The sequence below is a fragment of the Psittacula echo genome, assembly GCF_963264785.1.
Source record: "Psittacula echo genome assembly, chromosome: 2".
NCBI lineage: Eukaryota > Metazoa > Chordata > Aves > Psittaciformes > Psittacidae > Psittacula > Psittacula echo.
The window spans coordinates 106,797,870-106,915,741 of NC_137737.1; the positions used below are offsets into that span (position 1 = coordinate 106,797,870).

At 40.8% G+C, this 117,872-nt stretch overlaps 2 protein-coding genes across 9 annotated transcripts; one reads left to right on the forward strand and one right to left on the reverse strand.

Annotated features, from left to right (window-relative positions):
• Nucleotides 1–23,966: 23,966 nt before the first annotated feature.
• APCDD1 (APC down-regulated 1) lies at nt 23,967–51,307 on the forward strand (the record flags this gene model as incomplete). The annotated part of the gene is made up of 5 exons (XM_080612004.1): nt 23,967–24,024; nt 33,293–33,476; nt 34,833–35,364; nt 48,515–48,836; nt 50,859–51,307. The coding sequence occupies 5 exons, from the start codon at nt 23,967–23,969 to the stop codon at nt 51,305–51,307; spliced, it is 1,545 nt and encodes a 514-aa protein (XP_080468130.1).
• VAPA (VAMP associated protein A) lies at nt 33,368–97,499 on the reverse strand. Of its 8 annotated transcripts, none has more exons than XM_080612006.1 (7): nt 97,152–97,499; nt 86,769–86,851; nt 79,726–79,878; nt 74,852–74,955; nt 72,751–72,831; nt 69,904–70,101; nt 67,871–68,905 (listed from the first exon to the last, which is right to left on the reverse strand). In XM_080612006.1, the coding sequence occupies exons 2-7, from the start codon at nt 86,848–86,850 to the stop codon at nt 68,747–68,749; spliced, it is 777 nt and encodes a 258-aa protein (XP_080468132.1). In that variant the 5' UTR covers nt 86,851; nt 97,152–97,499; the 3' UTR covers nt 67,871–68,746. The 8 variants fall into 8 exon arrangements, 7 of the variants coding, with proteins under 7 accessions (XP_080468137.1, XP_080468132.1, XP_080468135.1 ...); XR_013956328.1 differs by lacking the exon at nt 97,152–97,499 and adding an exon at nt 69,665–69,727 and having other exon boundaries at nt 68,784–68,905; nt 86,769–87,395; XM_080612011.1 differs by lacking the exons at nt 67,871–68,905; nt 97,152–97,499 and adding an exon at nt 33,368–33,472 and having other exon boundaries at nt 86,769–87,395.
• Nucleotides 97,500–117,872: the final 20,373 nt, after the last annotated feature.

Here is a 117,872-nt window from a genome sequence, read left to right on the forward strand (position 1 = left end):
AAGCACACAAATGTGCAAAAAAAAAATCCAATTTCCACGGTGACCACGTAGACCTAAGCTTGAAATTCAGCAGAACCAGCATGGTCATCCACAAGGAGGCAGAAAAGAAAGATTCATCAGAGACAGGTCACTGAAGGCAGGACAGGATGGCATTATCAAGAGTTAAGTCACCGTTACTCACTGCACTTTCTGAAATTCATTAATTCTGAATATGTTCTGTCCAAATTCTGAAGCAGTTATAGTATATTGTTATCTTAGATCTTTCTGTTTAAACTTGTGAAGGGTATATCTTGTACATTTCTGCTCACAACTCAACGGGTAAATGAATACCAGGACAGTGATCCGAGCATGCGTGCAAATGACAGAAAACACACACGTGAGCTAGAGAAAGGAGTACAGCGTCAGGTCTGTAGGGCAGATTAGGTTATTTATTCTCACTGAGTATTTTACCTGTAGAAAAACACTTTTTGCAAGAGGTCAGGGGAAGGATGGGTTAAATTTAATTAATATTTTTGGCAGTGAGATCTTATAAGGATGAACAACAGGGAAAATGTTTCATTTAATATATTCAGTATTCTTTTCCTTTCTTGTTTTAAAATGGTATTTTTTTTACTTTAAAATTGTCCAATTATTACATAAAAGACTTTTTAGAAGAGCTTAAAATCCCACAAAGGAAACTGAATATTTGACTTTGAGTCAAATGAATGGTTTTGATCAATCTTAAATTTGTTTTTGTACTATAATTACATGGATGTGGCTTTTAGCATGAATATTAATATTTTGTAAATAAATATAGTTGTATCAAACATAAAGTAAATTATCTACTTACTCAGCCACAGTGGTAAAGTGTGGAGAAGAGCATTTTCTTCTCTACCTGTTCTGAAATAAATTGAATTTTTGTATTTTAACGCCAGAGGAAAGTCCTGATGCTGAGTCCTTGCAAAACTTAGGGTCACCAACATAAGAATAGTCTATTCCGGTGTCGTCAATTCACCTACCAAACTGAAAATTCAGTGGGGATCTTGTATGGAACATTTGGGTAAGAGCTTGCTTCCCCCTTTTCACTTTTGTCTAAATTTTCTGGGTTTTTATGAGTAAAATTAAACTTTCTCACTTTTCCAAAATTACTTTTAATCTTCTAGCTCTAGCACAAAATGGGAATAAAAATATCTCATTTCTCGCTCTCTGCTTACCCTCAAGCTATGAATGCTAGCACTTGACTGTCATTAATGCAGCTTGCTCAACTTACATTAGACTTTCTGAACATAAGCTGGGGTTGCCAACAAAAGTTTTCCATCTGCATATACAAGAAGACATATACAGGTACTGTTTTCTACAAAAATACAGTCAGATTCTAAAGAACGAACTCTTGAAACTGAACTGGAAATAGCCTGCAAGCTTAAGGAATGAGTAACTTACTTCCACGCAGAAGAATTGGCTTGGTATCAGCCTCTTTTCTTGTCCATATCAGGAAAACACAGGAAGTTTCCATGTTCATGAAGATGCCGCCACAGAAATGTGCAGTTCTGGAAAATCTATTCAACCTTAAACCTCTCAGCCTCTCTCAGCTCATCCTCTTCAGTAAAGTAGTTTCAAGTAGCTGTTTCCTCCTCTTCTTTAATATTCCCTCCATAGATACCCAAATGCCAAAAGCAACTGCAAAACAGCTTATTTAGTCAAGGGCTTAGACCAAGTACAAATCTATACCTAAAGGATATGGTATCTGCCCTATAAAAGCTACAATTCCCGTCACTGCATATAGACCACACTTATACCTCTAGTTGTGTTGAGAGAAATGCCATGTATAGTCTTGATTTCTAGAGCTTTCTGAAAGAAAAAGTGAATTTCACCCTAAAGGCTTCATTCAGCCCACTGTTTACTCTGGACTCACACTGTAAATTCACACATGTTCAAGGACACTTTTTTTGTTTGGTGGAATATCTGCCATGTAATACATGTAGCAAAGGGCAGACTGGTCAAATTCACCAAATTGTTTCTGTTTGAAAAAAAGTTAAAAAAGCCAGACTCAAGAAAGCATTAGTTGTGATATCCTTTTAACTAGTATTATATCAGTTGGAGAACACAGGTGGATGTGAGAAAACACTAGTTTCCTTCCTCTGCCAGAGGAGATGTAACCAGTAGCCCACGCCTCCCAGAAGTTCAATAATATCAACCCTTTCTGTATTCATGGCAGGGTATCTCTCTCAATCTGCCCTGTTAACCAGTTTCATTAGTAATTAAAGAACTTGAGGTATTTCTAAACTGCAGATTTCCCACCTTTCAGTTGAGCATTCTACCCATCGGGGTAGGGAGAGACATTCACTTGCTCTAGTTGTCTCAATTCCTAAATATCCCATACAGGGTGAAAGAGTTTCAGCACAAGAGACTGAAAGAGCTACACTAAAACCTGAAGGTTGGGATGTTTACTGCAGAGACCTGACTTAAAATTCACTGATTTCTGATTCATGGGGTTTATATCACAGGAAAAAAAAAAGTGAGCTTCACATGTCAGAAGTGGTGAAAGGCTACGCCATGCAAAGAACGCATGTGTGTGTAAACTCAACCTTCAACTTTACCACTGCTGTGCCTCAGAACAGGGATTGGAAGGAAAGTATTGCCTTCTGGTCTGCTTTTTCTTAAATTGGAAGGAGTTGGAACACCCCTCTGTGCTCGTTTCTGTGTTCCAATCAATATTTATACACAGTTGAAAAGTGACAAAGCGGGAGTCTCTGGCAATAGGTTAAAAGTGTCTGACTTTTCATTTTCATTTTCCAGTTTTGTGAATCTATCCCTTCATTTCCTTTGCTTTTCTTGCAAATGCTTGGAAAACTAAATGTTTCATTTTGGGTTGAACAGAATGTTTCCTTCAATATAAAATGTAATTTGGAGAGTTTTCACTCTTCCTTGGGGAGGAGAAAAAAAAAAGGCAAATCAGTTTAGATTCACTTTAATCCAAACCAAAGTCTTGATTTCTTCTTTCTTTTTCTTTTTTTTTTTTTTTTTTTTACACAGTCCCCAGGGGAAAAAAAGATCAGTTCTTCACATGGACTTGATGTATTCAATCAACTGCAACTGCTACATCTCACTTGCTCAGCTGCTCTAAGAGCTCCAGGTTAAAAAACAAATTACTGCAACAGGAAAAACTGTGCCAAATACCTCTAAGTAGAAGACAATATGATTATTGTAAGACAGGTGAAAAAGGGAAAGGGGAAACGGAGGAGGAGAGAAGAAAATTGTCTGATGCTCTCTGCAGCAAGGTAAGTCCCATTGACAGCCACAGTTAATCTGACTTAGAGAAATATGAAAAGCAAGCAGATAATGGGAAATTTGGATCCGCTGTTCTGTAGCATTAATTAAAAGAATTTAAAAGAAAAACCAGTCCAAACTCCTACACTTCTAGACTCCCCTGCACTCAAAACCAGGTGAGCCTACGCCAATTCCTTCCAGCATGTGTGTTGAGACTTGGCTGATGCTGCATTCCACAAATAATTTCTCTTCTCTGTGCCTGCAAGACATTTCTGTGTAGGTGCGGGAACACAACCCAACACTTTCAATTAAAATAATTATTCAAAACTGGTGAGATACTTCTGTTGTTTCTTGCTTAAGAAGTGGCACTTAAACTTTCAGAGATACAGACAGGAACTTTGTTTATAGATCAAATGCAGTTCTAAGGAAATCCTGCATCTCATTTGCCTCTCCTGAAGATCACGAAACCCTCTCTATGGCCTCCTTTTAAAAGGACATTGTTAATATGTACAGATAAGGATCTTATTGCACATTCAGGAAAATGTTCCTAATAAAACATAAATTATATGGCTATAAATTTTGTGCAGTAAAAGGACTGTCAATTAAATTATTACATTGCTTGCATAGAACAATGCACCATCTCCCTTTCTAATGCTTTAATATTAAATAAAACATCTCACAACCTTTTTACATGCTTTACGTTAGTTTCTGTATTAACATAGTTCCAAAGGAAATATGAGATATTATTTTACTTCTTATTTAGACGGAGAAAATCTAGCTGCCTTCTGGATTCATGAGAACAGCACATATAAACAAATAGCCTTTTTTAAATTACAAATAGCTATTAAGTCTCATTCCTTATGCAGGATCATTCTCTCAGAGAAGGTGTTCTGGTGCTTCAGGACTCTGAGATTTCTAAGCTCCTCTGGTTGGTGTGTGTACATGCGTTTTAGCTTTGCTGAGGCAAGTTCTATTCTTTGACTCTAAATGTCTCCCCTGTGGCTCAACCTTTTCCTGTTGCTTTCATGAAAATGAGAAATAGTCCTTGATCACAAAGTTCCCAGGTTTTTCCTCACGTTGACAAAGGAGATTGTTGTTAGCCTGCTGGCAAGTGTTTTGAACTGTACTAAAGAAATAGGATTCAAGTGAATATTCGCATGGATCAGGAAGGGGTTTTATAATCCTCTGCAGAAGCATTAATGACAGTGATGGGAGCATGTAAGAGAGGCCAAGGGCAACTCTGCACTAAACACAGCTCTTAGGGCAAATTCTCAAACTTTTCCGCTCATGACCTCACTTCCCAGTGCACTTCCAAGCTCATGACCCCACTTCTGATTGCAAGCCCTACTCCTGCAAACAAGTTCCCATCAAGCCACCTCTTAAGTATTGTGACCTCTTGTTTGTAAAGCAGTGTCCTAAGGGTCTAGCGATCCCACAACACAGCTGCTGCCAGCAAACAGTACAGATGTCAGACTGTCTGCCTATATACTGTGCTTCACAGCAGAGACAAAGGTATTTCCCCCAAGATTTTGTCTTGGGTGAATAATGGTCATGACATTATGCATCCCTGTCCTAAAAGTATAGAAATAAGGTGTTTAAACCCTGAAAATACATGTAGGCCAAGATGCCCACAGTGTCTCCCCCAGCCAGCCTGGACTTCTGCCCACAATTGCTGAGGATCAAAGGGACATTTCCACTTACCACCCAGATCTCCATGTAGGATGCTGCAGGGCTGACTGTGGCCACAAAAAGGATGTGAAACCATACCTTGCCATGACCCTTTTGCAATCACTTCACCCACAATTTGCAATGTTCCTTGTGTCACTAATAGAGGGAAGGGGAAACTAAACCACCCTGGTAAAATTCCCTTCATTTTTAATCCTTTCTCATAAAACAGCTCCTCTGTTTCTTACTCTGTGGCCATTCATCTCTGGCTTTCCTCCATTTTACCGTTGAAGTTGGAGAGTTTTCAATTGTATGACCTTTCTCAGAGGCAGTCTTTAAAAAAGAACACACAACTAATCACAGAAGAACTACAGACTTGGGTCATGATTTAGGACTCACAGATACCCTCCTCTTCTTGGTATCTCCTCTTCTGAGCTGCCTAAAATCCAGCTATGTTTCATTTGTCAGACTGTAGATGCCACTGCAGATTGGTAGACCCCCACAAGGATTCGTGTTCAGTTCTGCGTGGAAAGTGTGCAGGTCAGCACATCCACTAAAGCAACAGATGGAAAAATGCATCCTACAAGAAGATTTTTCGTTGTAATAACAAATAATTCCTGACAGGGTGCTGGATCACCTGCCGCACATTAAAAGTGCTACCTCTGACTGCAATAACCACGTAGGGAATCTTGGATTGAACTGAAACTTTCAGATGCATGTTAGTATTGATACCACATGACTCCTTTTCTGTGACCCTGCGTTTCTGAAGACAGGGGAGATTTTCACACCTATGCCCAAAACCACATAAATGTGGATAGCTTTTATTTATTTTTTTTTCCCTTTAATGAACATGTTTCCCAGAATGCAAGCCAGGAAATATCAACTTCCATAGGCACTGCCACCGTGGGTGGTTTGAGGCTGGGGCACCCATCCCTCTGGGGAAACAGATGTTGCCACTGATTCACTTTGCAAGCATGTGAGTCAAAGTCTGCATCTGTGACAATTTACAGTAAAGAATTGTGAGCAGCTGCAGAGGAAAAAGCAGAGTGAAAAGTCAATCAAGATGTAAGGCAAGATACTGCATCAACCCTGAAAACTGACAAATGGAATCCTTTCAATTCAAGCTGCGGCAAATCTACCTGAGCAGAAGAAAGAAAGAGAGAGACAACAGTCCACTGAGTGCCCCATGCATGATCCGCAGTGACTGTTCTCTGATGCCTTACATACCTCCTTTCACATTAAAAAAAGCTGGAAGGGGTCTGTTGGATACTGTAGGACCCCTGACAAACTTCTGATCCAAGTGCCACAGCTCTCTGCAGCTTCTCTCCATCCCCTCCCTGACCCAGTGAATCACTGAGCCTCTGGCTGAAATGCTGAGCCTCGATGTTATGTTGATTCAAGTCCGCTGGTCACATTCCCTTTCTACCATTTATTTTACCCATTTGATACAATAATGGCACACTATCAAAACTGGGAGAGGTTGCTTTGAATGTGGGTATGCCAAAACCCACTTCACACCACAGGCAAGTTGCATTTCAGACGACAGCATGTGATCCAAATTTATGTATTGCTCGTTGTTTGTAAAAGGGGTTGGAATTCTCTAGGCGAAAAGCATTGCCTACATAAAGAAGTAAACTACCTCGGTGCCCAAGTAGGAGAGTGAAAACTGGGAGGAAAAAGCAGTCTGCAAATATTTGATCAACTTTCTAAGCAAATGTCTCCCAGCTTTTTTTTGCTCTTTTATGTTTGCTTTTTCTGGATATTTATGATATCTGGTTTTACTGGATCAAATGTTTGTAGAAGGCAGAAACACACAAGGTTGCATATTGAGGAAAAACAACTTTTAAATGTAATTTATCCCCTAACTTGACAAGAAGCAGCATTATATTACTACATTGGTCAGTCACAAAACAGAAACAGTTTCATGAATCTTAAGTAAATTAAGCCTGTGATGTGAGAACTTTCTCAAACATACTGCTATTGGTAAACCAAAAGATAGTTATCTTTATAATCTTCAAACAACTTATAACAATTAAGCTAATTTAGTCAAAGCCAGGGTTTTGCCCCATCAGACATTTTTCTAGCAGTTACTAAGACCATAATTTTGCAAAAGGAAGCAACATAAAATTATGTTCTTTATGAATGTATTGTCTTTCAAACCTGTGTGGTTCAGGGATTTCTTAAATTTAAAACGAGTGATTTGCCTACCTGAATAATTTCTATTTCTTATCTGGTTAAGACTTTCCCTACTGCATGTGTTACTTTTAGCAGCTTCATGGCTACATGCTGGGCAGAGATTTTTCACTTTTTCTCTTGAAATCTTGAAATCAGTAACAGACTGACTACAGTGCACAGAGCACTCATGCACATTTGCACTGCATTTCTCCATTTATTTTTTTTTTTTTTTGTAGCTCTTGCTGCATTTATAAATTACATTTAGCCATGCTGAACTTCACGTGCTACAAGTAGTTCATTTATCTGGGTTTCTTAAGGTTCACCAGATTTTCCCCAGTTTTTGTCTTCCTATCTACTTCATTCACCTTGACTAACCTAAATCATTTCGGAGCCATCTGCTGACATACTGCCTCTGGGCTCACCATCATTTAGAAGTTATTATTATGTACACTAAACATTGGCCTTAATATGGAAACTTGTTAGACCCTGCTCTTAGGGTTTTGCAATAATGAAAACGGATCACTGATGGAAATTGATTCCTTCCTGCTTTTTCTGTAATAACAATTCTTTGACTTTTAGCCAGTGTCTACTTAATTTTTTAATAGCTTTTGTCAAAAGTCTTTCAAAGTCTAAATAAATTTCACCGACTCATTTTTTTATCCACTGACCACTTCATTGACATACTGCACCTTGAATACCCTGTATAGTTTTGCTCCTCCAACCCCAGAAAGGATATATTTGAACAAGGAAAAGTTCAGGGAAAGGTCACAAGGGTGATCAAAGTTGTGGAACAGCTTCCCTACCAGGAATCACTAAACAGAATAGGCTGGAAATGAAATGACCAAGCATGGGTACGACAGAGGTCCATAAATCAGACGTGTGTCATGGGGGGACCAAGCTGGGCACAATGGGAGTACTGTCTCCTCTGGGCAGGAACCAGGGGCATAGCATGAAGCAAGATGGTGGCAGGTGGAAAACAAGGGAAAAGCAGAGGCTCTGTACGCAACATGTTGTTAAGCAATGGAGTACTTTGCCTCAAGATGCTGTGGATACCAGGGCTTTCAAAAAGCAACCAAATTCGTGAAACAAAGGTTGCATGGTACTGCTGCATTTTACAGATGCAGCTTCCAGCTCCGGGGGGGAGGTTGAGCCCCAGATTGCTGGCTGGTAGGAGAACATACCAAGCCAGTACCACTCACTAAGCACTAAGCCCTGTTCTTATTTTACCTAGGCATCCATGGCTCACCAACATTAGAGAGGACCCCAGGTTAGATGAATGCCTGGTCCAACCAGCACTGCCATTCCTACATTCCTATTTTCCATCTCTGATGATAAAAGCTACTTTTAGTGCCAAATTTTTGCTAGCATCTCAACCATCTCATATCCAAGTTACCTGCCAACCTTCTTGTGAGAACAACAGCTGGCTTTAGAAACTCTTCTTCCAACATTTCTGTCCTTCATCTTTAACACAGGAGGTGACCCTTCTGGAGATAGGTCTTCTGTGGCATCATCTGAGGAATGTCCCAGTCATTAATAAAGAACTTCACCTGTACTGGAGTCAAGGGGAACACGCTTGATGACAGACTTTGGTACTGACACTGCAGTGTATGGAAGGTGTGTAAAAAATGGATAAATTAGTCCACAGAATACCTGAATCCCCATGCTCTGGGGACTTCATCAGCATGACATGTCAGAGCAGAATGACCAAAGGACAGGTTGGGCTGAACCCAACCTGTAAGTTTAAAGCTGAAGAGAAGAATTTCAAATAAAACAAAAACGAAACCAGAAAATAATCCTGCTTTCCAGATGTCCTGTATAAATGCTTCTATGGTATTTCAGAGCTATAAGGCATTATCATGTCCTCCATGGAGGAGAAAAGTAATTAATAAAAAAACACAACAACAAACTTCTTGTAGACAAAACTCCTGTTCCAGAGGAAATGAGTAAACATATTTGATTGTCAAGATGAACTATTACTTTTTCAAGATTGTCTAACTGTAATTAAAAAATCAGGGCCTGTCCACATTTTTGTCTTGTTTACTTACACTCAAACATTCCCCCATTTGTTCAAAAAAGATACTTTTACATTTACTTATACCCACTGAAAGCATAAACACCAATGCAGCAACAACAGAGCATCCAACAACAATACTGGTTGCTAAATTGGACAGGGCCGAGCTAAAAAATCCTGTAGCTTGTTTAATAAATATTCAGTCTAAAAAAGGTCTTATTCTGGACTCATCCCAAACTTCAGCTTTTCAAAAGACTCTCAAAATAGGCCTTCCATGCCACTGAGACATCCTGCATTGAGAACTGGCTCTGCTTGGAAAAGGATAGGGCAATATGGACTGCTTGACATGAAGAACTAAATATTCTGGATTTTATTTCTGGAACTGTCACCAAACCATTGTATAATTCAGTCAGCAGGATGGCATGCATTTTTTCAATTAAAGAGGGTTTTCTTCTATCAAAAAATGTGATTTTTGTAGACATAAACTTTTGATCTTTGTGGTTTTTAAGGAATCCCAATTGATTTCTTTTTTTATTATTATTTAAAAGCTTTGACATTTGCTACACAAGAAAACTCTCAATCCTCTCTCTGTTATCTTTGTTTAAGTTTTTGTTTGCATTGGAAAGAAAAAGGTCACAAAAAGAGACAAAAAGAACAATCAATACTTTTCTCTTTCTATACTCAATTCTGGAACACTAATGAGAGACCAAAGATGTCAATCAAATGCAGCTTAAATGATGCAATTTTTTTTTTCCATTTAAATAGTCAAAGTACTAAACTGAAATCTGGTTCTAAGTCCAGGAATATGGGGACTTAATGCAGTCCTGGACTCATGGTGCTCTGCATCCCTCAGAGCATACCCCTTTTGATACCACCCTTGGCCAGTCCTTCCTAATGCTGCTGGCGATGGCATAGACATGATCGCCTCATACTAAAAGTGATTGGGGTGAGCCGTAGTCATTTTTTGGGCAGATGAGTTCCCTGCTCAGGGTCACCAGGTGACCAGAGAGCGGCTCATGCTGGCCAAAAGCTGCTTTCCCAGATGGGAACAAGCATCCAAAGGCAGAAAATCCAGCTCAGTTTTTTCAGTGCCTGCCTGTTAAATTACAGACCCTATCTCTGGGAAGGCTGAACTGAACTTCCCATTTTCCACCATGAGGGCAGGTTGTTCCTGGCCCCAGGGATGTCAGTGGCCATATTATGGGGAACAGATAGCTCCTGGAAGGATTCCCCAGGAGGATAACCTGGGAGAACTGCCTGTCCCCATGCTCTCACCGTTGCATAGTGTGCTGGCCTCCTCGTAGCCCAAAATCCTAGTAAAGGCAAATCCATTCTTCCATGAGAACGCAGCTGATGCTGGCCTCTGTAAATGCTCCATGTGAGTGTGCTACATGCCTGAGTACATAGAATCATAGAATCAGCTAAGTCGGAAAAGACTTTTAAGATCATCAAGTCCAAGAAATGTCAGAAATGATTATGCTAGAAACTGATGAAATTATGCACAATCTTAGGAGCTTCCAGAAAGTAAATAGGAATGTTGACAAACATATAAGATAATATTTCATCAGAAATAAACTATGCGGATATGGGATCTTGCTTCATTCTGTACAAAAGTACATATATTACACTGTTGATCCAATGTACTTAACAAAGATAGGAAATAGACCTTAGTCAAAATTAATTTAGCTGCCTGACGTACAGAGTACATGCATGAAAATATATAGTATGCCTCATCTTTTCCTGTATGTATGTGACAATGCCTACCTACTCCTTAATGTTATTACAAGAACATTTTAATCTGATTTAATTTAATTTAATGCTTTAGTGCTACTTACCTACTGCTGCAACAGTGAAATAGATGCATCATTCATACACATAGCAGGGTTGCTCACACAGAGCCATGTCCTCCAGACACAGGTATAGATACTCCCCACATATATAAGATTATTCAAGAACTTGAACGTTCAAAAATGGAACCTAAACTTTGTCTGTGGTGCCTAGCCAGTACATTAGTATGGGCTGGACAATGATACTTGTTATTTATTGGTTCTCCTTTTTAATTCTTATACTTTACTAGCCTGATTTATTTTTCACAGTGGTCAATCATTTCATAGAATAATGTGTCTTTTCTGAAAGGAATCACATGTTAATTTTTTTCTTTGTTTCTTTTTAGTATTGTACCAGTATCTTCTAAATTTCCAAAGAAAAGCATGACTAGAATAAAAGACAGTTAAATTACATCCACATGGGTACTAATAATCAGTCTCTAAAGTCTCAGACTGTTGCCTAATCAAAACATGAAGCATATGGGAAAGAAGGGAGCCGAACATTGAAAAAACAGCAATTCCGTACTTCAATTGTTTAGTCTGCACTGTTGAAGGGACATGAGTGTAGGGATAGGAGGGCAAGAATTGGAAGCCTAGTGCAATCATTTGGATGCATAATGATGTTAAAGGACCCCCACTGACACATGTAGATGAATATGGTATACATTTAGGTCTCTACTCTTCCAAAAGCTCCTATTAATTTTTGTTTCCTCTATATCCATACATGCAAAAGGTCCAGGAACTGACCTACCGTCATTGCACCCGCAGCCTTGTGTAGAAGACCGAACAGTCCTGCTCCTAGAAGCTTCACTAAGAGCTCAGAGTGCTTATAAATCATCATCTTTCCAGGGCCCAAAGGTAGGGTGTAACACGCTGTGAAAAATGAGTCACATGGAGCAGGAATGGCTGCAAGAGTCCTTCAGCCTGACTGAGACTATTGGCAAAAGGCAAAAGGTATGCTGCATCACTACTCAATCTGCTCTGCTCTGAAATACCCACAGAACAGGATCCCTCATGATTCCCAGTTTGTGCATTTTACTAAGGGACAATTTTAGCTGGGGAAAAGAAAAATTTTTGTTTCCACAACTTCAATTTACCATTTTCCTGCTTTCATTTCTACTCAGGCAGAGAGAGTGAAAAAAGTTGCTTTTTCAAAGCTCAAATTTGTTTGCTCTGACAGAGATTTGGGTACACTGATGAAAAAACAGTGATTTTCTCTGTCCTCACCTTGCTCCCAGACAAGCATTCGAATCTGAGCTATCTTATCTGAGTGGAATCCAGAAAGGGCTGAGAAATTATGGTGTAACATGAAGTGATCTGATTTCCAGAGGAGAATCAGACCTCCACCTGCTGCCCTATTCAGCTACTGCTGAATACATCAGGCAGCCAATCTCTACCATCAGCAGTAAGAAAGTATGGCAATTACAAAGTGATTTTCCCTGGTAGATCATAAAGTGATTGTCCCAGATGGGTAAGTACATTCTCTGCTCACCAGGAAGAATCCGGAATTGTTCCCATCTCAGAAGCAATGACGTCTTGTAGACAAACAGTGCCGTGCATCTCAAAAAGCTTGGTATCAAGACCTAACTGTAAGACCTGGGATAAATCATGTAGATTATTTTTTAAATACTCACTAATCTGGGATGCCTCAGATGGAGTCATGTTTTTCTGTATGTTTAATACATGTGTTTTAAAGATGCATGGTTCCCTTGTACAAGAAGGACTCTGATCCCCAGACTTGCTCTTTTAGCCCCAAGCCTCTTCACTAGGTTCACAGAGGACATTTTCTGGTAAGTAAGGTGAACATCTCTGGCCTTTCACAGAAGTGTTTAAAGTTAATAATTTCTTGCTGAATTCTTTGAAAAACATATTTCACCTTAAAGCAGGGACTCAGATAAGACAGCTCAGAAAACTACAAGCCAGTGAAAACAACAGATTACAATGGAGAATGTTATGAAAACTTAATGACTTCAATTCAGGAGTAGCATTTGCTGAAATTCAATAGAACCTTTACCTTTAGTTTCTGAATGTATGTGATGAGGTTGTTCAGTTGAAATAATTATAAAAACTTATATGGGTTAATGTTCATTGAATGCAGATACAGCCTGCAAACATTTCTTACAATGCCAGCGCCTTTCCAAACAGACGTTTTATTTTAGTTTTACAAACCCAAGCTGTTTAATCTTGTGACACGATCTACAGTTTCGACATAAAAGGATTTGGCACAGATACATATAAATATATCTAAATATATTTATGTATATGTGTGTGTGTGTATGTGTATATATACACAAAAAACCACATATATGAACATACATATACTTAAGATACAGCCTAAGTGTTTTAACACTAATACTCTTATGCAGAATAGAAATATTAGCAGGAGAATATAATGTAGTTGGTATGATAAATTGTACCCCATTCTGCTTAGTGCTTCTTCAGCCACAAATGTTTACCAAGAGTCTTCATCAGCAGATAAGTATTTCTTTACAAAAAGCTTATAAAAATTTTGTTTGCACATTGAAGTGTGAACTGTGACCACATCTCTGAGGTGTTACTTCCCTATATCATTATAATAAAGTATTTTTTGCCTATAAGTGTTTTAAATTGTCTCTGCTCTGTACAAGTGTCTGAGACTATTTAGCTAAATCATGTTTTCTTCAACTTCAGCCAAGAAGTGACTATGCTATTAATTAAAAGCCTTCTGTTACACAAGAGGTCAGGCTAGACAAGGGGTCCCTTGGTGTTGTCATCACAGAGAGAAAAAGGGCCAAGCTCTTATAACATAAAGTCAAGGTATGAAAAAAGAGGGGAGATACAAAAGCGCAGGACCAGTAAGGGCTCCATCCACTCTTAAAGTCTGTCTTGCATTGCTGCAATACAGGCAAATTTCCTTGAAAATTTGACTGTAGAAATGTGCCTCCATTCCCACCATTGAGGCCTTGGGTGGCATGGTTTAGTGGGAGGAGTCCCTGCCCATGGCAGAAGGGTTGGAACTAGATGATCTTAATGTCCTTTCCAAGCCTAACTATTCTATGATTCTGTGATTCTATGATTATCATTCATATCTTCTTGGAGGCAAGATGCAAAGCATATGTTAAAACTTAGGACTTCGAAAATGAACACTTAAGGCCGTTTCAGACCCAAAACAGCTCCTAGCTAGCATCAAGGAGGCATAAAAGTGGGTTAAAGAAACTCAATTGTTCACTTAACAGGGAGGATTAAAATGTTGGCACTGTTTTCTAAAACTATTGTACAATTTTTCATTCTGAGCCAGATGTGACCAATTTTAAATGCAGCCCACCACAACTCATGCTCAAGCCCGAACCATTGCCACTTCTCCTGCTTTAACTTATGAATACACAGACAAACATCAATACAATGAATGAGAAAACTGAGGGCACGGCCTGCTTTGTGTTGCAGGCAAACACCCCAATAATATTTCTTTGCTATTCCATCATATTGGATGCGATCAAAAATTTCTACAGCAGCCTCAGGGAACATCTCCTCCTTCTTTCCTTTTCAGTGGGAATGAATCTCCTTCTTTACTCACAAATTATTTTAGAAGTATTTAATTTGTGATAATTTAAATTTTTCATGAGTACACCTTTCAAAGTGAGATTCTGAAAAGTTTTGCAAGAAATAAGTATGCATGTGAGATTCACCCCACAGAAATTGAGATAACCAGCATAATGCTAGTTCACGGCTGAGCTAGTACTGGAACTTGGGAGTCCTGCTTCTGAGTTCTCTGATGTGAGATTGTATGAATTTGAAAAGATAGGCATCTTGGACTCCCAGAAGAAAGTGCTCCAGAAGAAATAAATCACTGTCAGAAGTGGGTGAGATTCCACTGAAGTCATGCCAGGGGTGAGTTGAGCAATTCATCTTCAAAGAAGTTCATTGCATCTTATCTCCAGGAAGATATTAATGATATTAATGGCACATTTATGCAATGTAAGTTTCAACATGCAAATTATCTTTATTAAGACATTTCTTTCAGTTGTTTGCACTTTATTTCAGCCTGAACTATAAAAGATTCATCGCTGGCCCTACAACATACCTCACTTCGGTTGAAACCAAAGGTGAAATTCCCAGACTGCAGTAGGAAACTACTGAGCTGTATAAACCTGGACAAAATCTGGAACAAATATCTGGTAGGAGAGGTACCCTTGAAAACTGGAAAAGCAACTAAAGGGATAAGTACTTTCATTATCATCAATGTTGGTAAAAGGTAGGCTAATTGCTATCCTTTATTTAAGGACCGCTGTGCATCTCTGTTCCTGGGATACAAGTTATCCTGCCTATCATGTTATAAAGCATTTCCAGTGCTTACATCTAGGAAATTGCACCAATGAATAGGGAATACACAGCTTTTCAGAGCAAACTTCTGTACTGTCAAGATGCTCAAAACCAAATAGAAGCAAGTAAAAGAAAGTTTGGGGAGCTCACGAATGAGCTACAGGCTCATGTCAGACAGGAATGAGATGAGTAATAACAGTTTGGTAATGGCTGATCATGAAAGCATGTGAGCAATTAAATTGCACTTCTCTTGAGTTCTTGATTTCCCAATCTTGATGTTCAAGGGAGGAGAGAAACTATTAGTGTTGGAGTGTCTTGAAGAGGGCCCTTTACACCCACCTGTCTCTACTCCTCTTCTCCTTCCCCTGTATTCTTTGGAGGTGTTAGCCCGTATCATCAGAAAATAGTATAATACAATGATAAACAGACGGTAGCTACAGAAAGGCACTCTGTTTTGCACTCTGTGAGTGAAATGTTAGCTCCTATACACTGCCTGGGTCTCTCTGTGCTCCCTGTCTCCCCCCAGGAAATCAAAAATCCACAAGGCATATTTGATATGACCTGAGGAATTTGTATGAACTTCACCTCTCCCTCTTCCTTCAAAACAGCTCTACTTGTCGCAGGCAGCTTGCTCCCATTTCACACTCAACAAGGCTCAGAAGAAAATTCTGCTCCCCACACGTGTGTCAATGTAGGGTCACCAACCGACTGCTCACTCTGACCACATTATCTTCCTCCAGATCTGGAAGAGTAGAGACCAAAGTGAAAGCAGCAGCAGTAGCTGTCTGCCCCTTGATTCACAATGGAAGCAACCTTTGCAAAGTGCTCCTTTAGAAGTATCTCAGGGAGTTTACCACACTTGCATGATGAGCAGGGAGTGCTATGTGCAAACTCTTTCACGTCATATGATTGCTACCAAATGGTATTTTTCTTTCTGTAACATGATGGGGAACAGTTCAGTAATTAAAGGATGGGCTGCAGGGGTATTTTTAGTAACTTGATAGCTTTAAGATCACTGTAGCCACGATTATTCCAATGGGTAAACCAGTTCCACAAGTCACCTGCACATGAGGTGTTTATTTGTGCGTACATGTGTCCAGCAGCGAAAGAGTGGTGTGAGGGTCAGCATGCTTGGCTGCCTGCTGTGTGGTCCACATCTCTGCTCTCTGCTTTTGTCCAAGAGCCTCCCATGTGCACAGCCCCTTTCTGCACAAGGCAATGCAGGTGTGAGTGTGTCCCTTTTGTGTTTTTTACAACCCCTCACAGGTACACGTGTCTTGCTGGTGCAAGGCTAGGCAGCAGTGTGAAGGGAAGGAGCTCAGAGGGGGGCTGGGGAAGGGACTGATGGAGTTCCCAGGGGTGCAGCCAGTGGGTAGGATAAGGATAAAGGGCTTCTGCGCTGCTGTTAATTTCTCCCATGGCAGGAAGAGAAGGTACTTCTACGTGCTGTTCGACACAAGTCAATTGTAACTTTGTCCAGACCAAACATAAAAGGCAGGAGAGGAGGTATGACGTACTCTCTGAACACAGAGACCGTGTGATGATCAGTGTAGCTGTCTATAGTAGGCAAAGATGCAAAAAGGGACAGAGCATACCCCTGTTATCCTGGGCGGTTACTCACCAGCTATTTTATAGAGCCAAAATAGCACCAGCCCTAGAAAATACAGAGGTGACTCGCACCACCCTGGCTGTTATATTCCTGTTTCTTGTACCAGGTACAGAAACAGGAGAGTAAAGAAACACACCAGAATTCAGATGGTTGTCGTCTTTCCTTTACTTCTCCTCTTTTTATCACCTACAACTGTAATTTAGCAACTACTCTGAGAAACCTGGCCCTTCTCTCCAAGAAGGTGCTGGTAATATTTTCTCAGCAGATAAGCAGTTTTCCTACAGGACCTGGCAGCTTTTAAGTAGCCTAGAGAACACCTTACAGCTGCAGACAGAACTGTCTGGGAAGACTGCAGTTTAATTCAGGCAATCAGCAAGCTGGCTGGCTGCACAGGGATTTGAAGAGCATATGCTTGGATAATGCACTATCCAGATGTTTCAAAGACTTTATGCACATAGAAAATAGGCATATTTTATACATATATACATACTGTAGATGTACATACATCACCTATACAAACATATGTATATAACATACATCTTACATTGGTAAATAGATGGAAATAATGGAAAGAATTAAAAACTTATTGCAGTTGATTTGGAATACTCTGAGATGATTCTATGTACAGGCTGCCCTGTATAGGTTGTAGAGTCTCCCAACTTTGAGATATTCAAAAGCCATATGGACATGATCTTGGGCAGCTGGCTTTAGGTGGCCCTTCTTGGTCAAGGGAGTTGGACCAGAAGATCTCCAAAGGTCCTTTCTGACATCAACTGCTCCATAATATTTCTTACTTAAAGCCATATAAATGCTGTTCTATCTGTAGGTGAAATCCCACCCCAAGTTAAAGTTCACATTGTACATGCATTGCTTTTTGTTTATGAAGTTATCCACAGATTTGTACTTTTTGCCACTGCTGGGGAAACTGAGGCCCTGAAAAAACAACTTACACTGACTGGCATTGCGTATCAAGCCAGAGAAGAAGCTTTGCCCTGGCTTCTCTTCCACCCTGGCTGCCAAGACTAGAAATGGTAACTCTCCAAGACTTCTTACTGCTTATTCCTTTTCCATCTCCTTACTTTCAAACTACTTTTGAAAAAATATGCTTCCGTGTTTCTTGGAGCAAACTGTGCCCTCGGTAGCCATGCTGACACCTGATTATGTTTGAAAGTGTGTGGAAGTGGTTTTCTTTTGCTGAAAGATGCTGGTTAGCCCCCTTTGGGAAGAAGCTTTGGTAAAACGCACTTGTACTTAAACATACAAGTGGTTTTGAGAGCCAGGACCCTGAGACTAAAACTCAGCGAATGTTCTGAACAAGAATCAGCTTTGTAATGAATAAATAAAAAATATCTGCATGAGGGTATGTTCGAGACATCTGCAGAACTCCAAAACTGTCATACCTGCAATTTGAGATCAAGATTGAAAGTGGCTGCTGTAATCTCACGCTGAGAAATAACCAACCTTAGCATGAGAATGAGAATGGATACAAGCCACCCAAATGGCCACTACAAAACCCGAGGGGCACTATGAGACACGGTCATACTTCCAATTTTTGTTTGGCCATTTGTGTATCTAAGACACATTACAGGAGACCCATCAACAAATACAAAAACTCAACAAAACCATGACAGAAAATTTCCCACCTACTCCCTCAAGGTAACACTCAGGATCCACTGATTCTAGCCGACCACTTGGGTCAGCTACAAACAGAAGGGCTTCCTCCTCTCCTCACTGCCTCACTGAGGAACGGCTCTATCTGTAACAGTGCTGTGTGGAATACGCTCAATTGTCCAACCTTTGTCGTTCCCCCCCCCCGCTGCAGAAGTTTGCCAAGTGGAAGGAAGATCACGGCCAGCGCTCTGTGAGGGATGAAAATCCTGTTTCCCCAAGGATGTTATTAACTTGGAGAAGCATTAGCCCCAAAAGGACTGCAAGAAGAATATAAACTAAGAAAGTAGTTCCCAGGTGCATTAGCTGCTACTTGATACTCTTACACAAGCTTGGCAGGCCATGTTAATCCATTTTTCAGTTTGGAAACGAAACCTGCTTCTTCGGATGGTTTACAAAAAATTGCCAGAACTTCCATTTTCTCTGAGAAATTAATCAAAACCAATTTTAACTTCACTTTGAGACAATATAAGCAGTAATGAACAACGCCATATATGTGTTTAAATTTTTCCAGTAGTTTTCTTTTGTCTTCAGCAATGGAAACTGTCATTACCCCAATCGGTTGCACAGCGCTGCAGAGCAAGAAGATACATGGAGGGTATTTTCACCCAGACTCCAACAGATTTTCAATCTGCTGTTTTGGCCCTGTGGCATGGTTCGTTGTGTTGTTGGGGCTTTTAAAGTTACAACATCAGAAAGCCACTGTGCAAACAATAGAAGGCACAAACATTTACGAAGACATTTTTACCACGCTCATTTTCATGGTATTTGAGTGCCAAGGATGAATGAAATGAACAGCACTGGAGAGGGTTAGGAAGGCTGCTCATACATACACTGGATGAAGAAATACCTTTGGCTCCCATCTGCTGTGCTTCCAGATGAATGCAGTCAGTGTACAACAAGCACTAGCTGTTCCAGCTGGCATTTCCAACAGCGTTGTCCAGGTCCCGATCCAGCCCTTGCTATAGTCAATGGCAAGACCCCTGCCAAGCTTGCTGGGAGCTGGACCCAGCCCTAAAGCTCTGGTTGCAACAACAGCACCATGAAATTGTCCGTGCTCATAGAAAAGTAATTCTACACAGAGAAGTTCCTCTTTGGCTCTGAACAATCAGATCACAAGCACATTTTAAGTGCCAGAAACAAGTGGAGAAACAAGAAGGAGAGAGCTTATGTTATGGAAAGCCATTTGCTTTGCTTGAATTTTTCACATCTTTCTTTGATTTCTTTGTTTGGGATGGCCCAAGCTCTGCAGGGTCTACTCTTCACATTGTTTTATACCTTTATTCCCACCTACTTTTCAAACCAGTGTAGAAAAACTAAAGAAAAAAATAAATAAATGCTTCAGATAGCTACATTTTTGTGAAACCAGCAAGTCTGTTCAAGCAGATGGGTCTGTGTGAGTATACATGTCTCCGCATGTATCTGAAAAATAGAGAGAAAAGAGCCTATCTTTGCCACAAGATCTACATTTCTACTATGTTTGGTCTGTATTTTCTATGCCTGCTATCAGCCAGCAGAGCTTCAACACGTGCTTTGTGTCTTAGGCGAATAAAATAAATTCATTTCAAAATAAACTTCTCACACTAGTTATCTACCTAAACAAGGAAAAGCAATAAAGGATAGACTTCTGTGGTAACTGGTGGCATCTCAGAGTCACAGTTCGCAGGTGAGCATTACCACAGGTACATGCTTGAGAAAACTAAACCCAGATTGAGCATTCCTTAAAGTAATAGTGAAATTTCAGTGGCTGTATTGAAGATCAAATCTCTGGTAGGGGAAGGTGAAATATTCTGCACAATTTGGAAGCTGAATACCTAGAAAATATTGTCAAAGGTTCTTTAAGTTACTTTTTTTAATAAGGAATAAGAAAAAGATCAGCAGCTTAAACAGCTTAAGTCTAAAAGTATAAAAATGATAGATGCAGCAACTGACAAACCCTGCTATACCCCATGAACTATAACATTTTCAGTACAAATCAAAAGGAGAAACAAACCAATTGTCATTTGTTTTACATCATAAAGCAGTTTAACTTTTCCCTCAAACAGCTGAAGCCAAAATAAAAGTCACATAGTGCATATTTCTATGTATCGGACAGGCTCCGGGCTCATCTTGTGGATTCTAACTCAAGCTGGACATGGAGGAAAACTTCTCTCCATATCTTCGCTAATTTTTATGAATTTGTCACGGACAATTCACAAATAGAAATCTGACAGATTGTTTCTTTTCAAATTAGTCACCCCACTCCTTTCCAATAAATCCTTATGGCCCACTCCTTTGAGAACATATTGTCTTTTTAAAAACATAATATAGCCATTAGGAAATCATAGTTGTGGCACTGCCAAAGCATTACTGAGTCCAGGAGTGCTGCCCCATCCCATTCTTCTCCATGAAGAATAAAGAGTACTCATGCTCACTGCCTCTGTTCTTTCCCATCCTCTCGCTCTTTAAAGTTTCTTTCAGCACCAGATTGGCATTGGCGGACAGCCAACCAGCCGGCACTTTAGCTAGAGGAGTGCTATGCTGATATGCCTGTATCTTTGAAGTGTCACACAACAAGTCCAACAAGTTAGTTTTCTTCCTATTTTGATACTTTTTGCAAAGGCCCCCAGCCACAAAGTACATTTCCCATCAGTTTTGGTGGTGTTTTGGTTTCTTTTCAATACAGCTCTTTTCTGTGCAAACTTCTGCTGACGACTTCCTGTTTGAAATGCTTTAACCCTGATGATATTTTTGAGGCTGAGAGATGCCTTTATAAATAGTTTTACATTATACCTGTGTTAGGTATATAGACCGGCCCAGAGCCTAAGTTCAGAAAGTCATGGTTGGATTGGTTAACACAATTTTTAATGATCATTGATGTGACGTGCTGCTTAGATCAAAGTGCAAAGAGCCGTTATTTGTCACTGCTTCCCATTACAGCACATTCCGAACAGGGGCACAGTAATGAAACAAGTAGGACTGGCTGCATTAAAAAAAAAAAAAATCTGTGCATCAGGCTGAAAAACCCCATATCCTTAAAATAACACAAAATTAGAAGACAAGTAAATGACAAAATACAGACTGTGTTGTTTTTGGCAAGTTGTCCTGTGTCTGAACCCATTGGGTATTGATTTCATTTTATTTCGTTACCACATCTGAAGCTCCACTGATAGTAAATCACAAGTGAAGCCTAATTTACCAAGTTGGCTAATGGAGCAGTAAAGTCATGGCTCTTTCCTCTTATGAAAAGCTGTTAGTGATGCTTCCATGGGGGGCTGTCACTTCGCAAGGGAGAAACCATGAGCTTCTGGGATAACTGATTTTTGGGATAAACTACTTTTTGCAAGCAATTCTGAGCATCATCTTTCTATGTTGCTCAATCTGGGGATGGTAAAGCAGCTTGTGTCTCCTTTCTGATGTTGCTGCTTTTATACAATTACACTTCAAAACTGCTAGTCCCTCATTACTGCTCATGGCGATGCTGGCCTACCTTTTACATTCAGGCAAATAGCAGGTGACTTACATTAGGAGCCTCCCCACATGCTGTATTACCTGTATCCCTGCCAAACATGTGAGACTTCAAGCTGGCTTCTTCCACAAGGCAGGATCCCTTCATGATGATCTAGTGCACATGGCCAACACATCAATCCCCTTTCCCACATACGCTGCCTTTCACTTCTCCTTTTATCACCTATGTGCACACCCAGCATTATCTCATGGAGCACCCTGGCAGGAAAATTCTCTTAGGAGAGGCAACCATCACACACAGATCTGAAGTACATCACAGGTACTACAAGCATCAGAAATACAGGTGCTTGCACTGTATTCAGGCAAACACTGCTTTTACCTGTTCACTGGATCTGCTTTACTTACTGAACCTACAGGTGAAGAAAAACTGCCTGGGTGTCTCTGCTGCTGTAGGGTTGTTACAAGTGGCAAAATCAGAATTTTGTCCTGGATTAGTCCTGAAGGTGGCTTTTTCCAAATGCACTGCATCTCTTCACATGCATGCCTGACAAACACCTCTGTGGCAACTACAGGAATGGGTTGAAGATGAGCAAGCAATATTGGGTAAGGGTATTTTTCCAGCCTTACCCAGTGTTACTTGCTCATGTTCATACACACCTGTTTCTGGAAGGATGTTGGTTTTCTCTGTGCACCTCTCACCAGGTCACTGCGACGATATCTGACCACTACTGGCTTGTGCAGATCGCCACCAAGTGCTCTGGAAACCACCCTTTCAGGCTTGAAAAACATTTGTGTGAAGGCACAAGCACAATCCTGAGAATCCAAGGCACTGGAGCTCTACTTGATTCACCACTTACTTGTTTCTGTCTCTGTTTCCTCCCTATGTATGTGAGGAAGGTTAAATTTATTCTTCCCTCTCAAGGGAGTTGGAAGGAATCATCATTGTGTGTATTTCTTTTTAACCATGCAGCAATTCAACACTTCAGCTTCGTTAAGCTGTTCAAAACTCAGTTATGTTGATTTTCTCAAAACGCCCTCCAATTTGTACACATTCTTGGTCATGAGGCCTTCCAGCTGAGCCCAGGAGTTCAGGCACACACTAGAAAACATGATGTCCAGAGAACATCACAGACGAAAGCCTCGTGCTTAAACTAAGGCATGAATCACTCACATCTACAACGTTAAGTCCATGTGTGTTTTGCATGATCAGGGCCTAAGACAACACTAAAAAGCAAAACTAACCAATACCAGACACGCGAAGAAGCGTTCAGGAGGGTGCAGCATCAAAGAGGCAACCTTGGGGTTTATTTTTATCTTCTAAAACGCCTGATTGAGGTGGAAGCCATAACAACACCCAGGTTTCTTTTCGAGGCAAGGAGGCACCCCAGCTTTCCTCCTCCCCAGCTCACGGCCTTAGCGGCGAGGACCTGCCCGCGGGGCAGCGGGATTCGGGCACCCGCACTTCCCGCCCTGCTCGAGCGCTGTCCCCGCATCTGAGGACGGCTCCACGGCCCTGCACGCCCTCAAACGCCTCCTCCGGCCCCCTCTGGCACAACCTCCCCGCCGCCCCACCTCAGCACACGAGCTTCCCCCCACTACCAATCCCCGCGGAGTCCGTTCCGTCGTCGTGGGAGAGGTGTCCGGCGGGGCCACCCCCCTCTCCGCCCCGAGAGGAGTCCCCACCTCCCGACCCCTCCTCCTCCTCCTCCTGCTGGAAGGGGAAATATGAAGCGGAGCCGCCGCTGCGCTGCGTGGAGACGGCGTGGGAGGCAGCGGCGGAGCGGGTGTCGTCGGGCACCGAGCGGCGGTTGAGCCGGAGCGCTGCTGGAGCGGTGCGCGGAGCGGGAGCGCTAAGGAGCGGGAGAGGCGGTTCCCGGCCCCAGAGGGTGCCCGGCGGTGCGGGCCCCGCCAGCCGCCTGCCCCCCAGCGCCGGGCCGTGGGCTGCCCGCGGCGGCGCTGAGGCGCGGGCGGCGCGGCGGGAGGCGGCATCCGGGGCGAAGGAGCGCGGCGCGGCGGGGAGATGTCCGCCCTGTACGGCAGTCTGATGAGATACCTGTTCCCAGCCCTTCTGCTGCACGGTGAGTACGGGGCCAGAGCCCGGGTGCCACGCGTGGTGCGCCCAGAAAGCCGGCCGAGTTGCGGGAGGCAGAGGGTCGCGGGTGTGTGCTCTCGCCCGACGTGTCTGCGGGAGCTGGGTTCCGTTTGCTCGGGAGGAGGAAGGGTCCCTATGGATGCCGAAGCGGCTAGAGGCTGGTTCGTTCTCCCTGACCCCCCTCGTTGTCGATACCTCTTCGCACATCGTGGGGGCGCGGCGCGGAGCGACACCCAGCCGGGGCGGGGGGGGGAAATCACGCAGGAAGCGCCCCGCTCCGAAGTTTGGGTCGGCTGAGTTATGTTGCACTCTTGTAGCTGCTTGGATGGAGCAGCTGGTCCGGGCACCTCACACAGAGATGTTTTACTCACCTCCGGCGAGGGGCTGGCTCTAACGAACCTCGGGGAGCTTGGGCGAGACATCCCGCGGGAACCGCGTTTCACCTGCGGGAAAGGAAGAGGCGTTTGCCGTGGAGGTGTTAGCTGGGAAGCCTTTGGCGCAGGGTCTGCCGGCACCGGCTCGTGTACCCAACTACAAACGTTTTGCTGAAGAGCGTAGAGGTTCTGGGGGTCATTATGCCCAGTCCTGCTGTGACTTTCTCTCAGCTTAGCCCTAGACTGACATTTCACTGAAACTGCACAGTAGGCAAAATTTTAGTGAGAAAAGCCAGCATGTTTGAACTTAAACTCACAAGTTCTGCTTGTAAATCCGTATTTAGGCACTCTACACAGATAGCCCATCTTTCCAGAAAGCCAGTGTCCTTCACGAACAACTTCTGAAAAGGAGGCTATTTAATGAGCTGCTTAGATATGTCTAACATTTGGCAGCCAGATTTGAAAAATCTGGGCACGATACTGTTCTGAAAGTGGGTCTCAATCTATTCGGTTACAGCATCGTATTGAAGAGTGTTCCTAATTCTGAAGTACTTTGTAGCATCCAGCCTTCTTCAGTTAAATTTCTTAGGACCCCAAGCTAACTCATAAAACTTTTTTTTTCTAACTGTTACAATGCAAGTGACCTACATGGATTCAGTGTGAGATCTGTGAGCTGGGGTAAGGATTTCAGAGCAATTCCTGGGGTTGATTTTGCGGAGCAGGGATTGTCTCTCCCTGTGTTTGTACAAGTGCTAAGCATACAGATGGTATTTAATAAATAATAAAGAGCATGGGCTTCTGATTGTGTATTTTGTTTTGAGAAAGAAAGAGCAGGAGACCCTGTTCCCCAGGAGGTGGTTTTATACCGGTCTCACAGCTCAGCCATGAAATCCGGAGAGCACAGAAACGTGTTTAGCTGAGCCAGACCTGCCAGGATGCCAGAGGTGTTCTTTAAAACTCTGTGATCTGAGATGTAAAAGTCGAAATGGGAGGTTTGAAGTTAGAGGGTAAGGAGAGGAGGTGTAATTACAGGGTTGGACTCCCCAGCTCATCTGCTTGGAATTACAGAGCAGAGCTGAACCCTGGCTGGAGCAGGAAACAAATCAGGGCCAGTGATCAGATCAAAACAGCAGCTGCCAAAAGAGGATGAAGGAGGAAAATCATCTATTTCTTCCATCTGCAGTTGCATTTCACCAAATAACATAGACCTGAGTTCAATATATATACTTGTGTATAAAGACAAGCACCTCAGTAGTGCAGTTTGGATACGAGCTTCCAACGTTGGGAAACTACTGCCCTCTTACTAACTTGAAAATGACATCAGTGGCATATAATGCATTGAAATCTAGCCTGTCTAAATGTATTTACCCCGTTAGCTTTAACTTGGCCTAGAGCTTTTCCCTTTGTGCCACAGAGTCAATAGGAACATACTTCGGTCAGCGGCTAGCCTGAATAATGTAAGAATAACCAGCAGTCCCAGGGGATCACAGTGTTAAGCCTCTTTACAGCACACAATGTTTTCTTTTGCATTTCTATTGCAGACGGCAATTTAAGAGTTAAGAGTGAGTGAGTGTGTGTGGGTGGTTGAGGATTTTTACGGCTTAAGGCTTTATAACACGAGTTAAAATGTCCTGTAAGGCTAAAGCTTCAGCTTTCATTAGGCGGAGAAATGCCTACTTTAGCATCACTGAATTGAAATTTGGAAAAACTTGTCTTCATTAATCAAAATAAAACATGTACAGTGTCAAAAAAAAGAAAAAAAGGTTTGCAGCTGGAAGTTGTCCATTATCACTGTTTTCTTTGCTTAGACAAAAAGCCACAGAAGTTTCAGATGTCAAATGCTAAGATCATTCAGCTCCAAAAAAAGTGATTAATGTTCAAGTGTTCACTATGTTCAAGTGGATTCAAAATAAATTTGGCTAATTTCTCTTGTAAATGTAATTTTTTTTTTTTACAAATACAGATGCTCAGAAGAAACTTTAGGGTATTTCTGATTATGTTACTGTTAGAGTAATGAATTGGAAACTTTAAAACAGTTTGTTCATAATGGAAATAGTACGAATAAAGATAATAAAGACAGGACTGCTAGGCTTTTCAGAGAAAAACTGTTTATGCTTTAAAAGTTCTCTGGCAATATTGCTTAAATTAGTTACATGAGTGCTTTATTTCAAAATCTGCTCAGGAAAATAGTGAGTAAAAGTATTGGAAGATGTAAATATCTGTTAACCATAAAATGGGCAAATATTCTGCTTCATGCTAGAGGTGTATGTGGTCTGTTCCCTTAGAAAATACTGCATTTGGAAATCTGGAAGACAATAAAGAGAAAAAGAGGGGAGAGACACATTGCTTAGTGTAAATCTTGTAGAGTTTGCAGGGAGAGTTAGAGGATGGACTCAATTTTATTCACAATTTCATCAGTGTAAATTTGATTTCACTCATCTCTGTAGCTTGACTGTGGGCTGAGTGTGGTAAGATGTAGGTTTCATGGACAGTGAGGGCAATTTTTGCTCTCTATAGGATGTCCGTATGAGGTAGGCTGACATGCAATGAGGCCCAAAACTAGCCTCAACCACGCTGAAGGCAAATACTTTCAGCTATTCAAGGCAAGGCTAGTACTTTATTACTGATGGGATTATACGCAGGGAGCTTGTTTACAGTTGTCTTTATGCAGACTCAAATCCCATCTGTGCTGGGGGCTATTCCACCTGAATAAATGCCAGTGCCAAGGTGTGGGTGGAGGACAGGGCAGAGGTCTTCAGGCTGTGCAGCAGATGTCTCTGACAGAGAGCAGATGTTTCCTCCAAAGAGGGCAAGACCAAACTACCACCGATAATTGAACTGTGCTTAGAGCCCAGTGCTGCACCCATTCATGCCAGTGGCAGAGTTCCTAGTGCCCTGAAGGGAGGTGGGGTTTAACCCTTTGAGGTGTCATAAGGAAGCCCATGCTCCAGGCAATGGTGTTTCACCCTCCACATGTAGCAGTAGTCATCCCGATTAAGAGACAAACTTCAATTTAGCAGAGGTTATGGCTGTGTAGCTGCTTGGCTCTTAGTTCTCTGAGCTCTGCCAAGATGGGGCACTGAGTAAAGACTGAGCTGTAAGGTACCAGAGAACCTCAATGGTGGACCTGCCAGCCTTGGAGGAGATACTTTTTAAGCTGTTCCATCTAGATATGCTTTAGATCTCTCTTCAGGGTCTTCAACACTCTGAAACATTGGAGTCTGCTTGAAAGCTCTACCTGGAAACTCTGTATGCTGAAGAAAAGCAATAGGTACATGTGAAAGGAAATCATTGTCCTGTCTGCTTCCATGGCCATAAAACTTAGCTTTCCTTTCCTGACCCATTTGTTTGCAATAGCTAATTTAGGTTCCAGTCCTGCGAAAACTCTTTGAAGTTTCAAGTGCAGGGAAAACACTGGTAAACACAGACTGAGGCTTGGAAACAGGACATTATATTCTCCATAGCAATTATGTAAATTTGTGCTGAAGCTAAAAGCCTGTCACGGGCATTATCTAACACTGTCCCACATCAGGACAGAGAGTAATCCAAATATCTATTTATTTAATTGTGCAGGGCAGCTGCTCAGATAAGGAAAACTATAAACTTAATCCAGCCAGTTATTCATTATCTGTTGCAAGGTTTTTTAAGTTTCAGGCAAGTTCTAACTTGAAAAGAGTTTGCTGCAGAAATAAAGCACGAATGTTAAAATGTTTCTATCAGAAATGAAGCCATCACGTAGTTTGAACTTGTACTATCACTCGAGCTTGTTTTAATTTGTAATAAAATTGTGTGCTTCTGGATTTACATTGCCACAAGTGAAAGAAAACATGAAGTGGTTTCTGCTGAGCAATCGAATCTAAACAAAAGGTTTGAACCCTATTTTCAGGTAACATTTATTCTCCCATTTAGCAAAGGGTGAACCTGCTGATCACCTAACAGCTTGGAGTCTGGTTTGAAGCACTACACTTGGACATGGTGAAAGTCATGGTTTACATTCTGGTAGAGGTGTTCATTAAACTGATTAAATCTAAACAGTTTATTTGCATTATACTTTTGCAATCTGTCATAAAACAGAATTTGGCCAGGAAGTTCAGGCAGGAACTATAAGAATTCGTGTTCAAGCACAACTCTACTTATCATTGTCTGTGTTGCAGTTGTACATTATTTGCATACTATTTTTCAGAAAACCAAAACATTTATTCTAACATATTGCAGTTTTTTGGAGAAATGTTGGCAGAGATCTTTGTCCTAGCCGGTTTTGAAACATGTTTTAGGTAACGGGCTGCCAACAGATTGCCCTTTCAAGATTTTTATTTCACTCCCAGCTATGTGCAGAAATCTTTGAAGAATTTGAAAGTAACCTATCTTCCCTTAACAATTATTTTTATCTTGAATGGTTGTTCCCACATCAGATACAGGTTTATAGGTGAATTCCCACATCAGATACAGGTTTATAGGTGAACCTGAGAGCCTGAGTATCTTATCTGGTGTAGTGCATGCTCCTATCCGTGTCTTACCGGAGCAGCAGCTGTGCAGACCGCCACTTTCCCACTCAGATGGATGTTGCATCTGCCCCTGTAAAGTGTGATCTGTGAGGTTCTGGGCCGGGATCCTCAGCTAGCCGTAGTACCCCTTATACTGTTTTCAATTAGTTTGGTTCTAAAGCTGTGATCTACACTGCCTGGGCTTGATTATGAAAGAGAAGCTGGATATCAACTTATCAGAAAATGTATTTCTTTTGCTTTGTTTTTCTAGCGGGCACTTCTGGTGGATTCTGGAGTTCTCCTTTGGGGCTTGCTTCTTTACGTAAACTGCCAACATGGGGTGGGTGATGCAATCTTATGACCTCTGGTTGTGGTGTAGCTAAAGTGAAAGCCAACCAGAGGCTTCACAGGGTTATTACTATTAGCTTTGTACAAAGATTGTTTTTTGTTTGAAGTCTGCCACACTTTTGAGTAGTAACGTGGTGGATTTTTTATATTTTTTTTCTTAACAAGTGGGTAAGATTCCTTCATAACACACACAAATTTGAAAGGCAGTCAGTTGGAGAGAGCCCGAGATACTCCGCTGAGCCTGAGATACTTACATGGCGTGTTATGGAGGTACTGAAACCTACCATCTGTCTGTGCTGTAGAGAACAGAAGACTTGGATCTCTTTGAATGAAAGTAGTGGCTCCAACGATGTTGTAACTGCATCTAGGCTCCAAAGCGGGTTTTAAAAGAGCCATGAAATTCTTTTCCCAGTTTCATGAAAGCACATTTTAACCTTGAGCCTTCCAAATTTAACATGGCCAAATGAATCTTTTAGAATTAGAGACATCATCCCTGCAAGACCTCTCTTTTGCAGAACACCTCATTGTGCACTGCCAAGGATGGAGCAGGGGGACGCTGCACTGTCCTTGAGCACCAGCTGCTACGAAAAGCACAGGAAGACAGTGTTCAGTTCACTGCTGTGTGTGGGAAGTGTATCACCAGTCTTGGTATTTGATCTTCAAATGGTACAAGAGGAAGATATGGCTCCTTTGTGTAGTAGTCATATGTACAGGAATACATCAGTAAATTCAAAAGCATCGAAATGATTACTTGGTAAGAAAGAAGTCTGAGCTAAATTATTTCTTTGCCCCAGCAACACAAATGTAGGTAAAGGTCCCACTGCTGTCCTCTGATTTTATACCATAATTCATATTCTGATATTCACATCCTATTTGTTCATGTTGCCTAGTAGGTATGTGTTTTCTACATCCCTTTCTCTGTCTGCAGCCTTCCTTATGTTCTCATGCCTGTCTTGATTACCTAAACTTGTTCTTGTCTTCATTTGTCTCAGTTGGATGGATAGAGTCCCAAACAAATACCCTCTTCACAGGTACTGATCTCTGGGGCTGTTGAGACAAATCTCCCTTCTGCCCTTCTGCCCACTTTCATTTGCAAGTTGCAGACAGAATTACATACATGTGACAGGGAGAGCTGAGACCCAATTGCTTTAGAGCTATATCAAAGAAAAGACACTGTATAATACCACATAAAGTTTGAATCCTTTTCAAAAAGCCCTTCTTTTCATTACTTCCCCCAGGGAATAATTGGGAATGTATAATGTGGTTACTGCATTTTCTCCTTTGATATGTGCATATCCAAGATGGTATCCTCCCACAGAAGGATTTTTGCTTGGAGAAATGAAATGCCCAAGTACATTTAAATAAATAAATCGTGCATTTTTAACTGTGTCTGCATTCATGAATCATATGACATGAGCTAGGCAAAATACAACTGCTTAAAAGCAAGCGGTATAATAAATACGCCTTGAAAATAGCCACTTGAACCATTTCAAAGCCTCTTCTTAATGGCAGATTTCAAATGCTTAACAACTTCAATTGGAAATGTAAATTTTCAAAGATTTTTTCATTGTGAGATAATTTGTCTGCAAGAGACATCCTGACAGCTCTATTTAAAGTTAGTAGCTCTGGGGAGTAGTGGAGTCACCATCCCTGGAAGTATTTAAAAGATATGTAGATGTGGCACTTAGGGACATCATTTAGTAGTTGGACTCAATGATCTTACCGGTCTTTTTCAACCTAACCCATTCTATAATGGCTACAGCCTCTGCCAGGTACCTTACAGGAGGTGTCTCTTCTGACCTAAAAGATGCTCTACCCCATGGACAGGAGTGCTCACTCCATTTCAGAATGAGGTGCTGAAGTAGTGTGGGCTTTTTGAGTGTGTGAAGACAAGCTCTCAGTCACTAGCTGTGATTCATAACTACAAAAATACATATACTGGTAAGCTCACCAGTACCTGGCTGAACTGGTTCTCCTGGTGGCTTGAAGACTTGTGATATCCACCCCATACCCACAATGCTTCAGATAAGCCAAATAAGCCCAAGTTTTTGAGAGTGTTGAGTGCTCCAGGTAAGACACAGCACGGCACAGCGCTGCTGTGCAGAGATGCTGGCTTCAGCACAGGAGGTTGTACCTCTGCATACATGAAGCACTGACCCTGTCTAGTAAAATCCTGCTTCTCCAAAGATGTAGTCAGCTCAATCTGAGAAATGGTATGGCCATGACAGCTTCACTCTGCCACGGCCATACCATTTCTCAAGCGATAATGTTTCTGGCTGCGGAACAGAGCTTGTTTGGCTCTAACATGAGTGACTGTGCTCAGCAATGTAGAAATAGCTGACAAGCCTTGACTTCCAGAAATGGAGAAGTATTGACCTCCTGAAAATCAGGCTCCTTTAACGGCATCTCAGATGGCGTGCTCAAATATCAAAGCATCTCTAGTATTTATTACCCTTTAGAAAGTAAAGCTGTAAATTCTCATCCACATGCAAGAATTGTATGTACCCTGCAACAAAGCTACCAGATTTTCCAGTAAAGACTTTGTGAGGTTGTGTTCACTGATATCATTAAACTTGAGATCAGTCAGTAGTAAGCACTGCTTACATTTAGGTATTTATTGTATTCTTTCTGATCATTCTTTATGCTGCCTAACAGATAAGTCCTTGCCTTTGTTTAGCTTAGGAATTGATATTTTTAAATGGTTGACATGTATTTATATTTTTAGCAATGCCATTTTCCCAGGTGTTACCCAAGTTTCTTCTGGAAGATCTAGCCAACATAATGAATCACCGACGCCATTCTCTTTTTTGCAATAGAAAATGGCAAATGTTTGAAACAGTGTCTACTAAAAATAAATAATACTGATTTTCTTGTAATTTCTGTAGCGATGCTGTATGCTGCCCAAGCATGTGCCTAAGTATTAGATGGAGACTGGGGAATAAAGCGGAGGATCCTGTGTTAAGCAGCTCAGCACGGTGTAGGGTTGCGCCATGCACTGGTGATTCCCAACAGACCAGTTCCTGAGCTGCTTCAGCCAAGAAGGAACCAGAAAAGACAGGGTTGAATCCCAGACCCTGCCCCTGGGAGCATGTGTTAGGAATACATCCCTCTCCTAAGACTGCTGCCCTGACTTCCCCGGCACACAACCAGCCCCTCCACTTCACCCCATATTCATTTTCTATCCTGCTGGTTCTTAGATTCCTTCTGGCAATGTAATACAGTTTTCAACCCATTATGTAAGGTTCATGTTTGTCACCTCTTAACCTCTGGATGTGTGTTTTTCTTTTGATCCGTGTTTTCCAACATATCTAAGAGAAGGCTGTGCCTAAAAGAGTAAAGACTCATTCCTTCTGAGGCTACGTATTCATTTTGTTCAATTAATATTGTGAAGAGAGAGCGCTGGTGGGTTTTGTGTGTATACATTACTAGAAACCAAAATGACTGTGTGCTGGAGATAAAATTAGCTTTTGAAATTCCTTTTTGCCGTTAAAACAAAAATAGCAGAATCTGCCTTTAATTGACCATCTCAGTCATCACAGAGGCTTCCTGCATGCAGAGGCTTTGCTTTTAGTGTCTGTTTGGCCTTGGCTTTAAAGAGTAGTCTTTATTTGCGAGTTTATTATAGACACGTTCAAATTAGAGGTGGGCTGAAACTGCAAAGTGTATGTCCAGATCTGGATGAAGCTTTCTGAAAGTTTCAAGGTCCAGGTTTTTGATTGTCCCCACCAGAGGTTACAGAGGTGTCTGTACAATTCAGGTTCAAAGCCACATCTCCTGGGTGTGGAAACGCAACACTTCTGTTAAAGCCCTTTTTCCCTGTGTGTCTCTTAAAGCAAATTTCTTTAGTGGATTTTTGGTGGGCTGACAGAGAGGGGGAGCTTCCCACGTATTTATTTTTTTTTAAGATGAGGAAAGAAATGCAAACAGTACTTTCCAAGATACAGAACGCGAACAAGCGTCATTCAACACAAGATGTTCACAACCTACTTCCTCATGTTGAAGGCCTTCTCAGCAGTGTCTCATGATAATTTACACTTTTCTATCACAGGGCTGGGAGAAGGTTCTGCTCTTCTTCACCCGGACAGCAGGTCCCACCCTCGGTCCTTGGAGAAGAGTGCATGGAGGGCTTTCAAGGAGTCACAGTGTCATCATATGCTGAAACACCTTCACAATGGAGCCCGGATCACTGTGCAGATGCCTCCCAATATTGAGGGACACTGGGTCTCTACTGGGTAAGGAAAGTTAAAACAAGACGCTTGCTTGATATATGTGGAAGAGAAGAGGGGAAGGAAGCAGAGAGGGAAGGATGAATATTCCCGCTTTAAGCATCAGGGGAAGTATTTTCTTTAACATGGTGATGCTCTGAATTCCAGATGCTTTCTATATATTGATGCATAAAAGGAGGAGTGGCGTTATGTACACTAGAATAGGATGCTATAAAGCTGTCTTGATGAACCAATTTATAGTCTGGAATTTGAACAGCATGCTGTGAAATATCTTTAAATCTCTCTTTGAATAGGAAGGAGCTCAACAAGTTGCCAGAATGGATGCTTATTAAAACATAACATTGTACTATCTTTGACTACATGCATTAGATCCATTGAATGGGTCCTTGTTTTCAGAGCATGTGTCTAGCACAGGTTTTATTAGCAAAAGAAAACAAGAAGCTGTATTTCACCAGTTCTATTACTCCTATACATGATGACTTATAATTCAGAGAGCTGTTTTGCTTCCTGTATCTCAGCAGGCAATATTCACATGCTTACTTGAAGTGGCTTGTAGTAGGAAAGACTGGGGTTTTTAGCAGAAAACAGTGTATTTATGCTAACCTGTGTGGACGTTAAAAGGGGGAAGAGTGTGAAGGCACAGAAGGACTTTCTACAGGAGGTGGAATTTAACTGCCATTTACACCTTCAGGGGAGAAAAAAAAGGAGGGAGTAGAAACAGCCCACCACAAAACCTGAACAATGCATGGTCCAAATTCAAGCCAAATAGAAGTTCTGCATTAACAGCCAGAAGATTGTATTAGCTGCCACCCCTGTTGAAAGTTTGAGTGGAAAAGCTGAGGGCACAATTCTGCACATCCTGTGCAGACCAGAGCTGGAGGAACTTAGCTAGTGGAACTTCTACAGCAGCAACAAGCCAGTTCTTTGTACTTGTTCTGTGGGTGTTTGGCATTTCACTTTCTGATGTTATCAGTCCTTTTGCCAATCTACCGTGCAGAACGGAAGAATAGATGTTTAATAAGCTGATACTTTTTTTCAGGGAAGAACTGAGTCACATGGTGGTCCCAGACAAAAATAAAGGCAAAACGTTACTCAAGGTATTTAAACCTACAAAGATAAAACCCCTAGCTATGATCACTGTAAAGCAGTATGTTAATAACAGTGTTACAGCAGAGGAAATCATCGGTTAATTGGCAGCCCACAGATGCCTAGTTCCTATGTAATCCCCATTCATGCCAGAGGGTCATTAGTCCCAAGTGTCTCTGTGGACCTATGCAGGTTTGCTCATTCTTGTTACCTGTAGTGCACATGATGTGCCACCTTGCTAAAATTTTGTTTCCATCATTTTGTGTCTTCCCACAGCTGCGAAGTTAGAGCAGGCCCAGAGTTCATCACAAGATCTTACAGGTTCTACCACAATAATACATTTAAGGCCTACCAGTTTTATTACGGTGGCAATCGCTGCACAAACCCTATCTACACATTAGTTATACGTGGCAAAATACGTCTCCGACAAGCATCCTGGATCATCCGAGGGGGTACAGAAGCTGATTATCAGCTACGCAACATACAGATCATATGCCACAACGAAGCAGTAGCCAAAAAATTAAGTGAGTTGGTGAACCATACGTGTCCTGGATTTATACCAGAAGATAGTCCCTGGGAGCAGGATGTGAGCTATGATTTGCTGAGAGAAGAGAATGGCTGTGAATGCACCAAAGCTCTGAATTTTGCCATGCATGAACTCCAGCTGATCCGCGTGGAGAAGCAGTACCTGCACCATAATTTAGACCACCTTGTGGAGGAGCTATTTCTTGGAGATGTTCATACTGATGCTACTCAGAGGAGGTACTATCGGCCCTCTAGTTACCAACCTCCTCTTCAAAATGCCAAGGTACGTGTGTGTATAAAAGCCCTCTTTTTAAGATACTAGTAACAAAGCCCATGTTATTCAGCTCCTCTGAGTTACGCATTAGCATAACCTAAAATGTAGATGTGCTTCTCATATAAACCTATATATAACTGCAGCCTTACAGATGATGCAGTCAATTAACAAAAGATCACAGAATGTATTTTATGGGGCACCATTTAGCTGTGGTTCGTGTGACTGCATCAGATACGCAAAAAAAGTAACCTGATGAACTGAAGTCAATAGAGGCCACTCTGAAGATGGAATCAAAGGCTCGTATGCAGGGGTGGGAGTGGTTGGCTGAGACCATGGCTGTAAGCTAGCAGCTGAGAAGAAATCTTCATATAGGACTTGAAAAAGGGGAAGAGAAACAAGCATCAGTGGATGCTTGTATAGCTGCAGGAGTGTCAGGAAGTGAGGAAATCAAATTGTATCAGCATATAGAAGTTGTGTGATCCATAACCTGAAGAGAAAAAGAGGAAATTAGAAGGTAGGTACATGAAAGAAGCAGCATGAAGGGAAAAAAAGCTGATGGGCTGTACAGGTCATGGATCCAGATGCAGACACACACATTAATAAAATGAAAAACAGGTGAATTTCAAACGGGGCTCTAATTCCATTTGATAATTCAGTTGTTAAAGGGGCCTCAAATTGCCCTCAGCTTCATTGGGAACTGATCAACCCATAGTAACCTAAATAAAAATCAAATGGGAAGAGTAGACACTGTTGGCCTCTAGCAGGAGGGCTGTCTATAGATCTTTCCTGGTGACATTTCAAAGGCAGACGGCGATTGGAACCACATTGCCGGGTGCCACTGCCATTGGTGTGCTCCAGCTGGGCGCTGCTGCAGCATCACTTCCAGCTAATGGGTTATCACCATTTTTAATCACCTCGTCACAAACGATTCAAAAATCAGCTACAGCTTATCAGCAATAGCAGGAAACACAACAGGGGAGGGGAGAATTTTGATGAGAAAGCCTTGGCTTTCCTTTCCGTTCAAAACTGTCTGGCCTGGGTTGTGTCTGCCTCCTTTGAACGTCAGATTTCAATAGTTCTGGACCTTACGTGATCTGCTTTTAATCATTTTAATAGCCTCGCCTAGGGATAATTTTAATCCGTGGTCACCTCTGTCTCTGCATGAAAGCTGCTGTCATTTCTGGCATTCTTATGCTCTCTTCAAGTGACCAAGGACAAATTTGAGTTTTCTTTTTAAACATATTTCCCAAAATGGAGTTGCAGCAGCAGCAAATGAACCACAGTGTGTTCCTCATCAAAATTTTTCTTTTCTTCAATTAATTCAGGCAAGCACTTTGACTACATCTTTGCTTATTTGGGAATGAGAGTTCTTTTCCTAAATCTCTTCCTTGCAGGTACCTGTAGGTACAAACTACCTGGCATATGTTGTATCTGTAGAAAATATTGTAGATCTTTTTCTGACCACATGAAACAGAGACAAAATCTTGATTTAATTCCCTCTAGCTGATGATTTTTTCTGGTCAAATCTAGTTGTCTTATCTAGTTGTCTTATTATGAACTGATAGATAACATCGGAAATGCTTACACTTCCACTTTGTAGTAATTTCATTACAGTCAGAATGATCGGGGTACTATCAACCAGCATTATAAAAGTAAGAGTTTTGTCCAGGTCTGCTGTAATTTTTAGGACACATTGATAACAATTGTCCTGCCTGTTTTCTTCTGCTACTGTAGCATCAGTGTTTCCCTCTAAAATATAATGCTGAAATTTAAGGGATTGAGTCTTTTAAAAGAGGTCTGTTTCTTGAACCAGCTTTGCTAGATAAACTGTGAGAGCACTGAACCTCTCAGTTACGTTCACAAAGCTCATTATTTCAGGCATAATTTGATCCATTCTGACCTGAGTGGGTGACATCTCTATGTGGAAGATAAGAGCAGCCTCAGCCTGCCTGCCTGAGTCACTCTGCATGCCGTTATCCCTCAGTCCCACGTGCCCAAACAGGCAATTCCTGCCCAGTGGTACCCATCTGCTCCAATCACAACAAGCCTGCTGTGGGGATCTCAGGGGAAGTTTCCCCATCATGTATTTACAAGAACTGGAGAAGAACAAGCCAATCAGTTATCCCTTTGTATTCATGAATACCAAATGAATACCAATGAATACCAAGTACGATTCTTGGTAGCCAGGTCTTGTCAAAGGCTGAATCTTGAGGCTGAATTTATGACTCTGGAAGCCCATGCATAACAGTACTATTGGCCACAGAAAGTGCTGTTAGTATAGAAAGCAAAGGTTAACTTTGAGTACACCAAAATATGTACAAATTCCAGCTCTTTGTGATGAAACCACTGCAGTTTAATAAATGGGGGCCCCAGGTCCTGACTTGCAGGCCACTGCTCAACTCTCAAGTTGGCCAGTTATGACTTCTGACAAGTTACATTACCTCTGTTCCTCCTCCAGCCATTGCCTGCATGGTCTGCTTGGTTCCCACAATGTATATATACAGCGTCTGGATTTGTGGGACACCAGTCTCAGCTAGAGCCTTCAACAGGAAATGATGCATAGGTTTAACACAAATTTTAAGTGTGCAACAGCACAGCTTCTTTTTGTGGCTTTTGGTAGGTTCCTCTTGCTCAGATTTGATGTGAGATTTCTTTCTTATCAAGAGGAGGTAGGCCTGCTGATACTAGGCTTTCAGCACAGTCTAAAGAAACTTGCCCCTGAAAAATGAACCTTTGCCTCAGCTGCCATGAAAGACTCCTGGGAGTTGGTTTGTATCTGACCATGAAGGTCTCTACACCAACAGGTTCTCAACCCGGCTGCCTGACCTCATGTTTGCCAAATGTAGGAAGAATAGTAACAGAGATGGGGTTTTTTTTAAAGGTCCAGGCAAACATACCGTTGAAAGGTTATAACCCTTCTTCTTTGAACTCTTTTCCTTTTCTAATTGTTGCTCCACTGGGACCCAGCTGAAAATGAGTTTAAATGCTAAACTGAGTTTAAAACTACAAGTCACAGACTCCTCTGGAAACTGGACACCATGAATAAATAGAAACATTAAATCAACTTGGTTTTGAAGGTTTCTACAGTCATACCAAGAGGTTAGGGAGGCCAGGAAATTGCTTCTGAAGTGAATCAGGTGTATTGTGTGCAATCTTTCATTTAAGGCTTTTTTCATTTCCTTTTTATTTATTTTTATTTTAAACTTATAAAGGCCTGCCTAAAATAAGTTAAGAGGATTCACATTTTGAGTTAAATTTATGGTTAAGCCTCTATATAGAAGAAAGTTCCACCCAGCTCAAGAGTTTATACAACCTGTAAGTTGGATGTGGTAGCCACATTCATTACTTATGTGGTTGAAATGAATGGTAATTAAAAGCAAATGATTGCTGGATACGTTAGGAATGCCAAAGCCACATGATCAGGACTTTAAACAAATAGAATTGGATCTTCTCCAAATTCCTGCAGTGATTTCACCACAGGATGGTAAATCAAAAGGGCTGTCCAAAAACCAGACAGCTTTATGCTGAGCTACAAATCTGAATAAATTCACAGATTACCATATCTCAAGGGTTCATATAATATCAGGGAGCTTTTAAAAATATATAATATGTCATCTCTTAAGGCTTTACAAATACCCTTAGATAAGAGCATACCTTAAACAAATTCCTCCTGTAAAATACATGGAAGTTCCTAACTGCAGCTGAATAGGCCACTGTGTAGATTTATCTTAGCAGTCCTCTAGCGTTGCTCAATATACTAGTTAGGACTTGCTGATGAACAGGGCTGAACATTTTGATGTCTCTTGACATTGAGAGTTTATCAAGGGATTCAAACTATTGCCCATACAACTTTTTCAGCCAACATGACAGACCACATGGGTAAAAAGGGCAGGACAGGGGAACTGCTTGGACATCATCACACGTACTATGCAAAATATTCCCAATTAGGACAACACCAGGGAGTCCGGCTGATGAGTTGTAAAATCACATCTTATTTATGCATACATCCATGGACTTGTAGTGTGAAGGAAGGCTCGAATGCAGTATTTATCTGCTATGCAGAAGAACAGAAGATGTTTTCAGAGATAACTGCTGCTCTAAAACTACAGGAAATGTGTGCAACAGCAATACTGGAACACTTACTCCACATGTAATTGCCTCAGCAATAGTGCTTTGTAAACAAAGAACTCCTTGTCCTATTTTATCATCTGACAGAGTAACGGGAAAGATCAGAGCAGAGCTCTGATGACCGGTCATTCTAGTTAGATCATTATTTGGGAAAAAGCTTGGAATGGTCTGGAACATCACAAGCAACCTAGGATAACCTTCCTTCTGCGTTTTCAGTAGGACATTTTCCATTGAAAACACAATGCCAATGGATCGATTATTACAAGTTTATTTGCCACTGGGAGCTGACTTCCAGCAGCACCTGGCATTTGCAGCTAATGCAGATTCAGCATATGGAGGCTGGTGTTCGCGCTTTCATGTATCAGGTGGTGAAAGAACAAAGTGCTCAACATTTTTTGTGCTTTTCAAAATCTGAGTCTTCATCTCTTTGAAACTCGGTGACTTCATCTATAGGAGAATGGTATGTCCTTGAGGAGCTCCCAGGGAAATGTGAGCATAAGTCGATAAATAGATGTTAAACATATGAAGTGCCTCAGAGAAACGTGCAAAACATTATCTCAAACAAAAAGTGTAATCTTGGAGGACAAAACTCCTTTGTTTGTCAGAGTAGTGTAACTAGACTTGTAGATTAACCAACACTTGAAGGGATTCTTTTGTTCATTATTACTTGCAGAAGGCTCTTGGTTAGGGCGAGCAAAGAAAGAATATTCAGAAGAATGTTCAAATAGGTTAATTCCGGGTTTATGAGCAATAACAGCATGTGTGATGCCCTGCAGATAAGAGCAGCAAACAACTTTAAGCTGAGGCTGGTCCCTGTGGCACTCGGCGGCGCTGTTGGCTGTGGCCTTGCAGAAGAGTGCTCCTCTGAAGGTGCCACTCTGCATCTACTGCCTACTCTGGCATTAGTGCTAGGTGAGGTCTAGAGCAAAAGACTGCTTTTCACTCTCTGTGTGAGCCTTTGAAAGCTGTGTTGCTTTTGAAACTGTGTTTGCCTTTGTTGATTTAACTACCACTGCTTGTTCTGCAACTGCAGTAAAAACCTGCCCCGACACAAATACAGTACCAGGGATCGAAATTAACTGTTTAGCCTAGCAAAATAAAACGCGGGCCTTCAGATAAACTCAGCATATGTATCTAACCTACTAACACCTTCCTTACTGCTGGCATCTAACCACAGTTGCTTCATCTTTTGTAAGAGGGGAGGGAGGACTCACTGGTAGTATTGCTACATGGTTCAGAGGTTGATTTTAAAGACATAATGAACACATACGGCAGCTTTAGTTTGGAAGACTCTGTTCCTGAAAATGGACATTCAGACTCTCCCTTCATGTTTTCCAGGATTTTTTTTTTGTTTGATACTTCCCACAATATTCATGTCATCATAAATTACTATCAGTTTAGGGGGATAGATGACATGCAAGCACATTCATCTGAGAAAAAGGCCATTTTTCAATTTGTTCTTGTCTTTTGCCCAGCCTAAAGCAGTTTATATCAGAAAAGAACAACCAGAAGACTTTGGCATTTCATGTTGGTTATGTTTATTTCTGATTTATGCAGGCTTGTGCAACAGAATTGACATCGTAGATCAGTTGTGTAATGGTGGTGCCTTCAGATTCCTTCACTGTCTTGCCCTTCATGATAGCAGTTAATAAAAACCATTCCTCAATATCTTAAAATATATGGTACACACTTGCAGATAAATCTGAGCATATCTCCGTCCTCCTTCCTGCTTGCAGCACCTCTGTTCCCCACCAAAAGAAATCCCACACTGACAGCCCTGCAAAGGAGTTACCGCTGTCTCCAGCAGTTCACTTGCTTCCAGATTTTTAATTAAAGTTTTAAATCTTTGTTAGTCTTCATTCCATTTGGCAGGCTGAATTATAACTGTGTCAAGCCGTGCTTGTCAACTCCCCAGAGCCAGCTCAGCTTCATATGAGGTCATGGAAAGCCTGCAAATTATCACTTTTGTGGTGGAGAGATATTGTAGCCATTTGTTAAACTCTTGTCTTGGTCTGCAGTTATCTAGAACAGTGGAAGAGCGGAGCTTGATACTGAGCGATAAAAGTGTCCTTTTTGTGGACTCTGCTCCTTGGCACTGTGAGGCAAAGGTATCCAGCTTGTTTTGACAAGTTGGAAGCATTTCCTTGAATTGAACTGGTTCTCCCAGGGGTTTCCATCTGTACTCATCCTGGGAACACTCAATTTCTAGCAGTAAAGCCTGGTACCTGTTTTTCTCGGGTGGTGAGGTTTGAAGCATCCTGACCAGGCATGCCTCCTTCTAGTCCCATCTAGCCCTGCCCGTGACACATGGTATTTGGGTGGGTGTGAGAGAGCATTACTAAGCATGGCTTTTCTTTCCCCTGTTCTTCAGTGCTTTCCCTCATGGTAATACACGCATTCACATAGCAGTGTTTTCCTACCCAAGCTTTTGTAACTGTTGGACCCTACAAGATCCCAAACCACCAGGTAGGTCTACACTGCACACACAGTTCAGTCCTGAGCCCACGCTTGAGGAAAACCGATGCCTGGTCCCTCACCACACATCTCCCTGCAACAAGGATATGCTGCGTGCAACGTACTGGACCCAGTCACTGCTACATGGCCCATCCAGTAACACTGCATAGGCAATGTCAGATCCATCCTAAAAGGGAAGCCCCTGATGCAAGGGCAACCTGACCTTGTGAACAACTACAGCCTAGGCTGCCTTGTGCAGGCTCCACAACTTGAACAGGAGCATCTTCTCCAGTGATAGGAGGGTGCAGAAGGGCACTGGAGTGTGTGCTGGGGCTTTTTCTAGACCTTGCTTCTCATAATACCATATAGATGCAACCTGTCCTCCTTTTTCAACCATGAATGAGACCTGCTTCTTGCCATGCACTGGCAACCAGTGCAACTCAGGCTGGCCAAAAGTGGTTTTATATCAGCTGAGAACTTGGATCTCCCAATAAAGCTTCCCATGCTACAGCCATCAGCACAGACATTGGGGTTCAGACAGCACAAGTAGTGTTCTGGAAATATTATTAATGTCAATACATGACTTGATAAAGCAGGATATTACTACAGAAGTTTGAAGTAAGTGACTTCAGTATGGTCTTGCTGTAAGTGAGCAGGGGGGCGGCTGGCAGCAGCTCTTGAGGAGAGACAAGGGAGGGAAGGGTGTACTTAGAGTAGCCACGTTGAGTATCTGGGTTTGAGTATAAGGTGAAAACTGGAAGGCCTAAGCCCGACGGGAGGCATTACAAAAAGAAGCCACTGCTCTGCCCAGGGTTTTGGATTGGGTTTGGGTTTGATACTGGCATTGCTGAGAGGGAAGAGGAGAGCAAGGAGGGATCCAAAGGCAGCCCATCTGATTTTGAAGAGTGTGTGCTTTTCCATCTTGCCGAGACAGATCCGTTACCTGAATCTGGGAAGGATATGTCCACTATGCAGTAGCTCCAGATAGAAAGAGAAGAAGAGGCGATTTCCCAAATTAATTTGGGAAACAGCTGTGTAATTCCATGCAGGTTTAAAGACCTTGCAGGTGTGAAACAGCTACTGAGAAAGCTGACTGTGTTCACTGCTGCTCAGAATTGTCCACTGCTTCTCCTTAGCTCTGAACAACACCAGGCCTCCTATCACAGGAGTTGCCCTATCTTTGGATGGTTTAGGACCTTACTGCACATCTCTGCCTTCTATGATTTTGTCGTCTTAATGTGTCCAGTCTGGTAAAATACCAACTATTTGCAACTATGAAAGAAGACAGAGGAAGCCTGTCAGAAAAATGGTCAAAATTCTTCATTAAAATGTTCTTTTAAAAATAAGAATCTAATGAAAAATATCACGTTAATTTTTCACGTTATTCTGCTAAGAACACACTACATCTCTCATAAGTAGTCTGAGCAATGAATTGTCCATTAAAAACCAGTAAGTTCCAGTTGAGATTATGTTAATTTTCTATTATGTATCCAAATATCAGAATAGTCATCTGGTGTAACTCTACAGGAGAAAGGTTGAGTTACAATTTCAGCTATTTCAGACAAATGGTGCTTTAAAATTTTCAGACTGAAATACAGACACATTTTCAAGATATAAAGAATAAATACATTGACAGAGAAGAAATATGTTTTGAACAAGGTGTTCAGTTGAAAAATAACTGTATTACTCCTTACTATGAGTGCTTGTTTGTTTTGTCCCTAAATACAGCTTGCAGTACATCCTGTAGGTCCTTTCCTCAACACTAAGCATTTATTTCAGCTTCTGCTTGAACCATAAGGAAAAGATAGATTTTCTGTACATTTTGAAAAAGATTAGACCCATAGATGTCTTATTCTTATATAGATACATATATAGATGTCAACAGCATTGAAATATAAAGGTCTTCAAAGAAGACTAGAACACCTTCCAGAAAGATCCTTCTAGGTGTTACTTAAAGCTTATTTCACCATTGCTCAGAGAGCAATTGTGTGATTGATAGTTTTTTTGGCCTGGGCCATAAAAAAAAACACTATGAAATGATTAGAAGCAAATTAGCCTTAGGCAGCCATAGAATCCCATGGAATTCAAGAGAAAATTAAACGATGCTGAGAGGGTTTATGTTTCTGACTATCCACAGCAATTAGGAAAAAGATCAAGGAACCTCATCCTTCTTTGGCTTTTTTTATTAGAAACCTCCCTGCTTGGCTTCCAGAGTTCTCTGGCCCCGTTACCACTTCAGCTGAGGCAGCAGGAGAGAGGGATGGGGAAAAACGCTGGTGGAAATTTTCAGATCACCAACTATTTTCTCCCCAATACAAGAACTGTGTTTCCAGCCAGATTCAGGCTTGTTTCAGGCCACATGGCCTCATGGATTAATTGATAATTTGCTTTAAAGAAACACCTGTGAGAGCAAGGAGTTGGGGCACCGTGGGCTTGGCACTGCAAAGCTACAAGGAGGCACTCAGTATGGGAAGGGATCTTCCAGTCATTAGGCAGCAGCCATTTCAGGGACTAGTCCTTCTAGTCAGACCCCACGATTAAAAGTACTGCATTGTACACCTAAGATAATCAGAACATAAAACAGATGTTCATCCTGTCCACTGCTCATTTTATTGCTTTTTAGTTTATGTCATGCCCAAATGAGCTTTTTATTAGAGAGTATTTAATCGTGTTTGGACACGAATGTCCTCTGCCTGTGTTCCCTGTTTTCTTTGAACTCTGTTTTTAGAAAATAATATTTCCATGAGACACATGGAAAGGGAGTGATTTGCAAAGCCTCAGCCAGTGTAATTAAGAGCCAAGAGCAGCTGACCTGAAATACCAACAGTGAAAAATACACTCAATTGTTAAACGTAAATTACTCCATAATTAAGTCAAATTGCCTCATAACAAAGCTAGATCTTTCCCTCATCCATTACTTGGACAGAATTGTACTAAGGGAGTTCACACGTGGCATATTCTTCCACTAAGAAGTTCATAACTCTGTGAAAGATACTATCACAGGAAAAAAAACCCAGACATTTATGTGGGCTTAGATACAAGTGCTTGTCTGAGGGAAGCGGTGCGTTCAGGCTGTATGAGGTGCCTGAGCCTGCCTGATGTCTCACTGTTGTGAAAGGGATACTTCTGCTTCTACCCTCACCACGCCAACCTCTCCCTGTCCCACTCCCTGTTCATTGTAAAATGTGCCCATTCACCTCATCCCTCCATCCAGGCACACCATCAGTAGCTAGAAGGTAGGCAGCAGTGCAACTGGCCAGACCTTCCGAGCTGGTGCAAAGCCTTTAGAAGGGCTGCACAGAGTTACAGCAGTTCAGCACTGCAGAGATCAAAGAGCCAGGTGAGCTACAGACAACTCACAGAAATCAAAGTGAAGTTTAGCACTGAGTTAACCTGGGCCTTCCTTGAGTTGGCCTGGGGAGTCACCTCCACTACACACAATGGCAGACACTGTAGTCACACTGCACGACTTCTGTAAGTTTGGGGAAGTAACTCCTCCTTTTGCCTCAAGACATTTCTCCCTCTCTGATAAGGAGAAATGGGCTGCTTGTAGTTACAAATTTTTTTCCACCATGGAGCTCCATGGACCTTCTGCCTACTCTGCTGCTGGCCACAACCAATGGACTAAGCAGCTGCAAGTGTTACCAGTCTACACCTTCTACACTCCCAGTATGACGGAGGAGATGTCAAACTATGATAATACTCCCAGCCCAGCATCAGAGCCTTGACTCATAATGCCCATTTCTTTTAGTGTCTTAGAGGAGAGATGAAACCTAAAATCACTGCTAGAAGAACAGCAAAGAGAACATTTATGCTTGATTGTCCTTCCTGGTCAACAATGTTGCTGCAAATAGGACTGATTACACATCTCCTTCTTGTCCATTCACTAGACCTGAAAAACAACAGAGGAATCCCACAAACAGCCAAGGGTGACCAAAAAGACAACAGGCTGGGTTTCCATTTGTTTTTCTTCAGATTTTGAACAAGGGCAACAGAAACCACTGGTTCCCAGGTTAAACTGGTTTTGGCTCACAAACTGATTGTGGAGGACAGGCTCCTGAGAGGGAAATGGGAATATAAACCAAACCACCATATTGCTCAGGCAGGGTCTCCTCTGGAAGCTGATAAGAGCTTTCAACTTCAATAAAGACTGTAGCAGAAATTGTCTTCTTCTATTGATCAGTTCAGCTTATATAAGCTATGTTTAGTTTTACAACACTGTCTTTTCCTCACTTTCTTGCTTCACTTTATGTGAGTGGGGCAATCACAGCAATAAAGTTACTGTCATCAGTGCAGTTTATTGTGTTAGGAAGCAGTGACACCAGTCTGCCTCATGGCAGAACAGCTATTCTGGAGAAATGAGTGCTTGATAGACACCGTCTTCCCCAGAGCAACCCCTTGTCCTGGACCACTGCAGTGTCCATGCAAGGCAGCAGCGGTATCTTTTAGATACTGATCTCCAAGAAGAAGAAGTGTTATTTCTGTAACAGTTCAAAACTGTGTGTTTCCTTGGTGCTTTGGTTGGCAGTGAACAGAATCGCACGCTCATCCGACAGTTCCCTTTGCAGCACCAGCAGTGCTCAGCTTCTGCCATCCTCCTTGGATCTCGGTGGAAATGGGGCAGCTCTGCTGCTGCCCGAGGTGTGCCAAGAGAGTCTCCACCTTCCCCAGGTCCAGCCCATTTCCTAGTAATTTATAAGTCATCTGCCCCCCAGCAATCCTGAGCCACAAACCACCCAGTAAACCAGACCGCTTTCCAGAGAAAAAGACTGACATCCTCTGAAGAGAGCTAGGGATTCAACAGACTGGTTTTGTAACTCCCAAACAAGCTTGCAGAGGAAACCTGCTGAGACTTTATTGCAGGCAGGAGGAAGGTGGACACTGGCCTTCTGTCAGATTGTATTGGAAGGTTTGTTCCAGGAATAGAGCTACACGCTATTAGACTATTATCATTATTAGTAATCAGTGTTAGTATTGTTGGTATTTTATTTTATTTTAATTTATTTTATATTTTATTTCCAGGCCCCTGAAATTTCTGTCTGCTTTCTGGCAGCTCAGTGTCTTTATTTAGCCTCCTACCAGCCCTGTCCTAAACAGAAGAGCTGTAATTGTCTGTGTTTCTATGAAATGAGGTTAAGTCGCACAGGAAGGCCACACAAGAAACCTACAGCAAAATAGGAAACAACTGGATCTTGGTTCCGCTCTTGACCATCGGAAAATCCGACCTGCAATTTGCAATGTCAGAAAATGGCACAGTTTCACAGTCCTTATGTGTTATCTGTGCTTTCAATGTTCAGCACCAGGTGTTTTGTACCAGCCTCTGCTGCCTGTTAGTATGGCACAAATCTGCGCTAACTTCACCAGCTGCAGTTAAATGACTCAATTGAGTGTTCTTTGTATTTTCACTGAGATACCAATGGCCCTTGCACCTGCTTGCAGAATTTACCTGAAAAAAAAGTATCTTAAAATTGGTTAATAAGCTCCACAGTGGGAAAGAACTGCATCCACTTCAGTAGTCTGCTGACACGTGGTTCACAAGAGACCACGTTTTGGGGTGGAAAGACTCTCTGGAGGTCACCAAGTCCAACTTCCTTCCTCCTCAGAGCAGGGCTGTTGGCCAGTGCTGGTTCAGGTCAACCCAAGCTACATCATTTATAATTATTTTTCACATAGACCATTCTTCTACATCGCAGGAATGCAGAATAGCAGACTTGTCATGGATCTCACTGACTTTTGGTGTCTATCTGGTCTGGGATGGGGGCAAATATGTGTAAAAGCAATATAGCATGGGAGTTTTATGTTGATTCTCTGAAGATACCTACGGTCACATTATTGGAGAAACTCAGGGCACTAACAAAGGTTATGTAAATGTCCCCCCTAAAGTGTGCCATGAGCTGAAGGCAGTGAGTGGAGAAATGCTGACTCTGCAGCAGTTCACATGGACTTGAAAGTATGAGCGATGAGTATGAGCATTTACATTATGGAGGGAGCTTGAAGAAATATCAGAAAAGAGGAATGGAAATGGGTGCAAAGAAAAAGCATTTGTGTAAATCTCCACCCCAGTGGCTGCGTAGGGAGCTTCTGCTCTTAACTCGGTGTACCCCACAGCTTGAACAAAGTGGATGTGAGGAAAAATGTCCTTAGGACACTGCTGTCTATCTACAAAAGGAACTAAAAGGAAAACAGATGCAAAATAAGAGCTCAGTGAATGCTAGTGTTGCCAAGTCCCTACCATAGTAAATTAACATCTGCCAGCTTCTCATACTATTTGAAGGATAAAGTCAGCCTTTTCTAGATCCTATAAAAAGCTGAACTAAAATGTTCAGATAAATGCAGATGAGGGAATTAATCTCTTAACTGCTCTCCTGTTGTGCAGCCTTATATATACAAAACCAAATGTTGCCGTGTTTCAGGTGCTTTGAAGGGTGAGATTGACAGAACACTAACACAGTAAGGAATGACAGTGTATCCCTTAAAATGCGGAGTTGGTGTCTCTTCAGCAAGAAAGGGATGGCCTGATTCATTGCCCTGTATCGTGGATAATGCCTAACGAGGGTTTCTCTCTGCCTCATTTCAGAACCATGACCGCACATGCATTGCATGCAGAATCATCTACCGTTCAGATGAACACCATCCTCCCATCTTGCCCCCCAAGGCAGATCTGACCATAGGGCTACACGGCGAGTGGGTGAGCCAGCGCTGCGAGGTGAGACCAGAGGTCCTCTTCCTCACTCGGCACTTCATCTTCCACGACAACAACAACACCTGGGAGGGTCACTACTACCACTACTCCGACCCCATCTGCAAGCACCCCACCTTCACCATCTACGCCAAAGGACGCTACAGCCGGGGAGTGCACTCATCGAAAGTCATGGGTGGCACAGAGTTTGTGTTCAAAGGTAGAGTGTCTTGTTAAATGGGGGCAGAGCTGGTCAGGTATCTATGGACCCGAGCAGAGTTCGCTCATAACAGTTTGGTTGCTGATTATTTCATTCTGTCATTTCCAGGAGTTAGTCATTTCTTGGGAAGCTCACAGGCGTTGTGTGAATGCCAGCCAAACTATACAGCTGCATGGCATTTCACACCACTGAAGCAAGTCTCATTCAAGGCAAAGATCTTTAAGTACAGCTCAAGAAAGTAAGATTTCGCATCGCTAAGTCTTGGCATCCAGTGGCCAGACTTCAAGCATCTAAGCAAGTGTATAAAGTTAGACCCGTGTCCTAAGGCTCCCTTCAGTAGAGGGAGGAAAGCACCTTCAGAAGGCATTTCAGGTCTGACGTGCTATAAATAATTTTGTGTTGAAGACATGTAACAGCATGTGTCTTCAGCAGCTTCCAAGGAGCCCTAGAGCAAGTAAGGATGTCCCTAAAGACCACTGATTAATCCCACCATGGTGAAGACGAGATGTATCTAACAGAAACCCCTCAAGTACTTTGGGAAGCAGCACATAGCAGTGACGCTATCTGGGTCCCTGTGTCTGAGAAGCTTTTCTGTGCAAACAGCCCCATAGCACCCTGTGTAGAAAGAGCTCAGTGGCTTTAACCATTCACAGAAACAAACACCTCCAAAACACGATGTTCCGCCATGGCACCAGCCCCAGCAGAGCTTCTGAAAGCCCCAAGCACTCTGTGGCCTCTTTCCTCCTCCTTTCACTTAGCATGTGAGAAGCATAAAGCTTCTTACATGGCTCCAACTTAGGAAAGCATCTAACTATAAAAACCAATTTACTAATCGGGGATTCTCATAGGAGGCAGGAGATGCTCTTGCCTGTCAGAACATTTGCTCTTTAGAGCTGCATGCAGAATATCCCAGCTCACCTCCTGGAGAGAAGTCCAGTTTTTGCTTGGATTTCTGGTCTGTGGTATACTAACTTACATTATGGGTCAAGGTCACTAACTGGGTTTTGCTAAAACTTTCAGGTTCAGTTTCTGTAAATTACCTTTTACACCAGTTAGGGCAAATAATGTGAACTGTAGAGTCACTGGGTCAAACGTCTGTTCAGAAAACCTCAAAATAAAACTCCCAACAAGTCTTACTATAAAACGACAGCAAAAGAATTGGGATTTTGGTGTGCTGGGGGGCATGATGGCTCATTATTTCCTTCTGGTTTGTTCAGCACTGATCCATTCAGATCCCCTTTTCTTGATGCAGTGTCAGATGCACACCAGGAAAAATCTCTATTCAGCTTCTATAGGCTCATTCGGTTTGATTTTTCCCAACCTTTTAAACTTGGCTGAAAAATACAACTTTGTGTCGTAAGTTCTTTTGAAAAACAGGCAGGTTAGAACTGAAGAAGCTGCAGGACTTCCGCGTTTGATACTGCAAGCTGCAGCCACTGCTGAGACATGAGAAAACACATCTCTCTGTAGTTCAGCTATATTTTATAGTTCACGCTAAAAAGGACACGTAATACAGGAAGATAGTGCAGCTGTGGTACTTTCCAAATCTTCCAACTGGAGCCAGTTATTTCATTAGCTTGATGGAGTAATAGATATTAGAAAATGATGAAAAAGACATGATAAACAGCCCTACTTATGGGTTACCGGAGATGGTAATAAAACATGATTATAGTTTTATTATTTCCTCTTTTACCTATCTCCTAATACAACAAACCAGGCTTTTATCTGTAAAGGATTGTATGGAATTTATGAAAAGCTGTGCTTAATCTCTGACTGAGATACGCAGCCATCAGGTTTTCTTCAACTGAGTTGAGGGTGGTGTATGTGTTCTGTGCAAGAAGCAATTGCATCAAAGACATACGATGCAAACAGATCTGCTGGCAACACCTGCAACATGAAAATCTGATTTAAGAATGAACAGGGAGAGACAATTCTGATTTCACAGATACACTGCAACCCGCCTGCTGCCTTTGCTTTTGTTTTCATCCCTCTGCTAATAGCTCCTCTCTTCCTCTCTCGCAGTGAATCACATGAAGGTCACTCCCATGGATATATCCACAGCCTCACTGCTCAATGTCTTCAATGGGAATGAATGTGGAGCACAGGGGTCCTGGCAAGTTGGGGTTCAGCAGGATGTCACCCACACGAATGGCTGCATTGCGCTTGGCATCCGCCTACCTCACACTGAGTACGAGATCTTCAAAATGGAGCAGGATGCCCGGGGCAGGTACTTGCTGTACAATGGCCAGAGACCAAGCGATGGGTCCAGTCCAGACCGGCCGGAGAAGAGAGCCACTTCCTATCAAATGCCTTTAATTCAGTGTGCTTCTTCTGTACCCAGATCTGAAGAGTCACCAGAGGAGAATAAAATAAGGCTGTATAGCAGCAGGGCACCAGAAATATATCCCAGCACCTCAGCTCTTGCTTTGGTGTTTATTTGTACTGTGTCATATTGGGACATTCTCAGCTAGAAGTGGAAAAAAATCCCTTATTTTTCATGACTACAAAGCCAGGATTCCACCAGACTGGGGGTTGTTTTTCTTCTGAAAGAAAGGAACATTTATTTTCTTGATGCACTTGAATGCCTGAGAACTGTTGTTCTTTTCCTTACTTCCCCCCTCCTCCTCGAATCCCGAATGGCACTCGTTTGATGTTTGTGCTTTGAACTTCATCCAGTCTGATCCCTGGCCTGACATGACTGCACAAAAGTAATTGCACTTTAGGACTGCAGAATTCTGGGGGGAGGGAGGGGGTCTCCTTTTATCATTATTGTTTTTAACTGCTGGGATGAATGTTACAATCCTGCTTCAGCCATCTCTGCCGTCTTACCGCTGTGGGACTCTTCTCCCCAACACCCCGTTTCTCATCAGAATATAGCTCTGGGGAAGGGCTCAGTATTGTGCCAGTACTGTGACAGCAGCTTCCCCCTCTGACTTCACAGCTCTGATGTAGATATGTATAAAAGGAGGAAACCCACAAAGATTTATCTTGTCATTATCTTACAACTCATAACATACAAAGAAAAACCAAAGCGACAGCCCTCTGTTCAGATACTGCTAAATGGTTGATACCTCTAATGAGAAAAATATTCCAAATAATTTAAGCTATTTTTACAATCATTAAGTTGTAAAAATAACCAGCGGTTTAGATATTTTCTTGTTCTATTTCCTTAGCTATGTAATTGCTTCAAGGCCTCCCTTTGTTTCTAGTGAGTAGTTACAACCAAGCCGCCTTAAAGCCAGACACAAGCATTTCTGTCGGATGCACACAGTGCAGGTAAGCTGAGATACAAGGCTGCAGGGACAACTTACATTTTCATATCGCTGGGACTTTACATGCTCTGCCCATAGTGTTTGTGCCTTGGATTTACTGTCAGCTGGGTGGGCAAAGTAAAGAAGTGAGTGGCATCGTAACATGCAACCCTATTTAGACTGGCCCAGCCTTACCAGAGGGAGGAGCAAGAGTGGCACAAATGCAGCCACATCCTCCCATTTCTCCTTGCTGGACAGACTGAACAGACTAGGGACAACGTGGGCCCTCTCCGGAAGCTATCAGGAGAACTGGCTACCCTGGATTTGGAGAAGGCTGAGGCTCTCAATGACTTCTTTGCCTCGGCCTTCACTGGCAAAGGCTCTGACCACACCACCCAAGTCTTGGAAGGCGAACGCAGGGAATGTGAGAATGAAGACCCTAGGCCCACTGTAGCAGAGGATCTGGTTCGAGACCATCTTAAATACCTAAACGTACACAAGTCCATGGGACCTGACAACATCCATCCACGGGTCCTGAAGGAGCTGGCGAATGAAGTTGCTAAGCCACTGGCCATCATATTTGAAAAACCATGGCAGTCAGGTAAAGTTCCCGACGACTGGAAAAAGGGAAATATAACCCCCATTTTTAAGACGGGGAAAATGGATGACCCGGGGAATTACAGACCAGTCAGTCTCACCTCTGTGCCTGGCAAACTCTTGGAGCAGATTCTCCTGGAAGCATGCTAAGGCACATGAAAAACAAGGAGGTGGTTGGTGACAGCCAGCATGGCTTCACTAAGGGGAAATCCTGCCTGATCAATGTGGTGGCCTTCTATGATGGGGCTACGAAACTGATGGACAGGGGCAGAGCAGTTGACGTCATCTACCTGGATTTGTGCAAAGCCTTTGACACTGTCCCACATGACATCCTTGTCTCTAAATTGGAGAGACATCAATTTGATGGGTGGACCACTCGGTGGATAAAGAACTGGCTCGATGGCCGCACGCAAAGAGTTGTGGTCAATGGCTCCATGTCCGGCTGGAGACCGGTAACGAGTGGTGTCCCTCAGGGATCGGTGTTGGGACCGGTCTTGTTCAACATCTTTGTCGGTCACATGGACAGTGGGATTGAGTGCCCCCTCAGCAAGTTTGCCGATGACACCAAGCTGTGTGGTTCGGTTGATACGCTGGAGGGAAGGGATGCCATCCAGAGGGACCTCGACACGCTTGTGAGGTGGGCTGATGCCAACCTTATGAAGTTTAACCATGCCAAGTGCAAGGTCCTACACCTGGGTCGGAGCAATGCCAGGCACAGCTACAGGTTGGGCAGAGAAAAGATTCAGAGCAGCCCTGCAGAGAAGGACTTGGGGGTGTTGGTCGATGAGAAAATGAACATGAGCCGGCTTCAGTGTGCGCTCATAGCCCAGAAAGCCAACCGTGTCCTGGGCTGCATCAAAAGGAGCGTGACCAGCAGGTCCAAGGAGGTGATCCTGCCCCCTACTCTGCTCTCGTGAGACCTCACTTGGAGTATTGTGTGCAGTTCTGGTGTCCTCAACATAAAAAGGACATGGAACTGTTGGAACAAGTCCAGAGGAGGGCCACGAGGATGATCAGGGGACTGGAGCACCTCCCATATGAAGACAGACTGAGAAAGTTGGGGCTGTTCAGCCTGGAGAAGAGAAGGCTGCGTGGAGACCTCATAGCAGCCTTCCAGTATCTGAAGGGGGGGCTATAAGGATGCTGGGGAGGGACATACAAGTTCATAGATGAACCATGCTCCCCTGCTTTAATGAAGAACAAGCTGAGGGCATGTCTTAACCTTGAGGCATTTGGGCTGTGGCTTTTACTGACCTACATATGTGTTTTGGCTCACAGAAGGAACAGGAACCTGTGTAAGAAATGTAAGGAGTAAGGTCATAATGTTTCTTCATCAGTATGAGCAGCTTCTAACTTTTCATTTGATTATGATGTTAGAAAAAAAAATGTTATTTCCAACATCATACGAAAAGTATGCCTTGAATGAAGGTCTTTCAGCTTTACATAGGTGAGTCTCCGTACTGCCTGCTATAGCAGAAGCACTCTTTGAAAACACAGTGACAGCACAGACCTTGCTAGCAAAGCAGCAAGAAAAAGCCATTTGAGCAATAAATAGCTATGCTCAGACTCCCCATCTCCTCAAAGCCCATGCCTTCTTGACAGTTTTCCAACCTGGTATCAGCCTTGTAATGTAAATTTCCTCAGAGTTGGAACAAAATCAGTTTGAGACAGCAGGAGGAAGGAGAAGAAACAGTATCATAGACTCACTGCCAGGTCAGATCACATCTTTCACATTGTTTCTTCAGAGAGATGAAAAGTCACAAAAGACTCATTAAGAGTCAGGAACAAGGCTCATGGTGGCTCAGCAGTCACCAGAAGTGTTCAACCATCTACCTGATATGCAATCCTCCTTCAGCCAATGCAGCATGATGGATCAACCCCCTGTGAACAACAGCTGCTCTGTTCTGCATTTCTTGATGGTTTGCTGCTCCACACAGTCAAACCTACTTAAAGAGTCAGTTTTGGATCAGTAGGCAGGGAGGCATCAGGAGCACAGTTTTAACTGGAGGATCAAGAAGGAGACACACCACCTCTGAAAGAGAAGCTAAGAACCAGGACGGAATTTGGTTTTCTCTAGCTATAGACTTGAGCTGTATACTCAGCAGACTGACACCAGTGTATCTCCAGCTGAGTTACTGAGTTATTACAGTCAAACAAATGCCTTATATATGAGCTTTGCTTCTGACTTCTGTTTGAGACTTAGTGGCATGACTGAATTCATATTAGTTTTTATTCATGAGGATGGGTATGGCGTGATGTTCCTTAAATTATATGAGACAAGCTTCTTCCACCACCGTCAACCATTCATCCCCATGTCAGGTGGTCCTATCTCTGGAAAAACATCAATGGCTAAGAGTTGTCAGAATAATTGTCACTGTTCCTTCTCTATGCAAGTGCCACACACAACTCAGTCCCCACTGAGATCTGCCCATGCTGGTGATGCAGGATTGAAACAGAGAGCAACAAAACCACTCTGCAGGACAATGTTCTACATTCATCAGTGCAGAGATCCAGTTTATTAGTGCTTGTATGAATTGCCTAATGTCAGAAATATTACAACAGTTTCAAGTTCCTGTCTAGTTCCTACCTGACTGGGGACTCATTTGGTTTATTTGTAGTTTTGGTCAGAAACGTAATTTTATGATCTGGGTTCTTAGCAGATGCTGCACCAGCTTTCTTCCGTGTGCCTATATATTTTTTTTTTTCTATTAGCCAGTATAAGTCAAGTTGGACAAAGATGGAAATCTTCAGACTATATAGTTTACTTGCCAACCCATGTTCTCTGCAAGGCTTCTCCTAGGTTACAGGCACAGAAACTCGGAGCTAAGGTTCCTTGATCTTTTGGTTTCATTACACACTAAATTAGCTGCTACACAGCACTGTACTCATCTATGACACAATATATTCCATTCATTTTATTTCTCCAACCTGACCTCATGTGCTGGCAGCCCTGGCTTTCGAAGAAGTTAAGCTGCAAGTGGTTTAGCAGAAGACCTACAAACCAAATGACTTCTCCCACGCAGAAATGCAGAAGCTTTAAAAACAATAATGAAACAATTAATGGTGGTATCTTCAATAACTGCCAGTGTTGCCACGACACACTGAAGTTTTTCCCCCAGTAATATCCTACTCAAGGAGCCCCCTGACAGAAGAAATGGTAACCTGAAGTTCTTGGGCAAATTGTTTTAACAGGTCCTATTTAAGAAATAGGACAAAAGGGATCAGGAGAAAAACCCCAAACAATCTAAACAAGTGTTCTTGCTCTGTTCCTACACCTTTTACATATTGTGCCTGCTGCCCTGGGGTAGAATGTCATTTCTATGAACAGGAGTCCATATTTTAAGGTATGATGTCTGTCTTGCTTGAGTTGGAGTGTGCTTGCTTAAAGTGCAGGATTTAAAAAGAAAAAAAAAAATCTTTCTATTTTTGTAAAGTTATAGAAAATATTTTTCCTCTCAACTACGTTCCAGATGAAACTGCTGGGGAAGTTTAAGCACTTGCTAAACTATTGATTGAAATAAAAAAGCCTAACTGAAAACTAAGGATTTCTTTGCCTCCTATACCTGTTAGTTTTCTGTACTGTGGACTTGATACCTGTACAAAAAAAGACAGATGTCCCAGAAAGCGATAACCAGAAATCCCTCTGTTAAGTAACTTGTGCACAGAAAAGCTCATTTCTTACCACAAGCACAAGGAAACATTTTTGCTTGAGAGCGCATCACTAGAAACAGCTCTGATGGAAACAGCTGGGATGATTTGGGTTTCACAGCACATCTTCATGTTCTCTGAACAAGAAGGGGGCTGGAATTGCCCAGCAACCAGTGACGGTGTTGGCTTGCAAGGACAGCACGGTCAGAGCAGCTGTGTCATGACAAAGGGTGGGGTTAAATAGAAACCAAATATTTTTCATAAATGAGAGTTAAGCAAACCAGCACTACTGCTCTGCTGTTGCATCTCACTTTAAGGGCTACAACCTGGGAGAGGGAGCAGAGAGGGATCACAAAGGATGCTTTTCTTAGAAGAAAAACCTGAAATAACAGAGAAGAGAGAACAAGCCACAGGATAACAAAAGCATCTTTCCTTGGTGCTGTGCAGTTTCACCCTTGCCTCACTTGCATACAAAGAGATGAGAAATGCAGACAGTGAGACTTCCATCATCACCACCACAAGCTGTGGAGTTGAGGGACTTCTGAGTGACTCGGGAGATCCCTGAAAGATGAGCTCGATTTGCAGGAAGCATGCCCTAAATTACAAGGTACTCTGAATGCTGTAGCCACAGCCTGTGAAGAAGTGACCTCCCTTCCACACAAAGCAGTGGGTGCACATGTGCTCAGGCATAAATAGATTCTACATGGTGTTAATTTACTCATTCCTGACACAAGGAAGACTAGGCGATAAAAACCAGCACCACTAATTCTGAATTCTAAAGTTTCATTAGTGTTCCATAATTTTGCCTTCTTGCTACAAGTATTTCCTAGGAATTCTTTCCTTCTAGTCTTCTCCTCTAGTGCAATCACTGTAGGTTTTGTGGGGTTTTTTTAATTGCTAATTGCTGCCAGCAATAATAATAAGGAAATGAAGAAACAAAATTCCTACTCCACTGCTGAATCAGGAAGAAACAATCATGGCTGTGAGAAACAAAATCATAAGTACCGTCAATAGCAAAGGAAACTGCAATGTTGGCCTGAGCAATTATTTATCAGGTGCCTTTTCCCACCCTTCTTCACAAGTCTGCTCCAGGACATATGACCAGTCCATCAGATAGATTCTAGCTATGGTGCTACCAAGACCCAAGGACAGTAACTAATTCCTACATGTCTTCCACTAATGGGAACTGCCTGTGATCATCCCTTTGAAGCAGGAAGACACGATTCCCAACATCTTTTTCCCATGGGAATCACATTGGTTCTCGTCTGCTGTCACTTCCAAGACAGTCTATTGGAAAATGAGAAAGCAAGCAGTGCAGGACAGTGCTGTCTTCAGATAAAGAAACAAAAAGTCGAGTGGAAGTCAGGGAGGGGGGAAGAAAAGTCAGGGGAAAAAGCTTTCCACTTGGAGATGTTAGGCGTTAGATCTCCTAAATTAATTCTGCTGAATTCTGTAATTCCACCAACAGAAAAAGCCCGGGATCTGAACTATGTGTACTCTTTATCCAGAGGACAGATGCTTGCTAGACAGAGACATGGCATTATGAGTTTTCTCAATAAATTCTCAACTACTGGATCACTTTGAGCTCCAAACAGTAGCCTGAAGACCCCCAAAGATAAATCAAATCAATAGAGATTAGCTTTATTTAATGACCTGTCTAAGGTCCTATATACGGCTGTAAACAACAGTATCTTCCAGCAATCGCAATAGTTTCAACACTATCAGCAAGAGACACACAAGCAGCCAAACGCTTCCCCACAGAACCGAGCTGTACATAGGAAGCCGAGCAGACATTGCCATCTGGCGGCCAACACCACCTCAACAGTCGGTCTCGTAGATTTCCCCCTTCCTCCCCAAAATTCCAATTGGAATGCAGTCAGGGGAGCCGGGAGGCAGAGGCGACCAAAACCAGCCACGCTTTAAGGTTTAGTCCCCTTTATCAAGGACAATAAGCAGCAGCAGAGCTCAAGTTAAACAGAGACCAGGAATGCTTTCCTTTAGTCTGCCTATTGTAAATATATTTATTTATATATATTGTAAATTTAGATCGTTTGATAAGGTGAAATAGTAACTGAAGCAGAGGAGTGTCAGCAAAGTAAGAAGGTGACACCATCATCTCTTATGAAAGATGAAAGGATCATCAGAGCCTGAGTAGCTGGGCAAATTAAGAGGGATGCATACTGGTCCTGAAGCAAGTTCTTCTACTGAGCCCATGGTTTTAGCACACAGAAAACAAAGCATACGCTCATCTTTTAAAGGCGTTTTACAAGTCTTCCCTCAGGTTCAGACTAACACTACATTTTCATTCCACATCATGCTCTCTCCTTACCACAGGGGCACACCATCCATGGGAGTGGTAGCGGTAAGAGAAGTCACAGAACTACACTCCTAAGAAATCTTAAATTACACTTCCAAGAGTTAAGAAATGCCCAAATGAAGCCTTACCCCTGTAGCCTTCACAGAAGCCCCTCCTGCATGCCCACTGCCCTGCAGTTAGGGCAAGACTTGTTGAACCTATGCAGCATGCACTAAAGGAATCCCTTCTTCACACTCCATAACGGATACTGGGGAAATGATTGTGCGGTCTAAGCTGTACCAACCATTTCTGCATGTTTTGTTTTAAATTAATAACTTGAAAAAAAACCTTGAAAATACTGTTATTAAGCTACAAACCTTTCATTACTTCAACATATTCTCATATGTCCAAAAATGTATATATAAATGGTAACTGAAAATTGTAATTATATATATATATATATAGCCCATATGCAAGTACCTTATCCCTGGAATTACTAAAACTTTTAATGAGGAGTATCACACATTCACTGAACTGTTTTAAGAGCTACACAAACTTAAATACACTATATACGCTAAAAAATACTGCTAAATTTTGACAGACACTATAATTTTATATCTTAAGATTATTATCAGCACACCCTGCTATAAGAGCAAGTGCTTTAACTTCCATGATTCCAACCTGGACAACGCAATAGCTACCAATGTATAGCTATAGGAAAGGGAGACTATAGAAGCCAGCAGGCATGAGACTAGGAAGGATTTCCTGTAAAGAACTTTTTAAAGGATTTCCTGTAAAAAAAAAAAAAATAAGCAATTTTAAAGTAACTAAAAAATTAGGAACAGTTAAAGGAGGAAAATTAGAGGCAATTGAAGCAATTACAAACATATACCACATTGTAAAGGCCTATATAACTCAGTCCACAGTAAACACCAGTTTGCATATTAGCACACAGGCACACCAGAAAGATTTACAAATCAGATGTAAATATGAGTGTACACAGACAAACAAAATGGTTTTGCATAACCCAGTTATTACACCTGCCCACAGGGGGATTAATGCTTGTGTGGCTCACCTTACGAGCAGTGCTGCATGCACAGAGCATGGGAGGGCTCAGGTCACACAATACTCTCTGCTGCACTCTCAGAGCAGTAGTCAAGAAGATCAGGAAACACTGTCTGCATGCTGCTGGTTAGGTTGCTGAAAATGCTTATTTCTGATTAGCGGCTTCACTTCTGTGCCTCTAGTTCCACAAATGCAACTTCTACATACCTATAGAAGCGGTTTTACAAAACCATAATTACCTGGTCTACGAGAAGCTTTGAGCTCAGTTACAGCTACTCTGAACACTCCTCCCATTTATTTGCAATCATCAAACCAGTGTTTGCTCCAACCTGAGCAGAGCAGGTTGGAGAAGTGGAGATGCATATATGGAAGGCTACATTTCTTCCAAGTCTTAAGTGTTTCTCACTCCGTTATCTGGCAGCTTTCTTGCATCACCTCCTTCCTGCCCCCAGGTGGATCAAGCTCCACTCCCACCCTACACACCCTCCATGAGCTTACTGTGGTGATAGCTTGAGTTCTCCCCTGACATGCCTGCTAACCTGCTCCCTTGTAACACACCTATCTCCTGCCCACATGGCCAGGGTGTCTGATCTATGGCCACACTGACAGCTTGGCAAGCACATCAGCAATAACTCGACAAACAGCAGCAAGCAGAATGAGTATCATTCCAGCTCACTGTGCAGGCTTACCCTGGATGGAAGCACCAATCTACATGCCTCTCATCTCAGCTCCAATTTTCCTGTAATTGGAAGTAGTTGGTATCTGTGAAACATCAACCTATCAAATGTGGCTTGAATTAAGAGTTCAAATTCACCCAGAGAGAAGCAGGATGAAGATGCTGCCATCACATAAACCTTGTCTCTTTAGATTAAGTTTTTTCACAAATCCTGGAAGCAGGATAAAGAGACAATTCCACCTCATCAAGAAAATCAGAAGAGATGGCTTCCCTGAAGCTGGGAAATGAAATGACAGGCCCAAGGGATGAAGTATCTCAAGGTATTAAGCAAGAAAGTGAGGTCTGAAAGCAGTGCTGTGATGTTGAAGGCTGTATTGGAAATCCAAGGTTAGACAATCCTGAGAATGAATACAGTGAAAATCCTTCTCCTGGCATTCTCCTGTTTAGAAGAGGGGTCACCATGTTTGAGGCTTTACACCCTGAGGTTGGAGAGTAATTCCCATTTCTGGAGAAGGCCACAGCACTTTCCATCATTTATCCAGGAATAAGACAGGAGCGTTCTAACAGCCCCGATATCCTGAAAAGACAAAGCCACCAAGAAAGCCATTTCTGAAGCAGTCAGCCTCGCTCTTCTCATAGTCTCTTCCTACCATACTCCTTTTTTCTTCACTCGACACCAGCCACTCCTGAGATGTGGGACAGGTGTCTCATTTATCATTTCAAAACGTTAAACCTGAGGTGATTAAGGCAAACAAGGAAATCAGCCACTGCCTGAGCTCCCTCTTCTATGAACCACTCCACTCATTAAGAAAGCTGCACACATTAGTAATTCCTATTACAGCTCCAGGGTGCTGCCTCTATTTGACTCAGGGTTCGAGTTTTGTTTTCTGTAGACTTTCCTCCCAAGCCCTTCCAAAACACAGTTCTATAAACTAGACTGTCCTACCTAACAATTTAAAGCAATGCCTGCCTCTCAACCATTAAGAGAGCTACACCTTTATAATTTAGACTCTCATTAATATTCCTCACACAAGTGCAGAAGTATACTGCAGTCTGAAAATCAGTAGTAACAGCAAAACATTTATTCATTTTGACTGGAAACATGTAAGTGGTGTTAATCTCTAAGAGTCTACTATTGCTAGAGCACGTTCACTTGCAGGAGTGCATGCTTAGGTTTTAAAGAAAGAAGTGCTTGGCTCTTCTGAAGAAACACTTCTGAAAATCAGAGTGTAGCTGTCTGTATCATCTGTATTTGGACTACGAAAGCAGCAATGGAAAAATATTTTTCCACTCCTGTGGGTAAAGCTATTATGGTGGGTTAACCCTGGCTGGACACCAGGTGCCCATCAAAGCTGCTCTGTCACTCCTCCACTGGACAAGGAAGAGAAAACACAATGAAAGACTCATGGGTCAAGATAAGGACAGGGAGAGATCACCCACCAATTACCGTCACAGGCAAAACAGACTCAACTTGGGGAAATTAATTTATTACCAGATCAGTGCAGGCTATTGAGAAAAATAAAAACCAACCTTACACCACCTTCCTCCCACTCCTTCTTCCTGAGCCTAACTTCACTCCCAAATTCTCCACCTCCTCCCCCTCAGCAGCACAGGGGAACAGGGAATAGGGATTGAGGAGGTCAGTGCATCACACATTTCTTCCGCTCCTTCCTCCCTAGAGGGAGAACTACTCACACCCTTCCTCTGCTTCAGTATGAGGTCCCTCCCACAGCAGACAGTCCTCCACAAACTTCTCCAATGTGAATCATTCCCATGGGATACAGTTCTTCACAAACTGCTCCAGTGTGGGTCCCTTCCATGGAGTGCAGCCCTTCATCAGGAACAGACTGCTCCAGCGCGGGTCCCCCATGGGGTCACAAGTCCTGCCAGCAAACCTGCTCCATTCCAGGCTTCCCACAGCCCGGTCACAGCCTTCTTCAGTCATACCCCTGCTTTAGCTTGGGGTCCTCCACAGGCTGCAGGTGGGTATCTGCTCCACCATGGACCATTATGGGCTGCAGTGGAATCTTTGCTCTGGCACCTGAAGCACCTCCTCCCCTCCTTCTGGACTGACCTGTGTATCTGCAGAGCTCTTCTCACATATCCTCACTCTTCTCTCTGGCTGCAGTTCTGCAGGCTTTTGATCCTTCTTAAATCTGTTATCCCAGACACGCTACCATCATCAATGATGGGCTTGTCCTTGGCCAGTGATGGGTCCATCTTGAAGCCGACTGGCATTGGCTCTACTGGACACATGGGAAGCTTCCAGCACCTTCTCACATAAAACACCCCTGCAGCCCTCCTGCTACCAAAACCTTGCCACACAAACCCAATACAGCAATATACACTACCACTAACAGGGTAGTTGTACAGATTTAGGACTATTTGTTTTCTTTACAAGTACAAACAGCACTGTCTCTACTGAAGCTTTTTTTTTTTTTGCCACACAGACACACTTTTGTGTTCCAAGACTACAAACGCATGCCCAAATGATTAGTCTTCCCCCTCTTCCCCAGCATCTTTAGCAGCTGTCAGGCACTGCAATCCTAGTGAGCACAATCCGTGTTAGAACACCTCTCCAACAGCTACGGTTTCTGCCTGTTTAACACTCAGCTTCACGGAACAGAGAAGCCAACAGCTAAATCTTTAGCAAGGTACCTTAAAAGCCTATGAAAGACTTCAAAGCAAGATGAAGCACCATTTTGAAATGAAAAACAAAATAAAGAGCAAGCAAATAAAAGACTTGGACAAGGCTCAAGCAAGGCTTGATAAGAAACAGGATGGAACACGCACTAGAGAACAGCAGTTGTGCCTAACCCTCCCCACCCATTCATTTGTCCCAACACTTACACCTCAGTTTCCCTATCTCTAAAGCCAGGATAAGCCCTCCTTACAAGGCAGACTGAGACACTTAAAAGATTGCTATTTACTACCCACTCTGAGAATAGCCTAGACATTGATCACCACTGACAATCTGAATTCACCTATGCATGCGAACTTACAATAGCATTAGTAAAAACTTCCAAGAATAGCCTGAAATAATTATTCCCAGACTATGGCAAGTTTTTGTTTTTAGAACTTGAATGACAGACTTTTAAAAACAAATCAAAACAACTCACACCACTTTTTTCTTATACACAAGTTTAGAAGGTAAGAATAACTACTTCAGTCACCTTTCAATTCATTTTTCATTTATTTCAAGTGTTAAGAGCTCAGACTGCTTATCTATAATAACAGCAGTCTGCCTCACACCTCTGTGCCCCGATACCGTAACACCCTTGCAATCTTTTCCAAAGAGGAGGGAGGCAAAGAGCAGCATTCCACCCTGCCAGCAACAGAAGTAGCTGCTGTATAAACAGGGATTCAATACCCTGCTAGCAGTGTTATCAACATTACATAAACTGGTACCAAGCTGGCACTGTAACATGGTGGGAGATGCTTATTTCACGATGTAGTTAATGCATAATTGCTAGGGGATGAAACAATGGATTTCATCTAAAACAGTTTTCAGATCCAGGTCACCTGCAAATACATAAACCCTTGTCCCCGTAAACAAGGAACAGGCACTGACCTTACCATCTAGCAGTAATGAGGAAGCCAGATAAAAGATAAGACTCAAGTATTTTGCTTTTGCACAAGACCTCATTTCTACATGTCCATTTGTCACTTAAAAGGCAAACAAATAAAGACTGACAACACCATCACTACCTCTGCTTATGCAGCCCTGTCAGACTGAGCAATTCTTAAAACACACACAACCTGCACTGACCAACAACAACAGACCAACTCCAATCATATCCTTGGTGTCGTGGTTTAAGCCCAGCTGACAACCCAGCACCACGCAGCCACTCACTCACTCCCTTTCCTCCATTTCTCCTTAATTCCTCCCCCTGCTCCCAGAGGGATGGGGAGGAGAATCAAAAGAACATAACTCCCACGGGTGGAGATAAGAACAGTCCAGTAACTAAGGTATAACACAAATCACTACTGCTACCACCAATAATAATAATGATAAGGGAAGTAACAAGGAAAGAGAATACAACTGCTCACCACCTGCCAACTGATACCCAGCCCGATCAAAGCAGCGATCTAGCCCTTCCAGGTAACTACCCCCTGTTTATATACTGGGCATGATGTGCTGTGGTATGAAATACCTCTTTGGCTAGTTTGGGTCAGGTGTCCTGTCTCTGCTTCCTCCCGGCTTCCCCTCCTCCCTGGCAGAGCATGAGATTCACAAAGTCTTTGGTCAGAGTAAACACTACTGAGCAGCAACTAAAAACATCGGTGTTATCAGCGCTGCTCCCAGGCTGAAAGTCAAAACCACAGCACTGCACCAGCTACTAAGAAGGAGAAAAATGACAGCTACTGCTGAACCCAGGACACTTGGTTACATTATTTGAGTGCCCCCTGTAAAAGAAATTTAGACAGGAAATAAAGAAATTGGTCTCATTCAATTGTCATTAGTTTCAGTCCTTCCTACAGAAGCTAACCCCTGTGAAAACCAACTCCTGCATTTAGCTCCCCCTTTTGTCCAACATTTAAGTGCCACCAATTCTAAAGCTGCCACAGCAGCTCACAATCAGCAAAGATGAAGCCTCCCTGGCAGCAGTGGTCAGTGCTACACGTGGATGTGCCTTTCAGGACACATCGACGAAGCCATTCCAACAAGAACCAGTGCAGAAAGCAAAGCAGCAAACTGTTTTCACAGCAAAGTGGCTAAACAGACAAGCTACAAAATTTCAATCCCACACAGAACGGGACATTTCAGCATTACAGTAAATGTTTATTGGGGTTGCTCTGTAACTGTACCTCTTGTTCCACCTCTTGGCACAGACTGAAGCAAGTGTTTGCCCTGGCAAGCCAGTTTAACTATAAATACCTAAGGACTCCAAACAGGAACAAGAAAATTCTCTGTAATGACAACTACTGTAAATCTGATAAACCATCAGTTTCCTTAGTGTTGCCTGGATTCAGGCATCTGCTTTTCACTCCAACACTGAATCTTCATCCAAAGCAGCCTCATGCTATTTACTGGCAGTATCTAGAAGCAGTTGCACCTAGGGCAGTTACACCACTTGCAAGGTGGACTAGAAATACCTATTCAGGATCAGCAGTCTACAGAACATACAGCCAGAGAGAAGTTCCAAAATAAAAAGGACACTTTCACATTTTTAATAGTTTATTAACACTTTAACTTTTAATATCTTTGAAAAAGGCCTGAAAGATAAATTTTGCATGTTGACTTTGTCTTTCCCCCGTTGGCAAAATGTCACCTTCCACCTCCTCCCTTCACCGTTCCTCCTCCCAAGAGGATAATGAAATTTCAAACTAGTGTTTGGTTGCTTCTTATATGGAAATCAGCTTCAATCACAGCAGCAACAACATACAAGCCTGGGCAATAGTGTTTATCAACAGCTTTTAGAGAATGCATAGAAATGCGTAAGTTACTTATGACTTGTGCATTGAAACAAGTAACTTTTTCTTAAATGAACTTCAAATATATATGTATTAAAAAAAAAAGGTTGGGTTAAATTTGGTGTCTCAAACTATTACATAAACTGTATCTTCTATTTAACTATGCTTTCCCCCCTCCCAACCACCATACTACCTTTTTTTTGTAAAGTATTACATTATAAAAGCTTTAAAACACTACCTTTATGTCATGTACTTGTTCTATCTTGCCCTTTTGAGAAATCAGAAGAGTGACCTACAATACGTACTTAACCAAAGATATGCATTTATCCTCACACAACTTTATGAGCATCATTTGATCATACCAACAGAAGCAGTGGAGAGACTGTATTCCCCCCATGCTTACATACACAAGTAAGCAGGTAGACAAAGCAAGAAGTTCTAACCATTTCAGGAACAAAGACAAACCATTTAATCCATATTACATAATTCACTGAATACAGATGATCTCATCCAAAGTGACTCCTGAGAGCAAAATAGTTTCAACATTACATTTTATATACAGCTATGAAGGGATTACTGGAAACCAAGACAGTCTCCTTATACTATTAGCAAGTACAATGTTTATGAGACTGCTGCACACTTCTCACTTTTAAGAAATTACTTAAACCATGACCAAGTTTTACCACCACCTGTTATTTACGAAAAAAAGTTATTTCAATCTGATTTTATCATTTTTACCTTATTTCTGCTGCCAGATATAAAAACCTAAGGCAGCTGCACTGAGCAGTGACTCCCTTTTCTGCTCTCAAGTCCTGAAAGCGCTAGCTACCCTTGAAAGCCTCCATACATCATGCAGTAAACATCTTAGTAAGCAACTTAAGATTTTCCAGAGAATTTTATTTCTCCTCTCTTTTCCCTTCACGGCAGGAATGACTGCTCTCTCTGAAGCAAACTACATGCTGCACACTATTGCTTTTGTTATTTTCCATGCAATCAGTTTGGAACAGGCTATGAAAGTTTGACGTGGCAACGTTCTGTTAGAAAAAAGATCAGGAGAATTACACCGTTCTGAACCAGCGGAACCAAAATAATCAAGATCTTAACATAAGTTTTTCCAGTCACTGGGATGGAAGAAGACATAAATGCAGACACTGGAACAAGTAATTGGAAACATCTGTGCTTGCATGCGTAAGTGAAAAGATAAGGGGTATTTGCATTTTCTTCATCATCTTCCTTGCATATACGCAAGATTTTATAAAAAAAGTTTATCACAAACAACATGATGTAATTATAGTTTGGTTTTCTTTTTAAAAGAAAAAAAAAAAAAGCACTAGAAATCAAAGGCAATCAAGATAATGTACATCTTCTCCAGAACATTTTTCTCAGCTACATAAGGTGTGTTTATATCAAGGTCTAACACTTAGCTGCACCACATCAAGTCAAGCTGTCCAAGAGCATACACAGTTTTGCTTAGAGGAGTATATCCCTTCCACAATTTTTCAAGTTTACAAGTAATTCCCTGTATTGGATTACACCAAGTCAGAAGTACAGGTAATATTTTGTTCCAATACTATTGTTTGGTTTTATGACATATTCAGAGATGAAACAAGACATAAGATTAAGTGCAGGGAAGCAATTCAGACCCCTCCCCAAACGCATTCTTTAAAACTTAGCTGTACATGGTTAACACAGGTAGATCTGCCAAGAGTTGCATAAAATGGTTTTAGTTTTCTAAAGGTAAGCAACTGAGGCTCACTCAGCAAGTATCAACTATTCTGCAACATGGAATTCACTATGGGTGTCTGAATGATTCAACTTGCACTTTTGAATACCAGGTAAAACAGAACGACAAACTGAGCAAGTTAGTGTAAGTGAACTGAGTATCCTTATGAAATCAAAGAATAACTTTGACTCCTGGAAGACATCCAGAAAACCCAAAGATGGAACAGAAGGTTGATTATTACACTCCCGCATGATCCAAGCAAATTGTTGCTATATTGAAAACATTCATGTCTGATATTGGTACCTGCTGGATATGCAAATTATTCTGTCCCAGAGCAAGTTTGATAACCATCCTCTCTGCAGCTGAAACCAGACAGAAAACAGTTTATTTTTTTTAAACAAATGGAATGGAAACAATTTTCCCCACCCCCCAAGCTTCACATACAACAGTCTAAGCCAGAGACTTAAGCAAATAAACTCCAAAATAGCCATTTGTTACAAGTAGCAAATTACCATGAACAATGAATTGTTAGGAAACCCTTCTAAAAGTACGACACACACAAACAGGCTACCCAGAAGAAAAATCTGTTAACAATTTTATTTCTTTTGTAATGTTAAATATTATGGGACAAGATTGTAAGGGTGAAGAACTCTCAACAATGCCTCACAAGGAATAAGAAAGAAATTCTGCCATGATATTAGCAAAGTAAGGTAAGGAGAAAATTTACACAGTAAGAGGCACCATTTTCCCCAGAATACCTCTTGTCATATTCCTGAATGAGTGGGATTAGCAATGTAATAAATCATTTTTCAAGAGGTAACAGCAACAGATAAAATTTTAAAGGCTTATTAAAATAACATTTACAAGACTCTGAACAATTTTTGAATTCTTATTAAAACCACAGAAAGAAAGAACAATTCTTTATTTATGAATTTTCATAAAGGACTGACTGTGCAACTGACACCTGCTATTGATGACATAATGTACAATTTTGTCCAGTAGCCGAACAGTTTGTCTTTTCAAGATTGTGTTTTCTAACCGTGCGAGATCATTAAAGGCAAAGCCTGTTATGATGCTGTACACAAAAATGGCCACTTGGGCCATACTACCAATGAAGTGGTAGGTAAACAAATCTTTTTCTGGCCAAGAAAAAAAAAAAAAAAAAAAAAAAAAGAGAAATAAAAGGGAAAAAAAAAAAAAAAAGGAAGCTGCATTTTGCATGCTTCTCACTCATTCTTTCTACAAGATGAACTTCCCTAGAAAGAATCCAATGAAAATGGCTGCAATTACAACAAGAAGTGAAGGAAGAGAATTAGAGCCATTATCTCTGAGGGCCAAAGCTGTGGGTGATCCAGATTTATCCGAGTGCGCTACCTTTCTGAGCCTCAAGCCTTCATCCTGGGAGGGTGAGGGAACAACAAAGATGTAAAAAAGTTTATGAACACATCTTCTTTACAATAGTAAAAACTGAGCTCAAAGGCCAAATTTACTGGTTAATATTTAAATAAAGTCAAAACAAAACAACCAAAAAAAAAAAACAAAAAACCACAACATCAAACACAAACCTCTCTGCCCACCCCCCCAACCTTAGACCACATCAAAATCCAAAATATGAACACAGTAAACCACAACATTTCAAATAAGGACAAGTAATACACTAGTCTCCCTCCCTGCTCTTGTTAAGATTCTGAAATTCTTGTTATGCACAATGAAGAATCCTACTTTTAGTTACTATGCATTAGAATTAAATAGCAGTAATTCCTTACTGTGAATGAAAAACACCTGCTTTGTGTAGTGCTTCTCCAAATGTTCCAATGTCATCAGAATTAAAGATTTGGAGACATCAGCATTTCATGGTTCTTTAAAAGTCTACTATGGCCAATGACATTGTTAGATACCCAAAAGCAAATATATAGAAAGTCACACAGAGTCATGTACTGAGAAGTTACAGGTTACTGAACAGAACTTTTACATAGAAGTACTGGAAAGTTGTTTTAGCTTACGTCCTCTGGCCAAACCATTGTTCTTGTTCACTAACAATTTGTGATACAGAATGTTACCACTTTAGATCTCATTTACTCATTCTTAATGAATAATAATGCAGTTTTAATAAAAGCTACTAATTTGGTATCTCAGACTTCAAGTAACCAAACCCACCTTAAATAGAAGAACATTATGTATCTCAGTATCTCATCCAGGACAACCACAAAGTGTCAGTCACTGAGAAATTCAAAATACACAGTATATACAGGACAGGAAAACTGTATTACAAATCAACGTTGACATTCTGACAGTTGCATCTACTTTCTGAATACATATCTACTGGCCTAACTGAAAACTAGACCTTCCAATGAAGAGTGAAACTACTACAACATAAACATGCTAGCAGAACTTACTCTCAGGTGCTGATTTTCATCCGTCAGCTTCATAACCTCTGCTTGAAGTCTTTTGCACTCCTCCACTAGCTTCCTTGTTTCAGTATCATTAAGTGAAACACTATGGGGTTTTGGCATCGGTCCATCCTGCTTAGATGTATTCAGTACTGGGGCAGGTTTGCTTGCATCTATATCATTCTGCAAATAATTAAGAACGACCTGAGAATTTTACTTACCTAGAAAAATCACCCACATCTTAAAACTGAAACAATCCAGCTACTAATATAGTTCAAAGTAGTTTATATTTACAGTAATCTGAACAAAGACTTCTGTCAACAGCTCAATTCTGATTAGCTCAGCTATGAAAAACCAAGAGAAGATTGCACTGTTGGCACTACATGCTACTCAGACAAAAATTAATACTTTAGCTGCTTAAAACTGACCCAGCAGGCAACCAAAAGATGGCATAAAACAAAAATGGAACAAACATGGGATTTAAGTTTCACAGCAGTTCTGAGATAACACACTACTAATTTTCAATGCAAGTGAAAAGTCACATAAAAAGCTGTGAAAAAGCCAAAAATAAAATGAAAAAACTGGCTACCACAGCTCTTCTCAAAATCTACAATAATCTTCAGCAGACATTAGTAATACAACAGATTCAACTGTACAGCCAGGTTACTATTTGTAAAAACACAACATTCATACAGCAATACACTCAGAAACAGCTCGTATTCACATTCAGGCTTCTCTATTCCTAGTTGTTTGGCTGCACAACTATGTCATTTAGACCACTATACTGCATCTATCATAACCAAAGTAGTCCAAAGTAAGCACTAAATGTAACAGAAAACCTCTTAGAAGGTCAACACATTTATGTAATAATAAAGCAACTGAAAAACAAAAGATGCAAGATTTAGTTCCTATGCAAGTAGAAGTCATTTAGTCTACAGCATCTACTTGCACTTGACTTTTTTTCAGTGCAGCCATACAGAGCCTAATAGCCGGATCCTGCTACTGCACATAGGTACTCCTAACTGGATTTAAAAGGACCAACATATTTGTATCACCAGGAAGCAGATCAGGATCTGTTGCTTTTTTAACTGGTTTGCTAGCTGAACTGAATTCCTTTGGTAGCACTGAAACTTCACTACAGACCTAAGACTTATCTCCCTGGAACAAACCTCCCTCCTTCTGCTGTTTGACGTCACTGACTGGTTTCTTCGCTACAATCTTCTGGCTACGACTGGTAGGCATCTGAAGAAAGCTGTTGCTGACTGGAGTGAAATACTTGTGTCCTCATGTAGGTATATCCTGAGGTGAAAGGTAAGGCTTACCCTCAGGACTTGGCAGACTTCTCATTGCCAGATTTAAGATACTAAATCAACTCCTGAAGCAGGATTTTGCAACCCTATGCTGCTATTCAGAAAAATACAAATGCTATGTACAGTCAACACTGAAAATATAACATTAAAGGAAGTACAAAAAGAGGTCATTCTGTATAATCCACTACATTTCTCTATATATATTATACATTTTATAAAATTAAAAACAAGTGTAATTTTTCTAATATCTGAATATAATTTACTAAGAAGGTAAAAAAATGCAGAAAGTAGACAATTAAGTGCCTTGATAATAAATGTTTAACCTTTACAGTTTTAGCATTTAACACAGGCTTAGGCAGCTTACACCTAAAAAAGGTACATCTCATAAATTATCCTTCAGCAAAAAAGGGGGGAAAAAAGTACACCAAAAATATTATGCTGACATTGCCTCTGAAAAACATCTTTACATTAGAGTCCAAAAGCTGTATTAGAAGAAATGTTGCAAACACAGCTACTGGTCAGCTAGCAGCCTTCACCAAGACACTTTATGTATGTAAATAATGAGATAGTTTTTACATGTATGGATTCATGCTACTTCCCCGCAACATGCCTTACAGACTACCGTAAAAGCTGGACAGCATTAAAAGTCAAGGTCATAAAATGAATAAGGCTGTTTACAGAAACAGCACGTTAGCACTCTCCCTCACAATGCTATATTAAATTAATAATAATAAAGTAAAACAAACAAAAAAAAAAAAAAACACCACCCCACACAACCCAGAATATACAGAATTAGATTATATAAATCAGAATTTCAAGTATGAGAGTAAATAAAAAGTTCATGCATAAGAATGCAGTCATATTCTACAATACTTCCAGGTAACTGAGAGTTAACTATTATTCCAAATATCAGGCAATGCAGACATCTTCAGTCTGTATACAATGAAACTGTCATCTCCTACACAATTGGAATAGATTTTGTCTGAAAGCAAGAGCATGAAAGATGTTAATTTTTTTTTTGTCTGATTATCTGTCTTTACCATTACCTTAAAAAAATGCATTTAGAATTCCTAAAGCAATTTCTAATTAATACTTCCTCTTCTGATACAGCTGAAATAGAAACAGGATTTTTAAAATTGAAAAGCATGCAATACTTTAAAATGAAATGATGCAATTCACTTTTCACTGTACACAGTATATTTTTTTAATCTGACAGCAATAAAATCCTATGAAAATCAGTAATAACCAAAAAAAAAATCATTTTTGGCACTAGTGTTCATTGCTGGAGGCTTTTAAGATGCAGTTGGATAGGGTGCTCCCTTTCCAACAAAGGATGGTTGGACCAGATGGTGTTTCAAGGTCCCTTTCAAACTGGACTGTTTTAAGATCCTATGAATACCTGAAGTTATACACTGAACACCCTGTCTCATTTAGTACAAATTCCTACAATCCATTTAATCAACCAATCAAATAGGTTTAAAAAAATTTCAAAACAGATTTCCCCAAGTTCCTACCAGTCAGCGTATGACAGCTTCTTACTTACCAGTTTATCATTTTCATTGGGCATTTCAAACACACATCTCAATTTGGAGTCCATTAACTCATCAGGCTTTGCTTCTTTCCACTAAGATAATAATTAATATAGATTGTTACTTAACATACTGCACTCATGCAAACACCTAAACAGTTCATAAGCTTGCTCTTAGTACAGGTGAATACTGTCCTTACCACCCTAGCTGCAGTTTTCAGATTTGCTTCTGAACAGTGTTTTTTTTTGTTCACTTTGACTACTGTGAAGTAATGAAAGCTAGAAATGGCTAATTAAGTCTAGAAATGGAAATAAGTAAATTGAATGCCAGGATGGATCCAGAGGTTTTTTGGGGGTCAGGGAGGCAAACATGCAGCGTCTCCTTTAGCACACAACGAGGAACAAGTACCATATGAGTCAGTTTAAGAACAGTTACCATTCCTTGGTAAATGTACTCCTTATGTCCCATCTTGAAAGCACCAATTTTAAACAAAGGACTGAAAGATACCTTTTAGTGACTCTGTATTTAGTTTCAGAGTGTATTTCTTTAGCTCTTCCTATTTTAGATTTTTAACCACTCCCTCCTTTTACTGCATTACAACTTGGGCCGAGAGAATTCTTCAGAGCTGTTTATAAAAAACATTTTAAATTCTAATGGTTATCAATATATTCAAGTAATTGTGAAATATGCTGGAATTTCTCTAACTAACAGACAATTAGCTTTCAAAGCACACACTTCACACAGTTGCCTTAAATCTTCAGGCCCAGAGACTGATCAAGTTTGTGGCAAATTTTCCTACATTAGGCCCTATGAAGTTACCTTAGAATCTTACAGACTAGAATAACCAGGCTTTTCATAACATCCTTTCCCCACACAAACACTTTTTCTATTGTTGGTGGTTTTTTTCAGTGGCATTAGTTGTACAGTAACTTCTAACTACAATTACTGATTTTCCGCAAGATCTGTTTCTCAGTATTCTACACTTGAACACACTGTGCTCCTTCAAAGGTATTTCTGAAGTGGATTTTATATCCTTACCGAATAGTTGCGCTTCACTTACCACACATAACCAAGAGCTATCCAAGCATACTAATAAAAAGTAAACCAGCCCAACAGTGAAGAGAGATGTTAGCTCTCTACTTACATGTCTCAAAAGTTTAACAAAATCTAACAGGTTTTCCCCTGTTTCCAGTGAAGATGCCCCAGTAATCTTTGCCTTCGGTAAGGGGACAGAGACTAAACCTGCAGGTCTAGTGGATTTCAATGACTTATAAAATATCATCTTTATGACTTTATTTCCCCTCTCCTCCTTTGCCTTGAATAACACTGAACATTTCTACGTAAATTCAGGCATCCCTTGAAACAGCCCCTAGAGACAGATGCCTGTGCACCATTCTCTTCCACCTTAATATACATGCTTATGAGAGTCCACATTCTCTCTACAGGGTATGTTCTGATACCTGAAGGCTTCCTTCCCATTACTGCCAGCTTGTAACATCAGAAACAGGTGTCCTTTCTTCTGAACTAACAAGTACAAACATAAATAGCTTCTTTCTGGATCTTTCATCAGCCCAATCCTTCCTAAGAGCTGAATCTACAACATATTCTATTAAAACAGAAAATAAACCTATCGTTTGTGCTGTGTTCAGCCACTTGGTATCTTGCAGAGAGATTTATCTTAGTCTTCCAAATGTTTTAATTCATTATAACCTCATTCAACATTTCTCCTAAACACGTTTCAGACCTAATGCACCCATTTCATACACCTTCAGGCTTGTTTAAATATACTCAATTCCTTCAAATACAACATTTATCCCTTCAGATTAGCTGCACAGAAGGTACAACATGCCAAAATTTTACCACTGAACTGACCTTGCCTTAGATGCACTACTATTTCCATTCAACCAGTTCACTAGGCAGTTCTAAGAACCAAGCCTGTATTTAATACTAAAAAAACTGAATCACATATGGAAGTCATACTTGTTCAGAGAAAACCCAATTCTTCTCCAAAAGAAAACTGCAAAAAAAACAATTCATTTACAATTAAGCCCGAATTCTTAAGGGGAATAAAAAAAACATATATATATACACACAAGTCATTTTACTTTTACTTACCACTGCCTCCAAATCTGAAATATTTGGTGGTGCATAGGTTGTTTGTACCATAAACTTGTGTTTACTCTTCTCATTTGGGTCATAGTCAAAAGGCTGCAGCATTACTGTTCGAAATAAAATACAAAGCACAAAACTGTGATTCTTCAGCTAATCACTGTGACAGGTAATTCCCCATATTCACAGCATGCTGTTCACTGTAGACTTGCTTTTCCCTGAGCAAATACTGAGTTAAAATGGAGTACAGAGCAGATATACACTGTAGCAACAGGTACTGAAAGGAAAAATCCTAAAAGTTTTTCAGAGTCTGGTGCAGCTGATATCATTATTTCTGTAATTACTATAGCTAAACAACATTTCATATATGAGTATGAATAAACCAATCCTCTAAGGCAGACCAGGAACAAACAAACAAACACAAGCCAAGCAAACACCACAGGGCATTTCTTTGGAATAAACACATTTTATGATTAAGTGAATGCAAAGTTAAAGAATTGTAGAACACGTTACGACAAGTACACATTATGAACCTACATTAGGTAGGCCACCAAGCAGCGAGGCAAGTGCAACTGACTTCTAACTGTATATGAATCTGAACAGTGAGCAAAACCACTAAAATACTTCATTCAAACTACAGTTAGAGGAGGTAAAGCTACCTTGGGCTTTAATAATACATCTTTAAAACACTTTCAAATTGAGTTCTTTAAAAATATATATAACTACACAACACATTTTACTCAGGTTTTAACATTCTTAACTGTAAGTCAGACTAACAGCTAACATTTGTCCAAAAGCATACCAAAATTCAGGTACACACTTTAATTCTATGGCAAGTTTTGAGCCTCCACCACATTTCACCAGTGAAGAAAGAGGGATGGGATTCAAAATCAAATTCCCTGTACAGGCGGCTTTAAGTGAAACATTAAAACTCATAATACCTGCTCCTAGTATTTTATCTTAGGTATTTTTCTCACTGCAATTTCAGCTTTCAACATATCGTAATGCAGATATTAACAAAAAAAGTCTTTTGGATGAAACCAGACATTTTTTACGCAGCACTGTTTGTGCTGTAAGTCCCAGAGGTAGAGTCTGCAAGCAGTCCAGACTTTCTGCATGACAGCCTTTTTACTGTACTTTCAGCTTTCCAAAGCCGAAAACTCTCATCGGTCAAAACTAGAAACTTAAGTTTCTGAAGTTATTATTGTGAAGTGTGTGCAAGCTCTGTGAAAATAAAGCTACACTGCTGACACTATTTATAGACTCCCTCATATCAACAGCATCACAATACTTTTAAATGAAAACTTCAATTACAGAAGCATAGTAATTTCATCCAAGTTATAAAAACATACAGTCTGCTGGAAGGATACATCATAAGGGTTGTCCAGGTCACCCTGGCATCACTATTTTGTGTGTCATTTCTTCAGTTCAAAGGATCAAAATAACACAATGTCTATACACAGACCAGGAGATTAGTTTTTTATAGGATACAGTTGCATATCCAGGTGCATAATATAAGGGCTTGCAGAAACACCTGAATACACAAGGTCTGTTATGGTAGTGTTGGGGGACTACTGAAGCAGAGGGACGGATACATAACCAGCAGTCCACTGCCAACTATACTATAGTTAGCTATAGTTTGTCTGGAACTGGCCCTGTCTGAAACAAACTACCGTGTTAGCCTCCTTGTCTCTTTTCAGACACAGTAAGCTGCCTTACTCCTGATAGAAGTACAGGACCACACAAATTTTATTTACAGCAATGAAAAAGCTCTAGCAGAAATACTGATTTAGCTAGAAAACACACAGTATGCTCTGAACAACATTACCATATATCCTAAGCCAATTCAGTCTGCAGACTTTGACACTGCTACAGTTTTCACCAATTCAATTATATTCTGCACAATTCTGAATCTTCATTTGATGTATGGTTCAAGATGCTTCCCTTCACACAGAGTAAATTCTTCATGGCAGGACTGAACTACATTAGTTTATAAAATATTAAGTACAGTATCAAAATTACTAACTTGGCCTTTCCAAATTCACTAGTACCTATGAAAAAAAGGTACTTCTAAATTTAATTATACTGCCACCTAACTTCAGGCATTAAATAGTATTTACAAGTTGGTAGTGTTTACTATAGGGTGGACATTTTTTTTCCCCTTAAATGTTACATACAGCATAATCAAAGGATAAGTAACTAATATGAATCAGATATATTTCACAAATAAACACAAAATAATTGCAGTATTTGAAATGCTTACAAATAAACCTATTTGGAAAGGTTTGAAGTCAGGTTTCCTTAATCACTGGTCTCACTGCAGTCCAAAATATAACTGATCAAACTAAATTCTTGTTCCAGGTATGGATGCTATAGCCATTTATCTCTAAGAATTGTTTCAACAGACTAATGAGTAGCTTGGAGTACTTCAGTTTCCAAAAGCCAAGTAACCTAAAAGATTACTTTCCATCATCACAGAACTTCTTCACATGCTGGCAGAATCCTTGGATAACTAGTTAAATAACTTTATGTTCCTTGACCACTTGGTAACAGCTGAAAATCTGACTGAACTAAAAAGAAGCAGAAAGAGACAGCCCACAAGTTCAAAAAGCTCTTCAAGCTCTTCACAGTTTTAAGTAATCACAGAAAATCTCATGAATATATAAATCCAGTTTTCAACATGTTCTTGGAATCCCCAAGTAATCCAGAGATCACTTCAAGGAGAACTGCAATAAGTAGCAAACCTCTTGTTAATAGGCCCAGCTTTTCTACACAGGAGAGCTTTAGCTCCACAAAACAAATGCCAATGAGGTCTGAAACCAGAAGGAAGAACAATAACAAGTAACAGTTACAAGTTGCGAAAGAAGTAACAAGCTATATTCTGAAAAGAAAAATCAACACTTGTTAACGACAAGCAGTACACAAGATAATAGTTAATCTAGGGCACCAAGGCAAACAAAAACAGGTTTTACAAAATTAGTATTTTTGGAAAAACATTTATAAACATGATTCACAACTGAACAATAAACAAAGTACCCATGCACTTCCCTAAAATTGCTATTAAATCACATCTCCAACAATGAATTGCTGGAGATATTATGCAGCTAACACTACCTCAATATTTACTTTTGAACGCAGAGCTTCAGTCCATGGTATCCTACAGTGATTTCTGTCTGCACAACAATGTGAGAGAAATCTATTTTTAATTATATGAAAAATGAGTCGCACTGAAAACATTCAGTTGAGAGATTGATGAGATAACAAAGTGGGTCAGTAGAAAAATGATGTGCGCACTTAGCTTACCAAGTGATCCAAAAGAAACTGTATGCCTAAAAACTGAAAAGATGAAACTGATACTTTAGGAAAGAGAATTTTGAAAAGCACTGTGGAGTTACTATGACTAAACAACTGCATATGAAATTTGTATCTTGGGTTCACTGTAGCTGAATAACTGCTTGAGAATTCAGTAATAAAAAAAAAAAGATATCAAAGATTCCCTGCTATGCAAACTGAGGAGTCAAGCAGTGTAATACTGTTTCCTTTTATTGGTGAACCTGAAGCTGAAATCTTGCTTACAGCTCCAATACTGTCTCATTTGAAAAACTGAAATATTCAAAGCATTAAAAGGATTTGTAACTGTAAAAACACTCTTTGCAACAGACAAATGGAATCCTTCAATCTATTCAATTCCCTGAAGAAACTGAATACAGAAAAGATCCTCAACACCAGATCAAATGCACAGTTAAGAGAAAATGGCTCTAAGCTGAAGACAGAAATAAAGTAGGCTTTTGACTACTTGAATCTTCAGTCAATTCTCAGCAAAATGCTCTTTCATAAACAAGATGCTGGATGTCCACAGTAAGCAATACTGAAGTTTTAAAGGGTCACATTCTACCGATTATGTAAGATTAGAAAATCAGTGTCTCTCCTACAAAGGAAGTTGCTCTATGGTTCTAATCAATCCCCACGTTTTCCCAAGTTATTCCTTACAACTTCTGAAAGTATCACCTGAAGCTAGTTCTCCAGCTTCTTTCAAGCTTGCCAAAGGGTATAAGGATATGAATCTAAAAAGCTCTGAGGATGGCTCCATGTTTCCCTTTTACTTCACTACATCTCTCCAAGGGTTCTATAAAAATCATCTTACTTGACTTAGGAGATCTAGGAGCTCACACCAGTACTTTTTGTGATCTCTACAGCCTATAAGACCACAGTCTATAAAAAGGCTCTCCAAGTTGGGAAATACGTTAAGTCCAGAGAAATAAAAGAGATTCTTTTTTTTAATCCCCTTATCTGAAAATAAAATGAGAGTGTCTCTGTAGTGCAACATACTATATTTTTCAAATTTAAGGGCAACAAACTGCTCCAGCTACCTAAAATAACAGCAAATAAAATTTTCTTAAAAGCTATTAAATGATTACCAGTTAACATATACTACTGTAAATACTACAAATAATAGAGTTCAGGGACCAATACTATGGTCAAAACAACTAGTCTACAGTTATGAATTATTTTTTTTAATATGATGAGCTGTCCAATGCTAAACTTTAAACACATCAGAGCAGCTAAGCAACGTGCCCTACTTCAAGATACAAGCACAAACGTAGTAGTCTGAAGCAAAGGTACTGTTAATGTCATTGCCCATTTCAGAGAGCTGCAGATAAATGTGACAAATGAAAGTATTTCTGTATGGAGGATTTTTCATGTATTATTGCAGCTCTACATCAACTTGACATTGCACTAATGAAATGGAACAGTTATATCAGGAAAAAAAAATACTTAAAAAGCTCTCATATTTCAAACAGTCCCAAAGACCAAGCTTTAGAAAATCTCATGAAAGGCCTATATCCACCTAACCTATAACTGCATGTATTTGTCTTTACCTGAAACAATTACAGATGATCCAGGGTCAATAATTCCACTGTTCGGCCTCACACAGTATCGACGAGGTGCTGTGGTCTTCACTTTGAAGCATACTTTTCTCTCTGATGGATTTCGTAGTTTAAGATTTGTAGTTACTACATCTGTAAAGGGACCTGAAAAAAGGGATTTTTTTTTCTTTTAAATATGAATGTATATCTTGAAAAGAAATCTGTTTGTACAGTATGAATTCTCTTAAAATATAACTTCATGTCAATAAGCTTCTAAAAACAGATTAAATCATACATATTAAGTACATATACTGTTACACGCAAAGCACATTATCACCTTAGTTATAGTAATATGCATTACAGCAATGAACAACTCTCACATAGTATGAAAGACTCACACTGGTGCAAAAATTCATATATACATATGTTAATTTTACCAAATTATTCTTAATATTTTGAATACCTAGAAAGTACTGGTCATACAGAAAAGGAAATTTTGCCGGATTTTTTTTCTTCGAAATAGAAGCAATACTCTGTTGGAACTCTTTCAAATGTTTAAAGAAAGAAAATGCTGTGATACTGAAACATACAGCTTTCTGTCCTGCTTCTGAGCTCCTACAGACTTAGAGAAACAGACATCAACCTCATCTTTTAAGTTCAAAGTAGGCAAGAGAGATGATACTCTGTTTATGCATATACTCTGATCCACAGAAGAGAAGCTGCAGTTGCCATACTTATGTATTCAATGCAGTGTATTCTCTGAACTGTTTATGTTAAATCACCAAATAGGAATTGCTTTTAAGACTGGATCAGACAAGAGGCATAAATTTCAATGTCACATCTTCCAACAGAGATAAACTTCCACATAATGCCATACAATAACAGCACAAAAAGCAAGTAAAGTTCAGTGTTCTGAGCTGAGTTAATCTCTCTTATGCTATTTCATCTGAAAGCAAGACTGCACAGGCACTAAAAGACTGTAACTCAGAAACCGGAATTTCATATACACATGATATTTATGCAATAATATTTCACATGTACATTAACTTTTAAGAATCTTTAGTGTTCTTTAAAAATTACACATTAAATTACTACAAAATAATTTTTATTGGTACTGAAAACATGACAATTACTTTTTTATTCTAAAAAAAGCACAAAGCAAACAAACTAGGTCAAATTGGATAAAAATTATATGTGATATGAATAAGTGGTACTAATTGCATGAGACAAAGGAATTCAACTCTCTTCTGAACATCTTATTCCACAGAAGTGTCTGGACTACGCTGAGGGAAAAGGTACTGGCCACTATCAAACATGTTACTGCACTAGAGGGCTCACTATCTGACCCATGTCATTGTTTCTATAACTCACTCTCATTCTGAATCCTTGATTTTGAGAGTGTGTTAAAAAGTCTTGACACAAAACACCAAGATACAGACTAATAAAGGACCAAAAGCAAAATTACTAAGAATACCAAGATGAAGATACACGTGAGATAGTTTCACATTCAGTGAGGCTCTTTTGAGAAAATAGGACCTGGTATTACTTGTCTGAAGCTTCATGTCTAATCTGGCTTTATACAGTGGCTGAAATAGTCACCCTCTCAATCCAAGCAAATTTGACACAGCCTCAAACAGGAAAATTTACAACACTACTTCAGAAGTTTCCTCCCACTTGCCTCTTGATGGCTCTTGCAGGATCCAGTTGCATTTACTTACACAGTGTGATCCAAAAATAACTCGCATCACCCATACCACAAGCTGCACCAAAACAAGGCAGCTGAACACTCTGTTAAATCTTAGACTGGTGATACACTCAGAAAAGACCAAACATTCATTTTTTTGAACTACACAAACATTTTTGAGGAAGTTATTCTGGGAGTTCTACTAACAGCAACCTAGGCATTGCCTCTGCAGTGCTCATTGGCATATACCTTGAATCTGGCTTTCAAAGGTGTGGATTGCTTTTTTTTTAATTTCAGCCCTAAACAACTTAAGGAGCTCTGCTTCTCAATTTTCTCAACTCCTTTTACTAAGGGAATTATGTTCAAAGGAAAAAAAATGCAAAGTTCAGAGGCTCACTTTGAAAGGCAGTCATCTAGAAAAGGAGCTGTACTATTCAAAACCAGCTTCCTTCAAGACAAAGTAGCAGTGAATTTACAAACCGATGATAAACTGGGTTTTAAACCCAGGGGAAAAGAAAAAAAAAAAAAAGATGTTCTGTTTCTTTTGAGACATAAAAGGTCCCTTCGTGCCTGCCTTCCCAAAGTGCATAATAATGAGACAGGATTCAAAATACTCTTCCAATTATTCTGATATTTACAGTCAGCTCTAACACCATAGATAATTAATTAAAAAAAAATAATAATCTGCTTTCATTCCCCAGCTACATGAATGCAATGACCTCCTCTGCATTTCGTGGATAATTCCTAAAGAAGTGCCTTTAGCTCAGGGACAGTTTTTAGTATCAGACATTTCTTTCAGAGTAGGCTGAAATATTTTCCAAGGTCTAGAGTACCCTTCTGTAAGATTTACCTTTCACCTTCTTTCTAAAAGCTTTAAAGATAAAAAAGCTGCATAAAACCTCTCAAGACTCGCAACTATCAGACCTAAATAGCTGGTAACAAACCCGTGCTCAAAAGGGTAAGGTGACCGAATTTCAGTGTTCCTGCAGAACCCAGCTTTTTTGGTAGTTTAGTGACATACTGACAGACATGGACAGGCACACTGAAGGATAGCAAACCTGAAAAACAAATATCTATTACCATTCAGAGGAGTCTCACAACCTAAATTAGCATGTCATATCCTTCAAAAAAAGAAACCATGCAACAGCAGAAGAGGATTCTGGAGTTCACATTCACACAAACATAAATACCCCTCTACCCTTGGGGGGGTGGGGAAATAAAATACAAGCTGGCACTAAGAGCCTGAGTGCAAAAGCCTAAATCACAATGGTTCCTTGAGAAAACAAGATGTGGGAGAGAAAGAACCGGGAAAGAAGAGACATTTTAAGCCATACCACACAGACCACATCTAAACAAGAACAGGCAAAGACAGACACAGGCATTCCACACACAAGAAGATAGGCAAACACATGCCAACTTCATCTCAGAAGACATACAGCTACACTAGCACAATATTTATTCTCGAAAAGAGCACCTTACTCCCTGCTTACATGACACCCAGGCCAAAACTGCTTATTTTAGCACTTAAACTTTAAGACAGGCTCATGTCTAACTATACCCACCACACAAAATATCTCATGAGTACTCATCTACTGTTGGTTTGCCCGATACTTCCATTGAAAACTGCTTAAGATTATCTTTTTTTTTTTTTGCATTTGTACAACTTAAGACAATGGACTTCTGGATCTGCAACTAGGGTTTTTAGAAGCTGTGGTAATTTAACTAATAAAGTCCTCAAACTACACTGATGTAACTATGATGTCTAAAGAAAAGAGATCATTACCATATAAACCTGTAATTTCAATACAACAACCTCTGGGATTCAGAGCTACTTCAAAGAGGACAGGGAGTTGAGCAACACCCTTAGCAGTATAAATTCAAGGCACCAATTACCACATCTTCCTAGAATAAAAGATGTGAGAGTGCTAGGTTATTCCAACTGTTTTGGATGGAGCAGTGACAACCCATGCAGAGATTTTTTTCCCGTCTTTTTGACTTAAGAAGGCCTTACAAAGAAATGACAGACACCTGCCTAATCACACTCAAAAGTACTAGAGATCTCCAAAAACACTGTGTACTGAATTTCTATTCCGCAATCTTACGGTGTAGCCACAGCAACATTAATGCCAGGGTTGCCTCTGGCAACTACACATCTCAGACTACAGCAACTAGTGGGCAGGAAGAATGACACTGATTCTGTAGAGCCAGTTTCCACAGCTGAAACACAGTGCCAAGTTTCTCAGCTTGCCACAAGTTTGCAAGTTATAGTCCAGTAAAACCAAAAGACTATTCATTACTGGACACATAGGACCTGTATAGACATCTTTTTGATCAGCAGTGTCATTTTCTTTTCAAGATCAGGTCTCCTTCAGTTCCTCAACCTTCTACTGCCTGGGATGGTCAAACATAAGGGAAAAAATGATTACATGAATATGCCTTTCTGAAGGGGTTAGACAAAACTGCACAGTCTGCGGTACCCCTGGGAAAGGTGAGATCACTGTCAGTATCTCTAGTTGTTGGTAGCACAAAGCAAATATAAAAAGCTACTGAGAAGCAGACAGGTTTGGTTAGCAAGAAGCTCCATTCAAAACTAGTAAGGCTGTCCTGATGTACACACAGAGCTTGTCACAGAATATTGCCTCCACCTAAAATTGGTAAGAAATTATAATTTTATTAAATTACATAAAATCTTTTATAATTAGAAGGCAGATAACTGGCAGAGTTGTAAAAAAATGAGCATGCATTATGAAACAAGTTCAACAGCATTTTATATGAAACAGTTTAAGTGTTAAGTATATTGTCCTCTTAGATTTAAGACACTGAACTGTAGCTGTTGTAAAAGCTAATACCTATGCTGACTCCGCCAAAATGCACTCTATTCCATAAACAGAACTAAAGTTTATTCAAGCTGTAAATTGGCCCAGTCAAGTGATACATTCAGTCACATGTAAAATACGTACACATTAAAAAGTACACCAACTGGCAAAAGGAACCCCAACGCCTTAAAATGTGTAAGTTAACACTGTAACTTCAAAAACTATTGGGATTATATGCTTTTAGTGGGATGCTGGTTTTTCACAACGGCTTCATCACCTTTGAAATTCTAAGAGCACTTTAACATACATAAAACAAACATACGGAACACTTCAAGGCATCTTTACCAAAGCAAACTTAGCCAGAGTATTTTTCTTTCAGTGCAAAATAAAGGCAGGTTGGGCTGCCAGAGAAAAATTATCTACTGCATTTGACTACGGGAGCACTACTGAAGGAGAACAAAGTTAAAATCAGCAGGATAGAAACTAACAGTAATATTAAAAGCCAATAAGACAAATTTTGAGAACAAGTTAAATGACTTTTACAATAGGCCTGACAGAAAGAGAAGAAAATCTCCATTGTGCCAGAACTGGAAGTAACAACAGAATAAAGAAATTAAATTTACATAGTCCCATGTAACCTACATTCGCATGATGTAAAAGAGATTTTTTCTTTTTTTTAATTAGGCCCAAATTAAACTGTTTTTCTTTCTCATCATTTGTCACTGGAATTGTGGAATGGGACCTCTGGAGGTCCCCTCCCTCTGGAAGTCATCTGGGCCAAACCTCTGCTCAAGCAGGGACGCCCAGAGCCAATCACTCAGGACTGTGCCCAAAGAGCATCTGAGTATCTCGAAGGACAAGAGATTCCACAGCTTCCCTGGCCAACCTGTGCCCATGCTTGGTCACTCCCACAGGAGAAGAAAAAAAAAAATAAAAACAACAAATTGTTTCCTGATATTCAGAGGGAATGTCCTGTATTTCAGGTTGTGATCACTGCACACTGTCCTGGCACCACTGAAAAGAGCCTGGCTCTGTCCTCTTTGCAGGAGGAAAAAAAACAGCCTCCCTTCAGGTATTTGTAGACATTGACAAGATTACCACCCTGAACCTTCTCTTCTCCAGGCTCAACAGTCCCAGCTCACTCAGCCTTTCTTCATAGGAGAGATACTACAGTCCCTTCATAACCTTCCTGGCTCTTCAGGAAGAAGGTTCTTCAGGACTTTCTCCAGTATGTCCATGTGTCTCTTACAATGAGCTCAGAACTAGACGCAGCATTCCAGCTGTGACCCCACCAGTGCTAAGCAGAGGGGAAGGATCTCCTCCCCCAACATGCTGGCAACACCCCTCATGCAACCTAGGATATCACTGGCGTTCTTTGAAGCAAGGGCACATTGTTGGTCTCACAGTCAACCTGGTGTCCACCAGGACCCCCCAAGGCCTGCTCTGCAAATCTGCTTTCCAGCTGGGCAGCCCCCAGCCTGTACTGATGCATGGGGTTGTTCCTCCCCCAGTGCAGGACTTTGCACTTCTAATTGAACTTCACAAGGCTCCTGTCGGCCCATTTCTGCATCTGCCAGCCCCTCAGAGCTCGTGGGTGCATTTCACGAGGGCCCCAAGACTTAAGTATATCCAATTTACCTAAACATTCCCTGACCTGATCATCTTCCACCAAGGGTATTGAAGGAGATATGTCTAAAAATGAAAGACCAGTGTTCTGTAGTGAGTCAAAACTACCTTGACTGTGAGGGGAAAAAAAACCCTAATCTTAAAATATACACAAAGCACTCTACTGTTCCAAATCAATTTTATAGTACTTTCTGAAAAAAGCATAGGTAACAAAACTGACACAAAAGAAAGTGAAAGGAATGTGGTTTATTTCCATAAATTAATTAATATTCAGACCTCTGTGAAAATAATCTGAAGAGAATCTGTAAAATGCATTGCCAATGAACACAATTCCTTCCTCTTGAAATACCAAAACCATGAGCATTCAAATACCTTCTTGAAAAATTCAGACTCTAACAAATCACCTATATTAAAATTATTCACAGTCTATGAAACATAACAGTTTAAGTTTCATGGATTGATACTTCAATATCGTAAATCTGAATGCTCAGGAATGAAGGTGGATGAAGGTGCGAGATTAGTATTACTACAAATAACCATGGCTTTTAGGTAGACACGCATGTGTTAGAGCAATAATATAGCATCTTTCGCTTCTTATTCTACGCTGGCACTTGAGAAAGAATTATTAGTCTTATCATCAACCTGCACGTAAATGTCAGAATGCAAAAAATGCTTTATAAGGAAGCTGACACACCTCAATGTCTACAGCTTCTGAAGCCTAATTCTAGGCTAGCACTGTTTACCATGGGTAACATCAGATTTTATCTGAGCTCCCCACGATGACATGCTGTCAGCATCCATGCTGATATGTTTCTGTCAAAGATTTTTCCCTCTAAAAAGTGCTGAGACAATGCCCAGGTTTTAATCCTAGAAGAGCTCATCTTCCTCTGTCAAAGAAGCAGGCATGTATGTATGGCTATACAGCTTACCAGAGGCGCTTATGAGGATGTTGGCATGCTTCACTGGAAGCTGGTGTAAAAGAAATGGGAACTGAATCCTTTTGCCAGCCATTCTGACAAAAACCAAACAAAACAAAACAAAAAAACAAAAACAAAAAAAAAAAAAGCAACAGGAATACAATACAGTGGCATTTCAAAGCAGACAAAACAAATTTTTTTTGATACATTTTTGGATCAAAATTTCCTATTCATCCCAGCCTGTTACTGACAAGTTGTTAGCAGCCAAAAAATACAGTAAAAATGCAATAAGCATCTATCTCAATGGTAAAGTACAGCCATAGATCATTACCATGAATTCTGGTAAAGAAAACATTATCTACTTTATATATTAGATAAAATACAGACTAAAAGGAGACTGTCCTGCATTTAATGTTAAATATGGAAAATATTTTCTTTAGCCTCAACAACAAACACTGCTAATAGAATGGTATAACACTGAATAACTTTATCCAAAGATAAAGAATTTAGCAAAAACTTTAAAATCTAGCAGTCTGAGTCATATGTCTATTCCTGTTATTTTTCCGATTGAATGAGTGCCATTACTAAAGAACTGTCATGTTACTAACATCAAAGGCATGTCTGTTACTTAAACTTAACCTCCACATCACTGTGAATTCCTTACTTGCAATTTAGCTTTACTTAGTTATATTGTTATTCTTGCCAACATGTTAAAAGCTAAAAATTGGCACTCATAATACTACTAAGATAAAGTCTTATGAATCAAATGATAAAGTATTAGTCATCCCCAAATGCTCTCACCACTGAAATAACAAGAGCAGTGGAAATATTTTACTATTGCTAAAACATGAACATCTAAACCAGCAAATTAATCCCAAAGTCCTGAAACAACTAAGTAATATGCACAAGCAATCATTCAGTAAGGATGCAGTATTAACAATTTTGGTCAGTACAGAGAATGTTACAAACCCTTCCTGCTGGTGTAACTATTCTCTTTATTTGCATAATGTAGGATAACTAATGAATTTGACAATTGCAGAGGCTGTTAGGTGTCAAGAACACCAGCAAATTTGAACAGAACCAAATAAACAAGTAACTTCTCCCTTTCTTTTTCCTTTGAAATGTGCTCGGTATTTCAAACTGCTATATAGCTTACAAAAAGCTTCAGTGACACTGAAAAGCTCAGATCCGCCATTTAAAATATTCAAATATTCAGCATCCTAAAATATGTATGCATCCTCTAATACAAAATTTCCAATTGGATACACCTTTCTGATCTGAATTGTAACTTCAAACTCTACAGCAGTAATCAGAATCCTTGTAATCATCTCAGATGACAGCTGCAGTGGCACACAGAAAAATCAGTCTTTCCACAGAAAACCTGACCAAAACCTGTTCCTTAGCACTTTTTCCAGTGTGCTCCAAGAACTGGGTATCAGAGGCCAGACTCAAACATTAAACAGAACACCAGAGCTCTTGTGGTTTTCATCAGTTTCCTTTCAAGTAGTATCCCAACAGTGTAACTTTAAAAATAAACCCATTTCACACTTCTCCCAGTGCGGACAAAAGCCCAGAAGTTCTTCAAAAAAAGCAAAAATAAAAACAAATAAATCACACAAAAAACCAGCCACCAAAACAAAGAGTTTCAGATGTCTGACTGTTAGATGGTGTCTAACCTCAGCACTTAACACAGAGCCTGCTCTAAACATTAACATTTCCTGCAGACAGGTCTAGCTAATACTGGACTACCACCCAAGGAAAGGAACAGCTCACTTCAGTTGCAGGGTGACCTTTCATTCTCTGGAAGCACAGGCTACAGGTCTCCATCTCCCAGATCTCTGAAAGCCAAGTACATCACACCCTACAGTCACCCAGGAACACAAACACAAGCTTTAAATGCAAGCTGCAGTCACAGTCTTGTCCTTCCTTACATTCACATCACAGTACTGAGCTGAACTAATGCAGCCATGCTTCCCAGGAAGAGTCAGCTCTCTTCTGCAGAAGCACCTGGAGTTCTAACTTGAGCTGTAACATGGAACATGTCTACTAGATGTCTAATAGACATCCAAATTAAAAACAGAATAGTTTATACTTTCATTTGGTTTACCAGACTAAGTGGCCATATTACTGTTAACATGTTAAACATGTTAAATCAGCATCATTCTCCTATGAATTATAATTACTAAGTTTATTTCACACATAGAGCAGTTACTCCTAGGTATACAATCTTCAATTAATGAACACCCCTTCTTACAAAGGAAAAAAAAAAACATTAAATACCTACCTCAGTCATGCTATTCTAATGTCTTGGAATGCAATATGACATACCAGCTTCTAGCTTAAGTACGTAATTAGGTACCACCACTGTCCTACCAAACTTTTAAGAACATCATAACCTCATGACCTACGAAAAGACTTCTAAAGGCCACATGAAACAAAAAGTTTCATAAGATGGTATCTGATGAATTTAAAACTATTTTTGCCCACATAGTTTTTAGAAGGTTGGCTCAGATTGACATGATTTAGATTTGAAATTTAACTAATTTCTAATGATCTAAATACATTCATATCGATGTCAATTCATTTCTGTACCAATCCTACCCTTTAGCCTACATAGCTTTTCTTTTCCCTAGTGCTTACCTCTTCTAATATATTTATAGATAGCAATTAGATCCCCTTTCAGTCTTCATTTTGCCCAGATAACCCAATCTAGTCTCCTTCAGTTATGTTATTAACTTGTTATTTGCACCATTCCCATTTGGGTTCATTTTCTCCTGACTAGGTGTTGCCAGCAATGCATTCAGATAAAGCTTCATGAATCCTGACATTAATGCTTCCCTCATTACAAAACTACAGTCTCATATCTGCCCCATTTCATGACTCATCACACTCACAGTAAACTTGTGATGGAAGTACTGGTATCTAGTTTTACTCCTTCACCACTTCCAACTAAAATGAGAAAACAGCAGTCCTATTACTAGCACACACTAAATGCACTATTTTCGGGGAGGTCCCTCGGGGATCCATATTGGGACCAAGACTATTCAACACCTTCATCAATGACATAGTGGGATTGAGTGCAAGCTCAGCAAGCTTGCAGATAACTACAAGATCAGTGGTGATGTTGATTTGCTTGAGGGAAGGAATGCCATCCAGAGGGACCTTAATAGGCCTGAGAGGTGGGTCCATGTGAATCAACCTCATGAAGTTCAACAAGGCCAAGTGCAAGGTCCTGCACCTGGGCTGGGGCAATCCGCAACATAAATACAGACTGAGGGACGAACAGATTAAGAGCAGCCCTCTGGAGATGGACTGGGGGATACCAGAGGATGAAAAATTGAGTAACACCTGGCAATGTGCATTTGCAGTCCAGAAAGCCAATCCTACTCTGGGCTGCATAAACAGAAGCAGGGCCAGCAGGTCAAGGGAGGTGACTGTACCCCTCTCTACTTTGTTCTCTCCTATTTTCCTACCCCTGGAGTACCGCATCCAGTTCAAGACAGACCTGGAACTGTTAAACTAGAGTACAGAGGAGAGCCACAAAAACAATCAGAGGGCTGGAGCACCTCTTCTGTAAAGACAGTCTAAGACAGCTGGGACTGTTCAGCCTTGAGAAGTCTCCTGGGAGAGTTTATTGTGGCCTTTCAATATATAAAGTGGGCTTCTAAGAATGATGGAAAAAGACTCTTTATCAGGGTTTGCAGTGACAAGGGACAACAGAATTTAAACTGAAAAGAGGGTAGGTTTGGACTGGACATAAGGAAAAAAAAATTTACGGTAAGGGTGCTGAGGCACTGGAACAGGTTGCCCAGAGAAGCTGTGGATGATCCATTTCTGGAAGCATGTTGGTCAGGGCTTTGAAAACCTGGTCTAGTGAAACATGTCCCTGTCAATAGGAAGGGATTTGGACGATTTAAAGGTCCCTTTCAACCCAAACTAATCAATGATTTGATGAAATAATGTAATAAAATCCAGTGGTAAGATCCATTTTTGTTTGAGGGAGATACATATAAGAGATGAAAAAAGGAGACACAGAGAAGGATGTCTCAGATCAGACTGGCACATAGTACCCAGGACACTCACGCTGCATTTTATTCCACTTTCCATTTATCTCCATGTCTTAAATTATTCTTTCCTCTAAGGCTTTGCATACTATCAAGGTCAGACCTATTCAAGCACTGAAGTATCAAATTAAGAATTACTCCAAGCGAGATCTCATTTTTAGAAACACAGGAGGGAAAAATTCTGATGTGACTATCTTTTTAAAATTCAGGCAAACAATTGTTTTTCTTTTCTTATTCATGTTATCAAAAACAAAACACCTGAAGTCCTACACCAGGATAATATATTTCAATCTATCTTAACTCTCAAGATCTTGTTCATATAGAAATAAACTGAAAATATTTAATTTACATAACCATGTATTTCTAAATACTTCCAAACCATAAAATGAAATATGACATCTACATTGCCAAATAATTTACAATGCAATGGAATTAACTGTATGCAATAAAAAAAAAACAAAACACAACACTAAAAGGCAAGAGAAGCTAAAGAGGCCAATATCACTATGCACCAGATAAAGTCTTAACTACCTGAAGGAAAACAAAGTTTCTGAAGTTCTAACTTGTGTTTCTGCATTTTTATTTTCAGCAATCTAACATCAGAAATTATCATGGTCATTTAGCTTTTTAGGGGTTTTGGTTTGTTTTTTGTTTTGTTTTAAAGAAATTGGCTTATACACACTTACCCGGCTCATCTAGCAATAAAAGCCTTGACATTTGACCATTTTCACACTGAAAAATGTAAGACTTATCTAATTAGTCAGTGATTATTTGGGGTTTTTTTCCATTTTACACACAGCAAGTTCTCTCCAGCAGCCTTTTCCAACTTAAATTTATGGCCTGTAAGCTGAGCATGTAATAACCCTTTAATGGCTGATGATCACAAAGACCTGGTTAACAAACATCTCCTAAAGACAAAGTTGGTCAGAAAGTAAAATACATTCACAAACCACAGTGAAGCCAAAATAGGAACAATTTATAATGCCACAAAGGACAGTTAGTACACTAAACATTCAGACCTATTAACTGACGCATAAAACAGCACCTGTGGTAAGTTTCTACTTTTCAGCTTGGCCTTGAACAATGGCACAATGTTCATGTATAGTACACGGTTTTTTGCAATATTAACATTGATGTATTACACTGATCTAGAACTCTTGATTATACTATCAACCAGCACAATGAGCAGGCACTACGCTACTTACAACATAAAAGTGAAGTTTTTATAATAAATGACTATACTGTAAGTACAAAACAACGAGGTTTGGCTTGTGTTTCTCTGTTTAGTGAAGATGCAATATTAAGTAAAACAGAGTCCTATAAATTGCAGGTAAAGGGAAAAACTTCCAGATCTTCACTTCTGTATACCTCTGTCATCACAGAAAAACCTTCCATTACTGAACCTTAAAACAAACGGCAAACTAGATCTCCCAAAATATAATTTAACACCTATAACATGCCTGACTTCACAGACAAACGTAACTGCCATTTATTTGTCTATTTTAAATGCAGTCTAACACCACGGTAGACACATATGTATTAACATACCACCTCATAAGCAACACATGGTAAAAAATATTCTCTTCCTTTCTTTTCCTCAACACATTCCACTAATAATTGTGTCTTAATTTTCATTAATAACTATCATAAAAAATAGTAATATTACATTTGGGCAAGAAAACAGTGGATAGAAGTACAGATATATTCAGCAAGAATAAACAATTCCAGGAATTCCTCTTGGATCAAAAAAAAGTCAATGACTACTTGTTGAACACTGAGTCACTGTATGGGATGGTCAATCTTCATCATTACACAATACTCAGCCAGCAAAAACATTAACTTCAATGGAATCACTTCTAAGTATCAAGAAGCCACAAAACTGCGTTAGTAATCATAACCAGTTTTTCCCCTCTGCACTCCCATTGTTTAGTTTCAAAAATGTTCTTGAATGAAGATACCAGAAAACTGACATCCCAACTGCCTTTTTATTTTTTTTAACCGTAGAAATCTGGGCCATCACATATTTGCTGGTACTTGGAATAAAGTGAAAACAGGCACAAAATTTGAAATAAGCAACACTTACACACAAATAAGGCAACAAACTTTAAATCCTTCCTACATTGAAAGATATTCTGTGCCAATTCTGGCAACAGACCTTTGAGGGCAGGGGATGCATTTAACATTGAGCTATTTTTACCTTTAAATTCCACCTTCTCGACTTGCAGCAATACATAGCCTGTGGCTTTCTATGTTACCAACAGCAGTGTAGTGATTACAAAATCTATAGCAATATTCTTGTATTATTTAAAAGGTCATCAAAAACTGGATTTCAGAATGAGCCATACTTAAGTGAAGTGCTCTCCACCTCACCTGGAAAGAGGCATTTGAACATATACCATCTGATAGCTGGTTTTATACACTAAAAATCCTGTATTATGAATCAGATTAATAATCAGAAATTGAACATTATCTGTTATACTAATCTCTCCCAGTAACTCAAACCATCAAAGGGAAAATTTATTGCACACAGCCATGCTCAAAAGTGGACTTCGGTCTGCTTGCTTGCTGACTTATTTCTAGCCTTGAGGTAACAGCATCCAAAAAAAAAAAAGCGTGCCTCATTATTTTGTGATTTTTACAAAGGTAACAGAACTGCATTTAACAAACTTGTAAGTAAGAACTTCAATAACAGATATCAATTTAGGATATTCATACCTTTTTATACTGCTAGTCAGACATCTGCGAATCACATGAAATTCAAATTCTGAACACAGTCTACTAATCTTCCAAGGCTCATCAAATCAACTAGAGTAGATTTTCAATTAGGTGTTGCAGAACCATGTCTGATTGAAAGATTTGGTGAAGGTTTTTTTTAAAAAGGACCATCATCCACGACCAACTTAAATTGTTACTGTTACTTAGAATTGCAAAACTGGTTTCTTAAGGATGACTGAGTTTCCATAGAAATGCTAGAAATCTTCGAACTTAAAACTTCAAGTGCTGCTATTAAACTACAAACTGCTTAAAAAATAAAAAAACACATTTACTCCCAAGACACCAATTCCAGATTACCATAATCTTCACTAAACTAGAGCTACAGTCAATGATGACATGCATGAGTCATGAAAAAGACCCCAGTAAGAAGCAGATGTTAAAAGTGTCTCATGCTTCCATTCTTCCTATCCAGTCCTACACAAACCCAAACTCCAGATTCTTGAAGCTCAAGAAAATACATTAGACTAAAATACGTAAGAAAGCTAACCTACACAGGAGTAATATGGCTGAAGACCTGGATGCAAGTACCATGAGGCAAATTCTCAATGCTCCATACTGAGTCTCTGAAACCAGTATTACACAGCATTTCAGCTGTCTCTTAGTTGCATCACTTTTAAGTATGATTTTCCCCCTCGTATTTGCACAATACTCTGAAAAGTACTTATTTGTTTTGCCATTTTCCTTAGGCATTCCTGATGGTTCCAGAATCCAAAGAAATCTAGTTATCATAAAAGCAGAGGGAATTAACCATGACCCAAAATACCATTAATGACTGAAATTTCGAGGAATACAAAGTGCTATATAAACAGGATACTAATCTTTTGGTCACCAAGGGAAATGTGTAAAGTGTTAGCCACCATGGGACATGCTCTTTAGACTTCCCCATGAAATGGAATAAAATTCAGAATAAATGTATTATAAACCTTGGTTTTGCTAATCAAGTGAAGTAGATTAAAAAAAAAAAAAAAAAAAAGTTAAACCAGGCAATGACAAATTTAAAGCCTTGCTAACAGCTCCTTAAGATAAGTCCTATATACTTTTTAACTTAAATAATTCTTTACATGGGGGCATACCAATACATTTTACTGTCACTTTTATCCTCAAGGTCAGCAAATCCTGAGGCAAGAAAACCAACAAAACTATTTGTCCGATTTAGACAATTAGACTTCAAACTGGATCTCTGTTATATGCACATCAGCAGTATGACACTGTCCCAATAAAAAAAACTCTGAGCAATCAGCTTCACTGAAAAAAAAAAAAAAACCCAACTTTTTCCTACACTAGATTACACTTATTCTGAGTAATACATTCCCTTACTAACCAATTACTTTTTAAAAGATAACACTCAGAATCTCCTCCTGCCAGTATTGTATTCTTCGATGCAGTATTCTAGAACTGAATTAGTTTGTGGCCCACAAACCTTTTTAAATACCTCAGAATAATAAGCAGTTAGAAAATATTCATTGAGAGTGCACTCCGTGCTCTCCCAATACACAGATCTTTCTATAGGATATTACTGTAATAATATAGTAATAGAGAGTACTTTCCATGGAATATTAAAGACTGCAGCCTCATTATGTTTCAGATTTCTGCTCAGTTTGCTCTATACGAATTCTGCTAATACATGCGTTAGCCTGAAACCAAAATTTATGCCTAAAGAATACACATTTCATTATTTAAGTACATAAATATCAGCACAATAAAGATCACTGACAATGGCTTCATACTGAATTTCTAATCTAGTATTTATTCTATATTGCCTGTGTCATCACTTTGTTTCATACCACATAAGTACGGCTTCCAGCTTAAGACAGTTCAACATTTGAAAGTTTTGAATTAGACATAGTAGCTTTTTAATTTAAATTTCCTTTTTCTTTCAACATGTCCTTGCAGTAAGAACACAGTGTATTGCAATCGGAGTGCAGCCAGACCTGGCAGCATTTTAAAACACAAAACAGAAGTGAAACAGATAAATTCCAGATATGGCTCTGTGAATGTGCAATTTCAAAATTTAAAAACTGAAGCTATCAAGAAATTTGTATGTGAACAGGCAGATTTCGGGCTTTACCCTATTTGATAGATTAATGAAGCAATTATAGCTTGTTAAAAGACTGTCTAAGAACCAGACAAGCCAAAGGTATTTGGGGAGAATAGTGTTCTTCTCTAACATAAACATTAATTTGTTCTAGTTTTCCATTTAAAGATTTTTTTACACCATCATAAATTCCACTCTGTCCTCTAAAACAATGAAAGATAAACCTAATAAAAATGAAACAGAATAAAACAGAAACATTTATAGGATTAGGTGTAAGTACATGTGCTGCTAAATTCAGATAACATTAACACCTTAAAAAAATAATCTAACAGTGCAGATTCTAAATCTGAAATGTTACAAGATTTTTATCAATGCCCCTATGGGTATAAAATATAACCACAGCATAGTACTGAAAGCTACTTATTCTAGAATGCTTTTGTTTATGCCCTTACCTTTCAAGAATCACTCATCTCTGGAAGAACCTTCCTTTTCACAACTATCTATTTTATTAGCAGAGAAAAAGTCCCACATGATAACCGCACTAACTGGGACCTGTGTTTATAGAAACATGCTATGCCAGTCACAGTTCTGCGCTCACCACTCAATACTAAACACAAAGAAACTTCCGAAATGCACACATTCCTTTCCCTCGTTCCGAAGAAAGGAGTGAGCTGGCTGTTTACGTACCGAGAACCTGTCTGAAACATGACAACTTGGGGAAAAGGGCGGGGAGCCATTGACTAGGCCAGCGGGCCACACTGCACCGGGAGAGGGTGCGAGCGCCTGCACATCGGCTACTCGCACACCCTGCAGTGATGGTGCAAAACCGCAGCAGCACCGGCGGGGACACTGGCAGGGCAGAGCCGGGCTCTGACCAGCGCCAGCAGCCGGCCCGCAGGGCGCGGAGGGAGAAACACCAGCCAGTGCGGGTCGTCCCGTGAATCGTGTTTTCCACACACACCCCGCTCTCTGGCACGGCGGCAAGGCTTCAACCGCCCGCCTCGGGGCCTCTCCGATCCACTACAGCCACAGGGACACTTCACGGAGAGCGCCCGGCGGCCACGCAGACCCTCGCGGGCACAGAAATGACATGAGAGTAGTTCGCCCTCCCCGAAGCCCGCTACTCCAGGGCTAGGCCTCCCGAGCGGAGCTGTGCATGGCATGCGGGGGGGACACACCGACGCAGGGGGCGGACTGGCGCACCGAGTGGGGCCGGAAGGGGGCGGGCGGCCCCCGAGCGCCGCGCCCGGCAGAGCGGGCGGCCGGCTGCCCGCCGGGGCCGCGGACACGCTCTCGAGTCCCCACGGGATTCCAAGATGGCGGCGGCCGAGCCCGTTCACCGGCTCGGCGGCGCCCCCCCACCCCGACGGACCCGAGCGGGCAAGGCCCGGCACCGCTGCCCCGGGAAGGGAACGCGGCACCTGGAGACGGCCCAGCGCCGAGGCGAAAGGGGACACCCCGCCGGGCTGGGCTGGGTTGGGCCGTCCCGCTACCCCCTCCCCACGCCGAGCTCCCCCTCACCTTTGAATTTGAGGTCGGTGGGCGGATCGAGCACCAGGATCTGCTCGTGCTTCGCCAGCGACCCGGCGGCCGCCATCTCGCTCACTAGCTCCGGCGGGAGGAGGAGTGGGGGGAGGGATGAAGAGGAGGAGGAGGAGGAGGAGGAGGAGGAGAAGGAGGGGCGGGAGGGGGAGGCCGGCCGGCGGCGGCGCCGCTCTCTCGCGGCGGGCAGTATCTCGGCGCGGCTGCGGGCGCTGAGGGCGGGTGCTGCCGCTGTGCGCGCTCCTGCCGCCGCAAACCCCGCTCTCCGCCCTGCCCGCGTGACTGGCTCAACGGCCGGCCGGCAACACCACCCCTCCACGGGCACGAGGGCGGTGGAAGCGGTGGGGCAGCCTTGCGCGCATGCGCTTATCGGCTGACTGTTTCCTCCCCCCCACACCCCCTCTTCCGTTCCGTTCCCGCGCCGGCGGTCGCACCGAGACCCTCCGGCGTGGCCCTCAGAGCGAGCCGCCGGGGAGAAGCGGCACCCTGACGAGTTCACGCACACACAGAGCCCGGGCAGGGGCGGTGGGAGCAGCACACGTGCGCTGCAAATCGCCAGAAGAGGAAACGCGCTACCAGCTCGGCGCTCTGGGGACCTACAGCCCCGCTGGGGGAACTACCGCTTCCGGCATGCTGCGCGGCAGGGCGCGGGGCCTGCCGGGAGCTGTAGTCTTTGAGCTGCGCCAAAGTGGGCGCTCTTCCGTTGGGCCTCATGGGGCTGCGGGGGTGGCCTTCCCTCGAAGCTGGAGGACGGAGAGCGAGCCCATGTGGTGGGTCCCTGAGGGACACTTGGGAAAGGGGCAGATTGGGCAAATGGTCTTAAACTCACCATGGCCACTGGTGGCTCTGTCTTGGGTTCAGTCTTGAGGTGTTGAGTCAGCTTTTGGCTGCTGTCAGGTACCTGCACCTGAATGGCTGTGGCTTTGCCTAAAGGCACCTCTATCACCCTGCCAGGCAACACCCAGGCGCTGAGGTGGATGGGCCTGGCTCTCAGACAGGCCTGGAAAATGACCAAAAAACTGTCCTCAAGCAGGAAAGTTTTTGTTAGGTGAAGGGTTAGGCATGTTAACAGAGTCGATGCTGAGGGAGACTGAGCTCTTGCGAAACTTGAATGAGAAGATAAGAGTCGTTATTTATTAGTAAGCAGAAACATGGGGTATTTGCCATCCTTCTCACTTGCACGTTTTGTCCGACTCATGTTTTCACCATAGGCCTTTTCATTAAAGCCATCCTTTCAAGCAGATGGTGCATCGTAGGATATTCAAATACAGCAGTAACAAACAAGAAGAAACAGTCAGACAGCCAAACCATCTCAACCTTGATGACTCCTATGTCCTAAATCTATTCTGAAGACTCTGACTGTAACATATATAAGTTTGCACTCATCCGAGGTTGGAGTACAGATGATGGAAATGAAGTCAGAAGGATTAACACACTTATTTTTTCTCTCTTGCAATCTGGTGTGGGTATGCCAAGAACATGTATATATATGGGTATACAATAACCCATTTGAAAATACCTCCTGGTAATAAATACATTGAAATTACTTGAGTGCTTTACTTTCAAAATCAGCTCATCATGTGTGGATCACATACTTTAGTGAATGCCTCTGTCTCAGCCCCCTCCATGAAGGAAGGGTTTTGAGGCCATTTGGCAGGGAGACCCTCTGAGTAATTTATAATCAGGCTCTGCCTCGGCTCCAGCAGTGCCTTCACTCTCTGTTTCAGCTGCCTGCTTTTCCAGGCCTGCCACCATCACACCTGCCTACTTCAGCACTTTTCTCCATGCTTATCTTGCCAACAGCAAATGACCATGTGACTTTTAATACCAGTGCTGACTGAAGAAATAAGTAAGAAGTGCTGTAGAAAAGTACTTCAGAGCAGTTTTACTTGATTGAAATTGGCTTCAATAGGTGGAGTTTTATGGTATATATGTACAAATGTCACTAGAGGTCTGCAACTACTCTGGCTGCAGTTTGCCTCTACAGACTTATTTTATGATGTGCATAAAACAGCATCTTAAATTACATCCTTTATTTACAGTGCAACATTTAAAGTTACTGTTTGGTGGTCTGCTGGGTTCGTTAGCAAAACCTATGTTCCACTCTTTATTCTTGCCCTTCGGATGTGGAAGATAAACTAGAAGATAGAGGAGTTTCTCCTGTCCTAGTGTATATTTTTGTTCTTCTTCTGTTAATATGGACCCTTACTCCATTAACTCCACTCTCCATCTCTGTTCATGAATCCGCTGAAGATCAAGCCATGGTGTACACTTCTCAGATATGGTAATTCAGCTCCAGAATTACCTGGTGATTATGTACCAGAAGAACCGGGTCTTAGCTTGCAAAGAATCAAGACATGGGGAACTGGTGCAAAATACTAAATGCCACAAAACGTTCTGTCTTTTCTTCTTTTAATAGGGTTAAAAAGTAACAGTAAAGAGTACTAAAGATTTAAGAGAAGCTTCCTCTACGCAGATTTAGAAGACAGAAATACCTTTGATTTCTAATTCTTGTATCATCTTGTATAAGAAAATCTGAGAGGAACCAGAAATAAAGATCTCTCCTTAATGCGACAACAGGTCTTAGAGGTCTTATTCGACACAGTTGTGCAATAGACATAACTGACATAAGGGGATGTGCACTGGTTGAGGAAGGACCGGATTAATCCTTACCACCAGCATATGGAGAGGCAGTGAATGAAGGGTAGGGCACAGCCTCAAGCTGCAGCTCACAGAGGGAGTATCACAGCATCGCTGAGGCTGGAGGGGACCCCAGGAGAGCCGTAGTTCAATTTCCAACTCAAAGCAGGGTTGAAGCTGAATTCAGGCCACGTCACTCAGGGCTTTGGCCTGTGGGGTTATGAAAACCTCCAAGGACGGATTTCACAGCCTCTCTCCACAGCCCAGCTCAGTTCTTGCCTGTGCAGCTTCAATCTGCTCATTTTGTGTTATAGTAATGACAAAAACCATAAAACACTGAGTGGGTGGCTTAATGGTAATTATGTACGAACATGTTTTTTTAATGTAGGCTTTGTTGTTGTCTGAACACATTGAGAACCTTAATAATGCATTCATCTGTTTTGTTGTGTTTAGTATAATTTCTGATCTAATACTTTTATTTAATCCAGATTGATGGCATTTTTTATATTAAACAACACCTGTACTGTTGATAAGCAGTATCTGGCAGACTTCTCCAACATCTGATTCATTTTATTTTAACACCTCATAGCACAGTTCAGGAATGAAATCTTGGATCTATTGCAGTCAGTAGAACTCATCTCACTGATTTTGGTGAGATCATGATGTCATTCCAGAAGTGTCTGTAGTGTATTCATGACTACTTGCAAAAGGATAACATTTACTTTATCTGAGGCCAACTTTTGTCTAGCGTGTTTGTAGATCTTTATGTTTTTCACATTGTGAATTCAGTATCATGTTATAGTATCTTAGTTGGAGGTGGTTTGACATTTTTCAAAACTGTTTGCTATTATATATTAAATAAGTTCCCTCTATACCTGAGAAGTAACAGAATAGATTCAGTTTCATAATAGTGTTTTCCACAGTATATTTTGCAGGTAGTTTATTCAGTCCCACCAATTCTGAACTTGAAAATGTTTTGCAGTGAAACAATATCATGACTTTCTTTGCAATTTTTTGCTATTATTAAGACTGTCAGAAAAAGCAACCAAGTGCTGCATTACTTGTCATGTTAATGCAAAAATTCTAGATCTCATGCAGTGAAGTATCTCATGCATTCTGCACTAAGTCGGTGAATATTGTAAAATGCAAAGTTATAAAGGTAAGAGTATGTTTTAATTTCTCTTTAAAGAAACCCCCAGCCTTTTGGTGCTTATTCTGAAATACAGAATTGTTCATACAGCAGGCTCTAGTCATCATTTACTGGACTGCTAATGAGTTATATATATAATTTCAGGCCCACTTGTTACATTGTAAATCAAAGGTAAAATTGCAGTCCATACTATTATTGAATATTTATGGCATTATTCAGATTTTACCAGATTGGAAAAGTAGATCTGAGTTGAATATCTTCAAGTTTCTTCAGCTACACTGTATTTCTTTGCCCACTGACATTATTATAAAAACATACATGCATGTTGAATATTCAAGTAGAAAGAAGCCAATAACACATAATGGGATTGTCATAAATAGCTATAGCATAAAATTTGATGTGCTTTTCCTATTTTGGACACAATTTTGTTCTGAACACAGAAATGCCCTAGACCATTAACTTTTGTAGGAACAAGAAAAAATGTCATCTTTTTGACATCTAATGAGATCAAAAATGTCAGCTTTTTGTTTAAAGGAACATTTTAAGAACTGAATGGTTCCTCAGCCAATTTCATGTGTGCTAAGCCATTAATCCTTTGATAAAGGGCAAAGTTATTAAGGAAATGGATTTTTGAATACTGTTTTCAAGAATTGATTTTTACAGTTCATATACATTTGTGAGGGATGTAATGAGGCAATTCAATATACAAAATATGAAATGCATGTATATTGGTTATTGTTTCCTGGTGTTGCATTTGTAAAAATGCACACACTCCTAAGAAGTAGCCCAAAATCAAATACACTAAGTAAGTGTACAAACATAAGTACGTAGTTGAAACTTACCTCCAGAAGAGAAAAACTGTCTTAAATAACAGTCTTAGCCTGAGAAGTAATTCTGCAGAAGCAATATGATGGTGCCCTGTGGTCACTGCATCTCTTTCCCAACCTGATATTCTGGCAAGCAACATCATGGTCTTTCTCAATCTCGGTTTGGAGAACTTATCTGGCAACAGATATTCAAATCTCCCCTTTCATTTGCTTTGTTAATACACATAGCAGCTCTGCAATACTAATTTTGCCCTCAGCATCTCCTGAGCAGTCCCAGGAAGCCCTCCAATTGTATTGTTAAATTATGCTTAGGTTCAATTCTAATGAATCACAAGGTAAATAGGAGCAAATAATGTCATGTCGATGTGTGAAAGACAAGCATTGTACTGAGACTGTGCATGACACATGAAGTGCTTTCCCTCTACTAAGCACTGAGAAGGCCCGCACTGAAATGCAGCATTCAGTTTTGGGCACTATCCTTCAGGAAAGACGTGCGATAATTGAAAGGAGTCCTAAAGAGAGGACCTATAATGACTAAGATCCAGAAAACAGATTGAAATAGAACAGATTGAAATACAGAGGTTGTTTAGCCTAAGGAAGACAAGGCTGACTCACGTGTTCAGTCTTCAAATACATTAAAAGCTATTGCAAAGAGAAAGAAAACAGTCTGCTCTCATTTACTTGGAATAGGACAGGAAGTGATGGGTGTAGATCAAAGCAAGAACTGATTTAGAGCAGATATGAAGAACTTTTTAAGAGTAAAGATAATTAACAAAGGAGATGGCCTGCAAGCACAATCCAGGGAGTCCCAGTCACTGACCTTTAAGAACAGGTTAGACATCTGTTGGGGCATATATATTTAGCTAATCCTGCCTTGAGATGTGACCTCTGAAGTCCTTTCCAACCCTATGAGTCTATCACTGTGTAAATTCCACCATGCTCAAACTTATCATCCACAGTGGAAATGTCATTCCCCAAGGTCTGAACTAGAGTCCATTAAAATCAGGGGAATTTTTCCAGTTACTTGAATAAGCATTGGATCAGGCCCTAATTGAGTGTGTAATTTGGAGCTGTGTATGGAATTTGGTCCACAATTCTGTTAATGGTATTTGCAAATGAGAAGAATCCAACTCCTTCTCCCAGGGTACATTAGTTTGCAGTGGCTCCAGGAGAAAGTAAACATACACTGAAGAAGCAGTGCTAGATTTTTCTTACAAAACTGAGTAGAATTGACTGAATACAAACACAAGGAAAAGATCTCGGAGGGAAAATTAGCAACTTTTCTCAAGGAAGAACGTTTCAGACAGCTATTTTTTACATCAATTAAGCAGGGCCAGACAGAAAGAGACAGTGAAAACTATGTTAACAACACTTTAAAAATAAATAGGTATCGCAGACGTGAGAAAGAAATGTTTGTCTCTGCTGAAAGACCAAATTAACTGAGAGTCTGAAAATGGGCAAAGCAGAAGAAGGGGAGACATGGAGAAATTCAAACTGGCAGTGCATTCAGTCAGTTGCATAGTGACTGATGAAATATCCATTCCTCCATAGTCTGTTACCAAATAACATAAAGCATTTCCTCCACTCTGAAAGATCAATTAGATCACAAGCACTTATGCCAGCTGAAGCTCTGCCTCTGCAATTCCACGTTTATGCAATCCAGAGGAATACCAATATGCATAAAGTTCAGATTTTGCAGATTTGCAGAATAACACCTCCTGTGGGCATCCACAGCCGCACTGCTTTCATGAGTTGTGTGCATCTCCTGGAAATTCTTTGTTCTTTGTCTTGTGGCAGGAATAGGCAAGAGCTCAAAACCCTCCTCTAACAGATGCAGGAAGCTAAGGTTACTAATGTGGGGCTAATACATGAAAGATCTTTGCTCTTGATTAATTCATTATCTCTAGGAGTAAAGACACAAGGTTTCTAGAATCATCTCCCCACTCTGGTCTGCTTGTTGCAGGTATGTTCTGTGTCTGCACACAAGCTTGGACATTCTACCTGAGAGATCAGTTATGAAATGTTTATTTACTTTGCATTTGGGTAAGAAAAAAAGAAAAAGGTCTGCATAATATTATTGATGGAATCTTTGACTGCCAAATACTGAATTATTTATAGTTCGTTGTACAAATGATACCCACGAGGACCTGTAAGATTGCGATATGCAGTTGATACACTGATACACTGCACTGTCTTTCAGACTTTGTTCTGGTATTTTGGTGGGTCACCTTAAAACAGGTATGAACACTTTGCAGAGCCAAAGCTGGAAAACCTGACAGCATTTTTGAAGCTGCAGAAGGCCCCATGTAGCAAAAGATGCTCTGACATGGATTACCCCACGTGGGACTTTTCCACTCCCAACCCATGTGCACCCTTTGACCAGTGATCTATCAAGTTGTGCACAATTCGCTGATGCTCCCCCTCCCTGTGGGTAACCCAGATGCTTCTGCCCTTCAGCCGGTCCTACCTACAGTATGGGCACTGCAACCCTTTGCATGGCTCTCTGCCTACAACCACGAATATTCACCGTTTTCCTCCCCCAGGCACCAAGCACTAACAGGGAAGTTTAGGAAATCATACCTGCTCACCCACTACTTTGGTCCTGTACCTACCTACATGTTGCAGATAAAAACTTAAATAAATGTTTCTCTGTTAAATTCATAAATAGTTAAATAGTTAAAGGCTTGTAAATATTTTGTGAGCATGCGTTTTAATAGAGACTTTAATTGTGCAGTCACTAGTTTCATTCCATAGGATTCTTTGCTTCAATTCTGCTTTGCAGTGGAAAACACTCTCAGCGCATTGAGGCCATTCTGCTCCTACTCCATCACCCCCAAACTACTTATGTCTTATTTTGCTGTTTGGTTGGGGTTTTTTTGCCTTCCTTTCTCCTAATCCACATTGTTCCCGTCTCTGTCTTCCTGCTGGCTAGCATACAGAGGAGCTAGCAAACTTCCTCTCCTTTCACCTTCAAATGATAGAATCACAGAATAGTTATGGTTGGAAAGGACCTTAAGATCATCTAGTTCCAACCCCCCTGCCATGGGCAGGGACACCTCACACTAAACCATGTCGCCGAGACTTCATCCAACCTGGCCTTGAACACTGGAAGGGATGGAGCATTCACAGCTTCTTTGGGCAACCCATTCCAGTGCCTCACCACCCTCATGGTAAAGAACTTCCTCTGAGCATGGGACATGGCCACTTGTCAGGGCTCCTCTGGTCCTGGTGCTTTGGGTTATCGCCTGGTGCTCTGGGTTATCACCTGGTGCTCATGCACCACTAAGGTGGCCCCTCATGTCCTGCAGCTGGGGGGGGGGAATGGCTTTTTTGCCCCCAGGGTAGACCAGCAAGTGTCCCTGGGGTTTTTTGTCTCCTTCACAGCCAAGCACAGCCCCTTGATGGGGCTCCTTTGGGGCTATTGTGGCCATGCAGGTGGCCCTCGTGCCCCGCATCCTAGCAGACAGGCAGTGTTCAGCACTCCCAGGGTGGCTCCAGCATGGCCCAGGGACTTGCTGCTGTCCTCTGTAGCACTGAGCACCACCCCTTGTCAGGCCCATTCTGACTGGGTTCTTGCGCTGCTCTCGCACCACCTAAGCACCGCTCCTGCCCTGGCTTTCCTTTGTTAGACTGCAAGGGATGTTTTTTCAAGCTAAACTGGAGGATGCGTCAGCCTGCTGCTGGCTACGCATGTGCATCGTGTTGATGCTTGTGAGCATCAGCTCTGGAACAAATTGAGGAAAAGAAAACATAATCTAAACTAAATTAGATTTAAATGAGCTAAACTTACTAAACTAAGATAAAATAACTTTATTTATAAATAAATAAAATACTCTTTCCACCTATAACCTTTCTGATTTGTGTCTTTGAAGGTGCTTTTGGTGCTGAAATTCCCTTGGCATTTCAGGTAAATAATGGTCTCATCATTATACAACTCATTGTGAGTGCAGGGAATGGAATGGAATCAAATAGAATGGAATAGAACAGAAGAGAATGGAATGAAACAGAATAGAACAGCTATGATAGGTTATGCATATAGAAATGAGGCAGGTGGCTTTTCTCCTTCTTTGTCCCTGGTATGAGAAAAAGCAATTTAATAGAAATAAGCAGCAATTTAACAGAAAACAAGAGCCAGCCACTGCAAACCTGGAATGTGATTTTTTTTCCTGTGCCTGGCCATTCCTTACATGTTTTCATTCCCTGAGAAGGCAAATAATAGAAATGAGGAAAATAGGAACATATAGTGGAACAGAGAGTAGTTTCTATTCATTTGCCACCCTTCCTCTTTGGGCCAGCACCACAGGCTTCAGAGAGTCCCAACATGGCCATTTAGTGGGTAGTATCTCTTCCACATTGAGACTCATCCTGGTTTTAAAACCTGGCTTAATATTTAAGATCTGAAGCACCATGTTAAATACCCTTATGTCATTCTGTTCTCTTTGTTCATTGCAGCAATTTTGTTGTCATTTGCAAAGTTGTCAGCAAGGAGTTTATGCTTTTTCCAGATCACTGATAAAGACATCAGTGATCTGGAAGCCTTTGAAGCCATTAAATAACCCATTGGAAGAGAGTAGAAACATGTTGATGTAGCTGCTAATTGGTTCACACAGCACTTGATAGAGGTAAATTGATTTTGTATAGTACTGGGGCTTTTTTATAGGATCGTCATGCAGGGGTATGCCAAATGACTTAAAGTAATCCATGTCTATTAAGTCAGTACTTAAGCAACTGCGTTTTAGTCTCACTTTGTTGCTTGACTACACCCATCTTCCATAAGAAATGTATTGATTAACATTACATAAGGTGCTACCTATTTGTTTCTCATATTTGCCTTTATTAGTATTTTGCCCAGGGTCTGTGTAATGCTTGTGATTATCTGAACCCATTACGTTTATTCTTTACAGTGTGCCACATTCACTTTTTGCCAGTCATCTTCTCCTGTGCACCAATATTTGTTCAGAATGAATATGAATGACTCCGAAAGTATCTCTACCAATATTTGTCCTACTCTTGGGAGCATTCAACGCTAAAGATTTAAATGTGTTTTGCTTTCAATGATGAACATTCTGTCACACATACAGCAAAAGGGAAAGAACTTCATATCACGTCAGTATTATAACAGAAAAAAGCCAGCTTTTCAAAGTAGCTTAGTAAAAACTGTTCTTTCTTATCCAGAAGATAGTCCCCAGGTGAATTCAGTTTCACTCACATCAAAGGCAAAAAATACATCGTTGCATTTTGCTCTAGTTAGCTATTCAATACAATTGCGACAGAAACAGTTGAGCTGGATTTTGGCTTATACATCAGTAACAAAACTTTCAACTAAGTTAAAATATTGGATGTTCAATCTTAGGGATGGATAAGCTAAAAAAATCACTCTTTCGGCAATTGTCACATTCTAAGTTCATTTTCCAAGTCTGGCACATTATCTTCAGCAAATCTTGGGAGGCTTAATCTGGATAACTTTGATGGACGGCAATACAAGGAACTGCATCATTACATTATTAGTAAGTCACATGTTAAATCTGAGAATTATCTTCCTTAAATACTGTCATGCAGTTGGGAAATGTATTCCAGTGACATCACACCTGATATTTATTCACATTTTTTTTTCCCTTTATATTTATTGAAAAGTGAAATGAAGTTTCAAATCTTATGTTTGTCTCCTAGAGAGTGAACTGGATAGAGGTTTCTGGATGACTCATTTGGGCCACTGACTTAGTTTTAACAAACTTCAGTAACAGCTCATTACAAAAGACAGGATGGGAGGGCTTCTGACCACATTATGACTGACCCAACTTCCAATTGTTTCAGCCTGAATATGACGGATGAATTCATCCTTACATGCAAGCAGAAGTGATTCACTGATGGGATGACCATAGCAATGTCTATCGACTACCTGACTACTTTTCTAGAAACTAGAACTGCAGAGTTTGCCCAAGATGAGCTTAAACAGACTTACACATTTGCAGGTTTTACTGTTACAGTTTCCTTTGTGTGAGTTGAGTAGGTAATTAAATGCAACACTTCCCTTCATTGTGTCATCAGCAGATACCAGATGACATCATAGAGAAATGAAATATTTGCAATTGCCTCCCAGGAAAACTTAGAAACGCACAAAGCCACCCATGAAGTCTCTGTACGAGACAATACAGAGGCCAGTCCTGATGGAAGTGATGCAGTTGCCATGGAGGCCTGACAGAGGAGGTAGTTCAGCGTACACCAAGGCAAGCTCAGGCCTCAAGGTCTCAAAGGCCTGAATGAAAATTGCCAGTATTCAGTGGTCTCAAAGAGGGATGGTGTAGAAGAATACGTCTTCTCTGGCCTCTGTCCAGAGAGGATGGACACATAAATTTGAGGCGTTTACCTTGCTGTGAGAAGGATGACAATTTACAGTCAGTCACAGTCAGTCAAAATCTAACTCTCCACAGACTAGCTCTGAGTACAAAGGACGTAGGTAAATGACAACTACGATGTTAGAGTTAATGGCTCTGTTTAAGATTGCAGGTGATTGCAAAATTTGATAAGAGAATTTTTCCGGAATGTCATCGTGCACTTTTTATGACATGGTTGTGCATAAAATCAGATAGACCATCTAGCTTGAAACACGGCTTGCCTACATTTCCAGCATGATCTGAAGATACCAAAAGAAAATCACAGATTTCTGAACTCTAATTTCCTGCCTTGGCTGCCTGGCTTAAAATATACATTGGAATTATCTAGCACTCAGATTTTGTTATGGCTTGGAGCTCCCACTAAATGGAAGGAAAAATTCCAATGCTGGTTGAAAATGACAGGGATTATGTCTTTCCTCAATCATCTTAGGAGAATGAGGCCTTCTTATGGGAATTCTGGCACCATTTCACAAAAAAAGCTAGCTTTCTTCAAAAGCAGACCTGTCAGAAGGCAGCCTCAATAACTTCAGGCTCTCCTGCACTACCAGAGACGTGGACTGAGTCATCTTGCCAAATAACTAACTGCTTTCTCAGAGCTTTGAAACCCATAGCCCCCAGACATCCTCACCTTGCTGTCACTGATGTGATGTGAAATAGGCTTCTCAGGCAAAGGCTCTCCTTCTAATCTGGTAGTTGCTTCAGGCCCTGTAATTTTTTTAACTGTGTCCATCACACAAGGAAGGGTGGAATTTTCTGCCATGGTATGCATCTTTCACTGGTGCGTGATTCGCAGCGAGATGAGGTGAGGTGTCTGAAAGACATGCCTGCTGACAGTGATGACTTGGTCACTCAAGTCTTGTGGATTTTTTAAGGCATCAGTTTCCTCCTAAATAAAATAAAATAAATATCCCTCCATTTTATGTTTCAGTGATGGATGTTGTGTTATTGTAAAGCCTTTATACTCCCAGCAGCAAGTACTTAAGTACATACTACATGCTGCGGTAAAATCAGTCAATGCAAAACTACTTGGATACATTTATCTCCACCTCATCCTTTCTTCCGTAGGCTTCTTGGGAACAATTTGCCCCTTTTGTGCACAATCATTCCAAGACATCATTCAGCCAGAATGAAGTTTCATGAAAAGCTAAACCATGCAGGCAGGGTGGCTGTGTAAATGCACTGGAATATGTTAGCCAAAGCCCTTTGTCCAGGGCTCCAACGCAGTAACTGGTGTGTCATAGACTACATCAATGGCCATCATATTTTATTCAGTGGACTTCGTACTATGTAAATTCAGGCATACTCACAGGTAAAGATATGGTATCCTTTTTTACAGGTGGAGTCTGCACTTGATGCACTCTTAATCTTGTGTTTGTTTATGCTTACTTATTACCTAGGGTTTTCAGGTAACTATGGTGTTGACGTGCTGTGCTATGAAATGCATGTATGTGCACTCTTTGACCATTTATAATGTGATGTCCTTTTTACACCACATTCAAATTTCCTATTTCAGGCATCACTTTTGTTCCTTCTCTATCACCTTGATGGGGATGTAACCCTCCATGAGGAGTACCTGCCAGGGTAGGACATCATCATTTTGTTTGTCCCTTCTTTTTCGTTCCAAACATTATTTCCCTTTTTCAGAATTTTGGAATCAATGTAACATTCTGGCTTTTTTTTTCTCATTTCAAGAAACCTATTTCCCCTCCAGAAATTCACCTCCTAAAACCATGCAAAATACAAACAAACCAGGTTGTGGTGAAAATAAAAAGGGCAAAAAGCATTTCCTTTTCTGGTATCTCAGTCATGAGAAGCGTTTTATCTGTTGAGAGCCCTTTCCTAGATCATTATGAGCTCGTATTTCCAGCATATCTCAAAAGCCTCCTTTGTAGTCAAAACTGCCAAGAAACTGAGTCACCTCCATTAGAAACGTCAGCAGCAAATAAGACTTCCGTCCCTCCTTACTGAGACTACGGGAGAACCATTTCAGTGCTAAAGGCTGTGCCGTGGGAGGAGAGCTGGTTAGGTGCCAGCAGGCGGTTCAGGTTGCCACCTTGAAAGCAAATTTTCCCTGAGAACCAGGAATGACCTATAGAGTGAGGCATAACTTGGAGGACAAGCAGTATTTCTAAAGGGAATGGTGCCAGGAAAGCTGTTTAATTCTCATTTGGCTTCCTGATGGTCTCAAGAAATAGCACAGAAAATTTCAGTCTTTATTCTGAACATCATTTCTGAGGACTCTTTATTAGATTCCTACTGCACATTTTATGCTTTTCTGATAAATATCTACAGTGCAAAATTGTCCCATGTGATGAGTGATGAACACTGACAATAACTTGGACATTGGTAGTGATTCTAGTTCTGCTGATGACTTGAGTTTTTGCAGAGCTAGAATATTGGCAGTGTTTCGAAATGCACTCGTGTCATCCAGCTTACATCCACCCTCTTTCTTGCTAAACCTCTGTGAAAACTCCTGATACGTATTTGTCAGCAAAGCAGCCAGATTCTTTGAAGATGACAAGAAGCAGGGATTTCTTTCATAAGGTGCTTAACCTACATTTCAACCCTATTAAACAAGCAAGAGAACCTGTTACTATCCTTTTACTCATTTTTTATTTATTTTAAGTCAGTAATAGCAGTGCTGTCGCTTGTGCCCCAAGTCATGTTATATTGACAAAAAGGAAGGAATGCGATGTTCATTTTTCTCAAGGGCATCTCTTAGACATGTAAGCTGACTTCCTTATTGATTGGTACTGGTCAATATGTAATCAGAAGCATAGGGATTGTCTCTCTCTTAGTCTGTAACAGATCATTTCCCCAGTGTACTCTACTTGCTACAGGAGAACAGGGATTTAGTTGTTAGGTATTTATTTTTGGTTTTAAACATGTATTTTACTGTCATGGAGGGAGAAGGAATGGCTCTGCCTTAGTAAAATAAATGTTCATTAAATGGACTTCAGGAGAAAGGTATCTTTGTTTTTTAAAATTCCCAGAGTGTGGCAATCAGAAAGGTTGAGTGTTTCACCACGAGTAAGGTGTGTCTCAAACTACTTTTGATAGATGATGGGAAAGATAAAGCTCGGGCTTTCAGGGAGGTTTTGAGAAAACAAGGTAAATACTGTTCAAAGAAAGCTGCTTTTTTTTTTTCTCTTTAAGAAAAAAAGAAAAAAAAATAACTTCTGGGAGTTTCAGGGATAAAAATTATTTCTGGCTGGAGTAATTTAATGGCCAGAAAAAAAGAAATCCTTTCCAAGCTGATAAATATTTAATACTTAACCAGAAACCTCAAAATTCTCTTCCTTGTGCTAGATTTTTCTGCACTGAATAAGAACATCTTATTAAAAACTTGCTAATCGGTGTGATACTAAATGCAAGTTAGTACAGGTCTCTTACACTTCAAGTTCTGCCAGTGTCCTATCTTCAAGTTTTCACAACTGTGTTACAAAACAACTCCAAGTAACACTTCTACACCGTGTCTATGCAAAACACGGTGATTATGAACGCTAGTATCATGAGCCTGTCCTCATATTCCTACAGAATACACGGCAGTGGTAAGTGATAATGCAAACTAATGTGCATCAAGACCCATTTGGTAGTATCAGAAATAGTCATTTTTGCAGTAAGGACTCTTCTTAATTGAAAGAGAAGAAACCCATCTGAAATACATTTTTCATATATAAAAAAAAATCTACATTGTGCTATTATTTATTCCCTCTCATCTTAACCTCCTAAATGCAGTCAACCATTGATATTACAGTTTCTAGGGAAAGGTCTTACTTTTGGAAAGTGAGAGAGCATTTCTATCGAACAAAAAATAGATGCAATCAAAAGCAGACCTTAGTTTTGATCAAGAACCCCATTGTACATGAATGTATCCTGTCACTGACGCCAAGTCCTCAGGGAGTAACCAATTAACGGAGGCATTTGTACAAATACTTTTAGCCAATCTGTCCTCCCATGAGTGTTTTAGTGCTTTTAAGAAAATTACTCTGTAGCTTTGCATGAAACAACATCGAGAGGAAAAAAAATAACAATCCTTCATCTTACTGTTTTCCCTTCAGGCAAGGGAGGGATTTCACAAACCTGGTAGTAGCCTGAACACTTTTGCAGATTAGCTGAGGGGGTGGAGGTATGAAGTGGATAGACAATTTCATCAGCCTTGCTGTCCTGATTTCAGAACAGTGCTCTGGCAATCACAGCAGGATCTGCTCTTTGCAGAAAGACTGAAGCCGCAGTCGTGACGATTTTGAAGGCCAAAATGTCAAATAGCTTTCCTTAAGTAGCCTAAGACACAAACCTCTATCTTTAGAAGGAAAGCAGAGGAGGTTTATTTTCTAGCCAATTGTACAGCTCCCCTCTCATTTCTAAATTAACTCTGAACTAACCTAAATCACTACAAGAACATGCTTCCAAGCCATGTAAAACATCCCATTGACAATGCAAGGACTGATCCATTGAGGGGCACAAATCTTTCCACACTGAAGGGAAAAACAGTATTCACTTCTGATTTTCCAACACGCTGGTAATAGTTAAAAGTGGCTTACTTATGCTTTCCTTAAATTAAGCACATCACCTTTTACAGTTTACAGTTGCGTACCTGGGATCATTGTTGTTTATGCATAGCTGGAGATATGATACATAATTTTTTCAATGTGATTATGAATGCTTTAGAGCAGGGAACAGTATCTTCAGGGAGTTACTAAACTCACAACCTACGTAATCCCTTTTAAAATGCTGGTTTCTCCTTACATAGAGCAATGCTGTTCTGTTATTTGAGCTACTGTGCTTCTTGTGTATTGGTGTGCATTGAATTTATCACGGTGGTTAGAAAAGCTTTACTCCAAAAACCTGGTTTTCCTTAAAAAATGAAACCAAACCAAACCAAACAACACACTTCCCCCCAAAAATACCCCAAACAAAAACCAAGCCCCAACCCTTTATTCATAGTTCTCATAGCTGTGATAGCTACTTTGAAAATATGAGCCAGACAGTCAAAAAACTGGTGAGCTCAAAGATCTCTTGAAACAGTGGCACTAAGAGGTATGAAATACTGCATACTTCTTAAGGGAGTGTTAATTCTTAATTTTTAACTCTTAAACACAAGTTTAAGGGACATAAAGTAGGGGAAAAAATTAAATGTACCACCAAAATAAAAGCATACTGTCATGGTTTAGCCCCAGCTGACAGCTAAACTCCACACAGCCACGTTTTGCCCCAGTGGAATAAGGGAGAGAATCAGAGAGGAGAAAGTGAGAAACAGATTGAGATAAAGCCAGATTAATAGGTAAAGCAAAAGCCATGTATGCAAGCAAAGCAAACCCAGGAATTCATTCACTACTTCCCATGGTCAGGCAGGTGTTCAGCCATCTCCTAGAAAGCAGGGCTCCATCGCACATAACATTACAACATCACTTTGAACCTCCCTCCACTTCCTTCTTCTTCTCCCAGCTTTACACGCTGAGCACGATGTTATAAAGTACGGAACATCCCTTTGGTCAGTTGGGCTCAGCTGTCCCGTCTGTGTCCCCTCCCAGCTTCTTGTGCACCCCCAGCCTGCTCGCTGGTGGGGTGGTGTGAGAAGCAGAAAAGGCCTTGGCTCTGTGTAAGCACTGCTCAGCAACAACAAAAACACCCCTGTGTTACCATCACTGTTTCCAGCACAAACCCAAAACACAGCCCTATACTAGCTACTATGAAGAAATTTAACTCTATCCCAGCCAAAACCAGCACACGTACAGAAGAGTGCATACGAGCCATACTAGTCATGGTTGCTATTCAAAGCAAGTGGTAATGGTAAGCTCACTTTCTACTGACAGCTGCTATTTTAACTTCCCAAGCTGATACTGCCACTCAGGTACTCTCTTCTAATGGATAAATCAAATAACTTAGCAAAGGGATTTTCAGATAATCTTCTTCTGGTTTATGAAAGTTCAGCTGCACTGCAGGATCCCCCAGGAATGCACTCAGTTTCTGCTAAAAGGCCAGCCACAGACACTTCAAGTAGCATTTAAATCCCATGTAGCCATCCACAGACTGCAGACAGCCGTTTTCCAAAAGCAAATGTTATGAAAAATGGGACCTATTTTGTTCTGCTTTATTGAAACCAGAGCCATCCCAGAATCAGAGGTATTTAAAACATTTATTAGCATTAATCATTGGAGGCTAAATAAAACACAAACCCCCTGTATTTTAAGGCAAAAAATATTATTAGGTATGATACAATTAATATGTAAAACAGAAGGTAAAATATTAACAGATTGCAGCATCCCATACATGAAGCGATTGGGTCCAGCCCAGTCAAAGCCCTTATATAAACACAACAGAGGAAGAGTACTTAGCAGGTGATTTTAAACTGACTCTGGTTTAAAAAATTAATGGCAGCATAGTAAAACATATAATCACTGTACTGAAAAAGTCTGATTATAGTCAGAATGCTTGCGTATCTACTACACACTTATTACCACATGCCATGAAGCATTAGTGAAGACAAGGGATGACAGGTAACTTTTCTAGGCATAGATAGAGCCCCATGTTACATTATAGCACTTTAGAGAGGCCTGCTGTACCATGAACAAAAATAATCAATTCTTTTTCCCTTTTGATTTTTCTTAATGGGGTGTCACATTATTACTGCTGAGTCCCAATTCTTGAAAAATAATGGCATTTTTTGGATGTCTCAGTCTGCAAGACAAAGTTTTTCTGTAATATGCCATTTTCATGGCAAGTCAACAACTGTACCTATGTGCATCTCCATCTTCTTGCTACCTTTGATCCGTCACTTTAAGTTCATAAAAATGAAATTACCATTAACAAAAAAAGTACTTACAGAATACAATGTGCAGTATATGAGAACCAGACATAGTGAAAAAACACTACATGTCAGCATAACAATATAAAACTGTACTTATATACACACACGTATATGCAGAGCATATACGAAAACTAGTTCCTTTGTAATCTTGTTTTTAAGCTAGTTCACGACAAGCCAGAAAAGCAAGTCACCCACAACTGGACAGTCACAGTCTTGAGTCATGGTGCAAACAGGCTCCACCGAACACCCTTGGTAGTGCAGCCCGTGCCTCAGTCCTGCTGCCAGTTCTCGAAAAGAAAACCAATCTTGGACAAATCCAGCACCAGCTGGCCAACCTAGAACTGCAGTGTTATTATTATTAGTGCTCCTGTACAGTAATATAGTTTTTCACCAGACATTAACTACCAAAAGGAATTCCAGTCGCTGCTGAAAGTTTTGACTCCAAGTTTGGGGTTTTCGTGTATGTCATTCTTCTGGCTGTTTATGAAGAGTGTTGGTACTTTCCAAACAACACAGGCAACAAAAGGAAGCAAAAATCATCAATTTGACATTTGAAAATCATGACTTTTTAAACAAATTGTCCGCCCATTTGAAGAGGCATGTTAAAGCTCCAGAGGCAACATCATTGTCAAAGCTAAGCCCTATCTTCAAAGAAAATGTGAGCTGTTCTGCACAGCTCAGTGGCCTATTATTTTTTCACTTGTGACTTCAGAGTTCTCTACTGAAGTTCACCATAATCCAAATCTCAAGAACTTACACATGTATTTTACTTTTTCACCCTTACCTATTTAAATCTTTTCCTTGACTAAAAGCAGAGTAAGGTGATTTAGATTTGGCTGACCAAATTCAGAAATATCTTTGTGCCTACTTAGCCAGCATCTGAATTTTAAAATCTGCCAGAGATCCACTGCAAGAACCTTCAATTTTAACCTATCTTAAAGTATAACTCACAAACCTGCCTGGATTCACACACAGCTCAACGGCAGCTGTGAGAGCTGGTTGTTCAGCACAACATCCCACACAGATCAGCATCGATTGCCAGTCCCAGCATAAGTTAGAGTACATAAGGTACTTGCAGAATTGTCTTACAAAGCTTTCAGACATCTCAAGCAGGGTTTAATGAGTTCTGAGATGTCACATTGAGAAAAAAAAAAAAACAGACTAAGCCACAAAGATTTATGAAAGCTTAAAAATGAGTTATGCAGAACTACTATAGGCTGAACTCAAATTTATGACACCTTTAAAAATGGGATTTGATCTCACCTTGTTTTCTCCGTAACAGGTCTAGCCTTTTACTGGGTTTTATTTAGGAAGAACCAGATCTCTTGCAGCATTGGGTCATAGATCCCATAAACTGTATGATTCTGTGATGTTGACAAGCTTGGTATTTCTTTAGGGCTGAAGGCCAGGTTAAATTCTTCCTCCACAGCCAGGTGAAAGTCCAGGCACCCCTGGGAGACCTGCTTATACTAGGATGGGATAAAATGTTCCCTAAAGGAGCTGTCTCCTTCCCCAGCTACCAACAGCGATGATTGCTGAATTTTCACTTGCATAAACCCAGATTATCTGTGAAATAGTTGCTGCAATGAAGCAGCAACATGGGTCATTTATCATCACAGCTGACAGCTTACCTAAAACACCCTTTCTCATGGTAGCTGTCTGAGTCTGTGTGTTATCCTATTTTCAAGTACAAGTGCTTTCAGGAGTCCAAAACATAGAAGAAATGGATTACATGTAAGAAAACAATGCAGTTTAGATTCTTAGATAAAATCAAGTTGGACATTTCCCATGTATAACTACTTCAAGCCCTCTAAAGACAAAGAACATTCCCGTTGATTTCATCTGGCTCTCCTTCAAGCCCTAATAATTGGTGCCATTTTATCAAAGCAATCTCACAACCAAGCAATAAGCTCTGGTTTTATGTATAAGCACAGAAACCCAGCTCTAGCCTGCCTGCTCGTGATTTATTGTGGAAAGTTGTTTTTCCCTTTTGTTTGCTTTTTGTAAGTGCCGCAACAAAAGTACAGGGAGGTTAATTTTCCTCCTAAGAGAACAAATGAATGTTGTGGAATGCCGGCTGGGCTTTGGCTTTGTAGCCTGCATTTCTTACCCTAGTTCTGATTTCCAATTAAATTGAAGATAAATTTGGATTTTACCATCTCAGTCACACACGTGCATAAATGATGTAAGTGGAGAACACATACAGTTTTACATTATTTCTGGTTAATAACCACCTATTGGATTTTGGTTTTCAACACTGCATTTTCGAGTGCATCAAGCTCCAAAGGTATCACGCAGCGGATCTTCCATAGCACATCCCCATGCGAGCGAAGAGCCTACTCCAAAAATTCACAGAAGTGCATTTGTAAAGAAACATTTTGGTTTGTTTTATTAGATTCCAGCCTTTGACCCCAAATTATATTGTGCTCTCTTAAGTTGTTTTTGTACAGAAATACCATTCTTCCAACATGAAGCCTTCTCGGAGTGCAGCAGTGAGACTGCAAGGAGTGGGGCACTGTGGCACCCTCTTTCAGAAACCAAGGATGTGGCATCTTTGAGCAGAGACAACTTCAGTCTGGAGCACAGATCTGGAGGAAACCTGGTACGCAGTGGAGATTAAGCTGGTGTTTAAGAAAGCCCATGCCCTAGAAAGGGAATCAATTCAGGTAAAGCACAGTGGCTGCATCTGGAGCAGACTGGAACTGCATGGGGTCCAGCAGTCTCTTTCATGACAACTCCTTCTTCCACATACACAGCACCTCCTGACACAGGTTAACGTTTAGCCTGTAAAAACTGCACTTGCGCATCCTTTGGATCCATTTTTGCTCTACTTAGCATATTCAGTCAATTTCTTGCTGATGTTTACCAAAAGTACAA

What these genes read in the sequence shown, in the direction of transcription:
- VAPA (XM_080612006.1), bottom strand. Translation starts at nt 86,850, where the DNA reads ATGGCTGGCAAAAGGATTCAGTTCCCATTTCTTTTACACCAGCTTCCA. An exon ending in CATCCTCATAAGCGCCTCTG is followed by an intron (nt 79,879 to 86,768) that starts GTAAGCTGTATA and finishes CCCTTTTTTCAG; the next exon opens with GTCCCTTTACAGATGTAGTA. An exon ending in ATCATCTGTAATTGTTTCAG is followed by an intron (nt 74,956 to 79,725) that starts GTAAAGACAAAT and finishes TATTTCGAACAG; the next exon opens with TAATGCTGCAGCCTTTTGAC.